This window comes from Sciurus carolinensis, chromosome 11 (assembly GCF_902686445.1).
Source record: "Sciurus carolinensis chromosome 11, mSciCar1.2, whole genome shotgun sequence".
Classification (NCBI taxonomy): Eukaryota; Metazoa; Chordata; class Mammalia; order Rodentia; family Sciuridae; genus Sciurus; species Sciurus carolinensis.
Window position 1 is genome coordinate 7,697,241 of NC_062223.1, and position 135,551 is coordinate 7,832,791.

Below are 135,551 nucleotides of genomic sequence, written 5' to 3' on the forward strand. Positions count from 1 at the left end.
TTCCAGGAAACGCTCTTTCAAAGATGAGCAGTGAACACCAATGGAAAGGGACAGAGATGTGCCGTTCCTGCTCTTAACAGCAGACTCGATGTAATGTCAACCCGTGCCTCTAAATGAGAACTAGCATTTCACAGCTTTCCAATATCTGACGGAACTGAAGAGAACATATTCTCCTGGCGGGCGAGCCCATACTCCCTCCCTCTGCGCACAGGCTCCCCGCCGGCTGAGGCGTGGAGCCCTCCCTGATCCCATGAAATTACCCCACCCTCTGCCCTCTCCCCGTGAGTCCGCATGTTCTGTCTGCTCCTCCCCAATTACTTTTTTTTCAGTACTGAGGATTGAACCCAGAGACACACAACCACTGAGCCACATCCCCAGCCCTGTTTTTATTTTCAGACAGGGTCTCACTGAGTCGCGAGGGCTTCTCTAAGTTGCTGCGGCTGGCTTTGAAGTTGCAACCCTCTTGCCTTAAGACTCTGGAGTCACTGAGGTTACAGGTGTGTGCCACGGCGTCCAGCTCAAGTTATTATATTTTTACTGTTACTATATACCTTAGTCCACTTTCTGTTGCTCTAACTGAATAACACAGACCAGGTGATTTACAAGGAAAAGAAACTTCTGGAGGCTGGAAAGTCCCAGGTCAAGGGGCTGCGTCTGGTGAGGGCGTTCATGCTGGTGACTCTGCAGAGCCTCCCGGTGATGCAGGTATCATGTGGCAACACAGACCAAGGTCGTGGCTCAGATCTCTCTTCCTCTTCTTATAAAACCACTAATGACACTCGGGGACCCCACCCTCATGATCCTCTAGGTCCAATTACCTATGGCCCCGCCCCCAAACCATTAACATGTGACCTGGGAATTAAATTTCAACTTGGGTTCTGGGTGGATAAACACCCAGATCAGAAACAGCATTGGAGGCGCTCAGCATTAGGGGTGTCATCCATGTACTGCTCACCACGCCGAGGGCTTCCTGGGCTCTCCTGGACCCCGCGCCACAGTTTGGCAGCCGAGCAGGCTTGGAGCCCCGGCTCACTCCCTACTGCACGTGTGACGCAGAGCAAATGCTCTCGCCTCCGGCTTCAGCTTCCTCCTGGGGCAACAACAGCAGGGCCCCCATCGAGTGCCCTGTGGCGTCTGCTAGTAGCCTCATCACCCAGAAAGGGCACAGTGACCTGTCCCTGGGCACTCTTTTTTTTTTTTTTTTTTAAATACTTTTAGTTGTTGATGGACCTTTATTTTATTCATTTACTTATATGTGGTGCTGAGAATCGAACCTAGTGCCTCACACATGCTAGGCAAGCACTCTGCCACTGAGCCACAACCCCAGCACCCCGGGCATTCTTGATGCTTCTCCAATACCTGGATCTACTTGTCTGCCGGTCACCTTGGTAAAAATCTCCTCCTCCTGGCCTGCAGGAGCCTCCGTCTTTAAATGAACGATATATTATAATTATTCAGGTAGAGTAAGGGCAACAGAACCAGGTGCCTGGTGGACAAATTAATAAACAGGTAATTACAGAGAGTGCTGAGGACAGACACAGCAGAAACCGGTGGAGAGGGACACAGAGCCAGTCCCTGAAGGCCAGCAGGCAGCGCCCTGCTGCAGAAGTGACGGGCAGTGATGCCTGGCGTGTGGCAAACTGGGAGCAAAGTTCCCAGCCAGGGGAAATAAAAGGCACAGGTTCTCACAGCTTCGAGCAGCAGGAAAGAGCTCAGCGCATGATAGGAACTGTGCTGAGTGGAGGGAAGGACAGGTGACACAGTGGCCAAAGAGTGGCCGCCACGCAAACCACTCCAAGTCAGGTCAGCTTGATGGAATAGACTCTCCCTGGGGTCAGGAAACTCAGGCCACGCTTCTTGACACGCCTGGGCTGACCCCTCTGTTTAGGGCAGCACCTGAATAACTCGGAACCCACGTAAAACAAGGTGAAACCTGGGGCTGGCGTCCCCAGCGGAGCCCAGCCAGGGTGTCAGGCAGCATCCGGAGGCTCCAGCTCCCGCTGAAGCTCAGGCCTAGAATGTAGCACAGGACCCTGGGCACAAGCAGAGTGGAGCGCGCCTTGCTCCCAGCCTGCATGTTGTCCACACAGGAGCCTCAGACTTCTCACTGAGTCTCTGGATGCTGCTCACAGCCACCCAGGTGGAAAGCCACAACACAGGTCCCGGACTGTGCCTGGCGGGCATGCTGAGCTTCTCTTTCTGCTGGCCTCAGAGCCCAGGCGCTGCCCCTCACCCCCGGAGCCACGTCCAGGGCCTCCGGTTAACCAGGTCTGGGCCTCAGGAGGGCATGTCACAGCCCCCCACCTGAGCACCCAGAGTGGACAGAACCCTGGTGCACCAGGGCTACACAGCCAAGGAAGTCACCAACCGGACATCCTGACAAAGGGTGATGGGCTCTGTGGCCCACACCTGTGATCCCAGCAACCGGGGAGGCTGAGGCAGGAGGATCAAAAGTTCAGAGCCAGCCTGGGCAACTTAGTGAGACCCTGTCTCAAAATAAAAACAAAAGAGACAGGGGATGTGACTCAGTGGTAGAGGGTCTCTAGGTTCAATCCCAGTGCCCCACCCCAAGGGAGGGACAGAGGGTGGGTGTTACGGCTGATTTGCTTCCCTTGGTTCGGAGTTGGAGCGTTAATCCCCAGCACCTCAGAATGTGACTTGGTCACTGCAAACACGATTAGCTCAAATGAGGTCGCGGTGGGGTGGGGCCCTGTAATCCAGTGGCCTTCTCAAAGCAGGGATTTGGACCCAGAGACACACAGCAGGGAGAGTCTGGGATCTGCCAGAGAGGCCTGGGGCAGGTCCTTCCCAGGGCCTCCGCAGGGGCAGAGCCCTGGCCACCCTCTCGCTCCTGGGCTCCTGGCCTCCAGTGCTCCAGCCACTGTTTAAACCAGACAGCAACCCAGGAAACCAAGAGGGAGGTGTGAGGCGCGGGGTGACCCCCAGGCCCAGTCACCAGCCCGGCTAGCTTGTGGGCACCACGCAGGTGCAGTCTGCTTTCCTGGAGACCTGCTCCCCCTTGCCCTGGTGGCCTGCCCTAGCTCAGGGCCGCCTCAGGCAAGCCTGCACAGGAAGGGCAGGCCCGACGCAGCCCGCGGCTCTCCTGCCAGCCTGCACAGCCGGAGCTTTGTCCCAACTTGGGCACTGGTTCCAAGAAGAAACTTGCACCAGAGGACAAACCTAAATGCTCTCGTCAAACACCCTGAGGGCAGCAAAGAGCAACTAAGAAATGACTACCACTGGGCGAGATCCCGCACGCCTGTCATCCCAGCTACTCAGGAGGCTGAGGTAGGAGGACGGCAAGTTCCAGGCCAGCCTCAGCAACTTAGTGAGGCCCTGTCTCAAAATAAAAAGGGGCTGGGGGCATGGCTCAGTGTTCCAGTGCCCCCGGGTTCAACCCCTGGCACCCAAAACACACTTACATTTTTTAAAATAAGCAACTGTGATTATTGTTACTGGTTCCTGTCCCAGTAGCTTTGGTGACTTCTGACCCCTCGCCTGTGAAAACCATCAACACCGGGTGGGTCAGCGGAGCCGGGAGCCTCTGGTATGGAGCAGGTACGTTTTGACCTCATCCTAATCACACTCTTTGGTGAAGGGACGTCACTCTTCAGATGTCGGGAGGCCTAGGGTAGCTCAGGAGATCAACAGGACCCTCAGCAGTTCTTTCTGCAGCCCTCCTCCCTCCCAAGCTGGCCACCCCGCCAGGACGCCCCCAGCCTCCCAGTAACATGACTGACCCTCCCTCCCTGCGTGTCCTTGAGCCCACGGTGCTGAGCTCAGCCTGTGTGTCCCTCCGCAGCACCACCTTGCTCCATCCCCATCTCCTCGGCCACACAGGGCCAGTGTGTCCCTCGTCACTGCGTAATCATGCAGGCCAGTGGCCCTGCCTGAGCCTGCCCTGCATGCCTGACGCGGCAGGGACCACACACACCCAGGATCCCCGGGGTCTTTCCGTTCTGGGGAGGCCGAGCTCCTGGAAACAAGGATGAACCCCCAGCTTCTGGGTCCTGCACAGAGCTTGGCCCAAGGCCCCGCTCCAGACGTGAAAGGAACGCGGCCAGTCCCTGACCTGGGCCAGGGAGCACAGCTGCGAGGCTGGGAGTGCTCCCCAGGCTCCGCCCCAGCCCTGCTGCCTCTGCCCCATGGCCTAGGACAGAGCCCTGACCCCTCCGCCCCCTCTCATCTGCAAAGTGAGCATCACAAGAGCAGACAAAGCCCTTAGAACCGCAGGAGAAGAAACGAGCTACTGCAACAGCGTGAAGCGCAGGAGACAAAGGGAAGAGCCAACGGACCGTGAGGTGATGAGGGGCATCGCGCGCGCCGGTGTTTCCCACAAGTGACGCTCATGAGAAACATTTAATAACACGAGGGACCACGTTCCCCAGCAGGGGTCCCAGCTCTGTCCCTGTGTCCCAGCAGAGGCGGAGCCCGTGGCTGGAACAGGCTGCTCTGAAAACAGTGTCCGGCACAGAGAGGCGACCATGCTGCATAATTTTATCATCACTCACAGGCAGAGGATACTTGGAACTGAGGCCAGCTGGGGAGCGGGTGGCGTGGAGCTGTTGCCACGGACAGGTGTCACCTGCACAAGCAAATAAATGAGACGCGCAAAAATATTCATTTTCAAATTCTAACTTGGCACATAGTCTCAGATGCCAACTCCTGGGGTCTCTGCAGAGGGGTGTGGACTTTGCAGGCGAAGGATATGCAGGGAAGAAGAGGGGACAGAAACAGCCCCAAAGAGCTCAGTGACTCTGGACGGACGGGGGTGTTCCTGGGGACACCAGGCAGGATGCTTTCAGAGGGCAGAAGGAAGAAGCCAGGGAAATCTACCCCAGGGAGTGACCATGACGGAATGAGCAGAGGTGTGCACCTGATGCTCAGAATGTGCCCCCAGCAGGAGACTCACTAAATACATTATAGCATAGCTATAATGTGGACTGGAGTATTATGCAACTGGTAAAAAGGACCAGGAGACTGTAGACAACACAGGAGGCTCCCTGGAACTCCCCACTCCATGCATGGCCATGCATCCTCCTGGAGTCCCAGTGCAGGGCAGTGAGCACTCTGGACAGCTCTCAGTCCTGATGCTCTTGAGGTGCAGGGTGAATCCTGGAACATTCTGTCCACAAGTGACCAGAACAAGCCTTGTGCGTCTGTGTCTCCCAGAGGTTCCCCTGGGGCTGGGTCTTCACTGCCAGCATTGGTGACCTGTTCAACAGTTACCCAGTCCTACTGTCCTCTCCTTGCTGTCTCACTTCCCCGCCTTCCACCCACAGATTTGGGGTCCTCTCCTACATCCAGAACTTTCCCTGAGATCCTTGTCTTGTGTTTGGTTTGGGGGAACTCAATTTGGAACCGGCTGTATTGACACTCAGCCCTGACGGCCTCCTAAGAGAAACCAGAAGTGACAGAGCAGCACGTATCGGTATATGTGTGGCTGCTGAAACACACACTCCATTTACAGGCATTCCCCAGCCTAGGATGGTTCTACTAGGACATTTCGGCTTCACAATGGTGTGACACAACTTGATTTTTAGAAACTGTGCTTTGAATTTTGGGGGGTGGGGAGTACCAGGGATCAAACCAGAGGCACTTAACCACTGAGTCACATCCATAGTTCTTTTTATTTATTTATTTTTTATTTTGAGACAGAATCTCACTAAATTGCTTAGAACCTTGCTAAGTTGCTGAGCCTGGCCTTGAACTTGTAATCCTTCTGTTTTAGCCTCCTAAATCGCTGGGATTACAGGCTTATGTCTGGGTGCCCACTATGTGCTTTGAATTTTGAATTTTGATCTTTCCTGGGCTCTTGATACTTTCTCCTATGTAGGCTAATGTACTTGTGCTGAGCACAGTTAACCAATTTTATCCCATGGTCCCAGATGTGGAATACCTACAACACCTTAAATGAACAACAAATGTATCACTTACAGTAACTAATATTTGGATATCTATTACATACACAGGAGTGAAAACTTGAGAGTTAATGGGTTAGGTATGTAAGTCTGAGCCATGATATTCAGTAGGTCAGGGGAATTAAATACATTTCTGAGGCACCGTATTTTCAACCTACAATGGGTTTATTGGGACTCGCCATCACACACACACCAAATATATATATACATATATATGTGTGTGTGTATATATATATATATATATATATATATATATATATATATAAAAGCTGGCTTTGAACTGGCGATCCTCCTGCCTCAGCCTCCGCTGGAGCTGCTGGGATTACAGGCCTGGAACAGCACTTGCAGTAGCCTACCCCTTTAAAAATGTCCGCATGGGACCCAGGCAACTCAGTGCGATCCTGTCTCAAAACAAAATCAAGACACGGGGATGCCGCGGGGCGGTGAGCGCCGGTCTCGCAGCGCCCGAGCCTGGCTCATCTCCAGCACGGGAAGAAAAGAAGAAAAGCAGACTCGAAATGAGAGTGGGCCCACGCTGCCCAGGCCAGTGACCACAGGCCAGTGACTGACAGCGCAGGAAGGGCAGCCCGGGCGGGAGCGCGAGGATCGGAGGGCTCCGTAGGGCCCAGCGGCCCCGGGACAGCGAGGAGGAAGGGCTGGGGGTCAGGACCCGGGACCACAGCCGCCCGGGCCTGGCGGGGTGCTGGCAGCGCGGCGCGCAGAGCTCCCACGGGCCAGGGCTCGGCAGGTGGCGGCCTTCCCCTGGAGGCCGGCGCGGGCCTGGGGCACTGCATGGCGGGGCGGGGACCCCGCAGCCTTTCCTCGAGGGCGCCGGGCCACAGCCCAGACAGCCGTGCACCCGGGACCCTCCCGCGCGCTCTTCCCGCAGGCTCCTCCCACCTCCTCCGCGGTCCCTCGCCGCCACTGGGCCTCGCAAAGCGGGGTCAGCGATCCCCACCCTTCCCGGGAGAGAGGGGAGGCCCAGGATCCGGCGCAGGCTGGGAGGGCAGGGCGGGTCAGCAGCGAGGGTCTGTGCGAGTGTGAGCGCGAGGTGTGTAGGTTTCTGTGCTGCCGGATTGAGGGCAGCACCTGCCCCCACGGCCGTCCACCTTACCTGGTCACCATCACACCAGGTCGAGGTGGAGCAAGACCCCTCCTTTACGTCTGTCCCAGACCCACCTAGACATTCCCCTATGACTTCTGGGCAAGCGGCTGCCATGCATGTTATCACTCGATATCTTAAAATTTTTCCCACATTTTTTAAAAAATATCTTTTAGTTGTAGATGGACACAATGCCTTTATGTTACTCATTTATTTTTATGCAGTGTGGAGGGTCAAACCCAGTGCCTCACGTGTGCCAGGCAGGCACACGACCACTGAGTCACAGCCCCTCCCTCACTTTGTAAAATACCTTAAAACCCACTTTACCCAGATCTGTGTCATTATGGCTATGCAATCCTGGCCTTGATGTAACAGCTACTCTGTGTGTGTGTGTGTGTGTGTGTGTGTGTGTGTGTGATCACAAACGCTGGGGTGGAACCAGGGCCTCGTATGTGCTAAACAAGCATGTCACCACTGAGCTGCGTCCCAGCCCCAGACACTGCTGACCAGCACACACTAACGTCTCAGGCCAGCTATGCTGTCATACAAGGTACCTGAGTCTGGTAACCAGTCAACAGCAGAAATCTATGCTTCACAGCCCTGGAGTTGGGTGTCTGAGACCAAGGAGCCAGAAGAGTCAGTGCCTGCTGAGGACTCCTCGCTGCCTCCTCGCACGGCAGGAGGGCCAGGGACCCTTTGTCAAGGGTGCAAATCTCTTCCAAAGGTCCCACCTCTTAATACTAACACCCTGGGGATTGGCTTCCCACACAGGAATTCTGAGTGAACACCAACAATCAGGTGATAGCATTAAATAATACCTGGCCTGAAAGTTTAAAAATGCATTTACGTATCCCCCGAATCATGTCCTTTGTCACCCATAGTGCCTGGACAACAGTGACCCTGGGGATTGAGCAGAGGTGGGTCTAGTTCCCTCTCCCTCACTGGCCTGCTGAGGGCTCTTCTGTTTTCTTTGGTTCATGCAGTGCTGGGTATTGAACCCAGGGTCCCACACATGCCAGGTAAGGGCTTTGGGGGGCCCACAGCCTATTCTGGTCAAGACTCCACCAAAGTTCTGTGTGCTGAGATCCAGTCAAGAGGTAGTGTTGGTTCCTTTCACAGCCACAAAAGTACCTTTCCGGAAAGAGCCAGCCCTTACGTCCAGGCAGAAACACCTGAAACGTGTTTGGAGAATGAGCCTGCGTATGCATACACGAGACAACTTTCTGGAAAAGAAACCAATTGAAAAGTGAACGCGGTCCCCTGCACACCTCATGACCAGGCTTTGGCAAGTTACTGCAGATGTCTGGGCATTCCAGACCTCTGTTGGAACTGTCGAGAAAGTCACCAGCCACATGGGGAAGATGATGCCTGAGGATGCTCATCCCAGCTGGATCAGAAGCAGTGAAATGGATCAAGGTGGATGTCCACTGACGGAGAGCCACCTGGTGAACAGGAGGCACGCACCGTCAGAGGCAGGCGCACTTGGCCTGGGGCGAGGGACCAAGGGGCTCAGAGACAAGGAAGTTTGGGGAATGGAGGTGTCCACTACGCAGGTTGTGGCCATGGCCTCGCAGGTGTAGACAGACACCGAAACTCCAAATACATGTAACTTACCGTATGTCAACTCCGTCTCCATAAAGGTTTGTGTTTTGTTTTTTTTAACTGCACAGCGGCCTGAGGGTGGCTCAGTGGTGGAGTGTTTGCCTCGCGGGCCAAGGTCCTGGGTTCCATCCTGGGACTGAAGTGGGGGGGGGGGAGAAGCAATCATTAAAAATCCTGCTTCAAAAAAGTTAATGAAATGGCGAATGTTACTATTTCAATACCCATAAAGTGCAGGGAGAGGGGAAAGGACCTCACAGAGCCATTTGGAGGATATTTGGCAGTGAGCAGAACCACGGGCGGCAGCTACACATCTCCTGGGTAGGTCTCCTCGTGTCAGGTGAGGCCCACAGCACGCTCCAGACTCCACGGTCACCTCTGGGAACACATCCCTGACCTCTGGTAGCTGTGGTTTGGAGATGACTTGGTGTGGCCCCCAAATGTTCATGTGCTGGGGGCTCGGTCCTCAGTGCAGCAATGTAAGAGCTATGGAACCCTTAAGAGGTGGGACCTGGGGGAGGTGGCGAGGTCGTGGGGGCGTGCCCTCAGAAGATTCAGCTTGGGGAGTGAGCGTCCTTGGGGGTCAGTGGGTGGAAAGCATGCTCACCCCACACAACTGCCCCCTTTTCTTGTGGTACTAGAGAAGGAACCCAGGGCTTTGCCCATGTTAGACTGGTGCTCTAGTACTGAGCTGTTCCCCAAGAAGTGACTGCCCCTTCTGCATGCAGCTTTTTCCCTTCCTGACCTCTTTTCTATCAAGTACCCAGCTTCAGGTATTTTGTTATAGTAACAGAAAATAGCCTAACACGCTGGTGGTCCTGCCCTCCTAGGAAGCAGCAACATTTGCTCAACCCTGGGGACCCTGACTCCCGTGCCATCTTCATTTGCATTTCTGTCACATCCTCATGTATGACTCTTGCCTGCACACATTTAGGTCTCTCTGCAAGGGTCACCTCCTCATATTGGGCTTCCAGACCATCTGACCCAAATTATTCCTTCCAGGATGCAGAAACACACCCAGCATGGCTTTTGGAAAAAAGAAGAAAGTTGAGATGTATTTGAAATCATACCTAGGATAAAATCCAAATGCATCCAAGTTTTAAATGTAAATTCTGAAAGCATAGAAGTACTAGAAGGGAAAGGAAATTTTCCTTTTACTCATAGAGTGGGGATGATTTTATCTATGGCACAATATCCAAAGCCATAAAAAAAAAAAAAAGATAGCACATTTGACTACAGAAAAAAAAACTTACATTAAAAAAAAAATAATAAGGGGGTTGTGGAGATAGCTCAGTTGGTAGAGTGCTTGCCTTGTAAGCACAAGGCCCTGGGTTCGATCCCCAGCACCCAAAAAAAAAAATCCTCCCCCCAAAAAAATAAGAGGGCTGGGGCTTAGTGGCAGAGCGCTTGCCTCGCATGTGTGAGGCACTGGGTTCCATCCTGAGCACCACATAAAAATAAACAAATCAAATCAAATAAAGGTATTGTGTCCATCTACAACTAAAAAGAATTTTTTTTTAAATGAAGAGCTGGATTCAGTGGCACACATCTGCAATTCCAGCTGTGTGGGAGGCTAAGTTCAAGGATGGCAAGTTCAAGGCCAGCCTGGGAAAATTAGTGAGACCCTGAGTCAAAATAAAATGGGGGGGGGGGAACCCCAGGGGAGCTGGAGTGGGTAGTAGAGTGCTTTCCTGAGCACGTGCGGACCAGTCATCCTCATGGGAAACGCAGCCCAAAGCCACAGTGAAACACCCTCACGGCCCCTGGGTGGCTGCAATCAAAACAACAGGTAAAGCAAGAATTCAAAAAGCCAAGGTCTCAACGAGGATGTGGAGGGGCAGGTCCCTGGTGCAGCTCCAGGGCTGCCGGGCTGGAATCACAGAGCTGTCCTGGAGAAGCTTGGTAATTCCTCAGGACAAAACGCAGGGGTCCCGTAGGTCCCTGCAACCACACTGCAGAGACCCCACAACACGGGTGCACAAAGAGCCTGTGTACAAAGGACATTATCTGTGACCACCACAAAGTGGGGACGAGCTGGGAACGAGCCAGACAGCCACTCAGAGGTGGCGATCACACTGCACCAGGAAGTGGAAGGCGTCGAGACACCCGAGCACCTGGGTGGAAATGCCGAGTGAGGGAAGAACGCCCGCTCGGGACTGCGCACTGCCCTGTGAGATCTCCAGAACAGGTAGGTCCCGAGCGGCGGCCTGGCCGGGCGCTGGGGAAAATGGGACGTGGCCCGGATGACAGGTGGTTTCTTACGGGTATCGCGGAAACATTCTTTTTTTCCCCCTTTATCTGTCTTTGCGGTACTGGGGATTGAACTCAGGGTCTCGCACACGCTAGGCGAGGGCTCTACCACTGAGCCACATCCCCCGTCCTTTGGCACCAGCTTTTAGTGAGACCTTGTGAAATGGCCCTCTCACACCTGGCTGGGGGGACCATAAACCAGGACGACCCCCTGCAGGGTGCGCTGGATAATTTCATGTATTCATCTGACTGGGCTGCAGGGTGCCCTGATTCTTCTTTTTTAATTTTTTTTTTTTTAGTTGTAGATGGACAGAATGCCCTCATTTTATTTGTTTATTTTTATGTGGTGCTGAGGATTGAACCCAGCGCCTCACACGTGCTCGGCAAGCGCTCTGCCACTGAGCCCCAGCTGCAGCACCGGTGCTCTGATTCTTGGTCAGACACTTTTGGGAGTGTGAGGACATTTCTGGATGATTAACATTTAAGTCGACAGACCCAGCAAAGGTCGTCTTCCCTGGTGCGTCGGGCCTTGACCAATCAGCTGAAGGCCTTGATAGAGCTACAAGGCCGGCCCTTCCCAGGGCAAGAGCCACTTCCTCCTGCCTGGCAGCCTTGGAACTAGGTGTCTGTCTTTTCCTAACATTGGCGCTCCCTGGGTGTGGAGCCTGCAGACCTTCAGATGCAGCGGTGGCGTCTTGGGACTGGCCAGCCTCCATATGGCGTGAGTCAGCTCCTTACAACCTCTCCTTTATCTGTATCTAGACCTACATATCCTGTCAGTTCTGTTTTTCTGGAGATAAAGTACAGACGACAACTCCATGATATAGCCACACTGTCTGCACATGGCCTTGACCCGCGATCACAACCCAGAATCTGCTCTACTGATGTTCCTGCAGGTGGAGAAGTTGACCTTTGCACAGACTTATTCATTGCAACCACGTTTATTGGAACAAAAGACTGGAAACCCCCACGTGCCACAGGGGACAATGAATTGTGGTAAAATAAAACCATACGACGGAACACTCTCCTCTGAGCAATATATAAATAAAGTTCAATGACCAGGAAGCTCTGTATTTACTGAAGGGGAATGTCTCCGAGACGTAAATAAATTAAAAGAAGGTGGGCAGGGTCAGAGCATGCTTTTCTTTTCTTCTTTTTTTTTTTTTTTTAACAAGAGACACACATGCATTTTGCTTATATTTCCTTAAGCACATTCTAAAAAGATGCACAGGAGACTATCAGGTGGGGCAAGGGCGGAGGAAGGCTTTCTTGGTAGAGGAAGGCTTTCTTTTTGCCTGGGAATGGAACCCAGGGCTCATGCATGCCAAGCATGTGCTTTACCCAAGCCCCAGCCCCAGCCCCAGCCCCAGGATCCTCTGGATCCTTTTTTTGACACTTGAACCTATTCATGATTCAAACATATTTCTCACACACACACACAGAAAATGTCCTACCTTCAATATACTCCCCTACTCCATGCCAAAAAGTTACATGCATTATCTCAATTAATCTGCTTAATAATCTTGAGCATCAAATGAGAGGAACATGAGGAGTCCTGACCTGAGCCTCGAATGGTGGAATTTCCTGGAGAGAACCACACACTGGGAGACTAGGGCATGTCTCAGTTCATGCTACAGATGAAGAAACTGAGGCACAAGTGCCATGAAATTCAGAGAAGAACTGGAGTCTGAAGCCAGGAATTTGGCCCCCAAAACTTACTGTCACATCCTCTGCCTTCACCAAGCTCCTTTCTGCTATGTGTGTTTAATATCATCATCTCTTGGATCAGGATCACAACACCAAGACATAAATGCCAAGAAATCCTGTGGATGGGTGAAGCTGGTCAGGTCTGGGAGGGGGGGCTGCCGTGTGGCTCAGGGCCTAGCACACAGGAGGCTCTGGGTTCACCCCCAGCATTGAAAATGATAATAATAACAATAAATAAATAAACAAAAAATGTAAAAAGCGACACTAGATTTTCTGAAGGGGAGCAGCTATCAGGCCCTAGCTGATCATCACCTACAGAATTTCAGGCTCCATAACTGGCAAATGTCATGAGGGGTAAAATGGTAGGAAGTTGGGGGCGTTGCTGGATGATGAAGCTCTTATACAGCAATCGCAGGGCCCTAAGGAGATCCCCAGCATCAAGGAAAATAAAAACAAGGTCAGGCTGCTGGTGCATGCCTGTAATGCCAGAGGCTGGGGAGGCTGAGGCAGGAAGATCCTGAGTTCCAAGCCAGCCTCAGCAAAAACGAGGTGCTAAGCAAATCAGTGAGACCCTGGCTCTAAATAAAGTACAAAATAGGGCTGGGGATGTGGCTCAGTGGTCAGTGCCCCTGAGTTCAATCCCTGGAACCTAAAAAAAAAAAAGAAAGAAAGAAAAATGGAAGAAAGTAGAAAAGATTATTCATATTCCATATGACTTTCCTTTTATAAATGTGCACAAGAAGTGGGGGGGAGTCTTAAGTAGCACGGACAAAAGACAAAGGAAATACAGTAAAATGTTAAGCGGATAAAGAGATTCCAGGCAACTGTACGGAGCTTTGCTTTATGGCTCGGAGTTTCCTGTTTTTCCAGAGCTCTTCTCGTGGTCTGCGAATGGAATGACCGGGGCTGAACCGCCGCCCCGCCGGCGAACACCTGCTGCAGCCCCGCCCAGGCTGGGGGCCCGGGCGTCAGGGGCGGTGGGCGGGTCCGCTCGGCCGTGCTGCAGTGTAGACCTGGGACCCGGGGCAGGGAGCCGCGCCGCAGCGGAGCGCAGGCCAGCGACGAGGAAGGGCTGGCTCCCGGTGCGGGGCGCACCGGGCCTTTGCGGAGCTCCGGGCTCGGGGACCGATCCCCCTGGCCGGAGGGCAGTCCCCCCGCCCCCAACCCCGCGTGGGGCCAGGAGGCGACTTCACACCCGACCTGCGGGATTAGCGCCTCTGTAAGGCCGGTGCCTCCCGCAGTCTAACTCCACTGCCGCAGCGACCTGCGGTTGGGCAGCGGGTTCAAGCCGCGGCGGAGACCGCAGCCCTCCCCCAGCTCCCTCCTCCACCTGGAGCGCAAAAGAGACCACGTGCGACCCTAGACGCCAGCCCGGCTACCGTGGGCGCCCAGAGGAGCGGGAGAAGCCGGGGACATCCAGGTGCCCGCTACCCGCTGCCACTGTCTCCCGGAGGGAAGGGCCCATGCAGGCAGGGAGGGGCTGCAGCGTTTGGACCGTCCATCTCGTTTCTTGCAAGAAAAACCATTCGGCGGAACGGGGCAATGGGGCGTTTTTAACTTAAACTTCGTCCCTTGGCCGCGGGTCGGCTGTTCCGCCCCAATTCCACCCACGCCTCTGCCGCAGGAGACTGTCGCTTCCTCCACCCACCCACTCCCACTTCCGAAATTCCCCAGCTTTTCCCAACTCCCTAAGGCCAGTGCCCTCCAGGAACGAATTGGTCTATCTGGCGGGAGGTGACACCTACCCAGTTCCCGCCTGTCCATTGCATGAAAGTTCTGGTGGACTCAGAAATCCAACCCTACGAAGCTTCAGATCTGGAGTAGGGAGGGAGGCGCTGCGGTCCTCAGAAAAGGCAGTGTCCTGGGAAAGGGATACCAGAGCCAGGAATGGGTTCTGGTGTGCTCCACCTCCCCTCCTGGCATCTCATCCGCAGCTGTGCACGCTCACAGGCAGGAGTGCACGAGAAGACACTCAGGGCAGCGAGTGCCCAGGGCAGAAGGAAGTGGAGTGAGGCCTGGGTGGGGGCAGCTCGAGTTCCAGAGGCGGATAAGCACAGGCTGGAGCCTGGATGCTCCCCCTGGTGCAGGTCTTGGAAGGTCTTGCTGGTCTGTCCAGAGTCAGGGCCAGCTTTGCAGGCCTGTGATGTGCAGCCACACAGGGCCAGAGCTTAGAGGGTTCCATGGTTGGTTTAATGCTCTGCTGTCACTGTCTGAAAATTCTTAATAGTTTTTGAACAAGGGTCTCCTCATTTCATCTCATTCTGCCCTGGCAAGTTACGTAGATCTGTCTGCCTGGAGGCCACAGGACGCAAAGGTGTTGGGACATGGAAGGTGACCATGAAGGAGGAGCCAGTTTAGAGGTTCCTGGGGGCAGACTTGGAGTTGGGGAGAGGACCTGGGAAGGACAAGCCAGATGGAAGAGCACCAGGCAGCTAAGCCTGTAGTGTCCCCCTCCACCATCCCCCCACCAATTCATCCATCTGTCCTTCCATCCATCCATCCACCCATCTATCCATTAATCCACCAACCCACATACCCATCCACCCACCAATTCATCCATCTGTCCTTCCATCCATCCATCCACCCATCTATCCATTAATCCACCAACCCACATACCCATCCACCCACCAATTCAATCTACCCATCTGTCCATCTATCCATCTATCCTTCATCCATCCATTCATCCATCTGTCATTCAGCTAATATTTCTGAGGCCCTGCTGTGTATCACGCTCTGGTTTGGAGGGTCCCATTTTCATGAGCTTCTGTTTCCTTGAATACACAAACCAGTCCCCAACCCTTTTCCCACCCATACTCTGTCCCACCCTGCTCTTTTCACACGAGTCTCTGTTTATGTCTTGCTTGCTTCTCCCGCTAGGATGCAGGCTTCTGAGGGTAAGCTCGGGCTGATCGTTCTACTCCTCCTGAGCCGCAGTTTCTAGAACTCATAATTGTAGGTCTCAACACATAATTACCAAACAAATGAAGGAAAGAACAAATGAATGAATCTGGGTAAGACCAGCATTGGATTCAGGTCTTTCCAGGCCCCAGGTACTAAAAAGATTCTGGCAAGTGCCTTGTTGCAATTGGAGAGATACACATCAAACTGGAAAATAAGAATTAAACAAGTCCACAAAAATTCTGATTTTCCCTTGATGTCTGCTTGCTGCTTTCTTCAGAAGATGCCTTGTGCACACTCTTTTTCTCCTTGTGGTGCTGCTTTGCTGGTAACTGAAGCTGGACTCCTGCTGGTGGGTAACTCAGCCCAGAAGCAATCAAATCAGATCATTTCTGGGTATGGGGAGGGAGGTCCTGACAAGGCTGGGCAGATCGGTATGGAGAAGCCAGTGTGTTAGGGTGGGGACCAAAGGAGAGCCAGTGGCAGGCCAGGGCCAGAATCTGAGCTGGAACCAGGGGCAGATGAAAGGGAACCGGAAGGCATCTGGGAACAGGTCCAGGAGAGGCGAGAGCCAGGGCCAGCAGTGACACCCAGTAAATGACCGAGGGTTCCCCGGAGGAGGCAGGCAGCAGGGAAGTGCAGCAGGGAGACCCATCGGGATCTGCCTCTGGGAAGGCTGCAGGGGACAGTGGTCACCCTCTGGCTTCAGGACCAGTGAAGCTAGAGGAGATGCTGGATAAGATGGAGCCAAGGTTGGATCTGGAGACATGAGTGTCTCCCAGATAGGGTGCCTTCCACTCAGGACCTCTGGGGACCTCCCATTCTCCATCACTCACTTTTAGCTTGTGCCAGGTACCCAGCAGGTGCTCAGTAAGTGCTTTAGATGTGAATGAAAAGTGATGGGCTCAGACTTGCGAGGAGTTTGCCAAGGTACAAGAGAGAGATTGGAATAGTGTCAAGGAAAGAAAAATAAACTCTCTGGCATTTTTGTGGCTGGTAGACCAGGGGTAGAAGAGAGAGGGGTCTTCGAGCTAAAGAGAGTTGATTTGGGCTGGCTCAGAACTTCTCTTTTTTAATGACATTTTTAATTTGTTCTTTTAGATATACATGCCAGTGGAGTGTGTTTTGACATAATACACATACATGGAGCACAACTTCCCATTCTTGAGGTTGGACATGACGTGGAATTGCACTGCTCGCGAGTTCGTATATGAGCATAGGAAAGGGATGTCTGATCTCTACTGTCTTCCCTGTCCCCATCCCCCTCCCTCCCTTCATCCCCCTTTGTCTGATCCAGTGAACTTCCGAACTTCTTAGGAACAGGAGAGGAGCTGGAGATGGGGGCTTAAAAGTTCTTCCACCCACAGGAGAAGGGACCATTGTTTGACCCTTCACAGTTCCCCTTTATAATCCAGTGACCCCAGCGGGCTGTGAACCCAGCTGCTCAGCGGCTGAGGCAGGTCGCAAGTTCAAGGTCAGCCTGGGCTGGGTAATTTCATGAGACCCTGTCTCAAAATAAAGTGAAAGGGCGGGACGTGGCTCCTGGGCAGAGCGCCCTCCCCTGCGTGCACCCGCGCGTAGGAAGGAGGAAAGAGAATGGGTCAGCCTGAGCCCGCCTCAGCCTTTGATTTCTGGCCCTCACAGGCCTTTTCTGAAGGAAAAGGAAAATACTCACATTTGAACTGAGGGCAACAGCTTTTGCGGACAGAGAAAGGTGCTGTTCAAACTGCGAGTCTTGAGAAAACTGGGCCCGTGGCTTCCTGAGTGGCCTGTGCCAGCCCTGGGGGTTCACAGGTATCCCCCAGTCTGCCGTCACAGCCCCTCCTCACTGTCTGTAGAACACAGCACAGAGGCTGCGCTGGGCCTGCAGAGGCCAGCTCAACCCTGTTCCTGCAGGGTTCCTCCAGCCCTCACAGAGCATCAGCTCTCAAAATGGCTTCTTGCTGGCCACACACCTGTAACCCAGCTACTGGGAGGCTGAGGCAGGAGGATCGCCAGTCTGAGGTCAGCCTGGGCAACTTGGTGAGGCTCTGTCTCAGAGTGTGAAAAAAAAAAAATCTTGGGGTGTAGCTCAGTGGCAGAGTGGTCACCCAGCATAAGTGAGGCTATGGGTTCCATTCTAGTGCCGCAAACGAAGGGCTGGGCTGTAGCTCAGTGGCAGATGCTCACCCAGCATGTGTGAGGCTATGGGTTCGAGCCTCAGCACCACATAAAAGTAAATAAAATAAAGACATTGTGTTCATCTACATTAAAAAAAAAAAAAAAAAAGAAAGAAAAGAAAAAGAAAGTGATTTCTTGCTCTCATACAAGAGAATGTGATTTGCCACAAGGTAAAAATGTGACTGAGGCAGAAGGATAGTGAGTTCAAAGCCAGCCTCAGCCAAAGTGACGCACTAAGCAACTCAGTGAGGCCCTGTCTCTAAATAAAGTACAAAATAGGGCTGGGGATGCAGCTCAGTGGTCAAGTGCCCCAAGTTCAATCCCCAGTACCAAAATTTAAAAAAAGTGACTGAAATACAATGAGCCCATGTCAGAGATTTAAACTCCAATGGCAAAGCAAGTCCCAGGAGGATCTAGCAGCTGAGCTGGAAGCTCTGGAAGATGGCAAGCTGGAGCACACTGCCTCGGAACTGGTTAATGTCCTATGGGGCAAGAAACCGTGGCTTTGGGGAATACATTTTTTTTTGTATTGACCAGAAATTCTTCAGGCTTCTCACGTACCTTCCTAGAGCCTGTGGCGTTAGTCAAAGATCCATTCCCCTAGAAGATGAGCTAATCCTTGGATGGGTCTGTTAGCCGGTGGAGACTTTGAGGACATTCAGACAGCCCTCTGCCCTGCTTTCAAGTTCTAGATGGTTCTTCTTCTCCATGTGGGGCAGGAGTCTATAAGTGTGCTTCGGAAGCTCCCCGACTGAAATCATTTACCACTGGCATGTGCGTGTGTGTTTCTGGGAGAGGGATCTGTAGCTGTCATCGGGCTTTCAAAGGCTCAGGGCTCCACCCAAATTTAAAAGTTATAATGACTCAAGCATAACCTGCCCGCCCTTCTCCACCTGAGCCTGCAGAGGGGGGAGGTTTGCATCTTGTCATGGAAGGGTTTTGCCAATGTTCCTCTGGGGGTGCTCAGACAACTGCTAAAAAGTGCTAGTGGAGGTTATGTCCACTCTGTCCCTTGAAGTCCCAGTGACCAGCTGCCTGCAGTGCCTGCACATCACCCTGGGAAGCCCACTCTCCAGGTAGGCTGCACTGGTGGGGGCCACAATGATGACTTCCGAATTATTCTAGCCATTTTAAAAAAGCCTCAAGCAGGTCCGCATGTGTCTGAAATTAACCGTGTGGATCACCACGTCCAACTCTTTTGCTCTCAGCAGTCACCGTTCTTATTGATCAGCAACCAATAACTACCTATGGATCATAAACTCCAGCTCTGCCTGGGTCTGTTTCTGATTAATAAACAAGGACTACACAGGCCCCTCATTAATTGTTCTGTTTGTACACAGAAGTCTTTAAAACATGGGCTCCAAGGAGGGAAAATAATGATCGCAGCTGCTGCACGTATGGCGCCTACTGTGTGCCAGGAAATGGTCTAAACACTTCTCATCAGTTACTCGTGTCCTCCTCCTCTGCAAGGCCCCGGATGTGGTAGCGCCCATCTGGGAACCCATCTGCTAGGGAAGCAGAGGTAGGAGTTTGAAGCCAGTTTGAGATAGCAAGACCCTATCTCAAAATAAAATAAAAGGGGCCAGGCATGGTGGTGCACACCTGCCAGCCCAGTGACTCAGGAGGCTGAAGCAGGAGGATCACAAGTTTGAGGACAGCCTCAGTAACTGGCAAGGCCTTAAGCAACTTAGTGACAACCTGTCTCAAAAAAAATAAATAAATAAAAAAAGAGGGGCTGGAGATGTAGCTCAGTGGTAAAGCACCGCAGGTTTCAATCCCCAGAGGCAAATAAATAAATAAATAAAAAGGGCTGGGATGCAGCTCAGGGTAGAGGGGTAGAGAGCTTACCTAGGATGCATGAGATGCCAGGTTCAATCCCCAGTACTGCAAAATAAATAAATGAATAAATAAAGCAGAAGAAGATAGTGATGAGAAGGTTGCCAATCTGTGCTCCTGCCCAATGCCCTCTTGGTGAAGAAACTGAGACCCAGAGGGGACAACAGAGTGGCCACGCAGCTGCTCCTGGCCTCTGCTCTTGCTTCTTGACTGTGCAGCTTCCTCAGGAAGGTGACCCCTCTGATGTCAGGGCTGTCAGGGTGCTGGGCACTGAGCCAGGTGCAGAAGAAATAGAGGGGGTCCTTGCCCTAGAGGGGATGGGGAGGGCGTCTGGACAGGACGCCAGCTCCGAGGTCCCTTGGTGTCACCCAGCTGTGGGCTTGGGGGCCCCAGGGTGGGCCTTCTGGGTTAGGAACGCATTTTGTTGTCAGAGTGCCTGTGGCACATCCTCTGTCCTGCCTTCTTGCATCACCGGCTTTGTCCTCACGGGCCCCTGGTGATGCTGGCTGAGCAAACATCTCCTGACGTGGAACTGCCACTATGTACTCAAAACCAAGGTTCAAGTTCAGGGGGACTCAGGTTTGGGGGAAGTGGGGAGGGCAGCACTATGAGATTACAACATTGTTTCTTATGGGACCTGGGAGTTGATTTCCAAAAAACCTGACTTTGGGATTAGAAGCTGCCAGCAGCACTGGAGGCCTGGGGAGCCTGGGCTGAGCTTGCTCCTTGCAGGCCAGCAGTTTCCTAGCAGCTATTTTAGGCGGGGCACTAGCATTGCACTCGCTTTAAAAAAGAACACTTGTCTTGTAGCTCAGTGGTAGAGCACTTGGTACTTGCCTAGGCTGCCCCTATCCTGGGTCATAAAAGAGATCAACAAACAAAACCGAACACAGAAGCACATCAAACAAACACCCTCCCCCAAAAGAAACCCCTTATTCTTTAGAGATTCATATTCAAGAATTAATAACAAAACAATAGGATTTCTGGATTTGTTTTAAAATAATCAGTGGGAAACTGGGTGTATTGGCAAGCATCTATAGTCTCAGCAGCTTGGAGGCTGAGGCAGGAGGATTGCTTGAGCCCAGGAGCTCCAGGACAGTTTGAGAAACACAGTGAGATCCCAGGTTCAAAATAATATGAAAGAGTGGAAGTGGGCAGGAGTCATGGCTCAGTGGTAGAGAGGTGGCCTAGCACAAGTGAGGCACTGGGTTCAATCCTCAGCACCACATAAGAATAAAATAAAAGAAAGGTATTGTGTCCACCTACAACAACAAAAAAATTATTTTAATAAGAGGATGGGAACATAGGCATATACTCTCAGTCCTGGCTGGATAACTGCTGAACCTGAGTTTTGGTTGTATAGATCTTTATTACACTATTCTCCTTAATTTTTTAAAGGCTTGAAGTTTTTCATAAAAAGACACTTTTAGAAGAAAAATCTTAGTGATAAAAATATTTCGTGCTTCTTTTAAATTTCCTTATTCTTAATAAAAAGTTTTCACAGTAGGCACAATATTTGATTAAAACTAGGAAAGAGTTCAAAAAACAAAAAATGTCCAACAGAGCTTGAGAAAGATTTTTAGTTTCTGGAACATTTTTGGTCCCCAGGGAACTCAGGATGAAGACTGGCAGTCCCCAGGGTCCTGGTTCGCTGACTCTTTATTAATAGCCGTCCCGGGTGCTGCAGTCTGCGGAGAGCAGAGCCGGTGTGGACCGCGGGAGCAGGAGGCCTACGCAGCGGGCCCGACTCGGGACCGCGCCTCCAGGCCCTGACAGGTGAACGCGGCGCCGCCGCGCTCCCACGGACTGCGTCCCTGCGCCCGCTCCAGCCTCGCCTAGCCTGCGGGTGGCACCGAGGCGGCGCGCCGGGAGGGGCGCACCGTCAAGGACGCAGAGCCTTCGCAACAGACAGGGCACAGGGCCAATCCGAGCGGGGCGCGCAACAGAGCACTGAGTGAGGGAGGAAGTGACCTTGGGGCGGGGACCTGCCAGCGCTGGGGTTCCAGGGACAGGACGGAAGGGCATTTGAGGTGAGCGGCACAGTCCAGCTTTCATGGCGCAAGCTGCAAAGGCTTACGAGTAGGGAGCGGCGAGGCGAGGAGGGCAGATGCAGTTGTGCCCTGGCCCAGACCACCTGCCTTTTGGGGCGCAGAAATAGTCAGGGGCCAGGCAAGAACCAGTCGGGGAGGAAACGTCCAACTTCAAGTCTCAAAGAAATGCAAATTAAAACCACGAGAGATTTTCCCCGTTCTTTTCCTCTTTTAGGATTGGCAAAGATTCAAAGATCCATCATTGGAGTCGAGGTCCACTCCCACGCGCGGATGGAGGAGTGGATGTTAGGAGACAGATGGGCAAGTGGCACCCTGAAGTCTCACTTCTAGGGATCGGTTCTCCAGGAGAACCAGGCGCTCAGAGATGGACGCCAACGGCTGTGGAGGTTTTACTTGTATTTGCGATGGTGAAGCGGGAGGCCACTCAATGTCCTTTGGAAGCCGGTCGAATGCATCACAGCAGATGGTCTAAATAAATACTGCACGGCCGGTAAAAGAAGCAGGTCGCCCATGTGTCCCCTCAGAGAACTATGTCCACGACATAAGCGAAGTGAAAACTACAGTGACCAACGTATCGCCGTCCCTTCGCCTGAAACAATGAGCCCCGGAATACGCAGCAACAGTTAGCTGCGGCGGGGGGCGGTGCTGCGGGAGGGCTCAACCCAGAACTTTCATTTTCTCTTCTAAACCCTTCAGCGTTGCGGCCGCAAAGGAAGATGGAGGCAAACGCGCTTCCGTTACCAGGAGCGATGGACCTCTGAGAGGGCCAGGTCTTTGTTCATAAAACCAGTGCATTTATGGAGCAGCTGCTGTATGCAGAGCCCGCAGCCCGAGCCCAGGAGCAGGAGGAGCCGGGGGAGGTGTCTCACGCGGCGGGTGTCCGCTCTGCCTCCTCCTGGCTGTCCGCTCTGCTCCCTTCCCCCTAACCTTAGATGCTTGGCATCAGCTAGACGCCCGGCCCCTCTCCGGAGGGGTCACTCACTCTGCACTCAGCTCGTTACTCGCTCCTGGCATCTACTGCGTTCTTGACGCTGGAATAGTAATAATTATGTTTATTTGATGTGGATGGAACTCAAGGCCTCGCACATGCTGAGCACGCGCTCTTCCACTAAGCTTCACCCCTAGCCCTGAATTGTTGTTTCCCCAGATCTCCCCCAAGCCCCGCCAGAGAGGCATTTTTGGCCCAGTGGATGAGGAGGAGCCCATTAGCGTGCTGGCCCCAGGGGAGAGGTCCGATTTGGGGCGTGGGCTCACTTCTCATTTCTAGCCGTGTCATCCTGGGCAAGTTAGTCATCCTTATTCTGTCCTGACTCCTCGTCTCTAAAAAAGGAGTGGGGGGTAAACAGCATCAGCCCCGCAGGGGTGCCGTGAGGATCCCGGGGCAATGCCTACAAACCGCGGGCGTAATAAGCCAGGCACCGCGCTAAGGTGTGCACGGCCGCCCACCTTGCAGAGGAGGAAACTGAGGCCGGCGAGGCGAGGAGTCCCGTCCCGGACCGGTCCTGTCAGAGGCTGCGGTGGCGTGTACGCGCGAGCCTCAGTTTCCTCACCGCCCCCTCCCCTCGGCGCCCCGCCCCGGCCCGCCGCCCCGCCCCGGCCCCGCCCCCGGCCCGCCGCGCGCCCCAAGCCGCCTACCCGCCCGCGCCGCAGCGGGGCAGCCTCAGCCAATCGGCGGCGGCCGGCGTCGGAGCGATCTGCCTCGCCCGCGGCCCTCCGCCCCCGGCGCCCGCTCGCCGATCGCTCATTCCGCCGCCGCCGCGCCGCTGTCCGCCGACTCGGTAAGGCCCGGGCGCGGGCGCGCGCGGAGAGGGCTGCGGCGCCGCCCTGCGGGCCGCGGCGGACTGGGCGGGGGGCGCGCGAGGGCTGCCGGGACCCGGGCGCGGGGCCGCCGCGGGGCGGACGCCGGTGAACCCCAGCACTGTCCTCGGACGGCGGGGCTCGCGCACAGCTCCGACCGGGGCGCAGCTGGGCCCCCACCCTGCGCAATGGCTGCGGTCTGGGGTCCGCCCGGGGGGGATGCTCGGCCCCCGGCACTTGGCGGGACACCTCCGGCCGGGGGCCAGTAGCGTTGCTGGCCGGTGTCTGCCGTCGCTCTGTGTCTCCGGCCGGCGATTGGTTTGGGTCTGGGGCCCGCGCGAAGGCCGGTCTGCCGCGGCTTAGGCTGGAGTGGCAGAGGGAGGGATGCTCTGCTCCCGGGACTTGGCGAGATGCCTCCGATCCGGGGCAGGTGGGGCCACCAATTCCTGTCCCCTTTCCCATTCGGCGAAAGAATTGGGTCTGGGGTCCATGGGGTTCGGTCAGTCGGCGGGCAGGTAGAGTGCGGCAGCGGGAAGGATGCTCCGTCAGGACACTCGGCGGCTTCCCTCCGCCCCCTCCCCGCGTCCGACCCCGCAGCCCCTCTCCCCGCGCCTATCCCCGCCCGGGGCAGTGCAGCCGTCGGGACACGCCCTTGGCGCAGGGACTCCCGGCGCGGTGCAAGCGCCCGGGTGAGCGGGACGGGGTTCGCTGGTCGGGGCTCCGACTTCTGAGCGCACCCCACCCTCCGCTGTGCGTTGCTGGGTCAAGGGCAGGTGGGTGCGGAGAGGTTGCCCAAGGTCGTGCCAGGCCTGGAGGCGGCCGGCCTGGGAGGGTGGGGGGCGACACGTGACCAGGCCTCGGCGAACTTGGCCCGCGAGCCCGACGGGGCCGTCGGGCCCTCAGAGCAGCCCCCAGCTCCGCACTACGGTCGCGGCCAGCCAGCAGCCGGTTCCTTTCGTTTTGTTCGGGAAGGCCGTGGGTCAGCGGCTTTATGATGTAAATCGGTGCCTGGCTTTCGTTAAAGCCGAGGGCAACGGAGAGGAGGGCCGATTTTTTTTTTTTTTTTCATTACAAGAGTTAAACATTACAAGTAATTACGAGGTTAAATACAGAACAAACTTAATATTCCCAGCTCCAGACAGGTTTTTGGTTCCTCTCTACTGCATGAAGTAAAATATTCAAGGGCAGATTTTAATAGGAAACTAGTAACTTTGTTAAGTTACCAAACAAAATGAAAATGAGTTTCACCTTTTGAAACGTGTATTTTGTTACACTATTTTCTTCCACTGGAGTTTGGTTTCTGGTCCTTCCAGATATTCAAGCGTGTTTATTTCCGTCAAAACCACAAGCTAAGTGAATACACAACGGCTGAATGGCACTGGGCTTCCATTTGTGCCAGCAACATTCCCCTTTCCGAATTATCGAAGATCCAGCTGGCCGAGTAAGGAAGTCAGAAACGTGAGGACTCTGGAGCTGATGACAGCTCTGTGGTGGAGGCCAGTGTACGTTGGCCTGGGCACCATCAGTATTCAGAGTTGGTTGATTTGGGTTGATTCTGCCTCAGTACCAAGAGTCATTGGGCTCTTTTTCACATGTAAATTGCTGTTGGCTTCCTACAAAGCATTGCTTTGCACTTGAACTCCATCTTACAGACGCTGGAATCAAACAGGGCCAGGTTTTAGGCGTGCACATACTTTGTATTAAAAGTGGCATCATGCACAGGCCAAAATAGCCTTTCGAGTTTGTAGTGAAAACAAGCCACCTAACCTGGAGATGAAGGGAATTAACCAGCGTTTCTTCCGCTGCTGCTGCGTGCTTGGCTCTAGCCCCGGACCAGTGGTCACCCAAGGGTCAGGACTGGGTCTCCGAGGAGTCTTGGGGCGCCGCCCGCGCTTTCCCAACCCTGGCCCCCTGCGTGCTCATTCATAAAAACACCGTTAAATTTTACTTGGGCTTCGCAGTGAACCCCTTTCAAACGCGCTCTGGGCTTGGGTGGGCACAGTGCCAGGCTGCTGGTTTGCTGGATGCGGCATCTGCTATCTGACAAACGGAGCTCGAAACTATCTAGAGGCTGAACACAGCAGGGCTCGGCCTTCCCACGGAGAAGTGCATTGCGTTTGGCCTGCTGTCGCTGGGGTGGCAACGGCAATGCACGCCTGCTCGCTCCGGAAGGTCTCGGTGGGCATGGCCGGTGGAACAGGATCTGAGCGCCGGGACGCGCCAGTCCGGGGGCGGGGCTCCGGCTAACCTTTCCCCTACTTTTCTCAGTCGTCACGTGACGCCCGCCCGGGGGTGGGGGAAAGGGCGGGGCGCGGAAGCCGCAGTCGCTGGCGGTGCCCTTCCGAGGACGCGCTCCAGGCGCTGTAGTGAGCAAGTTGCAGGAATCTAAGGGCGGTGGGAAGGTGGCGCCTGTGGGAGGCAGAGACGTACCCGCTCAGGCCCGGGGCCGCTTCTGCACTTTGATCGTTTGCATTTTTTGCTTTCGTTGGAAAAATGTTTAGTCACTGTGCATGGTTATTATTGGCAGGCCAGAGTTCTGTGACTGGTAGAAGCCTGAACTTCCCGGAAGAATTGGTGCTTTTAAGAATAAAATGGTGGTTCCAAGGTGAAGTGTCTTTAAGTGCAGCGCCTCCAGGCCCAGCTACTCCGGAGGCTGAGGTGGGAGGATTGCTTGAGCCCAGGATTCATGACCAGCCTGGGCAACAGAGCCAGACCCCCATCCCCTCAAAAAAGAAAAAAAGGAAAGGAGGGGGTGGAGCGGGGTGTAGAGCACGTGCTTAGCATGCACGAGGCTTAGAAGAGAACAAGATTCTCTGAGCTTGAACCAGGCCTCGGGTCTCAGCCGTCTTAGGCTGGCTATGCCCGTTTGATCTTCTCTTGCAAGGCCTTTTTTTGTTTTAAAAATGAGCAGTGCAGCCACATGGTGCACAGTTCAAAAGGCACAAATGGGAACAGAGTGCTAGTAGTAGCCTCCTCACTGCACACCGCTGCCGTTTCTAATTTTTTTGATACATAAATTGTCCAGACTGGTTTGTTTGAAAAATATCTATTACCTAATACAAGTAAGGAATATGTTCCACATGTTTATTTCAAATATTTGTTGCTGTTTGTAACCTTCAACTTTAACCCTGTGCAAATACTGAGTGGACACTGGGTTCCCACAGGCTGAGGCCACGTGCCCTGTTTGGGTAACGTGGCAGGCCTGTTCTGAGAAAGGCTCACCTTTGCCTTTCTTTTTGTGTGGGTTGTGCTGACGTCCAGGAATGTTTTTGAAAGTTAATAATGAAAGAGACTCTGCTGCTGGGGCGATGGCCACCTTGGCAGAGTGGGATGTTGGTGGCTACTGCTCTGTTGCTGAGAATCACTGGACAGGGAGCTGCTTAGGTAACAAGGAGAGGAATGGGACATACTTGCCATGCTGGGGGTTTGTGGCACCCATTCCTGGAGGGTCGTCCCCTAATCCCCCACCTGTGGTTGGGACTCTAGTCCTGCTCCTCCTGCTTCCTACCTGACTCCAAAACCTGCTGTCCTCACTTTCCATGGCCCAAGGCAGACCTGCAGGTGTTGCGGCTCCCTCTGTCCTCCAGGGGGCTGCAGCCTCCCAACATCACGGGGATCCTTTGGGGGCACTGAGTTCTGTTTGCACCCCGGAAGTTCCTGAGAGGGAAGCAGGGAGTGGAGGGAGTGGCTGGGCCCTGCTCTCAGTGGACCTTCCTTCATGTGGTCAGGACTCTTGGACCTGAGACCAGCAGCCCTGCTCCTGCCCCACACTGAGGCACCAGCTCTTCAGTGACCCTCTGCCTCCACCAGGGCCGGCTTCCTCTGGGGTCCTGGGGCTCTTGGGCACTTGCCTTAGGCAGACATTCTGGGCCATAAGCACCATGAGGATGGGGGCATAGGACCATTCCCTCTCTTTATAATCCCTCACCCCAAATTAAAAAGGCGACACATGTAGTAAAGGCAAACACCAAGTAACTTGAATGTTAAGGCACTGTCACATGCTGACTTTGATTTGTTATGAAATTATTATTCTTTCATGTAAAGATTCACCTCTCATTTTCCAAGTGTCAGCTTCTTTAGTGTCCTGAAAGAGTCCCGCTACCAGGGGTTTGCATTTTCTCCTCCTTACCATGCACCCTTTCTGTGAATTGGGGACCATTGAGGTCTGCTGAAAGAAACCCACTCATTGCTGGAAGCTGAGTGTCCAAGTGAGAAAAGAGGCTGTGGCATCAAATGTGGCATTGAGGTTGGCCGCGCTGGGGAGCGTAGCAGCATGCAGGTCTGGGAGGGCCGTGGGCAGCCCCAGGCTCCTGCCGAAAGGTGCTCAGCGCGTTCTTGTGTTGAAGATATAACGTGTGCGTGAGCACTCAGTTCTGCCGTTTCTGTGTGATGGGTGCCCGCGTGGGCCCGGGACAGTGTCTGAGAGCAGATGACATTTGTGCAAGATCCTGTATCCAAGGAAGTGGAAGAGATGGAGCTCCCACCCAGATCTGTATTGTCCCTCCCTTTTCTACACAGCTCCCCAGATCGCTGGGCAGTCAGAGGGACACCCCAACACATGCCTGGCTCAGACTGGAGGTAGCTGCAAATTAGAATGAGCATTTCAGGGTTTTCATTCGGTCATCTGCAGGATGGTGGTTCTGCCCCTGCCGTCCCACTTCACTTGAGTTCGGAGAGGCTTCAAGGAGAGATCAGACGTGGAAAGAGTTTTGAGCGTGTGAAATTCTGGTAGAACCAACTTGACCACGGCCGTACTTTATGACGGTGTGAAAACGATACATGTTCAGTAGGAGCTGCACTTGGCGTTTGAACTTGGATCTCCTCCCAGGCTAGTGATAGGTGGTATGATGCTTGCGATCCTGGGCAGTGGCAGAGAGCCACAGCTCCAGGCAGCCTGGCTATGACAGGAGGAAGAGCTGGGGCTTTGCGGAGCACTGTGTTGTGGAGCAGCAGGCCGGGATTCCACACTTGTTCTACTTGCCAACTTTCAACCTGGGGTGGTCTTATTGGGCATTTCTGCCCAGTTTATTGGAGCCGCCATAAATACAGGCTCTGGCGATCAGTGTCGGATCTGCTGGTGGTGTTACGGATACCACTGTGCTCTGCACACAGTTACACCTTGGGTGCAAAAGTGAGGCACGTGTAGGAAATCATCCTTGTGGCTTTGGGGACATTCGTGAGAACAATATCCTGTTAGAGACGTTTGGGCGCTCTCATTTTTTTTTTTTTTTTTTTTGGTACTGGGGGTTGGACCCAGGGGCACTCGACCACTGAGCTACATCCTCAGCCCTTTTTAAATTTTTAATTTTGACACAGCTTTGCATGGTTGCTGAGGCTGACCTTGAACTTGTGATCCTCCTGCCTCAGCCTCCCAAGTCCGTGGCCGCTGCATCTGGCTGGATGTTAGAACTGTGGTCCTACATGGCTTTCCTCCTTCTTTTTGGCTAAGATCACATCTCTGTGTATTTATTTGATTGACCGTTTCCTGTTGAGGTGTGTCCTCTTGTTGAGGCCTGAAGTTGAGTTGGCCTTCTTTCTACAGTACTTGGGTGGGTGGGAGCTGTGTTGTTTCCAAGAGCTGTTGACGAAAAGTGATGATTCTGTCTCTTCTCAAGGCAATGGACCCATCCTATTGGCCCTATAAACGTGAAGGGTTTTCTGTGGCACACATCACTGCAGGAAATTCACTGTATGGTCACTTTAAATAATGCAAATGTTGAATGCTCAGTCATGAACCTTTTGCAATGGAAGTTCCTTGGTGTGGTTTGGACGTGGCTTGTCCCCACCAAAACTCAGGTAGAAATGTGGTCGGTGTAGCTTTGGATGTGGGGCCTTCAAGTGCACGTTAGCCTCTCTTATTGGACTGGATTAATTCTCATGAGAGCAGATTGTTATAAAGGGGGTCGGCTCCTTCGTCCCCTCCCTCCTTTCTACCTGTGCCCATCCACCACTCTCACAACCGCCCTCAATGTGATGCCATCCACCATCATCCATGACAAATTCCCCAGGCTCCAGAACTGTGAGCCAGCTAAGCCTGTATATGAATTATGCAGTCTCAGGTATTCTGTTATAGCGATGGAAAACAGACTGGGACATTATTCACCTCTTGTGCCTGAGACCCACTCAAAAACATCAAGTGAGTTTTGAGTCTCACATCCTTGTCCCTCAGGGATATCCGTCAGATTTGGGGAACGATGTTTTTGTTGGTGCATGCACTTATTTACTCAAGAAGTACAAGGGCACGGTTACAGCGATGCACATCTGTGTGAGGAAGGACATTCTTGGGCGTGTAGGGGACGTGTGCCCACCTGCACCAGCGGGCAGGAGCTGGGGCTTAATTTTTTCTCATCATTGCTGGTTCCCCTGCACCTGACTTCAGAAGAGGCACGAGCCTTGCTGCACAGGCAGGCCAGTTCTGGGGGAAAACCCTGGGCAAGTGTGGGCTTTCCAGAATGTTCCTGGTCCTCTTCTTGGAGGTCTTTGTGTAGCAGTGAAGAGGCCAGCCTGAGGTGCCACGGGGAGGTCATGACTGGCATGCTCATGCCTTCTCCAGGTTGGGGCCTGGGCTGCAGGCTGGAGCTAGCTTTGTCCACTGCAGCAGAGCCCGGGGTGGTGGCTACCTGCTCCATGCGGAGGACATGCCCAGGTAACTGCCTCCGTTTCACCACAGACCCACCTGCGGCATCTACGCCAGTCTCTCCAGGCAAGGCCCGCGTGTCATCTCATCTCTGCTTCCTCCCTGGGAGGGAGGCAGGCCTTTCCCTGGGGCCTGGCCTGGCCACCGCCTGCGGCTGACCTTTCCTGGGTGACGCCCAGCACGCTGTCCACTGCTCGCTGAGGTAGGTGGCTGGCGACTGGCTTTTGGTCAAGGGTAGAGCCCGCTCCCGTGTGCCTGGGATTATGCAATTCTAGCGGGAAGGCCGGGGAACTCGGATAGCCTGAGAGCTGGCAGCAGAGGTGTCTGTAGTCACCGTAGTTTTACTGGCGTCTGTGATGCCTCGTTTTGGTTACAGGGGTGACCTAATTCTGTATGTGTTGTAACTTCAGGAATCTTAAGTAGGCCTTGCGTAGCATCCACCTCTTGACCTTGGTAGGTAAGAACATGCCCGTTGGAGATGATTCTCTGCTCCCCGTGGGCTGGCTGTGACACTGGGCACATTTCTGACATCTAAGCCTGAGAATTTTCCATTTTGTGGGGCGGCAGTAGTAACCTCCCTAGGGTTCTAGGGAGCTGCTGCCGGTCAGATGCACTAATAAAAAATATACCAGCGTCCAGCATACGCCAGGCAGTTGGTAAAAGGAACTTTCCGGTCCTTTTTTTTTTTCCCCAGTCCTGGGGACTGAACCCAGGGCCTCATGCATGCTAGGCAAGCAATCTACCGCTGAGTTAAATCCCCAGTCCCCACTTTTAAATATCTAAAAAATTTTGAGACAGGGTCTCACTGTTCTGTGGAGGCTGGCCTCGAACTTACAGTTCTTTTCAGCCTTCCAGTGGCTGGGATTACAGGTGTGTGCCATTGCATCCTGATTGTTAAAAGCACAGAAAAATCCCCCTTCCTACCTGTTTTTCCCTCTACCTCCCCACCACTTATCTGTCTGCACTGTCTGCTGACTACCAGGCTGTGTCGAAACACTTCCGCCAGCACGGAATTTATTGACATAATCCGGTTGCTGTAAAGACCGTTTTCTTGGAAGCCTGTTGTCCTGTAGCAAGTTTATTGTTTGATTCATGGACCCCGGCCATTTCCACATGCTGCCTCATGCCGACCCTTCCCCTCCTTCCCACCCGGATCTTCAGGGAGAGCAGCGGCCACTCTGAGAGGACCAGGTCTCCTCCTGGAGGCAGGGGACCTGGCTCGTGGAGGGCCGGTGCCCACGTGGCCAGGGCCAGGACTCCCAGCCTTGGCTTCTGAGGGGAGAGGTCCTTGGTGAAGAGGAAGCACCATGGAGAAAGGAACCAGTGACCACGTTCTAATAGCAAAGTACCCAGCGTCCTGCGGCCGAGGCTCTGGCAGGCAGCCGGGGAGGTCGCCAGAAGGGAGACTGCTGCTGGCCTGGAGCAGGCGTGTCCTCGTGGCTTGGTTCACCGAGCAGGAGGGTGTTCTGAGGAGCCACTGGCTTATCTTGGGAGATCAAACTCACTCCTAACTCACCAGCGAGGGCAGGAAAACCTGCCGTGTGCCTTGCAGGGCTCTTGGACTTTGGGCATGTGGGTTCAGGGTGGCCAGGCCGTGTTCCTGGGTGTGGAGAGGGGCGCAGCAGAAGCAGGCCATGGCGGGGCCTGGCGAGGCAGAGGTGACCAGTGAGCCCAGCGTGGGCGTGCGGGGATCGGGGACCATGAACTCTGGGCTGGAGGTGAGAATTTTTAAAATCATGCTAAGTAGGTCGCGGTGCTCAGGCCGGCGCCTGTCTGCGTCCGGGTGGCGCTGAGAGCGGATTACCGTAAGGCGCTTAAGCGCTCTGTGTAGACCTCACCTGCGTCTCTCCTTTGCCGGCCGCCGTTGCGCACGGAGGGCCTGGGGGAGGGTGGGCACCCAGGTGGGTTCCAGGCAAGGCCGTGTGTGCGCTGCTGCTCAGGTGGGGTTCCGGTGGGCGATGCCCACTCCACGCAGCCGCCCGGGGCGCGTGTCCACTGAGGGCCGCCCGGGCGTCGCCTGCTTCTCAGAAGTGGTTCTGTCCTTGCGGTGAACACAAGCACGCTGCAGCGCCACGGTGCCGGGCCGGGCGGCCTGGTGATGAGTTCCTGAACGTCTCCGGGAGCTGGGGGTTGCTGTCGCGGCAGCCACGGCTGAGCCAGTCGGAGGGCACAGGGCAAGGAGTGGCCTTGTGTCAGGAACAGTCCCTGGAGGGCCATTCCTGTGCCACCTGGCCAGACCTGCTTCTGGGGAGGAGCAGCCAGCCTGTTTGCCCCGAGGGTGCACCCGCTATCGCTCTGCTCCTCTGGTTGGAATTCTGGTCCAAAGGCTGGAGTATTTCTCCCGCGGTTGCTTAACGATTCCAGGGCACAAGTGAAGGGCAGCCGGAGGTCGGGCCCTGGCCCGCCGTCTGCCTGTTGTTTCTTTTCAGTTTTCATTTCCAGTGTTTATTTGTTCTCGCCCGGAGCCATCCTTGAACTTGGGTGCAGGTGCACACCCTGTGGTGCCCTGGATCCTCTGGTCGCACTGAAACCTTGTCCCTGGGGACACCACTTCTTTCAGAACCGGGGACTGCACATGGGCTATCCCCAGGGGTGACGCGGACAGCCAGTTGAGCAGGACTCCTGGGAAATCCTGGGGGAGGGGGCCTTAGAGGCTGGACCCAGGCTGTGCCAGGCGGGGACGGGCTGGGGTGTGGGGCACTGGTGGGCCAGCGTGCCTCCCTGCCGCAGCAGGAGCTAGGGCCTAGAGGAGGGGGCAGGGCAGGGCAGGTGGGCGCGTGCTTGGCGAGGCAGGCAAGGCTGTGGGCCAAGTGGGAGAAAGGCCTGGGGAGGGCACAGGCCTGCTGGAGGGTGGGTGGACTTTCAGTCTGTGAGATGCCCCTGGAACATTGTGCTGGCTCCTGGAGTCGTGGGCCCTGGAGGAGGGTCCAGCACCACAGAAGCCCTGGCGAGGGCCAGCCCCGTCTCTGCACCTGGTGACCTCAGCCAGGAGGAAGGAGGAAGTGGGGGTGGGCCACTTCTCTGGGTCCCTGTGTGCCCCAGGAAGTGGGGCTGGTGTTGGAGGCACACTGCACTGGGCACGGCAGAGCCCACCGCTGCCGGGAGGTGGTGAGAGAGCGTCCTGCAGTGTCTCCCAGGAGCTACGGCCTCAGGCGCCGGAGGGACAGAGAGGGCCGGCCAGCGTAGGTGGCCAGCATCCAGACACAGCCGGCCTGCCTGCGGGAGCGGCTGGGCCGCTGTCCCCAAGGGCCCTTCCTTTTTGCTGTGCTGACACGGGGCCATGGCCACGGTGCCAGCCTGGGCAGGGTGTGCCTGGGACTCCAGGGAGGGGAGCACGCGGGTGCCCTGGCCTCCTGCCTTTGCTGAAAGGTGGCCGGAGGCGGGGAGGGGAGGGACCTGCAGGCAGGTCAGACAGGGACGACCTGTCCCCAGGCCTTGAAGCTGGGAGAAAGGCGCGCACTGCAGACGGGAGAGGGAGGCAGCGTGGGACGGGCAGGGTGGCTGCCTCCTCCGCTGACCTGTGGCCCAGGCTTGGTAAGCCAGCTGCCTGGGAGGGCTCGGCTGGGGGGCACCGGGAGTCCGTCCTGTGTACAGTGGGCCTGGCTTCATGAGACGCTGAAGGTGGCGATCTAGTCACAGGACACTGGACACTGGGCACAGCAGGTGGGGCAGCAGGACGGGTTGCTGGGGGTGCCTGCCACCACTTTTTCTGAACCCACCCCCTTAAATGATGATAATGCTCCACCACACACAAGGTCACTTGCCGGCTCCTTGTGACAGCGAAAAGGTGAAAACAGCCCCCAGGGAGGGACATGGCACACTCTGGATTCTGCAGCCCTGGGCATGGGGCAGTAGGGCCAGAGCTGTGTGGACAGACACAGAGGCACCTGCAGCACAGAAGCAGTCTGCAGGGACGTGAGTGTGTGCCAGGGCATACACACAGGGTGGCGGGCAGCCCGGACCCTCAGCGTGCGCGGGGAAGGTGAGCCCAGTGTTGGGGAGCGCGTGGGTGTCGGGCCTGGTGTCCCCTGGGATTCCCCGTTCATAGCTCCAGGAGCGTCACGGAGGAGCTCTCTGTCCTGCTGTGTCTGCAGTGGCATGGAGCATTCGGACAGTCAGGACTGCTGTAGGGTCCAGGGCCGTCCAGGGCCCTTGGGGATCCTCCCTGAGGTCCTTGCCTCTGCCAGTGACTTACTTTCTCCTGCCTCGTCCCACCCCTCCTTCCTGTGTCTGGTTCTGCCCGCTCCTAGCTAGTCTGAGCCCCGTGCCCAGCAGCTGCCTCACCTGGCATGGTCTGTGTGGGGTGACTCTCCTCAGCGGCGCCGGGTCTGCAGTCCAGCACCTGGACACAGACCAGCACGTGGGAGCTGCTGATCCCTTTGCTTTGAGGATCCCGTTTGCTCTCAGTGTTTGAGAGCGAGCTGGCTGGGGGGCAGGTTGGCTTTCTGTTGGCAGCGATGTCCCAGAGCTGGAAACCACCCTGCTACCCTTCACTCTCCCAGCAGGGAGCCCTGTGCCTTTGAGGGCCCGGGGAGGCCAGGGGAGTGGGCGCATGACTTTATGGGGTTCCCTTCCTGTGTGTTTCTGTTGGAGGAAGAAGCCCCTCAGTTTTAGAGACTTGAGGCACCCTCTGGCCCCATGTTGGCAATGAGGGAGGGGCTGGACCCAGAGCCTTGGGGGGGGGGGTCCCTTTGGCTTTGCAAAGCTGTGTCACGTGTCGCTGTGGCTACTGGGTCTGGGCCACTTGGAGGTGACATGGCTGCCAAGCTGTGTGCACACCCACCTGGATGAAATTAGGAGCTGCAGGTGGCAGGTAGAGTCCCCTGGGCAGGCGAGGCCCCGGAAGAGGAAGGGGTGTTGGGGGCTGGGCCCGGGGAGGCGGGGACGGGCACACAGGCCAGACTCCTCTCCTCACTCCCAGGCGGTGCCTGGGCTGCTTGTGGTGGGATGGATGGTGTTTGCCTGCCGTGGGCAAGCTGCTCTGCTCTCGTGTTACCCCTCGGGCTCGTGTGGGTCTGCATCTCTCCCCGCTGTCCCCGTATTGTCCCCTGTGCAGCACGGCTGGTGCGAGATGCCTGCTGCCCTCCCGGGAGGCTGGCGCCCACAGCTGCTCAGAGCACCCGGGAGGGGCGGGCTGGCCGCAGTGGCTGCTGCTTTCCCTCCCTCGCGCGTTCCAGGAAGCCATCAGGGACAATCTCAGAGTGCAGAGGACAGGCCGCGGCTGGACCTGCTCGCCGCTGTGGCCACCTTCACTGACCCACGCCATCCACCCCCACCCAGATCCCAGATGGTGGCATTTATCAGCACCTTAGTAGGCGTCGACGGGAGGCAGGAGGGTGAAAAACTAACACAGGACCGGAGGACAGCTGGGACGCGAAGCCCGGTGCCTTAGTGCTGCCAGGGCACCGTTGCTGTGCGCGGGTTCCTGGTGTGAACGGGCACCGCGGTGGACGCCCCAGCCCCAGCTGTGCTGGAGGTTGGCAGGTGGAGGTGTGCGGGCGCCGAGCCCAGGCAGCTGTATTGAGTGACTCATGTGCACACGGTCCCTCCCGAGGCACCTGCTTCCGTAGGGTCACGCCAATTGCCACCATCACCACAGTCGACTCTGGAACTTTGTCATCACCCTGGAAAGGAACCCTCTCCTCTGCAGCCACTGTCCCTGTCCCCACCTGCCCCAGCCCCTGGCAGCCCCAGGTCCGCCTCTGTCTCTGGAGCCTCACCCGTTTGGACGCGCCCTGTCAAGGGGACGGCCGCCGCTGCCCTTTGAGACTGGCTTCTCACCCACCTCGGCTCTGGGGCCTGTCAGCCCTTCGTTGCTCTGGCCCGGCGACCCATGCCGGGGACGTGCCACGCTGTCTGCCATTCCCTGGTGGGAGTCCCCGGGCTGTGTCCCCTCTTCCTCTGTCGTGATGACGTGCTGGGGGCTCTCACTGCCAGCTTCTTGTGTCTTGGTTGTCTTGCGGTGCTGCCCATGGAACCCAGGGCCTTGCGGCCGGCCATGAGCCTGGAGGCCAGTTCACGTGCTGCTCTGCGCGCCACCTCTGAGGGGTTGGCTGCTCCTCCGCCTTCCTGCCAGCAAGCGGGAGGGTGCTGCCTCTCCACAGCCTGGCCAGCTGGGGCTCTGTCCCCTGCACCCCATCCACCGTGGTTTTCACGTGCTCTCCCTGGCGGCCACCAGAGGCAGCGTGACCATCACAAATGACTTTAAGCAGGGGGTGTTGAAGGGGTGGAGGGCGGGGCTTGCGCTCGTTAAATTTGCACGTGGAAATGGGCGTGGTGGTGCACACCTGGGATCCCAGACTGGCGGGTGGGCGTTGAGGCAGGTGGGTGGCAAGTTCAAGGCCAACCTGGGCAACTGAACGAGACCCTGTCTCCAAACAAGACGAAAGGGCTGGGGATGCAGCCCAGTGGTAGAGCACCCCTGGCTCAATCCCCGTATCACCCAAGAAAAAATAAACCCTGTGGCTCCGCAATTGGCCAGGCCGCGAGAGCCAGCGTCCTCCTGCTGCGTGGCACGTCGGCTTTGTCAGAGGCCACGCAGGTCGCTCCAAGCTGAAGTTAAGCCAGGTGCAGTGCCACCTTGCCAGCTTGTTCTTCCAGGTCAGAGCAGGGCTCGGAGGGGCCTCCACCCAAGCCCCTTCCTCACTCTTGCCAGATCCATCTGCGTCCTGGGATTTCTACCCCTGCCCCCGGCGAGATTTCTCAGCTCCCAGCCCGTGTCCTCTGCACACTGAGACTCGTCCCTGGCTGGGAAGAGATGGCCAAGCTGTGGCAGGAGCCAAGGCCCCGAGGGGCGTCCCCTCAGCCTGTCCTGCCCCGGTGCCTGGAAGCCGGCCTGGTGGGTCCTCCTCCCACCCACTGCCACCACGCAGGACCAGGCCCACCTGCGCTCCCCTGCACAGGATGGCCTCAGTGTTGTTGGCCTCACCTCCCCCTCGGCCTCCTTACTCTCATGGTGATGGGGGTCTCCAGAGCAGAAATGGGAGCAGGCGCCCCTCCTAGAAGCCCTTAGTAGAGAATGTGGCTGCCTCGTAGGAGCTGCGCCCTTGACCCCAGCTGCCTACCCTTGACCCAGCTGCCTGCCCTTGACCCAGCTGCTTGCCCGTGACCCAGGCCTCCTGTCCTTGCTCACTGGTCCCAGCTGAGCCACCTGCCTTTGGTCCTGAGGGGCTGCTCCTGGTTGTCAGGGTGTCCTGGGACTCCTGGCCAGCACCCCCTTTCCTCCCTGCACCCCAATGCTGTCGGGCATCACTTTTTTGATCATTGCTTGCCTACTCTGCTTCTCTGGGGTCTGGGCCCCTGATGGCTGCCTGCAGAGGGTCCTTCTGAATGATCAAGTCCAGGCCTCTTGAGCACTCACGGACACAGGGTCTTTTCTGTGTTCTGACCAGCTGAAGACCAAGCCAGCTGAACCTCCATAGGTGGCATCTTGACACTGTGATACCTGTTGGTTTTCATAGGTCCTCCTTGTGGTCCTCAGCGGGTCTCTGCAGGCTCAGCCAGCACCAGCAGTCACCAAGCAAAGAGGGTACACCCCCCACTGTAGCTCTTACTATGGCTCTTGATGGTTTTTCCCTTTTATTTTTTTTTTAATAAAATTCCGTTTAGTGCTTTGTGGTGTACAGCTTGGGAGGAGACGGGAGGCCACGCCCACTCAGAAGCGGGGTAGCAGGAAGAGGCAGGGTCTGCTGGGGACGTGAGGGGAAGAGGTGATGCTCCTGGGTGTGCTCAGTAGGCAGTGTAAGAAGAGGAGCGAGGGAGGGTGACAGACCATGGTTCCCTCCCTCTCCTCCTCTGTCTCTTTTTATTTGGGTGCTGGGGATGGAACCCAGGGCCCTCTGCATGGTGGGCTAGTGCTCTACCTCTGAACCACATCCCCAGCCCTTTTTATTTTGAGATGGTGTCTACCTATTGCCTAGGCTGGCCTTGAACTTGGGATCCTCCTGCCTCAGCCTCCAGATTCAGTCGCTGGGATCACAGGTGTGCACCGCTGCACCTGGCCCACCAGAGATTTCTGAGGGCTTTTCCTTAGGCCACCAGGGAGCTAGCCGAGCAGGCCATGCTGGGGCGGGACCAAGTGCTTCCTGATGGCTGGACACAGGAGGAGGCAGAGCTGTGTCCTGTGGCACGTGTTCTGGAGGATTGTGCGCGTGATGTCCATGGAGTCTGTGTGGTGCCGCTGGGAACCTGGGTCATTTCTCTGAACAGGGGCAAAGGCATCTGTGCAAGAAGACCAGTGCAGGGCCACCATGGCTGCTGGGTGGACGCTCGCCTTCTTCTCAGCCACTTGCGGGGCCGGCTGGGAGAGAACCTGTTCCTGCCATGCTGGCCGCTGAGCTGCCATTGGCCTCTGTGTCTACCAGCTGGGCTGCAGTGCTGGAAGGGGCGAGGGTCCCCAGGACGGGCAGGGTGCAGGGCTGAGGGAACACTGCCATCATCATGGGCCTCTCAGCAGAGGCCGTAGCTGTACAGTGTCAGATGCAATGAGTGTCACGTGTAGGGACAGAATTGGATCTGTTCATGAAAAGTGTTAAGTCCGCTAAGTGGGGAGGAGGGAAGTCAGCGCTCTGCCCTGAAGCGGAGGCTCTTCCTGGCCTCTAACGTGCTCACCTGTGCTCTCTGTCCCCTCCACCAGGTAATCTCCAGAGATGGCGGAGGCTCACCAAGCTGTGGCCTTTCAGTTCACCGTCACTCCCGACGGCATCGACCTCCGACTGAGCCATGAAGCCCTTAAACAAATCTGCCTCTCGGGCCTCCACTCCTGGAAGAAGAAGTTCATCCGATTCAAGGTTTTCTGATATTTACGTTCACTTGACACCTGGGAGCTTCTGTCCACATGCTGGTGGAGAGTCAGTGTGTCAGACTGGTAGTCAGCGTGGCGTTTGTGCCCATTCGTGGGACTCGGGGCTCAAGGAGCCACTTCACGGAGATCCGGGCAGGTGGAGTTCTTGACGGCATTCTGAGCGGCAGGTGGAGCTCACCGGCTCCCCGTAGGACAGTGGGGCAGCCGGGCTCAGAGGCGAGTGGCTGACCTAACAGTTGCCGTCAGAGCCAAGACTAGGACCCACATCTGTCCCATGCTCTGAGGCAGAATCCTGTATGTCTCGTTGGGAAAAGATTGTTTCCAAACTTCAGCGAGTTTAGTAGCTTGCCTTGCTGATGAAATGTTCACCCTGAAGCCCTCGGTGCAGACCCCAGCCCGGTTCAGTCCACGTGTCCTCAGGGACGGTCATCTGAAGAAGAGGGAGCTTGTCCCTTTTTAAGTAGGTGTCTTGTTGGTCACCAGTTTTTGTTTTGTTCTCCTTTGTGGTGCTGCAGATGGAACCCGGGGCCTCGAGCGTGCCAGGCAAGCGCTGTGCCACTGAGCCGCACTCCCAGCCCAGTTTCATTTATTTAAAAATTCCATAGAATCAACGCACGTTTGAAAACATTCAAGCCAGGGCAGGGAGCCAGGGGGCGTGCAGCCTGCCCCCCACCCCGTCCAGGGCGCGATTCCCTGGCCGCCTCCCGTGAGGGTGGCTGTTGGGAGAGCCCATGAGCTGGAGCAGGTGGCGGCCAGTGAGCTGCAGAGCCAGGCCTGCCGCACAGATGTCCCTGGCTCCAGGTGGTGCTCTGTCCAGCGCCCTGGAGCGGGAGGGCCGCCTGTGGGGGCAGCTGAGTGTGGCACACGGATTCTTGCTGAGAGCTGGCAAGAGTGGTGCAGGTTTACCCACGTAGGACAGACCCAGGGTGTGTGGCCAGCCCCCTCATGTGCTTCATGAGGACAGTGTCCATACCAGGGGCCACCAGGGCTTCTGCAGGCACAGGGCCTCAGTGTGGCTTTGGGGCTGGGCAGACTTGGTGAAGAGGAGGCATTTTATTCTAGCACCTTCCTCCTGTGGGCCTTTGCAGATCGATGGTGCTGGCACGGGGGGTGCAGAGCACCTCAGACCTTGCCGGAGGTGTTGTCCTCATTCTCTGAGTCACACTAGTGCCTTATTAGGTTGCGTTAGGGGGAGTTTTTCTTGAGGTGCTGGGGATGGAACCTGGGCCCTCGCACCTGCTGGGCACGTGCTTGCCCCCTGAGTGACACCCCAGCCGGAGAAGGTCTGTTAACTGGAGGTTTCCAGACAGACAGCACCGTGGTGAGAGGAGGTCCTGACCCTGCCACTCTCCTAGTTTCAACAGTGATCGGCATTTTGCCAGTTTTGTCGCATGGAATTTCTCCCCTCAATGCCCCCTTCCGCCCCGCCCCAGAGTATTTTCTAGCAAATTCCGGACATGGAGCAAGGGCTCCTGGGGCACCTTGGGAGCAGCACAGGGTGGTTTTACAGCTGGGGTCTCGGGCATCCTGGGAAGTAGCAGGTTGGGGTAGGACTTCACAGTGGCCCAGCAGGTGCCATGAGCCACTCTAGGTGGAGCCTGGGAACCCGTATGGTGAGCTAGTGCGAGTCGGGTGTCCTGGGGTCACTCTGGGGAAATAGCTGCAGGGAAGTTTTTGGCTGGGAAGTCGAGGAAGGGAAGAGACTGGATGGGGTGGAGCAGCTGGGCCTGACCCGCTAGTGTGGGGGCTTGGGTCGCCACGGCTGCCCCCCTCCCAGGCTGCCCCCCGTCCCGGGTGCAGTGGGGGTGGTCCTGGGGACCTTGCTGACGCTGGCCTGTCTGTCTAGAACGGCATCATCACCGGCGTGTTCCCCGCGAGCCCCTCCAGCTGGCTCATCGTGGTGGTGGGCGTGATGTCGTCCACGTACCTCAAAGTGGACCCCTCCCTGGGGATGATCGCGAGAATCAACCGGACCCTGGACACCACGTGAGTGGACCTGCCGCCCGCGCGGCGTAGATGGCGCTGTCTGCGCTCCCGTTCCTCCTCCCTTCAGACACAGGGAGGGCGCTGCTCCCGCGCGGGAAGCGGTAGCCGTTGCTCAGCGGCTCTTGCCGTTTCCTTGGGGTCCTGTGGTCTTTCCTCTGCAGACTGGGGTGGGACAGGTGGCAGGGCCCCAGGCCCCAGCCCAGCAGTGGCCATGCCCAGGGCCCCCGGTGGCCTCACAGGGAGCGTCTGCCCCAGGCCTGGTTCCCAGCATGGCCGCCACTGTACATTTGGGGTCAGCGCAGCCCCGGGTTCTGGGTTCCTGGATCGATTGGCTTGGGGCACCTGGGCACCTCGGCCGTTAGCTCCCTTTGGAGTGGATTGGTCCCCGGGGAGTCCCCGTCACCCCTGTACTTGGAGTCATAGACCTTTCTAGGAGCTTGAAAATAGGCTCCGCTCACCAAGAGGTAAGACCCAGCTTGGCCTGAGTCTGTTTTTGTTCAAAAAGTCTCTTGGTGCCTGGGGTGGTGCTGGGTGGTGGGGTTTTCTAGAGCGCAGTGGGTGCTTTCCACACGCATTTCTTTTCCTTTCTGTGGTGCTGGGGCCCCGAGCCAGGGCTTCATGCGTGCTAGGCAAGCGCTAACCACTCAGCAACAGCCCAGCCCTTGCACACGTTCCTCAGCCACCTCTGGTGTTTATGCCCAGTTCCCAACAGGGTCCCGACCCCGTGTAGGGTCTCCAGGTCAGTCCCTGTGCTACAGCGACCTCCACCCACAAGGAAGCACTCGAGACGGAGGCCCCAGGGGTCCCAGAATTCAGACCCGGCTCTGCCTCGTTCTGAGGCCTCTGCTTCCTCCGGGGCCCCTCGGCGCCTTGCCCTCCCCCCAGAGCCTCCAAGAGACGGACAAGTGCCACCTCTGCCTCCGTGACATCCGCATGCTCAGGCGGGAGCCTCGCCCCTGAGCGCGGCTCGTCCTCGCGCTGGAAGGCCCTGCGGCGTCCGGGAAGGTCCCCGGCTGCCTGCGCCAGGTGTTCCGTCCCCTCTGCAGTGCTGGTTCCTGCGACGAGCTGTCGCTCTGCCCCGGGGCCAGCAGCTGTGTGCGGAAGTGCCTAGCCTCGCCGCCTGGCCGTTGTCCCCTCAGACAGGAGTCAGGCAGCACGCTGGCTAGGCGACTCGGGCTGGGCCTGCGCCTGGACCTGCCTAGCGTGCACCAGCCCCGGCTCCGTCGCAGGGATGACCAGGGCTGCAGGCGGGCAGTCTCAGCGAACAGCTGACTTGATTCCGATGACAAAGGGGCCATTGGTGTGTTTAGCCTGACGGCGTGGCTGTCCCTAGGATGGTCTCCGTGGGGCCCCGGCTCCTGGCTCAGGGCTGCTGCTTTTTTTCCCGAGGGGTCTGTGCAGGGGTTGGCCACGCCCTGCTCCCTACGCAGGACACTCGGAAGTGAGCAGGCGGCCGGGGGCTGGCTCATGCCTTCCCAGTCCTTTGGTGGACACACGCCTGGCCTGGACCTGACCAGCTTCCTCATCTGCCAAGGGACTGGGAAGCCGTGGCAGGACCCGCAGTCATCTTTGTCATCAGAAAAGCAGGTGCAGACCTGGTCACCGCGGCCAGCCCTCCTCCTGTCTTCCTTCCAGCCGGGGCCGTGGCCCGTGGACAGCTGGCCTCCACACGTTGGGCCTGACCCTTGTCCTTTCACGCTGCCCCGGGGTTAGACACTTGCTCTCTTGGGCGACGCTCAGACCTGGATTCTGTTTAGAATCTGTCAGCTCTTTAAAGGCTTTTGTAATCTGGGTCGTTATAAGATTTGTTTCTTGGCCCCTCTGAGCCTATTTTGGTGAACTGGGTCATCCCTGGTCCAGATTTAGAAAGGCCAGGCTGAGGGTCAGCATCTTCCAGCCTCCAGCACTGTTCTGGAACTCTCCTGGAGGGGAGCTCCAGTGTCCCCAGGCTACTGCTATTACTTTCTTGGCAGTGCTGGGGATCGAACCCAGGGCCTCATGCTTGCTAGGTAGGAGCCCGACCACGGGGCCGCACACGCTGCCCAGGTTGCTTCTTTCAAAGTGCAGTTCTGTGTACGTTGTGGGTGTCGTCTCTGTGCTTCTCCATCCTTTGCAGCCTCACGAGGAGCATGTTCTTTAAAGGAAAGCTTTTGCCATCCAAGTACATCAGTGTATGTAGACAAAAATTCTGAGCATATTACTGAGTGCAGTGGTGCACACCTGTAATCCCAGTGACCCAGGAGGCTGAGGCAGGAGGATTGCAAGTTTGAAGCCAGCCTCAGCAATTTAGGGAGACCCTGTCTCAAGAAATAAAAAAAAATGACAGGAATGTAACTCAATGGTTAAGCACCCCCAGGATCAATCCCTAGTATTAAAAGAAAAAAAAAAAAATCCTGAGCATGTCATTTATTGACTTATGCTAAAATACTGTTTTGACTTTTGTGAACTGAGCCACTAAAACAGCAAGGTAATACTTAGAAATCTAAAATGTAAATTATCCTAAGATAACTTCTTAAATTCTTACATCTAGTTTTGCTTATAGATCAGGTTATCAGAAAAGATTGTGTAGTTTTCAAGTAGAGACTACAGTTGAACAATGGATTTGACAACTTATAGAAAAATACAAGTGTTTTGTGTTGTTTTTTGTTTTGTTTTGTTTTGTTTTGGGAACCCAGAGGCACTTTACCACTGAGCCTCACCCCCAGCCCTTTTTATTTTTTATTTTGAGACAGGATCTCCATAAATTGCTGAGGGCCTTGCTAAGTTCCTGAGGCTGCCCTTGAACTTGGAGATGCTCCTGCCTCAGCCTCTCCGAGTCGTTGGGATTACAGGCATGAAAAACACAAGTTTCAAAGCAAAAAACTGTTTTCCTTTGAAGACAGTTTGTTTCTGGGTCACTGTTGATTACACTATTAAATTGATGGTTTCAAATACTGGAAATATTTAGGTTACGTATGAGTTGTCTAAATCATTTGAAGCACGCTTTTTTTTATTAAAATTTTTTTTTATTTTTACAGACATATTTTGATTCATTGTACACAAATGGGGTACAGCTTTTAGTTTCTATGGTTGTACACAATGTAGATTCACACCATTCATGTAATCATAGATATACGTAGAATAATACTGTCTGTTTCATTCTACTGTTTTTCCATTCCCACCCCCTCCCATCCCTTTTTCCTCTACACCCTCCAAAGTTCCTTCATTCTTCTCTTCTCCCCTGTAACCCCCCCATTGTTATATATTGTCATATACTTATCAGAGAAAACATTCGGCCTTTGGTTTTTTGGGCTTGGCCTATTTCACTTAGCATGATATTTTCCAGCTTCATCCATTTACCAGCAAATGCCGTAATTTTAGTATTCTTTATGGCTGAGTAATATTCCATTGTGTATATATACCACAGTTTCTTTATCCATTTGTCAATTGAAGGGCTTCTAGGTTAGTTCCACAATCTAGCTATTGTGAATTGAGCTGCTATGAACTTGATGTGGCTGAAGCATGCTTTTTTTTTTTCAATATTTTGCAGTTTCTAAAATGACTAAAACTAAAAACCACAAAATTGTTGTATTTCATCTAAATTTTTTTTTTTTTTTTTTTGGTACTGGGGATGGAACTCAGAGCCTTGTGCTTGTGAGGCAAGCACTCTACCAGCTGAGCTGTCTCCCCAGCCCTCATCTAAATTTTTTCTTTTTGTGATCTGTGATTTTGTTTTTGATCATCTCAAGTCTCGTGGTCACGTGATGCGCACAGTTTGCAGGTGGCGTATCTCGACGTAAGTCATCACGCCTTGGCACCATCGCGTGATTCGGGCCGCGTCTTTGCCGTGAAGCGTGCCCCCTCCCTTCACACAGGACACGTTTTTGTTTCTCAGCTCATTATTTAAATGATTATTGAACGTGATCCAGTCACTCGAATGCACGACAAACATTCGTGTCTAGATCAAAACAAGCTCTTTAGGTACTGAATAGCTCAGGTCGTCATTGTGACAAGCGATTTGAGTTCCTTATGAGCAATGGCAACATCCAAAGGAATCTTTGAGTAGGAAAAAGTGATCAGGAGCCGAAGGAGAGGCCTGGTGGCTGTGTGCACGGCTGGAGTGTGGTCCCCGGAGTCTGCTGCTCTCGGTGACTCCTCTGCGGCGTCCCTACACCCAGGTGGCACAAATCAGCCTGGTTTGTTTGGCTCCCACCAAAGCCCCTCGGAGGGTCCTTGTTTTAAGGGACAGTGTCTCCCTGGGTTGCCCGGGCGGGCCGTGGATCCGGGGCCCCTGTGGTCCTCCCGCCTTGGCCTCTCCGGTAGCTGGGGTGCAGGTGCACTCAGTTCCTGGCGGGGTGGTTCATCTTGGGGGCGAGGAGGAGGGCTCGGGGGCTTGACCCAGCCCTGCCCCACCCATGCATCTGTGCCCGGTGTGTCCCCAGCGCCTGCATGTCCTGCCAGACCAAGAACGTCGTCAGCGGCGTCCTCTTCGGCACGGGCCTCTGGGTGGCCCTCATTGTCACCATGCGCTACTCCCTCAAGGTGCTGCTCTCCTACCACGGCTGGATGTTCGCGGAGCACGGCAAGATGAGCCGTGCCACCAAGATCTGGATGGTAAGGGCGCGTCGCCCGCCTCAGGGAGGCCTCCGGGCTTCCCCCGTGCGTGCCGGGCCACCAGCCTGGCGCTGCTCGCCACATCCCTGTGGCCAGAGGGCAGCCTGGCTGACCTCGAGAGCTCTGCCCGGGCTCGTGGGGACGTGCTCGGGTTTGGTTCGGGCCACCGCCCGGTCTGCACAGCTTTCTGGGCACTCGTGGTTTCCCCAGCTGACCCGTCTGGCCAGATTGCCGGGTGCCCCTGGCTTCCCACGGTCCCCTGCTTGCTGTGGCCCTAGGCCCGACGGCCTCTGAAGGTGGGAGGCCGGGCCGCTGCCAGGCGTCTGTCCCGACTTGACTCGCTGTCTGTCTGAGTGCAGGGTGTCTGAAAATCAGCCGTCCACGGCGGGACTCGCCTTTGGGCTCTGGAGGCCTCCCCTTTTGGGGCTCGGCCCCCAGTGTCCCTGCGTGCACCTGTCCTCTGTGGTCACCAGGCTCTTCAGGCGGACCCTTGTCTTTGGAGCTGGGCGCTTTGTAAGGAGACAGACCCTTGTTGGCCCACGTTGTGCGAAGCCCCCTCAGCGCTGGCCTTGAACGCGGCCATGGCGAGTCTCTTCAGTCCTTCGTCCCCTGGAGCTTTGGTTGGTCTCCTTGGTGTACTTGGAACACCGTGGGCCGCGGCTCACTCTTCTGCCCCACGGTCGGCTCTGTCTGCTCTGGTTCTTCACCGCGTGGTGACCATGCTGTGGGCGGGCCTGCTGCCCGGGCCTCCAGGGGTCACCATGGTGTCCACCACGTACCACCAGGCCCCACTTGCCCCATGCCGATGTGGGGACGCTCTTTGCCTGCACGTCTCTGATTCCCAGAGAAGCAGAATCAAACACCTGGACGGGCGGGGACGATATCCCAGACAGAGTGGCCAGATGATGTCCTGTAGAGTGGCCAGTTGACGGCCCCCAAGGTGGCGCTTGTGGCTGATTGATGTCCCCCAGCTTGTCACTTTGGGCTGATAGACGGGCCCCAGGGTGGTGCTTGTGGCTGATGGAGTCACCACCGCCCATGCCCTGGGGGCACCTTTGTTCCTGTTGGCTTGAGGCGACCAGTCCCTCCAATAGGGCCAGGTCATTCACCAGGGCCCATGGGGGATGTTTTTACCTCCACTCCTGAGTGACCAGGGGACTGCATTGCTGCCCCTAGGGTTGGCACGAGGGCCAGGCCAGGGCTGACCTCCCCCTGTTCCCAGAGCCTGAGCCAGCCCCACACCAAGGGCCGTGCATGCGGAAGCTCTGTGGGGCTGGGCCCTGGCTGACCAGGCAGGACGCAGGACGGCATCTCAGCGCCTCTCGGTCGGCCTTGGCGTGTTCAGCCTGTTTATTCTGGGTTTCTGTGTGTGTTTGCCACGGCCCGCACGGAGAGGCGCAGAGAATGGCCTCGAGGAAAAGCGCCCCCGCAGACCGTGGCGAATCGTTGGCCAGTTGTGCACCATCGGGGGCTGGCCTGGGTCTTCCCCGTAGCCTTGTCGCTGAAAACGTAACCTTTTTCTTCAGAGCATGGTCAAGATCTTTTCCGGCCGAAAACCCATGTTGTACAGCTTCCAGACGTCTCTGCCCCGTCTGCCGGTCCCAGCGGTGGAAGACACGGTCAGCAGGGTAGGTGTCCGGCCGGGTGGCGGGTTTCAGGCCTCGTCTGGTCCTGAGTCAGGTTGCATCACCTGCTCAGTTGGCTCTCAGCCCTGTGCCCTGCAGGGTCCTTGCCATTTTCTCTGCCGGGTCGTCGCGTCTCAGTGTTTTAGAAAAGTTGAGAAACTACTAGGAGACTGTTCTTTTCAGCAGCTTTGCTGAGAGATGATTTACTTGCGTGTACAGTGCGGTGGTTTGGAGTACCGTGCTGCCCTTTTACACGTGGCATACGTGTGTTAGGTGTGCACATGTGTGAAGTGAGACGTAAGGCTTACTGTCTCCCCGTCCTCCCATGGAGGTCTGGTGGCGTTGGGCATGTTCACTGCCCTCTGTGGTCACAACTTTCTCGTGGTCTCAGACAAGCAGTCACCAACCGTGAAGCACTAAGTCCTGTTCCCCCTCTGCCCTGGTGGCCTCTGTCCTACTTTCTCTCTGGATTTGCCTGGCCAGGACATTGCACGTGAATGCAGCCTTACGGTAGGTGACCTCTTAGGTCCGGCTCAGCTCCCTGAGCACCATAACTCTTTTCTTTTTGTGTTGCTGGAGATAGAACCCATGACCTTGCGCATGCTTGGCAAGTGCTCTGCCCCTGAGCCGCCCCAGCCCAAGCACGGTGACTTTGGGGTCCATCTGTAGTGTGTCCCTTCTTGTGGCTGAATAGTGTTCCTTTGTGTGTAGACTGCAGCTCACCCTCCGTTGATGGATGTTTGAGCGGTCACCACCGTTCAGCTCTGGTAAATAAGGCCGCTGTGAATGTCCATGGACAAGCTTCTGTTTTCCTGTTGCCACTTGCCTGGGGTTATGTCCAGGAGTAGAATGGTGTCCTCTGCTGCTGGAGGGAAGGTCTGTGTCCAGGGGACCCCCAGACAGAGTCGGCTGCACCAGCTTGAACGCTGACCAGCTTGTGTGAGGCTTGGGGTTCTTGTCCTAAGCTGAAAACTTCTGGGCGTCAGTGTGTGGACACTGGCTCAGTGACCTAGTCCCTGCTCTTGGCAGGCTCCTTCCCATCTCTGCTCTCCCGAGTCCTCTGCTGTGGAGGGGCCGAGGCGTCCCCACCCCACCCAGCACACCGCGGCGGGGGCGCGAGGGCGCTGCCCGGCCGGCGGTCACCGGCCCCGGGCTGCCCGAGTCGCCTGCCGTTCTGCTTCTGCATGCGCACAGCGTGAGCGCTGTCTACTGCAGCACGTTTTGCTTGGAATAAGCCTCCAGAGTGAGCTGGGGGGCAGGCCCTGCCCTTCAACGCGCCCCAGAGCTGCTTCTGCCACAGCGAGGCGTGGGGAAGTGGGGTGTCAGCGTGCCTCACCTGCCGGAGCTCCGCACCAGCTACCGGGCGGAGCCCTCGCGGGCCCCCAGGGAAAGCCTGCCCTGCTCCCGCCCGCCAGGAGTCTGCGCACGGAGGCCCTGACCCCGGAGCCTGGCCTGGGCGCGGGGTGGAGACCGTGCCCGGCGCCGCGCTGTTCTCAGTGCAGCTCTGCCATGTCCCGTGCTCCACCCCAGGTCATTGAAGTGTAGGTGAAGACAGACCTCGATTACGGGGAAGTAGTGGACGAGGGGCACTCCTGAGCTCTCCGCTCACCAAGCGGTGACCTTGACTGTAGAATCTACTCTGGTGAACCAGCAGTGATACGGGAATCGGGGCGCCTCTCAAGCCATTGAAGGATGAAAAAGTTTTAGGTGTTTAATTATTATTAACCCACAGCGTCCTTTACCACTGGAGCGAATTAACTACTGGGGACTGGTTAAGACCTACTCGGGGAAGATTTAACAATCCTCTGAATACAGGGTAACTTCTGTAAGGCACAGATGAGGAAGCCTAGGCCTAGATGACCGTGTTTAACTGGCTGATGTTTTTTCACTAACCCCAGTATCTGGAATCGGTGAGGCCTCTCATGAAGGAAGCAGACTTCCAGCGGATGACAGTACTTGCCCAAGATTTTGCTGTCAACCTTGGACCAAAATTACAGTGGTATTTGAAGTTAAAATCCTGGTGGGCCACAAATTATGTAAGTATATACACAACCTTCCTTTTCTTTCTTTTTTTTTTTTTTTAAAAAACAGGGATTGAACCCCAGGGGTGCTTAACCACTGAGCCACATCCCCAGCCCTTTTTACAGTTTATCTAGAGACAGGGTCTCACTGAGTTGCATAGGGCCTCGCTAAGTTGCTGAGGCTGGCCTTGAACCCTCATCCTCCTGCTATAGCCTCCTGAGCTGCTGGGATTACAGGTGTGGCTGCCACGCCCGACGACTTAACATTAACTTGATGAAATTATTCCATATGAAAATACTGATTTAGGGGACAGGGATAACAGAGTCGAAATCACTGTGTACCAGCAGGTCAGCCAGGGACCCACGTGCAGGTGGGTGATGGTTTGGCCTGAGAGCAGGTGGCCCTCGAGGAGGGACGCTGGCATCCCATGTGGTCGCGGTCATCGTGAGCCGTTCCTCCTGCTGACATGCTTCCTTTTGACACATGGAGCATCTCCTAGCTGCCCTCTGGTCAGGGTGGGGATGCGGCCAGTGGTCGACAGCACAGTGTTGAGGGCCCCTGGGTCCCGCCTGGCTCCTGTCTCCTTCGCGTCTGCTCCATCGAGGCGTCTGGGCACAGTCTGCACCAGGGCCCGCTGAGCTTCCAGTGGGCGGGGAGGCCAGAGGTGAAGCCAGGGGGCAGTCCAGGCTTTGAGGGCCAGTCATATGCAAGAGGAGGTGTCAAAAGTGACCCCGATGGAACCAGGGGATGGTGCTGGTCAAGTGTCATGGCTGGGTGGGCAGTGCCGGGGGCTCTGGCGGCCGCCTGCTGTGTTCAGGCTCCACGTCCACGCTGCACCTCGCACCTGCGCTTCAGCACAGGGGTGGAATGGTCGTCCCTGTGCACGAGGTCGTGAGTGGACAGCCTCTGTGGGTGGTGGGAGGAGCTCCTGGGGTGACGTGGGACGTTAATACTGGAGAACAAGGAGAACAAGGCAGTCACGCAGACCCCTGGTCCAGTACTGGCCAGTACCGGGTTAGTGGTTTTACTCAGAACCAGGGATGGAACCCAGACTGGGCGCCAGCCCAAGACCTTTTGATTTTGAGACAGGGCCTCGCTAAGCTGCCCAGGCTGGCCTTGTACTTGGGATCCTTCTCCCCAGCCTCCCGAGCTGCTGGGGTACGGGTGTGTGCCTCTGCGAGACGGGCTTGTTCAGGGAGACCCGGGAAGAGAGACGCAGCCTGCAGGCAGTTTGGGGTCTGTGTTCTTGGTGCTGGGATGGAGGCTGGGCCTCCGTGTGGACAGGGTTGGCTACTGTCAGCAGGCAGTTGTCACTTAGTGTTTCACCTTCTGAGAAAAAGAGGCACTCTGCCTCCTGGCTGGGTCTCACCTTGAGATGCTGTGGTTCCCGCTGGCTTGCCATCCCTCTGTCTAGAGCTGCCCTGCTCGGGAGTGGCCCCGGGAGACTCGGAAGTCTGCCAGCCAGCAGCGTGGGCTTCCCCAGCCTCGTGGCTCCTGCTCAGCTTGTCCCTCGCTTGCCTCTGCTAGGTGAGCGACTGGTGGGAGGAGTACATCTACCTGCGAGGACGGGGACCGCTGATGGTGAACAGCAACTACTACGCCATGGTGAGTCCCCTGGCCGCTGCACCTGGGCTGTCCTGCAGAGGCGCCTCGTCGGGCCTGCTCCCCCTGCGAGGCCTCACCTCCCGGGAAGCCAGGCCTGCTTTCCACACCTGTGGGCCCAGCACCACGTGAGCATCCTCTTCTGTGTGGGTGCTCAAGGGTGCTGAGCTACTGCAGAGAAATTTGGATTGCAAATATAGGCTCCCGGCAAGCAGGACCTCCCCAGCCCGTACCTGTGCTGCTGTTGTGTGACTCAGCCCCGTGGCTTCTGCCACACTGGCCCTCTGGGCCCGTGTCCCTCCCTGCCTGCAGCCCCGGTCATCACAGCAGCTTGGCTGAGAGTTTGCACCAGGTGCTGAGCTGTGCCCTCTTCTGTGGGGGGACCGGGGGCTGTGCGTCCCACCTCAGCCTTTGTCTTTTGACACGTGAATGGTTGTCCTGGGCCCTTCCCAGCCACTGGCTAGCCAGGTTCTTCCCTCCCTTCCTGTGCTTCACTTCCTTTATTCCCCCCTTTTCTTTCTTTCTATCATTTGCTTTTTCTTCTCACTTGTTTCTTTTAAAACGTTTCCTTTCTGAGGCCTGGGGTTGCGGCTCCGTGGCAGAGCACTTGCCCGGCACGTGGAGGCACTGGGTTCGATTCTCGCACCACATACCAATAAATAAATAAAACAAAGATCCATTGCCAACTAAAAACATATTTTTTTTTTAAAAAAAAGTCCTTTCTCTTCTTTTCTGTGTGAAACTGTCTCAGAGTGAGAGAAGGCCTGTCAGCGGAGCACCCAGTGCTCTCGTCCGCATTTGTCTCCCGCAGACAGGTGCTTTCCTGCATCACCAGGACCCGCTCTGTACTTAGACCCTTCCGGAAGGCTCAGCCTGTGGCCCTCAAGCCTTTCTCCCGTTTGTGGAAGGCAGGCTCCTGGAGGAGCAGCTGACAACCTATCCGTGGGCACAGCTCTCTACGATGATTGCTCTACCTCTGGTTACTTCTCATTCAGAAAACTGCCCAGTTGTCTAGTTGCTCTTTGGTTAAGTCAACTTTGTCTCCGCTTTCCTTCCTGTGCATTCCATGGGGACGTTAGGAGCAAAGTAATGTCATCTTTTGCTAGCCCGGGAACGCCCAGGGACTGGTGTTCTCACGGCATTTACAAAGTAGGACAGGCCAGGAGTGGACGATGAGATCACCACGTGCGCAGCGGGCGCGATAAGCGCCTGCAGGCCGCAGGCAGAGCCGTCTGGCCTCTGTCCCGTGACTTCCTGTCTGCTGTCACGCCCCCTCTCTTCCAGGAGATGCTGTACGTCACCCCGAGTCACATCCAGGCAGCGAGGGCGGGCAACACCATCCACGCCATCCTGCTTTACCGCCGCAAGCTGGACCGGGAGGAGATCAAGCCGGTATGCAGACAGACTGCCTTTTAAAGACTCCCCTTAGCGGGCACAGGAGCACATGTCTGTGATCCCAGCAACTCAGGAGGCTGAGGCAGGAGGATCGCAAGTTGCAGGTCAGCCTGGGCAACTTACTGAGACCCTGTCTCAAAATGTAAAAAAAAAGACTGGGTGCCGCTCGGTGCAGAGCGGCATGGGTGAGGTAGCCTCTCGACTCGGAGAGACCCTCAGCAGCTTAGCAAGACCCTGTCTCAAAATAAAATTTCAAAAAGAGCTAGGGCCAGCGCTATAGCACACACCTGTAATCCCAGCAGCTAGGGAGACTGAGACAGGAGGATCACAAGTTCAAGGCCAGACCCAGCAACTTAGTGAGGCCCTGTCTCAAAATAAAAATGATCACAAAAATGATTATAAGAAATGAACTGGGGGGCCAGGGTTGTGGCTCAGTGGTAGAGCGCTTGCCTAGCACGTGTGAGGCGCTGGGTTCGACCCTTAGCATCACATAAAAATAAAATAAAGGCACTCTGTCCATCTACAACTACAAAAAAATTTTTTTTAATGATCTGGGATGTGGCTCAATGGTAAAGCACCACTGGGTTCAATCCCCAGTACCAAACAATAAAAGTAAAAAAATAAAAGTCTCCTTAAAGCAGCTCTCTTGAGGGGTCATGCATGTCACACGTTTCAAGGGCACGGTTTGGTAAGTCCCTTGTCCCCTGAAACCATCCCCACAGTCAGGCTAGCAAGTCCATTCGTCACCAACTCCTTCCTGACCCTCCCTTGCAGGTGACCCTGACCTGCACTCTGTCCTGGTCAGTGTGCCGTTAGCCGGGCTTCCGTCACGCAGCAGTGAGATCTGCGCTCTTGCTGCAGCCTGGTTTTCCTCACCCTCCGGCGTCAGCGCGCGGAGGTTTCCTCTGTGTCCTGAGTGGGTGGGTCTCCTGTGCTTCGGTCCTCTGCTTTGCCGGGTTTGCTTTTGAAGGGGTTTAATACCGCGGAGAGCCACTCCAGGGAGACGTGGTGTTTCTCCCTAGATGTCCCTTTGGCTTCAGCGTCAGTGTGAACGTGAGGGGTTTGGACGTGTTATTTTGGAAATAGCTGCGGGAAATTGTGCCTTGGCCTGTGCAGCCACCCTGCCCCTGTGAACCACTCCCGGGACAACTGGAAAGCCCTGGGTGAACCCAGCAGTGGGCGCAGAGAACAGGCAGCATTCACATGTGTGGTCTAAACTCACTCCTTCAAAACCTTCTGTGGATTTTTGCTTGTGTTTGAAAGTTGCTTTGGTTTCAGATCCGCCTCCTGGGCTCCACGATCCCCCTCTGCTCTGCTCAGTGGGAGCGGTTGTTCAATACTTCCCGGATCCCCGGGGAGGAGACAGGTGAGTGGGGCTCCGCCGGCTGCCTTCGGGAACAGAAGTTTCCACTGCGGGCTCGGGATGAGGGGACGCAGGAAGAGCAGAAGGGCCCAGCTGATGGGCTTGGGCTCCCCGGTTCCCTGTGGGGCTTCCCTGTCCCTGTGAGGCCTGGGCACAGGGGCTGTTTCTGGGTTCTGGTTTCTCTTTGACCAAGGGCCTTCCTATCAAGCACCATTGCTTGGTCTCCCTCGGGATTCCTCAGGCACCCTGCGCTGGGTAGCCACCAAATCTGCTGTCCAAGTCAGGACACCTTGAGAGTGACAGGGAGGGACAGTGGGCACCACCAGCTGAACCCCCCGGGCTGCCAGGCTCACGCTGTGCTGTCGGTGAGACTCACTTCCCCAGGGCCGAGCAGGCACGGGGGTACATGCAGGCCTGGTAAGCGGGACCCTGAGCCCCTGGTGGTCCGTCCTCCTGCATGAACCTCTTCCTGGCGGGCGTGTGTGAGCCTTGGCGCCCAGGCTTGCTCTGCGCTGCTGCTGGGGTCCTTGGGTTCCTTATAACAAAGCTGACCCACTTCCAGAGCGCTCCTGGGGTGATGGGCAGTCCCCGGGAGATGTGCAGAGGTTTTGTGCAAAGGGATGGAGCTTCGTGGATGTTGGTGTCAGCAGGGGTCTGGGGCCAACCAGCTCTGATACCAAGGCACACTCTTTAAGCTTAACTTAAAGCTCTTTCTTTCTGGGTTGGTTGGTTGGTTTTTTTTTTTTTTTTTCATTCAGTAGCTTTTTATGTGTACAATGGGATTTTCAGCAAAATTTAGAAAGACGATAAAGCACTCATTGTTGACATTTTGGGGTTTTCCGGTGTGGGGAGCCAGCCCAGGGCCGCCTGCCTGCTGGGTGGCCCTACCCTGAGCTACATCCCGGCCCTGCGTCCTGGACGTTTTTGGGGTCCTTTGTCTTAGAGTGTCAGAACAACCCAGCACATGAGCAGATTTCTCACGTTCCTCTTTTCCATCCTGACTGTGCTGCGTGGAGGGCGGGCCTTCCCTGTGTGTCTTGACCATTCTGCAGGGAGGGTCCCAGGGAAGGGACCTGCGGGGTTGGACGGAGGGTGTTCTCAGTTTCATTGGCATTGACAAACTACCCTCCCGGTGATTTGCCAACATGCCCCAGCAGGCTTAGGTCCTTCAGTCCTTCAACTTTGGCCAACACCAGGCTCACTAGGCAAGCGAGCAGCTGGGTTAGTGTTGACTGGTCAGTCGGGTTTCGTCCACTGGTGTGTGTGTGTGCACACGTATGTGCGGGCACGTGGTGCCAGGATTGAACCCAGGGGTACTGTATCACTAAGCTACCCCCCAGACTGCCACACCTTTTATCTGTTTTGAGCAGGTCTTGCTAAGAGGCTGGCCTTGAACTGACTCCCTCGGCTACCAGGTTTCTGGGGTGGCATGCGTTCCCCCCGTGCCCGGCCCACGGGTCATCTTTGTCCCTGTGTCTTGTGGTGGCATGCCTCTCTTTGTGCCGAGCGGGAGGTCTTTGCACATCGTGCAGCCACTCAGGGCAGCTGGTCCACCATCCAGTCCCTGGTCCACCTCTTACTTCCTTCAGAGCCCCGGGTCTCAGTCTTTAATAATGACGCACATCAGTATCAGAACTTGCCTGACATCACCATTTTCAGCCTCTGCTGTGGGCCTCTGAGTCTGTTTAAGGAACTCCTTCCTTCTTTCTTTAAAAGCATTTAACTTTGGCCGTGTATTTTTGGATCTTTAGGTTGCCTGGAACCGATTCTCCCATTTGGCGTCAGGTGTGGCTTTGACTTGGTTTTGGCGGGGACAGCCTCGGGCAGCCCCCCCGGGAGTGACAGCACCTCGCACTGGGGTCTGCTCGGGCCTGCGGGGCTGACGCTTGGCTCTTTTCTAGTCCCAGCCTTTCTTTTCTTCCTCCTTGCCTTGGTTATTTGTCCCCTACTGCCCTGTTTAAGTTGGGCAGTGCACCTGCCTGCGAGCGGGGATTGGCCGGTCAGCTCCACACGGTCGTCTTGCTGGAATTGCCTTTGAAGGTGGACGGGGGGGTCACAGAGAGTCGCCCCTTGCCACCTCTGCCTGCCTGCCGCTGTCCTGTTCCGTTCTCTGTGCGTCTGGGTCTGAACAGTGGCTGCGATGAACCTGTGCTTTCTCCCGTGGGCTCCTGCACATGGTTGTTGGAGTCGCCCCTCGTTTTTCTGTTCAAGTATATTTTCAAGTCGCTGCCTACTGTCCGCTGGTGTTGTGGCGCTGCCATAACAAATACCACAGATGTGGCGGCGTAAACTGCACAGATTCATCCTCAGGGGCTGTGGTGTGGGGTCCCGGTGCCGCAGGCTGATTCCTCCTGAGGCCCCTCCATGGCTGCAGACGGCGGCTCCTCCCTGCGTCCTCACGTGGCCCTCAGTGCGTCTGTGTCCCGGTCTCTTCTTCTTCCGAGGACGCCCCTCCAATTGCTTAGGGTCACTCTAGTGGCCTCATTTTTACCTTAATCGTCTCTTTAAAGAAGCAGTCTCCCGCCGCCGGCGCCAAGACCCCGGAGCTGGGATCTGGCCGATGGCCAAGTGTCCTGCTTCCCTAGATGGCCTCACACCTGGCCAAGCCGTGGACCTTTGCACAGCTGGTCTGAGGGTTCTTGGGTTTCTTTGTGGCTGCCGGTAGCTGCAGAGGCAGCTCTTCAGTCCCCTCCCCTGATCTCTGACTTGTCTTGGTGCCTTACTGCCCCTACGGGTCTCGGGTGGAGCGCTGGACGGTAGCCGGGACCGCGGTCCTGGTCTTCTCTCTTCCGAGGGGTTGGCTCTGTGTAGCTGGTAGAAACACTTTGGCCAGTTAAGGGAGCTTCCCTGTCCCCAATGTGCCAAAAACCTCTAAGGCAAGATCACGCGGGAAGGGGTGTGTTGGGCCTCTGCGGACGGCTCCTTGGGTGTCCCTTCCTGGGTGGTGCCAGCCATGGCTGCGTCCTAGGCAAGGTTTGCCACCTGTCCTAGAGCTTGTCCCGCCGTCCTCTCCGGCAGCCGTGGGGCTGCTCCCGCGGGCTGTGTCCCCGGAGGGACCTGAGAAGGCCTGATGCAGTCACAGAACGATGACACACTGGTCTTGTGGGACGGCAGGCCCCCCTGCCTCTCCCAGGGCGCGTTGAGTTGCCTGTTAGCGATAATGGCAATGGCTTCTCTGTTTGGACGCTGCGGACAGCCCTGCTGGTGCAGGAGGACGTTAGCTCCGTTTATAGATGAGAGGCCCAGGGCTGCAGAGGGTCGAGGAGTCTGCAGAGCCACACCCCGTGGGGGCGCTGGGCCTGGAAGGTGGCCGCCGCCGGGCTCTGGGTGTCCCCTGCACGGGGCCTGTGGAGGCCTCCACCCGGACTCCGTCACCGAAAGGAGAGCCTGGGCCAGGCCTCGCAGGCCGCTGGCAGAGTCGGGGTGCCACGCCTGCCGCCCCAACCCTGCTGCCCCAACCCTGCTGCCCCAACCCTGCCTCGCCTGCCGCCTGACCCTGCCGCGCCTGCGCCCGACCCTGCCGCGCCTGCGCCCGACCCTGCCGCGCCTGCCGCCTGACCCTGCCACGTTCTGCCCAGACACCATCCAGCACCTCAAGGACAGCAAGCACATCGTGGTTTACCACCGTGGGCGCTACTTCAAGGTCTGGCTCTACCACAGCGGGCGGCTGCTGAAGCCCCGGGAGCTGGAGCAGCAGATGCAGAGGATCCTGGACGACCCGTCCGAGCCGCAGCCAGGGGAGGCCAAGCTGGCCGCGCTCACCGCGGCCGACAGGTGCGTGGCCCCGCTCCTGGGTGTGTCTGGCCCTTCCTCACCCAGGGTCTGCACCCGTGGGTGCCGGCGAGGCCCCTGAGCAGGACCAAGCCCCCGTGGCTCCGCACCGTCCCGTGTGGCAGGTCCCGCTCCCAGCTGGTGGCCAAGGGCGCAGCTGGACTCAGTGGGGTCTCCTGCTTCCGGAATTTACTTTGGATGCTTCCCAGGGAGGGCGGCGGGGTCGGGCGGCCTCGGGCGTGGGTGTGCTCCCTGCTGCACGCGAGGCTCTGGGTGTGCCCGCCCTGCCAGCTGCGCCCACAGGCCCAGTCTGCATCTGGCCGTCTGTTCTGTCCACTGAATAAGGGTCACAGGCCAGGCTGCGTGTCCTGTTCTGGACCAGATGTGGGGAGAGAGCGAATTCTCGCAGCAAGGGGGTGACACAGCAGGCGGTGACAGACGCAAACCGAGCGCTGTGACAGGCCACCGTCACTCCAGGCGTCCCGTCAGCAAGCCGGCAGGCGCGGCCGTGCCCAACTGTAGTTCCTTGTCACCGCAGGGTTCCCTGGGCCAAGTGCCGCCAGGCCTATTTCAGACATGGGAAAAACAAGCAGTCTCTGGATGCCGTGGAGAAAGCGGCGTTCTTCGTGACGCTGGACGAAACCGAACAGGGGTACAGGCCGGAGGACCCCGAGGCGTCCATGGACAGCTACGCCAAGTCCCTTCTGCACGGCCAGTGCTTCGACAGGTACTGCCCTTCCCTCCCAAAGACCAGGGCCCCGTGCCTGGGAAGTGGCGTCCTCGTGGCCGAGCGCCCATCCTGGGGTCCTCCTGAGCAGCAGCACAGAGCGCAGTCTGCTTCCCGCCACCCTCGGTGAGCGCACGGCCAAGCCAGGCAGACCCCAGGTCCCTCTGCAGGGCCCACTGCCTTTACCCGGGATGCTAGTGAGGTGTAGTGGCCACCCCTTACCCAACCCGGGACAGAAGGCGGCAGACAGCACAGGACGTGGGTGGACCTAGGAGGCGGCCTTGGCCTGATCTGCAGACCGCAGACCACTGGACAGTGCAGAGCCACGGGGGCTTGGTCCCACTCCGGGGCCACACAGGCACCCATGGGTACAGACCCTGGGTGAGGCAGGGCTCCGGGCAGCTCGTCCCGCAGACTGCAGACCGCAGGAGCCCATAGCCACTGCCGCCTCACCCCACAGGGCAAGGCTGCCGCCCTCCTGGGGCCTCTGTCCCTTTGCCATGAAGTGAGGGCCATCCAGGGTGACTGAGGAGGACATACCAGTGGGGACAGCATCTCCCAGGTGGCCTGCTCTGGCCTCCAGAACACCCCTGCTCATGTGTCCTCCACCTGGAGACTCAGTCCTCCTGGGACAGACGTGGGAGCTGCCAGAGGGGTGTTGGCCATCCGGAAGGACGCAGCCGTGAGTTCTGGGTCGCCGCTGTCACTTGGACGCCAGTCCGTGATCACGGTCGTGTCCCGCAGGTGGTTCGACAAGTCCATCACGTTCATCGTCTTCAGGAACGGGAAGATGGGCATCAACGCCGAGCACTCCTGGGCCGACGCGCCCATCGTGGGCCACCTGTGGGAGGTGAGCAGGGCCACCTGTGGGAGGTGAGCACGGGCCGCCTGTGGGAGGTGAGCAGGGCCACCTGTGGGAGGTGAGCACGGGCCGCACCATCGTGGGCCACCTGTGGGAGGTGAGCACTGGGCCTCCTATGGGAGGTGAGCACTGGGCCACCTGTGGGAAGTGAGCACTGGGCCACCTGTGGGAGGTGAGCAGGGCCACCTGTGGGAGGTGAGCACGGGCCGCACCATCGTGGGCCACCTGTGGGAGGTGAGCACTGGGCCACCTGTGGGAAGTGAGCACTGGGCCTCCTATGGGAGGTGAGCACGGGCCACCTGTGGGAGGTGAGCATGGGGCCCACGCGGGCGGGAGCCACCCCTGCCCTCCAGCGTTGTCCTCCGTCCGCTCCTGTAGCAGGAGCCCTGAGCCGGGCGAGGCGGCAGTGGCCGTGGGCTCCCGCGCAGCCACCTGGGCAGAACCGCAGCGAGGCTTGTCCTGAGATAGTGGCGGATGAAGTTTTCCTGGATTTTCCTAGTTTTAGGCAAAACAAAAGCAAGTGTCTTAAAGTTTCGGTTTGTGAAAAGGCAGTTTGGGCCAGCACACCTGCCTGTCATCTCAGTGACCCAGGAGGCTGAGGCGGGAGGATCTCAAGTTCAAAGCCAGCCTCAGCAACTAAGGGAGACCCTGTCTCAAAATGAAAAAATAAATGAAAAGGGCTGGGGATGTGGCTCAGTAGTTAAGTGACCCTGGGTTCCCACCCCCCCAAAAAGGCAGTTTGCCTTTTATTGAAAAATAGCATTTTCATTCTTAAAATGATCAGGTCATTTTAAAACCACCAGACCCCTGTCGTCCTTTCCCCTGGTACAGTATTTAAAAGTAGTGTGGGCCGGGCACAGCTCAGTGGCGCAGCGTGTGCTGAGCACGCAAGAGGCCCTGGGCTCCATCCCCAGCACCAAAAAAGAAAAGGACAATCTAGAACACAGGGCTTCCTAGAGTTGGTCACTCTGAACTGTTCCGGCTGTTTCCTGTTTGGCGTGAGAAATCCAGTGGAGGTTTTGCTGCCCTCAAGCTGCCGACCCCCGGGCCGGGCGGGGGGAGGGCTGTGCTGGCTTGTTTTCATGAGGCTGGGCGATTTTTAGAGTAGAAGCCCCTTCGAGGTTCCCGTGGAGTACAGAAGCTGTCTCTGCGATCTCTTTTATCCCCACTTCTGTGATGAACAGTGGAGACGAGTGACCTCGCGGCCCAGCCTGGGCGGAGTCACAGCCGCAGGACCGGAGGCCGGCTCCTGGGCCTCCCCTGCAGTGCCTGGCAGACTCGAAGGCGCCCTCGTGCTGAGGGGCGAGCATCCTCTACCCAGGGGCTTGAGGCAGCGTTTCAGGGTTAGTTTTCCAGATTTTGGAAGATCTGCATAGACCTTCCTGGTGAAGCGTCCCTGACTCGAAAGTCTGAAATCCGAGGTGCCTTGGAATCTGAAACTGGCCGAACGCCCACAGGATGAGTTTCCTATCTTTGGCCGTGGTGGGCTTGGGACCCCCGGGAGGCCGCGCGGCCCTGTCCTTCTGTCTTCACGTCCGTGAGGAGGGCTTCAGGCTGTTCCCCGTGTCTGCCGGGTTCGTCCTGTGCAGCTGACTCGCCCGAGTGCACGCTCTGTCTCTTGGGCCTCTGCAGCGCTGCCCCATCCCGCTGCGGGGAGGGCTCCCTCGGCCTCAGGCCACCCTCCCCCTTGACCTCGCCCTCGCTGATCAGGACCATCTGGCCGGCTTTCCTTTGCCTGTCAGCTGCCTTCTGGTTGGGGTCTTGGCGAATCCCAGCAGCTGCCCCGTGGCTGGTGTTCCGCACGGGAAAAGTGAGGCGTTCCAGGCTTTTCCACACTGTGCGGCCCGTGCGTGGACATTGACACATGGTAGAAAGCAGCCAGGGCGCTTCACACTGAAGCCCAGGGCCCGTCGGCTGACACACAGCAGAGACCAGAGCACCCGGACGCAGCGGCAGCGCTCAGTCCAGATCTCTGCCCTGCGTTCCCGGTGCGGCCCGCCGCATCCGGCTCCAGGGCCCCAGGGGAGCAGGCGCTGCCGAGAGCAGTTTGGCAGCCTGGTGCGCGCGGGGCTGGTGGGCCAAGGGCAGAAGCCTGCAGGGTCTTTACAGGTCAGGTGGGTTTTCCTAGGTATTCTAAACACGATCAAGGAAGGTCGTAGGCCAGGGCGGCCGATTGGAAGCGGCGTTTAGCTGTTACTGGCCGCAGAGCGGCCAGGCACCTGGGCTCTCGCCCGAAGGCCGGTGCTGCCTTCAGGCAGGGCTGGCCGGGATGTGGGGCCGTCAGAGGCGGGGCTGGTGCAGCTGCCTCCTCTTTGCTCCTGGGGCGTTCCTCCTGGCGGGTGGTGGACGGCGTGGGAGCCCAGGTGAGCCCAGCTGGGGCAGAGCAAGGTGTTCCTGGGCTCCTCTGGCTGCGGGAGCCCCAGCACGCACACAGGTGGCTCCCGTCCCTCCCCGGGCTGCCACCTCACCCGGTGCACCTTCACCCTGGAATGTGAGCCCCTGAGCACAGGAGTCTTTAAAAAAGAAAACCCTTTATCATTAGCATTAGGTCCCAGGGACTGAAGCCAGGGGTGCTTGACCACTGAGCCACAGCCACAGTCATTTTTAAATATTCTAGAGTTGCTAGCTTTGAACTTGCGATCCTTCTTCCTCGGCCTCCAGGTCACTGGGATTACAGGTGTGGCCACTGTGCCTGGCACTTTATGTTATTTATTTATTTTTTTTATGGACACAACACCTTTATTCTATTTGTTTTTACATGGTGCTGAGGATTGAACCTAGTACCTCACGTGTGCTAATAAGCAAGTGCTCTACCACTGAGTCACAACTCCAGCCCACTTTTTGTTATTCTTAAATTTATATATAGAAATTTAAAAACCCACCCTTTTAAAGTTTACAGATCAGTGGTTTCTGGAATATTCACCAGGTGGTTGAATTCTGGGCATTGTTATCATCCCCCAAAGACTCTTCACCCCTCTCTCCCTGACCCCCAACAACCCCTGATTGCTCTCTGTCTTGGTGATGTTCCCATTCTGCACATTTGGTAGAGATGGAATCACACAGCATGGGCCCTCTGTGTATAGCCATTCAGGTCACAGCATATTCTGGTGTTCTGTTCCTCTTCGTGGCTGCATAGTATTCCGCAGTGCAGCCGGATACCTCTTGTGTCACCTGTGGGCGGGGTCTCCATGACTCCCAGCTGTGGGAGGGCACGTGGCTGTGTGTGTGCAGCACTCTTATGAGCAGTGCTGCTGGGAACACACTTCATCTGGCTGAGTGTGTGCCCGAGCAAGTCACTGCTGGGTTATGTGCGTGCTTCGCTCCTTGAGGAAGGGCGGGCATGGCTGCCATGCTGGGCAGGCCGTGTGGGTGCCTAGTGCATCCAGAGGAGGTGCCAGCCTAGTCTGCTCGCTGGGGAGTTGACCTGAGACGCGGGCCTGCGTCTGGCGGTGGCTCAGAGGAGCTGGGCGTGGAGGACACAGCTGCTCCCCAGGCTGTTTTCTCCTGTGCACACGTGGGTGTGACTGTCACCACCCACAGGCTGGGTGTCAGTGGTGGAGGGGACAGTGACACCAGAGGCCCCGTGGGGCCCAGGCTGACAACTAGGCATGAGTGGCTCGGCCTTGGCTCTTGGCCTGTGTGACCTTGAGCGAGCTGTTGACCTTGACCACTTCCTGGCCTCCAGTCTAGGGAGAGGATGCACCTTGCGTGCACTGAGCGCTCAGTAAGAGCGTGGCGAGCGTCCACCTGGACGCTGGCTCTGGGAAGGAAGGCTTGTTCCCTTGGAGGCCAGGCCGCTCGAGGGGCGCTGCAGCCTGTGATCCGAGGTGGTCGAGGCGTGTCGGGTCTCCCTGCCTCCTGGCGCAGCTCCTGAAAGCCTCGCACCTCCAGGGCACGTTTCCTGCTGTGCTGGTGAGTTAGTGGAGGCTGGCAGCCCTCGGTGGCTTCGGGCGGGCTGGCCACAGCAGAGACCAGGGCAGGATTAGGGCGCTGGGCTTCTGGCCCCCGCCTAGCCTCCTGGGAGGGGCGAGGGACTGGAGGCCAAGTTGGTCACTGGCAAAATCCCAGAAGGACAGGGCTCAGGGGCTCCTGGGCGGCAGCCGTGGGGAGCACCCAGGGAGGGCGCAGAGCTCTGCACCCCTTCCTGCCTGTCCTGGGTCAGCTCGGGCTGTGTTGCCCTGAGTCGGGAGCTGCGAGCTGTGTGGTCAGTCGGACCCTGGGAGGGAGTCATGGCGACCCCGTCCACAGCCAGCCTGGAGCTTGCCGCTGGCACCCAACGGGATGGAGTCCTCCGCAGTAGTCCCAGGACCAGCCTTACTGGGGACCCGGCGGGTGTTCACTGCACAAGGCGCTGCAGGCCCCATGTTCCGGCCCTGGGGTGCTCTGTGCCGAGCGGGTAGGAGAAACCGACGCCGGGTGTCCCCAGACCTAATGACTTCTTGCTTTGCGCAGTACGTCATGTCCACCGACTGCTATCAGCTGGGGTACGCGGAGGACGGGCACTGTAAAGGGGACACCAACCCCAGCATCCCCTGCCCCACCAGGCTGCAGTGGGACATCCCAGAAGAAGTAAGTTGGAGGGTGCGGGGCCGTCACCCGGGTGGGAGGCGAGCGGAACCCAGGGCTGAGCTCCCGCCGGCCCCCCGTGCTCCCCACTCCAGGGGCCCAGGGCTGCCGCCGAAGGGTTTCTCTTGCATTTGAAGCTATTTGGTGAATTCCAGCTCAGGTTTAACTGGGTGTCTATAAACTGTTGGCAACAAAGAATAAAAACAACCAAAATCCGGAGTTGAAATGTCCTAAATGACTAACTTGTCATTTTCAAAAACAACTTTAGTTCCCCTTGGAGATGTCTAGACATGGCTCAGCCGCCGAGTCCTCTGGAAAGGCATTTCGGGGTTGGAAAGAGCCTCCTGTCCAGGGAGGAACCAGGGCCATAGTGAAGTCCAGAAGCCCTGAGGTGGCCTGAGGACCGTGCAAGGTGGGACCTCTGGCAGCCCCTGGGGCTTGGGAGCTGCCCAGGTCCCTTTTCATTCACTGCAAAAAAAATTTAAATAGTCTTTTTAAAGCTGCTTTAGGTTCACAGTGAACTTGAGAGGAAGAGACAAAGGTTCCCACATGTGTCCTCCCTCCAGACCCAGCGGCCTCCCCTCAACCAGCACCCAGCAGGGCCAGGTGCCCCTGGGACCCCTGACCCAGTGGATGCGTGACCGTCCCATCCACTCCAGGGTCCCTCCTGTCACACCAGAGTCACTCAGTGTCACAGCAGTCAGCGTCACATCAGCGTCACTCTTGCTGTCATAACAGGATCACTTAGTGTCAGACCAGGGTCCCTCCTGCTGTCACACTGGGGTGACTCTTGCTGTCGCATCTGCCCTGTGCCCACCGTCTGAGCCCACCTGGGTCGGGTGGCTGCCCTGACCACCCCTGCCCTGCCTGCCGTCCCTCCCAGCCGGCGGCTCCGGTCCTTCCCGGTGGTCCTGTGGACGGGCCACGCCTGCGCAGCACCTGAGCTTCCTCCTCCTCTGGTGTGGTGGTGGCCCTTTCAGTGTGGAACCACCTTCTGTTACTCGGCCACCCGTTACGTCCTTGGTTCCTCCATCGCCACCATGTGGCAACATGAGACTTGCAATGCAGAACCCAGACTGAAGCGCCCATGGGGTCTCGCCGGGCACCCAGGGCCCCAGACCCACCTGTGTGCCCTGTGGGGTCCCCAGCGCTCCTCGGGTGGGCCCAGGGCCCATTGTTGCTGCCCTACAGGGGCCGCTGGTCACCCTTCCAGAAGAGCCTCCGGGAAAGGGACCTGCACCCGCCAGGGCCCGCGTGCCTGGCGGAGCCCGCCTGCTGCCGCCCCTGCCGCTGCTCCCGCTGAGCGCGGTCTCCCCTCCCCAGTGTCAGCAGGTGATAGAGACGTCCCTGAACAGCGCGAATCTCCTGGCCAACGACGTGGACATCTACTCCTTCCCGTTCGACTCCTTTGGCAAAGGACTGATCAAGAAGTGCCGGACGAGCCCGGACGCCTTCATCCAGCTGGCCCTGCAGCTGGCCCACTACAAGGTGGGCGCGGGCCGGCCTCGCCCAGGGTGTCCCAGGCGGAGGGGCTGCCGTGGACTGTGAGCACGGCCTCCTGGGCTCGTGGGGCCCTGGGTGCCTGGAGTGGTCCTCCGGCCCTGGGGTGAGCGGGGCGGAGTCCTGCAGGTTCCTGGGCAGCAGACGGGGGTCTGGAGACGAGCAGAGCGGGATCCTGTCACCCCACCTGGACGGGTAACCTCGGGGGCCCCGGGTCCCAGGACGCCGGGCAGCGGACACACTGGGGCGACCTCTGACCTCTGACTCCCTTCTGTAGAAGGGACTGAGTCGCCATCTGGAGTGCTGGTGCTGGGTGGCCCGGGGCTCGTTTTTCTTGCACACGCGGCTGCGCGTGGCGGCACGGCCTGTGCAGAGACAGGACTGGGACTCCTTGTCCTTTGGAGGAGGCTCCGCCCCTGGACGGGGCCCTTGGTAGGGGCAGCAGGCATTGCCGTGGCTCCTGTCAAGGTGTGGCCTGTTTTGATTGAGACCTTTTATGGTGAAACGTGAGTGCAGTAACGTTGGCAGCGTGCGGTGTCCCTGTGGGGACAGTTGACCTTCAAGCCAGCCACTGGCCCAAGTGTGTCGTACCCATGGCCCTGGTGTTTCCCACCAGGGTGCCCATTTCTCAGGTGGGGAAACGTGGTGCAGGGCCTCAGGGGACTTGTCAGTGTGACACCGTGTGGCAGGGGAGAGCCAGGCAGTGGCCCCGGGTCCAGGCCTGGAAGCTCAACTTCTATGGCGAAAGCGAAGAAGAAAACGAATGCAGGAAAGTGGAGGAGGCTCCCCCAGATCTGATCAGCCGTGCGGTGGCCAGAGCTGTGCGGAACCAGTGCTCAGGGCTCTCGGTCAAGCTGACCGCGGGCACGGAGCTCAGGCCGGCGTGGCCCAGCCGCAGAGCGCTGCCCAGCCGTGAGGCCCTGGGTGGCATCCTCACGCTGCAGAGAATAAAACAACCGTGAAACTTAATTTTTCCAAATAACATCTCAGGTGCAGAGGACAGTCAATAAGGATACGAGGTCCCCATCTCAGGCATTTGAAAACATGAAGTTTGTTTTCTGAGGCAACACAAATTAATAAAGCTCAGTCAAGACAAAATCAGGTGCCCCAAAAATTCCTGTACCCGTGGGTGGGTCACCTCAGGGCCCAGACACCTGGAGGAGGGTGGAAACTGCCCGATTGGCTCCCAGAACTGGCTGTGCCCTGCTAGTGAGAGCCACGTGGAGCCGGGAACCTGCCACCCCTGGGGACCCTGGGGCAGGGTGGGGGTGGCTGCTTCCCACTGGCTGGAGACCTGCAGCTCCTCAGTGGCGAGGCTGCAACAGGACCCAGGAAGGCTGCTCCAGGCCCGTGTCTTCCCGGTGCTGCACTGAGGCTGGGGGCAGCCAGGGCAAGAGCAGTTCTAGGAGGTGGAGGCAGGGACCCCGGGTCCGACATAAGCAGGCAGCTCCATCCCCACAAGGACAAGAGAAGCACCAGCGGTGGCAGGGTGGCTCAGAATGAGTGGATCAGACAGTGCTGGCTTACACCGCAGGTCACAGTCCTCTGGACAGACGCTAAGAGGACGTTCCAAAATTTTTTTTTTTTTTTTTTTTTTGGTGCTGGGGATCAAACTCAGGGCTTTGTGCTTTCGAGGCAAGCACTCTACCAGCTGAGCTATCTCCCCAGCCCGGACGTTCCAAATTTAATGTCCCCTCCTGACGAGCACTCTTGATAATGGGGCTCTTTCCTTAACACGACAGATGCCCCCAAGGATTAGTGTCCGGCTAATGTTTCATGGGGAAAATGCAGAGGCGGCCTGTTAAAACCAGGAAGAAGAGGATGCCTCTGGCAGCTGACAGGATAATCGGGCGGGAGGGACATTTGTGACTCTTCAGAAGACGGAGACAAAGCTTTTATGGTCAAGCAGCGCGCTTGGTAAACAGGTCTAGTGCAGAATCATAGCAGAACCAGCGAGTTTCCTGAATGATGACAGCCAAGTGGGAAATAGACTGGAAACCAGAAATGGACAGCTGGGCCCCCAGGCCTGTTTGGAAGCAGTTTAGGCTTGCCCGGGGCAGCTTGGTGAGATCCTGTCTCGGGGAAAAAAAAAAAGACTGGAGGTTACAGTGTCGAGCACCTCTAGGCTTGATTTCCAGTGCGGGCTGGGAATAAAAGAAAAGAAACAAACCCAAATTAACCACCTACAAGGGCTAGATCAGTCCCTGGAGCCATCTCCTGACGCCACCAAGCGAGCATAGAGGCGGACCCTCCCGTCAGGCAGCGTGCGACCTTTCCTGCCTGGCGGTTCAGTCCAAGACAAGGACAGTGACAACTGCACCAGGTGGATCTGTCACCCTCATCCCGGGCCATAGGCCTCCCGGGGCTGCATGTGGGCACTGGCACACTCCAGGCCGCACAGCAGGTCCAGCTGTCACTGACGAGTCTCAGTTAGGTGGCAGATGCTTGCCGGTCGGTGGTTGTGTCCCCTGAGCGAGGATCCCGGTGGGTCATCATTCTGGCCTGGAGCTGTTTGACGCCTGCTTTGGAATTTTTTTCATTTTGGAAGCCAGGAGTCACAACTCCCCGGCCCCAGGGACTCGAAGCCAGATGGAGCCTCCTGTTGTGCCGGCCTGTGTCCTCCGGCCCAGGGCAGCAGTGCCACAGATGACCTTTGATCCTGCTCCCTGGGAACTGCAGGTGTGGCACTGGTGGCCGGCAGCTGCTCCCCAGGGCACTGACCACAGCGGCTCAGCGTGCAGTCTGGTGGGGTCCCAGGTGGGGCTTCCACGCCCCTCGTGCATTTGCCGAGAGGTTTTGTTAAATGACCATTCGGGCAGCCTACAGCCCGACGTCGGGAAGGTCTTTGCGTCTTGTGTTCCCAGTTGACCCTGTCGAATGACTCAGACCTCGCGCGCCCTCCCCCCGCCCCACTCTTCATCTGGAGCCCTAGACACAGCCTGTAGTCAGGAGCTGGGACCTCAGAATGGGGACCCCCACGCCCAAGGGCATCTAAGGTTGGTGGCTCATCGAGGGGCCTCCAGGGCACTCGGCACCTCCTGCCGGACACGGCGGTGTGGGGGGAGCCGGGTATGGGGGCGGTGCTCCAGGCTGCACCCCTCGCCTCGGGCTGCTCGCTTCCCTGCTTTAGGTGTGGGACTGAGGGAAGTGGGCGGCCCCGGGTGGGGGCGTCTGCCGTGCTGGTCCTGGGCTCAGCCAGTCTCGCTCAGCGCCGTCCTGCCCCTGCTGAGGTGCACTTCCAGCTGGTGGGCGTCCTCCAGGGCACCCCAGCTGGTCGTCACCCTCCTCGGTCTCCTCTGCACTGGCCAGTGCTCTCTGGGTTTGTGGGCACCTGTCTTGGCACGTCCTTGTTTCTGAGGGGCCTCCTGACCCAGGAGACGCAGCTGGGCTGTGAGGAGCCTGGCTCACGCGTGGCCGGATGAGGCAGGTCCTGCACTCCATTCCGCTCAAGTTTGAGCCTTGTTGGGTCCCAGCACAGTGGTGGCCAGCCCGTGGTGGCCACGGGCAGGCATGGTCACTTGAGGGTCTGGATCTCTGCACTGAAAGTCCAGCACCTTTGGCTCCCCTCCTGGGTGTGTCTCCCAGTGTCCACCCGTCACCTGCTAGCCTCTGGAGACGGATTTGTCCATCACCCTGGGGCCACCAGGGCCTGTGGCAGGGCACTTGTGATGCCCAGGATGAAGGTCATGAACAGCCTCCTGTGTGTTCCTGTCATCTCAGAGCTGGGCTGGTGCCCAGCTCTGCCTCCTGAGGAGGCAGCAGGGTGGAGCAGGCACCCAGCTGGCTGCAGAGGCCCAGCGACCACTCCCCTGCCCCAGTGCCGTTTCGACCTGCCAGCAGCTCCTCCCACCGACGCCAGGGTGACCCTTCTTGTCTCATCCAGAGTCAGAGCTTCCCCCGGGGACCTTCGGCTGCCTGCCAGCTCTGGGCTCTGCTGTGATTCCAGCATGGACTCCCAGACCTGCCCCTCCGTCCTCCCCAGTGCACCGCTCTCCCCTCCTGGACCCCTCCCAGTGTCTCCCAGCCCCAAGATCCTGTGCACCGGGCCCTCCCCTGAGTGTCCGCATGTGGTTGGAGCACGGGAGACTTGAGTAGGGTGTGTGGGGTTTGGGAAGCTGTCCCAGCACCAGTCATGTTGGAACAGAAACTCCAGCAGCTGGCCCTCCCCTCTTTCCAGCCCTTTCCAAGTCAGAGGTGCTTCCAGGCTCCACGTAGCCCACGACGCCAGGAGCTGACCTGGAAGCCCACCCTGCGTCCCGCCTGCCACCACGCCGCACCCCGCCTGGTGCTCAGATGCTAAGACGCTTTCCTTCCCCAGGACATGGGCAAGTTCTGCCTCACGTACGAGGCCTCCATGACCCGGCTGTTCCGAGAGGGCAGGACGGAGACTGTGCGCTCCTGCTCCATGGAGTCCTGCAGCTTCGTGCTGGCCATGGTGGACCCCAGCCAGACGGTACGGTGCCGGGCAGGGAGGGACCGGAGCCCCTCACGCAGCCTGTCCCTCCCACCCCGATCCCACTGCCTCGGAGGGAACAGAAAGCTCTGAGAGGTGGCAGGCGGGACACAGAGATTTTTGCTGCAGTCTAGAGATGTGGTGGTCACGCGGTCAGAGTGGCTGTGAGCCGAGCAGAGGCAGAGGAGAGTGCAGGCCATGGCTTCAGGGCGAGGCGGCTGGGCTGGGGCGGTCACTGGAGCCACTGCCCCTGGGCCCCGCGTCCCAGGCTGGGCCGGGTTCTCCTGTGGAACCCCAGCACTGGCCCAGGGAAGCGCGATCAGTTTGCCTTTGTAGACGAAGAAACAGACCCAGGTGAATTCAGCTGACTGCTGGGCCCCTGGTCAGCTCCATGCCCAGGCCCCTGCCCCACCGCACAGGAGCTTACCCCTGTGGATGGAGGGCACCCACACCAGGGCTCGCTGGACAGCTTCCTTCTAGAAAGGCTCTTGATTCTGAGGAAGGAAGCCAGCTAGTGTCAGCGGGGCTCCACCCTGCCGTGGAGGCCTCCGAGCAGGCTGGCAGGCAGGCCGTGTGGGGAGTCAGAGTCGGGCAGCCCCAGGTAAAGGCGTGGACAATCCTGGTCCTGCACTCCGTCGCAGAGCCCAGAACCTGAAGTGGCCCCGGTGGGTCAGATCCAAAGGTCCCAGAAGTGCCGTTTAGCAGAATTACTGGCCAGACCCTGGGGGACAGTGCCCACCCCTGCAGTGGTGGTGCTCACAGCCGGTGCCCCTTGGTGACCTGTGTGGTGGGAGGTGCACGGGCTGCACCCCGGGAAGCTGCCTGCTTCCCCAGGAGTCTGGGGAAGGCAGGTTGGTCACGGAACTCCACCAAGATGCCTCTGCACTGCCAGCCTGGCGTGGGGCACCAGGTACCCCCAGCAGCCCCTGCTATAGACCCCAGGAGGGAGGCAGCAGTGTCCGAAACGCAGATCCGGGTCGCACACCGGCGACATCAGCGCATCTCCTTACCGCCCTCTGCTGCCAGGTGGAGCACAGGCTCAGGTTGTTCAAGGCGGCGTCGGAGAAGCACCAGCACCTGTACCGCCTGGCCATGACCGGCGCCGGCATCGATCGCCACCTCTTCTGCCTTTATGTGGTGTCCAAATACCTCGCTGTCGACTCCCCTTTCCTTAAGGAAGTAAGTCGCTCCCAGGGCATTTCACCTGGTGACCAGTGCAGCCATGCACATCAGAACGGGCAGGCGATTGTGCCCAGGATGCACCGTCACCAGAGTGGACAGTTGCCACCGTTTTAAAATCTTGCCCTTTGCTTTGCTGTCAGATTTACCCTCCGACCCAGTAGATGTGAACAACACAGGAGCCTAGGTAACAGGCAGACGCACGGAGGTGGTCAAGCAGCGGCGAGCTGAGTGTGCGTCACCTTGGTCTTTGGAATAATTGGAAATTTGTAAAACTTATTTATTTATTTATTTTTGCCATGGAGATTGGTGCTTACCCACGGACCCACAACCCCTGCCATTTTTATTTTATCTATTTATTTTTTCTGGCCTCATTTTTAAAAATTTTTATTTATTTATTTTTTCCATTTTCATTTTTTGAGATCTTACTAAGTTTCTGAGGGCCTCGCTAAATCTCTAAGGCTAGCCTTGAACTTGTGATCCTTCTGCCTCAGCCTCCCGAGCCTCTGGGATTACAGGCATGTGCCACCACTACCAGCCTTTAAATTTAATTTTTAAGCAGTGGCTTGTATTTAACAACCAGCTTGAAAAACCCCTGAAGATGTATCCGTCACTCTCGGGAGCTGGGACCGATCTGACACCACTCCCCCGGTCCTTTTCCGCCAGAGTTGCTGCTGGCGTCTCCCTCCCCACCCTGCGTCCTCTGAGACGTGCTGCCTGACCAACGCAGCCCTCAGAACATAGAGCCCTGGAGTCGGAGGCAGGCGGCTGGCCGCAGAGCAGTCTTTCCTTGCCTTCCCTGGGATGGTGTGAGGGCGGCCTAGGAAAGCGTGGTGGGGACATGTTTCCCTCCCCAGGTTTTGTCTGAGCCTTGGAGACTGTCAACAAGCCAGACCCCTCAGCAGCAGGTGGAGCTCTTTGACTTTGATAGGAACCCAGACCACGTGTCCAGTGGAGGGGGCTTCGGGCCGGTAAGCGTGGCCAGCAGAAAGGGAGGGTGGGATGTGCCTGGCCCACCTGTCGCGCCTGTGCGGGGGTCCTGCTGGCCTCTCTCCGGCCGCGGCAGCCTTGCTGGACCTCAGGAAGGCCCTGGCTCGCGTGGTATGACCTGGTGAAACTGTCCTCAGGTGGCGGATGACGGCTACGGTGTGTCGTACATCATCGTGGGAGAGAATTTCATCCACTTCCATATCTCCTCCAAGTTCTCCAGCCCGGAGACGGTGAGTGGGAGCCTTCGGAACGTGGGCGTCCCTCCCTTGCAGGGGGTGCATCCTTAGCAGGACTCAGCGCGGTTCCCTGGGTTTGCTTGGTTGGACTTCCTGCATCAGTGAATTTCAGGGTTCCCTTAGCCTAGTTGTGAGCGGCCTTGGCGGGAGGGGCGGCCGCCTTCCTTGCAGGGCACGTCTGCCCCGTACTCAGAGGCTCCTCTCCACACTCCACCCAGCCCCTCCAGCAATGCCATGTTACTAAATTTTTTTTTTTTCATTAAAATAAGAGGTGTTTTCTAACAATAATGAAGTTTATCAAGGTCACAGGCAACAGGGTGGAGGGGCAATACTGGTGGCCATGTGTGGTGTAACCCAGAGGGGCATCCCTAAAGATGGATGGATTCCTGGAAAGAGAAACTGAGGGTAATCGCTGTCCCACAGGAAACCCTGCCCCTCCCTCGGAGTCCTTGAGTCCCTCTCTGACACCAGTCCCTCAGCGGCTGGGCCTCCTGCAGCCTCTGCCCGTTTCTGTGGTCCTGTGTGGCCCAGTGGTGACTGACCATTGGGGTTTTCGTTGCCATGAGACATCTGAAGCTTCCAAGAAGCTGGAATTCCCCTGGAGCTTGGGGCTGGTCATTTTCCAGAGTGGGACGTTAATGTCCAAAGCGCTGCTACCAAGTGCCATCCCAGCACAGGGTGATGCCCGGTATCTACGGCACTGACGGTGGCAAGGAATCCCTCAGGAACGCCAGCGTGCTTGGGGTGGGGGGCCACTCGGGGCCACCTCCACACCCGTCCGCCTTCGAAGGTGCCCAGTGGTTCCTGGGGGCGGGTACAGGATTTCCGGCTCAGCCAGGGCTTCTCCTGTGCTGTTGGAGGGTGGTAGAGGCCGGGGCCCCTGGGGTTTCGCCCACTCCCCTCCTTTACTACTTCTTCCAGAACGTATGCTGGTCTGGCTTTCAAGACCCTCTTTTTGGGGGGCGGTCCCAAGGATTGAACCCAGGGCACTTCACCATTGATCCACATCCCCAGCCCTTTGTATTTTTTTGTTTTGAGACAGGGTCTCACCCAGTTGTGTGGGGCCTTGCTAAGTTGCTGGGGCTGGCTTCAGACTTGTGAGCCTCCTGTCTCAGCCCCCAGAGCTGCTGGGGTGATCGGTGTGTGCCACCTCGCCTGGGGGAAACACATTTTTAAAGAACTGGCTCACGGGCGGGGTTGGCCACCGGGCAGGCCAGGTACGGGCTAATGTCATGGAGGCCAGAGTTGAACGGGTTCCTAGGAGGCCGCCCCCAGCACGGCCCCTGGCTGTTGAGAGGGAGCACTGTGTTTCCCCCGGTGCATCGCGGACTCCGGGGAAGCTCCAGGCTGCACCCCGCACAGTCCAGGAGTTGTCTCAGTGGTTCCCTGGCTCCAGTTGGGACTGGTGGAAAGGAATCTGGGTGAGATGTGGAGTCGGATTCCAAAGAAGCCGACCGCAGGGTGGGGGTTTCCGTCTTAGGGTGATTCACTCTCTGCTCTCAAACCCCAGGATTCACACCGCTTTGGAAGACACCTGAAGCAGGCCATGGCGGACATCATCGCCCTGTTCAGCTGCACCGCTAACTCCAAGAAGTAATTCCAAGAAGAACGCGGACTCCTCTCTACAAACCAAATGAAGAATAGGATTAATCCTGGTGTAGTTCAGGATGAAAAATTGCTCTTAGAAAACTCAAAAGTTTTCCTTCCAAAAAGGGTTTGTTGCTTTGTCTCCCTAGCACGGTGGTGGCACCGTGTGAAGTGTAACCTATTGTCCCAGCACATCCTGGCTTTGGGAAGGCTCCAAGGCTCCCCGGAGCCTGTGCCTCGGCTGGTACTTATTAAGGGACTGAGACATCTCTGGTGGATGGAGGGGCAGTGGGTGGCACTTCACAGCCTGGTGGAACGCGCTCCCTGGGGGCGACCCAGTAGCTGGTACTTAAGGCGTTCAACGTCATTACGGCAGTACGGACGTTCATTTTGTAAAAGGAAAAAGTGCCCTTCGTTCCGGCCGGTGGTGATAACAGTTGCAGCTAACACGTGTCACGCACTAACTAGAGCGCCATGCTGGGGGGATGGGCTTTGTCACTGTGGGAACTGTCCGTCTGAGCTGCCAGTCTGCGTTTGCATCTGTGTGTCTGAAGCAAGCCCCAAACTGCGTCCTTAGCATTACTGACCTTTCAGGTCTTCAAAACCCAGTGCCTTAAAGGTGGGAGGCCCTCCCGGTGGAGGCCGCAGGGAAAGGGAATGGGGAAGTCTCTGGGTGGGCTTGTGGGGATGCTGCTTCTTCCTCAGTTTGCTGAGTGCAGATGACCCAGGTAAGAGCTGCAGTGTCCCCAGCCCCGAGGACCAGCTCACGTGTGGGGACAGCAACTCTGGGTTCCCCACATGGGTGTCCTTCCTGCCGTCCTTAGGGAACAGAAATAATAGGTGTGTGTCAGCAAGGGGCGGCCTCCATGCCACGGTCGAATGGTAGCCAAGGAGGAGGCCTGGTGTGTGCCTGGCGCTCACTGCTCCCTGCGGGCGCCACACTAGCCGCTGCGAAGGGAGCAGAGCCTGGGGAGGGGAGGGCAGGGCGGCCGCGCAGTCAGGACTCCTGGTTCCCAGCCCCAGTGGGGTGGCCTTCTCACCAGCCCTGGTCGGAGAGAAGACCCGCCCTCGTTTCCAGAGTTGCTGGAGGTGGCTGGAACAGCAGTCGGGTCATCTTGATGAGACCAGAGTGGCCCGGGTGGCAGGTGCTAGGTTGACGCGGCCTGACTTTGGGTAGGAGTGCCTTCACCAGAAGCGCCTGCTGGACCCCAGAGTGGCTGGGCCCTCAGTCATCCTCAGTGTTGAGTGCAGTCGCAAAGCATCGCGGAGTGACAGGCCCCTGCCTCTGGCCCGTGGCACGAGCTTCGCAGTCTGTTTTTTAAATCGTGTGTTTATTTTTCTGACCGCTTTGCCCTCACCGGGCTACCCGCCTCCTGCTTCTGCACTCCAGTGGCAAAGAGCAAGGGCCGGGCAGCTGCAGACAGGAGCCTGCTGCACACGTGCACGTCTTGTTTCTGTGTTTTGTAACGTAAAAATCCCACCTCCATGGGCCAAAGATCTTATTCCTCTTAAAATCAAGAAGGAATGAAAACAAAAGGCAAAAAAAAAAAAAGCAAAAACAAGAAAACGGTAATAGTAACAAAGCCCCATCTTCTGTGGTGTTCAGTCAGCAGGTCTGGGGGAAATCACCCCCTGCCCAGGGCATGTGGCGCTCGCAGCCAGGAGGCAGCAACCTGGGAGCCTCCTTCAGTCACCCAGATTGTGCGCTAGTGACCACTGAGCAGTCTGCGTTTCCGTATTTTCACACAGGAATCCGAGTGTAGACGTGTTAGCACTCAAACACACTTGGGCTTATCTCTCAGGTTTTATGTGTTTCAAATGTATTTGTTGCTAATCAGTGTGCAGTTTATCAATGCAATTTTATATTCCTTAAAAGGAGGAAGAGTGGGTTTTTATTGTACATGTCAAAAGCAGGAGGTGAGCGTATTATGTATTTAATTTAATTTGGAAAAAAATTGAGTCTTAACACAGCCATGGTTGAAATTTGTTATCCTAATCTGTCCATTGCGTGTAAATACAATATGCTTTTTGGATGTAAATCTTAGAAACGCATGGTGTGAGTGTAGGTTATCATTAATAAAGCATTAATCCTGTCTACAGTATCTGTCTGTCTCCTCTGCTGTGCTTACAGGGGGACATGTGGCAGGCCACCACCGTGGAGCAGACAAGGCAGCAGGCAGGGGGATGTGGCCAGGCTGTTGGGGAGCCTCTTGATTTTCACTGGGATCCACTTCCCCATCCGCTCCTTAGTCCAGGCCTGACTCAGGTGCTTGATAAATACATGTTAAATGAATGACGGGTGCAGTTTCTTCAGCAGGTTTTCTTGGCATCTATTCTGGGTCCTGGGAATACAGCAAGGACTAGCAGACCTTCCAAGGATCTTAAGCGCTGCAAAGCAAGCAAGAGGCTCACGGGGCGGGCTGTGGCAGTGAAAGCAGGCACAGAAAGTATCTACTTGACAAGACAGAGCCAGCTTTGGCCAATCTGGCAGCGCTGGCAGAGTGTCTAGGGACAGCCTCAGGAATGGAGGTCCCGGGCTTGACTGATCAGCATGGTGACTCACGCCTGTGACCACGGGCACCTGGCAGTGCTGCTCAGTCAGTGTCCACTAGCAGAATGAGCAAATGGCACAGACTAGTGTGCTGACTTGCTGCTCGGGTTCCTGGGCTCTGATCTGTATCAGCTGCCTTCTTGATCCCTGCGATTTTGAGAGCCTCTTGGTCCTGCCCTGAACTCAGCTAAATTCCATGTGATATGATCACTGCAGCCATAAAAAGAGTACAGCCACCCACACAAACGTGTGCAGGCACCCGGGAGAGGCCTGGAAAAGCAGAGGGACTGGACTGGGGGTGCCCAAGAAAGCTTCAGCTTCAACTTCACAGTGCCACGTGAAGACTTCAGGAGGGTTAAGGTAGTATGTAACTAAGGGAATGGCCAGCCTGATTTTCATCTGAAGAAGCCACGAGCACTTTCTGTGGGTTCCTGCCCACACAAAGGAAATGGCACAGATGCATAGGAAGTCTTTCTGCTAAATTCTACTCCACTTCGCAGCAACATAACCAAGAAGATGATTTCAGGTCCTGTGTGCTTGCAATTAGCTGGTTGCCTGGGCTATAATTTAGGTTGTTCACATGGGAACATTCCAACAGTGAGAATTTAGTTACAGTATCTTCTTTTAAAGTCAACTCAAATGCTCCCCAGTAATTTTTCAGTTAAGGAATTCCTAGTTGTGTTGTTTTTGAGTCTCAAACCTGCCAGTCCAAATTTAAGAATTCTCCACTGGATACAATTTTCTTGGGATTTTTGGAATGTCAGAATGTATAACTAAACAGCATCCACTGCTGCTATGCTGGGTTACTCCCCTCTGACTTAAACAAGTGTTGTTGTTTTTTTAATAATGAGATTAGAAAGCTGATGTTTTTAACTTTATTTTACCAAAATAGCGTTTGCACATGGAAACAGTACCTAGGGCATCAATGGTGGGTCTCCCCACACCCAAACATCAATACCTAGTTGTTTGTATTAGGCTAGGGACCAAGTACCGCACCAAGGATAGACAACACCTGCAAGATTGGCAATACACACGTGCAAGCCCTTGTCCCTCTGCCCACCCGTGTTGCTCGCGGTGGAGTTATGACAGCTGAGGTCAGATGACAAGCTAAGGAGTCCTACCTACCTGTAGCTTCAGACTCCTTGGGAATCTCCGTTTCCCCACCTGAGTAAAGAAGGAGCGGTGGATACCAAGCGTGCTCCCCAGCCTCCTGTGGCCCCGCCCCTCCCATGACCTCGCCCACCGCGCTGACCACGCCCTTCAGGGCCCGCCCCATCACCCTGGCCCCGCCCACCTGGTATAAGTGCCGGCCCCGCCCCTTCCCCAACGGCTAACGGCCGCGGCGCGAGGTAGCGCTCAGTCAGCCGAGGCCACAGCGTCGCCGCGCCAGCCGGGCGGCCCAGGTGTGTCCCCGCGGCCCGACGAGGCGCCCCTCGGGCCCGAGCCCCAGGCTCTTGTCGGGGCTGCCTCGTCCCCCGGGCGGGCTGGGCTGCAGGCGGGAAAGGCGGCGGTCCCCGCCGGCGGGCGTGGCCAGCGCGCTTCACCTGGCCGCTCGTTGCAGGTGCGCGGCTGGAGCAGGGCGCGGGGCGATGCCCGGGGCCCGCGTCCCTCTGCAGCCATGGAAGAGGCCCCTCTGCTGGGCGCGATGTCCGGCCCCGACGATGAGATGGTGACCGACCTTTTCTGCCCGGAGCGCCCCTTCGCCCCGGAGAGCCTGGCCCTGAGCCCCGCCGTGGGGGTGAAGCCCGAGCAGGACGAGCTGCCTGTGCTGGGCGACGCCTACCTGGGCGCCGCAGACCCCGCCGAGCCGCTGCTGCGCGCGCTCAGCCCGCCGCCCGGCGCCGACTGCCCGGGCGAGGTGCAGGCGGCGCTGCTCGGGGACTACCCCGGGCTCCCCGAGCTGCGCGCCCCGGAGGACGCCGCGCCGCCCGCCTACAGCGTGCACGTCCTGTCCTCGCTGCTGCCCGCGCAGCGCGGCCCCGCGCTGGTGCCGCTGGGCGCCGGAGTGCGGGTGATTCCAGTAAGAGTCGCCTCGGGTCGGGCCCCGCGCCGGTCACCCGCGTCCAAACGCACCCCAGGGCGCGGGTCTGCAGCGAGAGTCCCCCTGTGAGCGCGCTCCCTGGTCAGTAGCATCCTGGGAGTCCCTGCTCGCGACAGGGGGCGTCCGCCCTGCCACGCCCTTCTACCTGCCGGTGACTGTGCCCTGGGTTCAAAGCTGGCCTCGTGGTGCAGACATCTTACAAAAGAGGGAAGCAAAGAGAAGGCCTAACTCGGGCCGGCTGCTATCATCGGCTTTATTAGGGAAGGATCCGGACTTAGGGTAGAGTAACGGGAGTTCAGGTGTCTGCATTTTACATCATTTAGGTTTTGTCCTGCGGTTCTGGGAATCTCATGGGCTGGGCAAGCACTCGACCACTGAGACACAACCCCAGTCCCATCTGACGTTCTTTTCTTTAAATGCAGCAGGCTTGTCATTTGCACCAAGGAATCAGAGTTGGTATTAGTTTGTTGAACTTAATTAAGGTTCCCTCTGGGAGTGAGAAATGGTTTTTAAGGATATGTGATAGAGATCAGAGTATGAATAAATTCTTGCCGATTCTTAGCTAACTGGCTCTTAGCAAGGAAGAGCCACTGGCAATTTTCTGCTTTCTTCTTGCTGAAACTAAACGAATCAGATTTCAAAGAAAACCAATGCACCTTGGTCCCAGGAAAGGACCCAGCTTGGAACACTGCATAACACACGTTCACACATTTCAGTGAGCTCCAGCGTGAGCTTTTGTGAAAGATCCTAATCTGCTGAAATGACTGGAGCCTGCCAAAGCCACGGCAGGGGAGCCCCAATTTCTGCTTTTCTAGTTCTGTTTTGTCCTACTCTCCAAGCCTTAGTGTTCCAGAAGATGTGGGGCAGAGGCTGGGTCTTCTACAGTCCTGTGTGTCCTTGGAGGAACCCTACAGCCCCAGCCCCAGGGCAAAGGCCTACCTCAGCACTATTTGCAGCTGGTTCCAAACCTCAGAAACCCCGTGTTGCCACCAGGCGGAGCTGGGGTCTCAGCACCTTCTGTCTGCTGCTCCCAGAAGGGGTTCCTCTCTCTCCACTTGCCGGCAGGGCAGGGAATTAGCTGAAGCTAAAGACAGTGACAATCTCTTTTAATGCCTCCAAGTTCAACAGATTGTTGGTTTGACAAAATAAAGGAGAGACTTTGGCTTTTTATTTTTTATGAATAATTTCCTGATGCATTAATGATATTTATCATTTAAACTGAATGGAACTACTTTTCCAGTAAATATGCAGAGTGAATTACTCTTTCCTTTTTCTGGAGATTCATCCCCATGTATTGACTTTCATTTAGATTCATTCTGTGAAAGTGGAATTTTGCTGTAGTGTGAATAGTTGAGATATTCGTTGCACAGGGCTGAGGAGATATTTACTACACTAGTGTGTGTTGGCTATAGGGAGATAAGTTAAGTCTAAACCTTGGTGAGATGTGCATGGCAAGCTCCCCAGCACAGCAAGCAGAAGAAAAATTTAAAATTTCTGTGTGTCTATAAAATTTGAGATGTCTAAGTAAGGCAATAATTTGAAATATAGCTAAACTTTCCTCTAAAGATTTACACCTAACTGCTAGTCTGCTGGGCTAAATATTTGCCAGTCCTTGGTACTTATTGTCTGGACCTCTGCGTTTACTAGGTTAGACCAAGCTTGAGGCAACACTCAACATTTGGAGAGACAGTTTCCTGTTCAGTGATCTTCTGTGAGGTCTTTAGGATGTTACCTTAGAATTACCACCTGTTTGGGGGACTTTATGACCTACCTCCTGGTCTTTGAAGAGGTCACCTCTCCTCTGATAGGCAGCCTAGGCAGGCAGGGTGGAGAGGTGGGTGAGGACCATGCATAATGTGCACTGTCTCCCGGCTTCTTGATGTTCTTATCATACATCCAAAAACTTCCCAATTTTGAAACACTCAATTCTGATGGTAATTTTTTTAACCCTTGGGATGTTTCCATTTTTAAAATTTAGTTTGATTTTTCAGTAATGCCATTTTATTTCTCCCTGTTTTTGGTAATTTTGCAGATGTCAATTTTGCTGTTGACAAGGATGGCTTAAACAGCTGGTGCCTAGCTTGGTGTCTCAGGCCTATAATCCCAGCTATTCAGGAGACTGAGGCAGGAAGTTGCAAGTTTAAGGCCAGCCTCAGCTATTTAAACCCTGTTTCAAAAAATAGAGGGCTGGGGATGCAGCCCAGTGGAAGAGCACCCCTGGGTTCAATCGCCAGTACCAAAAAAAAAAAAGAAAAAGAAAGAAAGCAAGCCTCCAGAGCTGGGGCTGGTTCCCAGTGCTCACTGGTATTAATTATTGTCCTACTACTGCAGCAGGAAAGGGTTACTTTTTAATTTAAAATAGTACTTCAAATACATTACAACTGATAAATGGCATAATAATACTAAAGCATCACCAAGCCTTGGGGCTTCTTGGAAAAGCAAAGCAATTGACTAGATGGTTTAATAGGACCTAAGGCACCCTCAGTGGACACTGACAAGGGCAGCATTTCAGGCGACACTCAGCCCACGAGTCTCCCAGCTCCAGTGGAGTAGGGGCTGTTGAGCAGCACCAGAGGTGCCAGACCCAGCGGGGCCCTTCAGTTACTTGGACTGAACTTTGGAAACAGTGGAAGTACCACATCCAAATTCCATCTCCACCCCGCACAGCATGGACAGATGGTTTTGGTCCTCTGAGTCCCCAGTCCTGAGTGAGGCTGGAAGATTTCTCATCACCCTTTGTTGTTGCCCAGGGAGGGGGTGCATGGTTTTAGAAACCCCAGGGAGGAAGGAGCCACTGTGGGTAAGGGCACCGTTTAATGCATGACTTGAATGCAGAGCTCAAATCGAAGTTTTCTGTACTAAGCGACCAAAAGACATTGTCCACAATGTGTTCTCTGAAATGTTGACTTTTCTAGGTTGAGATCAAGGAAGGGGGTGGCAGCGTAACAAGTAGCAATCCGGAGGATGCAGCTTTCCAGAGTCCTCTTGCTCAGGAGTCCTGTTGCACCTTCCTGTCATCCCAAGAGGCAGAGGAGACCCCCAGCTGCTCTCGTAAGAAAGACTCCGGCCCCATGGTAACTATGCCAGCAACACACGCACAGACTCCTGTTGAAAGCTGGCCCAGGACTCCGTCGTCCTGTCTGTCTCTCTCCTCGCCTGTTGGACCAGAGCTGTGGGTTGTCTTGTCTACCACGGGGCCACGTCCCCCGGAGACTTCCACCTCCTAACCTCTGAGGTCTTCATTTCTTCTCCATCTTAGCAAGGCAAACAAGGATTGGGACCTTGCTGTGTTTGTTGAGAGTGACCAGAAGTCATGTCAGCCCGTGCAGAGCCAGGGTCAGGTTTAGCATTTAATGGGGGTGGGGCCGCAGGTCCACAGCTCAAGGACAGGGCCCCTTCCTTCACACCTGCAGATTCCAGTGACGAGCACGCGCACTTGGTAGGATGTGATGGGTCATGCCGGGGTTTGGGCAGTATCATCCTGCTGTGTTGTCTCAATCTAATCACTCTGGAGGGCGGTGTGAGCTGCACATCTGCAACCCCAGACCCTCCTGCTGCCAGGACTGGGCCTGTGGAGCCCCGGTCTCTCGCCAGCACTCCTCAGCAAGGCCTGCCCTCAGCTGCTCTTTCTTTCTGGAATGAGGCCCTGCACTAAAGCGTGGACCTTGTACCCAGGAAATGCTTGAAAATGAGCTCCCACAAGATGGCAAACCCTATGCCTGCCTCTCTGATCCTACCCAGGGCCCTGGACCAGGCCGGCAGGATGGGGAGGCTCTGGCTGCCCTAGACTACACAGTGACGTCAGCAGAGGCTCCTGGGTGGGTCAGGGGCCTAGAGCCCAGGGTGCGCGACAGAGGCATGGGGGCTCCGACTCAGTGTACTCACACGTCGCTTTGGCTTTATTCCCAAATGCAAAGGAAACTCCAGCTGGACTCCCCGACATCAGGACGATGTGAGGTTCCCCCAAGGATCTGCCCCTGGCCCCTTGGTGGCTCTCTGTGTGTCTTTGATCATGTTGGTCTTTCATGGACCTTCAAGTTTTCCTGTCTAGGTTAAAAGCAACCTAAGGCTAGACAGCAGGGTTTCTCTGTGTAGTTGTCATGGGAACTAGAAGCTGTGCCTCTGTCTGTGCCACATGGCCTGAACATGAGGGGTCTCAGCCCCAGTGACATGGGGGCCTCAGTGAGCCCCTTCCATACCGAGACTAATGGGCCGGCCCAGCTCACTGAGGATTCATCAGTGTTGGAATCCAAATGGGGATCCTACAGTGCTTACCAGGCCCAGGAAGACCCACATGGCTTTTTTGGATTTTTCTAGTTCTTGGAAAATTCTAAACTGTCCTTGTATTAAATAAGAGTTTTTTAAAAAACCAACCACTTGTTAAATAATCTGTGCATGTGGCAGGAAAGAACTGTACTAGAACTACATTTATTGTACAGATGTCCCTGGGCACAGCTGGAGAGAGGACATTGGAGTGTAGCCAGGCATGGATGGGAGGAGGTTGGTGAGCAGTCTGCATTAATGTGGGCTGTGCAGTAAAGCACAGGGCAAGGGAAGCTCTGTGAGGGGCCACCTTTCTGTAAACCGTCTCTGGTCAGAAACTTAGGAAGATAGGGTAGGACCTTCTGTTAGCCCTCAAAAAGCTCTGCAGGGAAGTCTCTTGGAGGCTTTTTAGGAAGCAGCTATTGAACGGAAAGAAACTGAGAACAGATGTGTAGCTTCCCATCTCCCCCCAGATTCAAACCCTGGATCAAAGAGCTCTTTTTTCAGATTTATATTCCTGGAGGAATGGAACCTGACCACTCTTTTTCATTTTAGGTGATATGTCAGTTGAAAGGGGGTGCACAGATGCTATGCATAGAACATTCTGGCACAAGAGAACTGAAAACCCTTCACTTGGTTCCCCAGCATCAAGACCAAAATAATTATCTACAGTCAGGTACAAGTAATGAATGAAAACCATATTGTGTGCCATGTGTGAGTTGGTCAGTGAGTTTGCGTGGCCCTGCCTGCAGCACCAGAGTGAAAGGGGCAGGGAGGGGGTGGAGCAGGCAACCTGGCCACCTGCTCTGTCACCGAGGGATGCAGAAGCCTAGGGAAGGGAGCGTGCTCAGTCTGGCCAGGCTTCGGCAGAACAGGACACGGGGCTCTTTCCACCTGGGCTCAGCGCACAGAGGTCTGCTGCACCCTTACTGTCAGGAATGTCTTCTTAACACCTTTAAGCCAGAGAAATACCTTTCAGTTCTAGTATAAAGAATTCAGTCCAAATAACTTCATAAGTATTTCCAGCAACTTAGTAACCATTTGAAGAGAAGAAGACACATACACTGTACTAGTGGATGTGGTGCTGGGCAGATGTCCCTGGGCTTTCTTTAAAATGTGGCATCCCTGTAGCGCCCTGCCAAGCTTGCTGCAGTACCAGGACACCGTGGCACAGTTTGGGAACCCGTGCGGTAGCGATGTTTTCTTAGCACAGTGGGCTACCCTTGGAAGCTCAGCTCATGCAACTTCATGATGGAAAAATAAACAAGGGTATAATAAGTGAAAACAAAACAACAAAAATCGACCCAAAAAATTTCATAGAATTTAAAAATACATACAAATAGGATCCAGCTAAGTTTCAGTAACTTCATGCTTGGTCAATCCATACTGTATCTGTCCTTCCTCCCGTGGGCAAGTGGAAGAGAACTCTGGGCACTCAGTTAACTTCAGTTGTCTTCCTTACAGATGTCCCAAAGCCAATGACCACTTTAGTAGGAAGGTTTTTGCCAGTACCAGCAAAATTAAATCTCATTGCACAACAAGTGAGTCATTGTTTCAATACAAAAATATAACTGGGTGTTATTGTCTCTTGAAATGTCAGTTGTTGCAGTTGAAGTTACTAGGAAACATAATTGATCATACAGTTAAAAATCGATAGCAAGGGGCTGGGATGTGGGTCAGTGGTGGAGCACCTGCCCAGCAGGCTGAGGTCCTGGTGCCGGGGGGGGAAAAAACAGAAAACAACGGTGTGAACAGTACCTCAGCAGCTCAGCAAGACCCGGTCTCAAAATAAGAGATAAAAAGGGCCGGGATGTGGCACAGCAGTTAAGTGCTCCTGGGTTCAATCCCCAGTGCCAAAAGTAAACAGTGAGCCTTTTAGCATGCACTGGATCCCTTCACCACCGCATCAGCCCTGGGGGCCAGGAAGCGTGCACTGCACCCCGCTTGCCGATTTTCAGCCTAAGTGAGCCCGTGGTGCTTCCATGGCAGAGTAGCACAGGTGTCGAGGGAGCCTTGGCGCCATCTGACAGGGAGTTGGAGATGTCGCAGCCCCAGTGGAGAGGCTGGGAGGGAGGGAGGCGCATGGCAAGTCCGGGAGGTGATGAGCTCTCTGAGGCAGTGAGGCACTCGAGGGAGCAAAGACATGGTTTCTCAAGCCGCACTTCAGTCAGGAGAAAGAGGGCTCTGGGCAGTGCAGTACACAGCAAGTCTAAGCCTGGCTGGGGAGACCTGCGGGAGATGGGCCTGCAAGGACACCCCGCCACTGAACCACACCTTCCTCCAGTCAGAAAGGCACCCTGCCCCCTCGGGGCTCCCCTGACCTCTCGCCTCCGGGACAGTTCTTTTAGCAGGACTCTCGCTGTGCTCCTAGGATCCCTCTCTCCCTTGCCAGACACGTAACTGCTCCTTAGACTCACTGCTCAGAGCGTGGTGCAGGGACAGGAAGCACTGCATTTCACGGGCTCACTGGCAAGCGCCAGAGATGCAGATGGCAGGTCCCACCCACCTGGGATCCAGACCCACCGACCCAAGAGAGCCTGGGGGATGTGTGCACGCAGCCCAGCAGGAGGGCAGTCTCTACGTCCTCCAGCCCTAACAGGCTGCAATGTCACCCCACTGAAGAGGGGCGCGGAAGATGCGGTTCTCCAACCCCACGCTTCCGGAAGGAATCTCATTGTTGGAGGATGTTGGCCATGATGTTCAGATCGTCTCCAACCCTAATTTCATCTAGAACTCTTTGTTTCTTCGAATTTCTGATGCGAGGGCAGCCAGGTCTGGGGTGGTTTGACTGCCACCCTCCCCTGGTGAGTGACAGGAGGAAGAACACAGACCAGCGGCAAGGGTGCCGGCGAGGCAGAGCCTGCCATGCTGCTTCTGAGTTTGTTAAAACTGACTACAGAAGGTTTATTTTTTGGTACTAGGGATTGAACACAGGCTGCTTTACCACTGAACCACATGCCCAGCCCTTTTTAGTTTGATTTTGAGACAGGGTCTTGCTAAGTTGCTGAGGCTGGCCTCAAGCTTGCCATCCTCCTGCCTCAGCCTCCCTTCTGAGTTCCTGGCATTACAGGCGTGGCCACTGCTCCTGGCCTTAAAATATTTTTTTGAGCAGACAAAAATCAGTGGTTGCCAATGAGACATCAGATGTCAAAATCTCTTATACATGTATATATTAAAACCTAAAAACAATTTAAGAATACTTTGTTTATGGAATATGTAGCGAGCTTTTTTTCACAACTGATATTTCATTAAAAAGAAATATCCCTGGCAGCCAACTGACTGCTATGTGCTGCTCGCCAGCTGTTCCCTGTGGCCCCTACCCACACTCTCCTCTCCCTCTCTGTGTCCCCCCTCCCAGTTGGGGTTTTCTTGCCCCAGGGCCCTGTGGCTGGGCAGGCCTGCCAGATGGCCTGGGCCTGTTGGTGGGTCTGTTTGGAAACAAGGCCTGGAGGTGCCGTGAAGGAGTGGGGTGTAAACCTCGGGGTGAGAAGCGTGCCCGTGGGTGCTGGCGGGACGGTGACCACGCAGGCACGCGGACTCAAAGCACTTTTGCCTTTGCCTTTGTGCAGCTGGACAGCGGGGCTCGCCCCTCAGCAGTCACCGGGCCGGCTTTCCCTGCAGGGTCAGCTCTCCCAGGACCACCAAAAATGACGCTGACTGGGTAAGGATCAAACACAATGAGTCGCTGCTTCCCTAAGCCTTTAGGAGGTCTTGGTGTGGACTGGCTGTGCCTGCAGACCTTCACGGCCCCTGGCAGTTGGCTGAACCTGAGCTGCACCGCTGGCCCGCTTGCTGCGCACCTGTGCTTGGGTGCTGCTGCAAAGACGGATCCGTTACCGCCCCCTCCACCGCGCCGTCCACTGGCCTGCGCAGCTGTTTCAGCTTGCTCCATTTCTGGCCGAGATTCCAGCTGTGGTGGTTGACTTCTTTTCTGCTGTAGTCAATGCATGTACTACAGTGGTAGCCTGTTGACGTGGACAGCGCTCGCTCTGTGGGCCACCTGTGGGACGTGGGCGCACACTCTGGCAGAGGCTCTGCGTGGGTCTGCACTCGGGAGCTCGGTGGCCATGGGCTGCGCGGGACTGTACCTGGCCATTGGAAAGTTGCGTTTGTAATTGTCACCGATTCAGTCAACCAACCTGGTTGAACACTTTGTCAGGCTCACATTCTCATCCTGACTGTGGGCTCAGCTGCCCTTTCTGCTCACTGGGTCCCATATTGACTATGGAGCTCAGTCTGCTGCCGCCTCCAGAGCCTCTGGGTCACAGTCAAGGCAGACACTCATGTGGGCCTGAGGACAGCAGGTCAAACACTTTGTGAAAGGCAGACCTGGCCTCTCGTGTCCTCTGGGCTCCTCACAGTCCCACCCTTAGGCACAGTGCAGTCCTGACCTTGGAAAGCGTGAGGCTGGTTGTTTGAGGCTGGAGCACAAGGCTGTGGGGTGGACCGTTTGAAGGGCTCTGGAGACAGCAGGACGTCGGTCCACACGCGTGCCTCTGCGTTGTCCATGGGAGGTGGCTGCCCACAGGGTCTGCTGCTTCAGCCTGAGCAGCTCCTCCAGCTGGCAGCGGTGCTGTGCAGAGCCGGTGAGGACTTCCACTGAGTGATGGGGACGTTGGGCCTGTCTCCTCGCTTCCCTCCCTGGTGCTCTGGACCTGCGAGGATGCACTTGGTAGTATGGCAGCTGGTCACATCTTGGTGGCTGTTAATGTTTTGGGAGGAAACTGTGATGACTCAAGCAGCTTCCAGATTCCTCTGACAGCGCGTCTTGGGCTGCCCAGGATGGTCTGGAGGTCGCAAAGCGCAAACTCTTTGTGGCTTGTTGAGACCTGGGGCCTCTGGTGAGCTGCGTGGTGCCACCCTGGGGGGTGGCACGTCAGGAACGTTCAGGAAAGCCGATGCTTCTGAGCTGCGCGTGCTCACAGCTGTGTGGCTCTCAGGCCATGGGGGGGGGGGGCTTGTTCCCTCCGGCAGCTTTCTCTGCGGCATGTTTCCTTTTCTCCCCCAGCCTCCCTACCTGCTGCTGCTCCTTTTCCTTCCTCCTTGCTTTAGCTTTTTCACTGCTGTGACTAAAAGATCTGACCAGAACAATGTTAAAGGAGGAAAAGTTTATTTGGGAGCTCATGGTTTCAGAGGTCTCAGTCCATAGACAGCAGCCTCCACTCCTCGGGGCTCTAGGTAGGGAGTGTGGCAGAGGGAAGCGGCTCACATGGTTATCATGAAGCAGAGAGAGTCCACTCACCAGACGGAAATATGTACCCCAAAACCATGCCCAGTGCCCACCTCCTCCAGCCACACACCCACGTCAGCTGCACTCGGTTAATCCCATCAAGGGGCTCGCTTCACCGACCCTCAGGACCCAGCCAGTTCTCCTCTGAACCTTCTGCACTGTCTCACACGTGCGCTTTCGGGGGCACCTCGCATCCAAGCCATAATGCGGCTCCTCTCCATACTCTGAGCAGTTGCACGTTTCTCTCCCTTTTGAGGTAGTCACGCAGGCCCCAGCAGCTTTCCCTGTTCTAACGGGCACGTCAGAAACACGAGCTTTGTGCTTGCTTTCCCTGCGAATAATTACTTGGCTTGCCGTCATTCCACTGAGTCAGCCGGATGGTTTGCCTCCGCATGTGCGAGCTCATGGCGTGCTGGCACCTCTGCCAAGGTTTATGTGCCCCGAGCGAGCACTCAGAGGGCTGTGGCTGGCATCTCATCCCACGTGAGTCCCCAGTCAATCCCTCTTGATATGCTCCTCTGATGCCTTGCGATTTCCACAAGATAACCAGGGCACATGGTCTGCAGAGTTCAGAAAAGAAACGTCAGCCCTACCTGGCTCCAACCAATCTAACCCGGTAGATGACATGGAAGCAGGTTGGCCCTTTGCGTTGGGAGCTGACTGGCTAACTTACTAGCAGGTTATCATATTACAATCCGGGGCCTGTCACTCTTCATAGCATTAATGACCCAATTACCAGTCAGGCGACAGAGGTGGGTCCTGACACGTGCTTGATGCCCCAGGTTTTGGTAACACCCTGAACAGCATCCTAAAGCATACCTGAGAGCCTGTGACTCTGGGAACATTTTCTTTAAAGCTGGGATAATCTCCTTGTACTGTGGCTCCTTTATACTACTGTTTTGAGGCACAGCTGCCCAGGTCTCGTCTAGACCTTCTGACTCTCTAATTTTTAGGTTGGCACTAAGAAGGTGGCCAAATATCGTCAGAGCCATCTGGTTTCCATGACAGCTGGCCAGTCCCTGCTGGGTCCCCTCACACACTTCTGTGCTCATGACGTGGCTTTAGCTGAGGTGTCCTTTTGACCACCAACAAAAACGCCTCACCGCCTTAAAGCTGAAGTCAGGTGTGCTCCTGCCAGCGGCAGGTGGAACTTCCTCCATCTGTGTGTCATTTATAATCATATGCAGCGACTTGATGAGATCCCAGCTTGCGCTCTCTAAATGTGCGGTTGTGTGTGTCTCGTGTCCCCAGTTATTTGGTGGATTCCTCAGCAAATGGAAGAGTCGAAGCATTTAGCACCATGGTGACCTTAGTCACGCCTGCTGGCCTCCTCCTGACACTGTAGGACTCTTTCTCTCCTTCCGCATGCTGGACTATCTCCACCCTGCCGTCAAAGAGCTTGCTTCCTCTGAACAGGAAGGGCCAGGCCACCCTTGCCAAGCTCAGGGCGGGTCAGAGAGGGCCAGGGCAGGGGCAGTGGAGCTGGCGTCAGAACCCTGCTCTGAGCAGGCCCCTGTCCGCCCTGCAGCTGGACTGCCAGGGGGCGGATTGCTAGCCCTGCCACTTCCGGCACCATGAGGATCACCAAGGGCGTCACTAGATGAATACCAAATTAGCACAGCCACCAGTGACGCAGTCACAGTGGGAGAGCTCTCCAGAGGTAACCACGCTGTGCAGAGTGAGACAGGCAGAGGGTTGCCAGCTCGTAACCCTGGAGCCCACGGCCTGGCCTTCGAGTTCCTGTAGCAACCCCAGGCCAGGAGGTGTCATGCCCTGCAGGGACAAACCCTCCCCCATCTCAAGGGGCACAGTGCCCAGTGCACAGGGACACGCCCACGCCTGTGGCGGGATGACCTGGTCATGACTGGGTTTGTCCATGGGCCTCCTTTTCACCACAAGGCCTGTTGGACCTTGGCACCTCTGGTATCCCGAGTCCCCACAGGGAGCGCCACCTGTGAGCAGTGCCTGTCCCCAGCCCAGCAGCCCCAGAGGCGGAGGGCAGCTCACCCTCTCCAGGCGACTTCCAGGCTGACCCCCCTGCAGTTAGGGAGGTTCCAGAGATCTGGTGACTGGCCGCGCTTGCTGCTGCTGGGGGTGCCCAGCTCCGCCCTGGCCGAGCCGCTGCTCTTCACTCATGCGTGCTGATAGTGCCAGGTTGCTGCGGACTGCTTGGCAGGGAGGTGCCGGCAGGCCAGGACGAAGGCAAGGAGGCGTTCTTAGAGTGGAGAGAAGCGGCACCTGCTCCCACCCCACGGGGTCCCCGGGTGAGTGCTAGCTAGTGGCCTCACCGTGCGCACAGCGTGGGCTGCTCCCACCATGATCAGACGTGGATAGACACTGCCTAGAAATGTCTGGTTGAGATTCTCAGCGTTTGTTCAAAGCATCAGCTGCTTAGCTAATTCTCTCTTCACAGAGTAACCATCTGAATACATTTTCTTTTTTAATCTTTATAGAGTAACTCTTAGTTCATGGGACACAAAGTCTAAAAAGCCATGTAACTGTACCAAATCCCAGTGTCTGAAATTGTAAGTAATCACAAACCTTCATTATTAAATATGAAATATGGGTGTTTAGAAGTCAGCGAGTGAGCACAGTACAGATGCCCGCGTGGTGCGCATGCTGCAGTTAATTCTCAATACCCACCTAAAGGCCTGGGGGGCCAGGGATCTGGAGCGAGCCTTTTGGTGCCAACTTCAAAACTGGCCCCGCCTACCCTCAGAGCGGTGTAATTTTCTTGAACTTTGGTCTACGTCTCTGGCCCCTCTGGCAAATGCTAAATGTCTTATCTTTGTTGAGCATTAACTGCAACATACCCACATCTATTTTCTAAAAGTCTAATGAATTGGTTTATTCTATATTAAAATTTTTTCAGAAAAAATCTCCCCAGGGGTGCCCACTCCCAGGAGGCTTCTCCAGGGAGGTAGGGCAGGTTGTCGAGCCACAGGGGCCACAAGTGGACAGTATGGCTCAAACAGGAAGTGACCTGGTCACCATGTCTGGTGGCCCCCTGAACAAGCTCCCCTCCGCCCTGCCAGGTTTGGGTGGCCTGGTGGGCTGCTCCCAGCGCTCACCTAGCCTAGTTCCGCCCTGGAGGGGAGAGTGTCCTGGCCCCAGGTGGGCCACCCGCACGCAGGCCCCCCAGGTTTCCATTGCAGAGCTCCTGCGGAGGGCTGAGAGCTCCCCACGGGCAGAGAGGTGGTGTGCACAGGGTGACGATCCAGGCGTCTCTGAGGTGGTTCACAAAATAAACACAAACTGGCTTCTCTACAAGGGAGCGTTGATACCTGGGGCTGATGGAAGGCAGCCACGTGCCGCTCTGAACACTGGTGGGTCAGGCTGTGCGAAGAGGGGAGCGCCAGGGAGAGGGTGGCGGGTGGCAGCCACACTGCTCCGCGGCAGCTGGGCTTGGGGACTGGGCAGGTTAACACCCTAAACTGCAGTTGGGGTCTTTCTCATTCTTTATATATTTTAAACATTGATTTGCTTCATAATTAGCTTATTAAGACATCGAATGTGAAGCCCACTTTTATAACAGGATTTTCTGAGATAGGAGGTGATATGTTAAGTTGTAAACCATTGGGCAGTCATTTCACTGAGAGGTGGAGCTCTCTGCCTGGCATTAGGGGCTCTTCTTTCCTGAGTACTCTGAAAGTAGGAGTTGGTTTTATATTATGGGTGGATTATTTTTCAGGACAGTTTTAATTGACTCTTTTATATGTCAACTTTAAACAGATCCAGACTCACTGTCTTAATCCCCTCCGTTCCAGCTCCATCTTTGCTCGGCACTGGGTAGAACCGGGCGGAACCCTTCCTGCTCCTAGCCTTCATGGCCCTTGGTTGACAGCTGAGGAGGGGCAGGGTCTCCCCCATGTGCTGTTTCAAGGGCTGTGTCTCTCCATGAGCCAGACTGCTGGTTGCCACCACCGTTTCGTGGGACGGAGGGTCCAGTCTGATGATATTTTATGTAGTCGCCTGTTGCTTATTCATGGTTTTGATTTCTTCTGCTTTAGTTAAAAGATTAATTCGTATGCTACAGTTTGTGCTTCAGGTATTCAAAGCCCCTGGTGCTGGTTTCCTGTCTTGAGTTTGCACCCTTAGGCTGGTTACCTCATGTGCTGTGTGGCTTTTTTGTGTGACTTTCATGGTTGGAGCTCTGCACGTGGAAATCTGTGGCCTGAGGATATACTCCAGCGACAGTATATGTTTGCTTCTTTCTGGAGCTTAGTGACTTCCAACTTGGAGGCTTAAAATTTGGGGCTAGATGTTTTTTCAGGAAAAGCACAGTATACATTCACATATAAAAACTGAAATCAGTGAGCTCTCGCTCCCACCGCCAATGGCCGGACGCACGCCCTGCAGCCCCACGTGCAGGCAGGGGACTGCCTGGAACCCTGGAATCTGTACCGAGTGACCCGCCAGGTGGGGGACTGGGACCAGAGGGAGGGCCGCCTCTCCAGCTCTCTTCCACTGCAGCGCTGCTGGGCCAGCAGCAGGGCTGAGCCGAGGGGCCTCTGTGGAGTGGGGAGAGGGAGGGCTTGGTCAGGGACCAGGGTCCCTGTCCTGTCCCTAGAAATGGGTTTGTGGCCCCGCTGGCTTTCTAGCCTGAGCAGTGGGCACCTGTAGGAGCCTGCGCGTCCCATGAAGATGAGTGTGCCCTTTCCCGCCTGCCTCCAGGTCTAGGGCACGGTCTCGGGTGCAGTGACGCATGGCTGCCTGAGGGTTTTGTTTTAATTTTTATTTTTGTAGTTGTAGATGGACGGCATGCCTTTACTTCTATTTGTCTATTTTTATGTGGTGCTGAGGGTGGAACCCAGGACCTCACACGTGCTAGGCAAGGGCTCTGCCACTGAGCCCCAGCCCCGGCTGCCACAGGAGCTACTGAGCGACGCCCGGCGTGTCTCAAGGTTGGAGGGTTGCGCTGTCTTCAAGGTGTGCTTTTGGCCACTGATCCATCTTGATCCACCTGCAGCAGATCTTGCGATGGCCTTAGGCTGGGATCCAGTTCTGTTCCTCCCACTTGAACGGTTGTCTAGCACACATGGCAAAACAAAAAGTGGGTGACCCCACGCCAAACCCACGTGGGCGGGTCTGTGTCCCGCTGCTGCTCCAGCCCAGGTCCCGCTGTTTGCTGTGCTGACTTGTTTGTGGACCAAGATTCCAGCACCCTGCTGGGCTCCTTCCCGTTCTCCTTGTCTTGCTCTGTTGGTGATGAAGGACGGTGAGGGCATTGGGCACTGTGGCTCCATCCCAGTCTTAGCAGATACACTCCTTTTATTTAAAAAAAGTAGTCCTTTGTTGTCAATGAATCTTTTATTTACTTATTTATATGCAGTGCTGGGTATCCAACCCAGGGTCTCACACATGCCAGGCAAGCACTCTACCACTGAGCCCCAGCCCCAGCCCTTAATAGAAACACTTCTAAGAGCTCTTTGTCCTTCCCCAAAGTAGGTATTCGCTAGAGGTTGTAGAGTGATACTGTGTTAGGTGAACGCATATCCAGATGCCGCAGCAAAGGCTAGACCGGGGCTGCTTCAGGACCAGGTGGCAGCAGATCCGCACCGGCATCTCGGACTCCTTTGGCAGCTGCTCTGACATCCTCACAGGAGATCCCATCTTGTGGTCTAAGAAGCCTGCACCAGCTCCCTCCTTCACATTCACCTTCCATCAATGGGGAAGGAGAAAAGAGGAAGGGAAAGGCATACTCCTTATCTGTCAAGGCATAACCAGAAATTGCCAAAATCACTTCTGCTCACGTTCCCGTGGTCAGACGGAGCCAGGCAGGCAGCTGGGAAAGAGTCTCAAGCCGGCCACCGCAGGCGCACTGTGCAGCACGGGGAAGTGGTGCTCCTGCCCTCCCCTCCCGGCCCAGGGCGATCCCCACTGCTCCTGGTTTCGAGAAGGATTCGCTGCCACCATGTTATTGGATTGCAGTTACAAGTGAATGATGGACTTTATCAAATGCTTTTTTCTGCTTTTATTGAAAAAAATACTGTTTTCCTTTTGTAATCATTTTTGAGACAGTTTTTTAGTTGTAGATGGGCACAATACCTGGACGGTGTTGATTTATTTTTACGTGGAGCTGAGGGTCACACCCAGGGCCTCACACGGGTCAGGCAAGCGCTCCACCACTGAGCACGGCCCAGCCCTTCTGAAGAGCTCTGAGGGAGGTAGAGCGTGCTTGTTCATGAGGTCTTGATAAAGCAGCTGTCAAACTGTTGGGGCCTCATGTCTCTTGAGACTGGAGTGGAGGCAGGGGATAGGTTACCATTTACTTCTCTAGTAATTATTAGTTTCCTTTAAGTTTTCCATTTCTTCAGTCAGTTTTGGTATTTTGTATTTTTCTTAGAAATTATTGAATTCTTTAATTTTTCATATTCATTAATGTATTTTATCTTATTTTAAACTACCTATACTTGTAGCCTCCTCCCCCTTGGTCCTGGGGATTGAACCCAGGGTCACTCTATGACTGAGCTACACCTCCGGCCCTTTTTAATTTTGTTTGAGGCAGGGTCCTCTCTAAGCTGCTGAGGCTGGCCTCAAACTTACCATCCTCCTGCCTCAGCCTCTGAAGTTACTAGGATTGTAGGCATGGCCAACATGCCCAGCTGTCTTTTTAATTTTCTAATTTCTCATTTAATTTCTACTCTTGTCTATTTGTACTTTACCTGATTGGTCTCACGAGAGGCTTGTCTATCTTGTAGTCTTTTCAGAATCCCAACTTTGGGTTTTATTGATTTTCTTGCTTGCGTTTCTGGTTCTTATTCCATGTAGTACCTTACTTTTTGCTCTTCACTCTTGCCATTTTATTGTTTCACTCTCTTGTTGTTTGGGCTTTCTGTGTTAACTGCTTATTTATTGCCAGTCTGTCTTGATGTTTTGGAAAATGAGTTTAAAGCTATAAATGCCGCTTTACTGCCTCCCGCCAGAGTTGACGAGAGGGACCTTCATTGTCATTCACTTGAAAAAATTTCTAATTTTACTGTAATAGTCTCCTTCCCTCAGAAGTTGTTTAGGTCTGTCTACATCTGTATGTATGTGTGTGAATATGCACACTATGTATAGATGCATTCAAAACTGCACTGTTATTGTCGGTTTTAAAATTTAATTACGATGCGGTCAGAGAGGGAGCCTGTGTGATATCTGAAGACTGCCTTTATGGCATAGGACTTGATCAGTTTGTAAAATACTTCATATTAACTTGAAAAAATACATATTCCCTATTTGTTGGGTGCAGTCATCTACCCACTAACTCATGTTCGTTACTTTTGTTATTTAAATCTGCTAAATGCTTACTCAATTTCGTGTGATTTATCTGTTTCTTATGAAAGTATGTGAGGACCTCTCAGAGTGGATTTGCCTGTTTTTCCTTGTAATTCATTTGGCTCTGCGTATGTGGAGCTCTGGCAGCAGAGGCCGGGGACTTCGTGATTACAGGCCCTTGAGGGATCCTTCCATGGCCGCTAGTGACAGCAGCCTTCTGCTGCCAATGCAGCTGCTCCGTGTCTTCTGTGGCTAGTCGAGCGGTTCCACTCTAGAGTCCTTTGTCCCCGCACTTGCTGGGTGGTGGCGGTGTTGCTTTAGGTGTGCTTTCCGTAGGGTAAATGCAGCTGGGTTTTCTTTTTTTCCGATACCAGGGATTAAACCCAAGGGCACTTAACCACTGAGCCAGCCCTTTTTTATTTTGAGACAAGGTCTCACTAGATTGCTTACAGCCTTGCTGCATTGCTGAGGCTGGCTTGTCACCTGCAGTCCCCCTGCCTCAGCCTCCTGAGCCACTGGGATTATAGGTGTGTGCCACCACACCTGACCGCAGCTGGATTCAAGACAGCAGAGCTGGGCTTGGGATTTAGCTTGCTGTAGCGCCTTGCCTAGCATGCTCAGGGTCCTAAGTTTGGTTCTAGCACCAAAAATAAACAGGCACCCACAGCATAGAGGCAAATCTAATAGTCCACCTCTTTTAATGGATTTCTTTAATCCTTTAGCATTCTTTGTCTGATTATTGATATATGTGGGCTTACTTGTGCCACCTCAATTTCCTGAAGTAGTAACATTTACACATTTAAGTTTTTTTTTTTTTTTTTTTTTCACTCAAATGGCAGCGTTCCATACTTCTAGTCTGCACCTGCCTTTTAAAAACTATGGTAAGAATTGTGTTACATCAAACTCCACAATCTGGCGCTTTCAAGTGTGCGCCTGGGTTGTGAAGCCAGGCGTGGTGTGCGCCCACCGCCATCCACCACAGGACCTTTCAGCATCCAAGCGGGAACCTGTGCCCGTTAAACTCTGCTCCCAGCCCCTGGGAACCGCACGTGCGTCTTCTCTGCACCAACCTGTCCTGGGAGCTCACGTAAGCAGCACCATGAAGCCTTTGCTGCTGCGAAGGGGCTGTCCCTGTGGGCACCATGTCCTTCCTGGGTTTCCTTCTGTTTGTCCTTGCCAGGGCTCCTCAGGGGCCTGAGGCTGAGGCCCACAGCTTTCCTCCATTCTGGAAACTCACGCTCACCTGGCCCACCCACAGAGTGAGGCGGACCCAGCAAGCCCCTGGGGCGCTGCCGCCTGCCCAAGCCCCAGGCCCTGTCTCAATGTCCACCTTTCCTGTTGGTCTGCTCTTAGATTAGTCACCTGGATCCCACAGCACCCCAGCTGGTTGCAGGGCTGGGGCAAAACGGTGGGTCTGTGGTTATTGTTCCTTGTGTTCTGCCTTCCAGGAGCCTGGGCTCTTTAGGTGGACCTTGCAGTATCTCAGTAGCGGGCTGCAGGTGCTCTGTGGCTCTGCAGCCCGGCGAGCTCTGTTGTCTGGCCCAGGGAAGATGCAGATCGGCTCCTTCCTGTCCTCGCTCTCAAACCTTCCAGACATGTTGTGGACCAGGCAGGGGATGCCTATGAGCTGGGTCCAGCTGGGACTTGGCCGATGGCCTTCCCTGGGCTGCTCTGCCTGGTCTGTGGAGCTGGTGCTTCCTGAGCACCTGGTTTCTGCGGCACAGCACAGAGCACCCGCCCGCGGCCGCAGCCTTCTGCTCCAGCTGTGGCTCCCTGCCTGCTGCACACTCCCACCAAGGATACCTCTTCTGTCATGCCAGGGGTCCTGTTGCTTCTTCCCACATTTGGTTTCCTGGCCTCTGGTCCCCTATCTTCCTCCTGGGGTCCCAGCCTCAGGAACTTGCTGGGAGAGGGCACAGGCGGCCATTCCTCAGGCTTTCCACCGCGTCTCCGCACTCAAGGTGACCAGGTTGGAGCGGTTTCCCAGGCTCTCGAGGGCTTTGCCCTGTTTCCCGCCTGCGGTCGCGACTGCTTTCTGGTGCGTGGCCCTTCCGTGAGGGCTGCCTCGTTCTCTCTGGAGCTGCCCCAGGCCGCCCTTTCCAGTGCCTAGATCTTCATGCCGCCTCGGTGGCCCTGCAGGCCGGTTCCCCGTGCTCCCGCCCGCTCCAGGTTTCTGGAATCCTATCGGATGCGCCGGGCTTCAGGCCTGACCCCACTTCCTTTCTCTCACTGCTGCTTTTCCTTCTCTTTTCAGTCCAGGTGTCCACCTTGCATTGAGTTGCGCGTCTCTGTGATTGCTTTCATTTTCTAAATTTTAAAAATACTTCACAAGTGTCATTTGCTTGTTTGGTGAAGCCAAGGACTTGAGGCTATGGATGTCCCTCCCCCCCAGTCTCCTTGTCCCTGCCTGGCCTCTGGCTCTGTGGCCTGCCTGTCCTCACATGCACGTGGTGTCTGGTCCCTCTGCTCATGGTGAGAGGGGGCTTCGAGTGGGGCTCGTGGTGTTGCCTGGGGTGACTCTGCAGCCTCACGTCTGCCTGGCAGGGCGTTTTCTCTGGGCTGGGCAGAGTCCTGGGGACTTGTTCCGGCCCTGCTAGAACCCTGGGGACGGAGGGAGAAGAAAGCCAGCCCAGTGTCACGCCTCCTTCCCCCGGGGCCCCAAAGCACCCATCCTCCGGCTTCACCCCAGAGAGCAGCTCCCAGCTCTGGGGCTCAGGGTCCCAGGGCTGAGTTGCAACCCGTGCTGTCTGAGCCCAGAGGGGCCCAGTTCTTGAGGCTCCTGAGGTTGCTGCTCCACTCTTTCCTGCTGACCTGGGGTCCTCGAGTCTCACCCTGCTGCTTTCCACCTCCCTCCCTTCCCTCTGGCCTCCTGAAACAACTGCCTATGTCCCTTGGCCCTGGAGAGGGACTGTCTCCACTGGCCTTCTATGCAGCAGGTTTGCTTCTAAGTCACCCCCTGGTGAGGCCACACGTCCAGACCCTCATTTACATGGGGGTCTCCGGCCTGAGTCATACCTTTCATCTCCCGTCTGGGGACTTTTGCAACAATTGCAATTGTAACAACTGTTGCAACTGAGCAACCTGTGGCCAGCCCAGCTCAGGGTCCCAAGGACCCTGAGCCTGCAGGTGCCCCAGGACAGCCCCAGCCCTCCAGAGCTCACTGCAGTCACTCTTCTTGTCCTTTTGGCCTCTGGTGTTCTTGACTCTCCTGCTGGGTTGACATGCATTTAAAAATACTATTTAACACTATGAAAGCAGTAAACATAAAAGCACCGTGCTTGGGAATTCCACCGCAGGGCTGTCTGCGACAGCTGCCACACCACCTGCTGGACACCTGGGCGTCCATCTGTGATCTGCCCCAACTTCGAGGCTAGGTTCCTCGATTTCCACTCCACAGCTCTAGAGGCCGACAGAGTGGCCCAGATCAGATAGCCAAGGAGCTGGTGGCAGGGCTGAATGGAAACCTGGGATCAGAGTTCTCCTTAAAGAGCCCTGCCCCACTTCACCGGTCACCCTGAAGTCGGGGAGTGGCCTCTCTGAGGGTGCAGCCGTGGGCAGAGCCTCAGGAGTGCTGGTCTCCACGCTGAAGCCTCACGTGTGACCACACTCAGAGATCGCAGGTGGGGTCCTGTGTGCTCCGTGCTCAGTACAGGGCAGCGTCTGGCAGGAGGGCCACCAGAGAGGGCCCTCAGCACTGCCACGCTGCCTCTGTGACCCCAGGGCCCTTGGGGCGCCTGTGGACCCTCGCTGGGGATCCGGTCACAGGCCCTGCCCAGAGTGTGGGTGCCACGCAAACGGCTGTTTGCTCTCCCGCAGGTGCTCCTTGCTGCAGCTTGTGACTGTGGACAGAGACCAGCTCAGGTTCCTCCCGTTGGCTCTCAGGTCCCCAGCTGGCAGATGGACCCGGAGGGCTGGTGGCCAGACAGCTCTGTGTTATTTGGTGTGCTCCTGGGAAAGCGGCCGAGGGCACCTGGGGCCAGAGAGAGCACAGCAGCGTCTTCCCGGAGCTGTGGCGCCTTGCAGGATCCTACGCTACGAGACCAAGGGCTCTAACTCGTTTCTTTCTTCTGATAGACGTGGCAGAGCATCCCCCGGCCGCTCTAGTTTCTGTAAAAAGGAGCTGGCATCCCCTAGGTCAGAGCCTGGGCCCGGCCCGGCGGCAGGCTGCCCTTCCCAGCACGCATGCGCGGCTTCTCGCCCACGGTGCGCCTGCGCGTGGACTCAGGCTGTGGTTTTCTTCACAGGTACTGTGACTGTTTCGCTGGTGGGGACTTTTGCAACAATTGCAATTGTAACAACTGTTGCAACAACTTGCGACATGAAATTGAGCGGCTTAAAGCCATTAAGGTAAGACATTTTGAAAGCGTGTGCTCATAAAACAATGTGCAGAGACTCCTCACCTCAGTCCTGGAAAACCCAGGGGCTTCCTCTGCGCCTCTGTCACCGGAGAACCCGAGGAGCCGAGCCCCAGCACGACAGGAAGCCAGTTGCCTGGGGTGCTGGCGCCCGGGAGGCTTTCCTGATGGCGCATCCCATTTTGTCATAGGCATGTCTGGATAGAAACCCTGAAGCGTTCCAACCGAAAATCGGGAAGGGAAAGCTGGGGGACGTGAAGGCCCGGCACGCCAAGGGCTGCCACTGCCGCCGCTCGGGCTGCCTGAAGAACTACTGCGAGTGCTACGAGGTGGGCCGCCCGTGCCTCCCTCCCTCGCCCAGGCCTCTGAGGGCCCCGGCTCTGCGGGGCGAGGGCTGGCCGTGCCCCTGGCCTGTGCCGGCCCCACACCGCCTGGGCTTTGCCCTCTGCGGCCGCTGCTCCACGTGGGCACGGCAACTTGGGGGTTCCAAGGGAGGCTGTGCCTCTTCCCCAGAGCAGGGCCAGAGCCAGGGTGCTCCCCATAGGGCCTGGGGGACCCCCAGCTCCCGTTTGCCAGGTAAATTGACCAGGCTGGCTCCTCCAAGGCTCGCAGCCCCCTCAGAGACCAAACATGAACAGCTGGCCGACAGGAGGTACAGACCCAAGCTCGAGAAGAGCGCTGGTAATTCTGGAAAAAAACACAGAAAGATTCGAGTGGCAGACCTAGCAGCCCCAGCTAGGATTCTGAAGTCCCTGTCAAAGACGCTGCAGACACAGGGTTCAAGCAGAGAGAGGCACCTTCTGGGACCCTTCCAGCTGAGTCCCGCCACCCATCCAGCCGCCCAGCCACTCTCCAAAGGCCAAGGCCGGCAAGATAGCCGCCCACAGGACACGGAGGCGAGAGGAGAGGCTGGGCCCATCCTTAGCACCTGCGTGGTGTGGCCTGGCCACCAGAGCATCCTGCTCGAGACACCACCCGTGTCTTGCTGCACCTCTGAGCAGCAAAGGCGAGAGGGAGGTCAGGGCTGCAGCAGGGGAGGCTGGAAGGCCTGCATGGGCAGGGGGGTGGGCCTGGAGGACACCCTCCCGAGTCGCACTCCACAAGGGAAGACCCGGGTGCACCCAGCAGCAGGCAGGGGGGTCTCCCCTAGCACGCCTGACCTCAGGCCTGCTCTGGTGTCTTTCTTACCCACCCTACTGCACGTTCTGCACGGCAGCAGGGCCTGCCCCTCGCCTTCCTCCGTGAAGGAAAGGCTGTGAGCTGGGGTGTCATAGACCAGTCAGATCAGGCTTTGTGCAAAGCAAGAGCCAGATGGAGGGCTGGGCACGGTGGCCACACCTGTGGTTCCAGTGACTCAGGAGGCTAAGGTAGGAGGATTGCATGTTTGAGGCCAATCTGGGTAACTTAGTGAGACCCTGTCTTAAAATATATAAGGGCTGGTGGTGTGACTCAGTGGTAGGGCACCCTGCGTTCAATCCCTTATAACCTCCTGAAAGAGCCAGGAGAGCTTTGCTGGATCCCAGTGCAGAGAACAGGCCCCACGGTCAGCAGCACCCACTGCCATGAACTCCTCACCGCATCTGTGTTGGGTTTTTGGTATGAAAATTGTGGATTGCGCATGAGCAAATATAAGCAAAGAATTACTTAAAGTCCAAATAGAATTTGTCAGTTTTTGGTAACTTCTAGGACAACCTAATTTTACTGAAGCATTTTATGTTACCAGGCCAAAATCATGTGTTCTTCTACTTGCAAATGCATTGGCTGCAAAAACTATGAAGAAAGCCCAGAACAAAAACCACTAACGAACTTGCCAAGCTATGTGGAAACGGGAGATCTTGAAGGCACCCATCGCCTGTCACCAGCTAAATTTTCAGGACTACTGAAGCTCAGAAAAGAAAGGTAGGTACCCCGAACCTGCAGGGTGACGGAGGTTAATCTGAGAGGAGAGAAAGCCATTTCCACACTGGAGAGGGTGAGTGTCTGCTGGGCTGGCCCGAGGGTGGGGAGGAAGGGAGGCCAGCTCCCCACCTGCACTGCACTAGCGGGAACCGCTCTGCCCGCGCGTCCTCCTTGGAGGTGCCCCGTTCTGCACAAGGCAAAAAAGGCCCAGCTGGCTGCCTTTGGGTGCCACGCCTGCCACCTGGCTGTGCAGCAAAGTGTGTGGTGCTCTCGCTGCCCTGGGGAGGGGACAGAGCCCCTGCTGGGAGCCTGGTCTGGTAGGGCCCCTGCTGTCCTTGACTGCAGTGGCACTACCAGTCCTGTGCATGATCTGCAGCGACCCCTGGCCACCGGCGTTGCTCTGTTTCACAGTCCCAGGCTCTTCACCCTTCCTTAGTTTCCCTGGGGTGTTTCCGCCCCCAGTGCATGGGAAGGGAGCCCAAATCTGCAGGACACGGAGCGTGCTGCCAGAGTGCAAGGCGTGTCCTGGGGCCACGTGCATCTCGTACCTCCCAACGGCCTGTGGGGAGGAGGGCAGGCACCCTCCCTGGCCTGTCCGCAGTCCTCGTTCTGAGTCCTGTGCCCCAAGCCCTGCCCAGCCCGCGGGTTCCACAGTGCAGCTCAGGAGCCCCAGGGTTGGGTGGTGGAGCAAATTCTGAGAAAAGGTGGACTCTGCCGGGAGAGGAGTCACGAGGCTGGCAGCTGGGCCTGCAGTGTTGCTTCCCCAGACCCAGCGTCACCAGGCCCCAGGCCTTCAGGCTGGCGTGAGCAGGAAGGTGCGGCGCGGGGTCGGCATGCTCAGCCGGCCCGCCTCTCTCCTGCAGACGGCTCTCCTCCTGCATCTCCTGGGAGGTGGTGGAGGCCACCTGCGCCTGCCTGCTGGCCCAGGGCGAGGAGGCGGAGAAGGAGCACTGCTCAGAGTACCTGGCGGAGCAGATGATCCTGGAGGAATTCGGAAGATGCTTGTCGCAGATTCTCCGCATCGAGTTTAAGTCTAAGGGGTTGAAAATCGAGTCGGGTACCATGTAGTATAGCAAGCCCTGAGTACCACAGAGCACATGCTGGGTGTTCTGGGGAAGCTCTGGTTCCCAAAGGTGGTTTGGAGGAGCGAGAAGCCTGCCCGTGGCCACATGAGCCAGACAAGACTAAGCTCTTAGCCGGGCGCGTGGTCCCCGCCTGTAATCCCAGCGACTCAGGAGGCTGAGGCAGGAGGATCACAGATTTGAAGCCAGCCTCAGCACCTTGACGAGACCCTGTCTCAAAAAAAATAAAATAAAAAGGGCTGGGGATGTAGCTCAGTGGTAGAGTGTCCCTGGGTTCAATCCCTCACACCCCAAAATAAATAAAACATGAGGGAGCTCTGGTCTGCACCAGACCTGGAGGGTTGTCAGGGTGCTCAGCAGGACGCGGCCGGGCCGCCTTTGTGGCATCTTCTCCCCGAAGGGAGAGCTGCCCTGGGGCCAGGGGCTGCCCTATGTGAGAAACCAGGTGGTTTTTGTTTTTTGTTTGTGTTTTTTAAATGATTTAGAAGTAAATCCTCCAGAGAGCTGTTATGGTGTGACATACAATCTCTGGGGAGTCACTGAGCACCCCAGAGGACATCTGCAGTATGGCGGTCACCCCAGATTCATGGGGTCACCAGCTTTCCAGTGCCACCAAGACACACAGGTGGGGCCCACAGGCCAGGCTGGCAGCAGGAGGGTTGGGTTGCAGGACTTCAAGTTGTATTTAGTTTCCCATGTTTCTACTTGAATTGCGGAAAAGCTCTATTATCCAATTAACTTCTCCAGAATTATTGTTGCATTATTATTAAATGTAAAACATGGTTAAAGTAATTAGTTTGCAGAAGTCAGCAGGTAAGATTTGTTATTATGTTGACTCTTTTGGTTCTGTTATAAATATAAAGATTAATAAAGATTCCAAAGTCTTCGATTGTCACATTTAACTTAGTACTTGAAAATATGTGTCTTATTAATAGCCTTCCTGGATGTATTGAAGTCGTGTTCTGTCCTGTTCATGTTCGTTAGTCGCCTTGGCCACTTAGAGAATGTTGGGGTGCTCAGGTTCAAATCCTCCAGTGGAGGAGGCTGGTGGCAGGGCCAGCAGTGTGTCAGGAAGCCAGGCTGAGAGACAAGCGGTGTTTGGATCCTTGTTCTGACCCAGGGTGTCTCCTTTGCCAGTCCCCTTGCCCCCTTGGGATCCAGACTCTGTGGCAGAAAGCCCTGGGCATAGGCAGGGGCTGGTGCCAGGAGCACCCCCCACACAGCGCCCGATCCAAAGCATGCAGTGTTCACACGGAACTGCCCGCCCCTCAATCCTCAGCGCCCCCTAGGTCACTCCTAACAGTGGGCACGTAAACAGCTGTCGTCTACGGTGGTTCTTATTTGCATTTTGTAACTTCTCAATGTTTTCAGTGTGCTGTTGGTTGGATCTGAGGTTGCAGAATCAGGACAGTCACCACTGATTTGTCCTATGCTGGGGACCCTGGGTCTGAATCCTGAGGGCCCTCCAGGAGGGGCGAGGGCGCAGGCCTGTCTGGCAGCCCGTGAGGGGGGGTGGCAGCGGCAGTGGGTGCTGGTCCACAGGCTGAGCAGGAGGCTCGAGCGTCCATGCCCTGGATGAGCCTGCGTGGCGTGGAGTGGGCCAGCCCCGGTTGTCCCCGACAGCAATGGCAGCAGTGTTGGGGACTGGTGAGCAGCACAGTGTCCCAGATGCCTCGGCCTGATGCCTGCTCAAGCTGGAGAGGATCGCAGGGGAAGGAGAAGAGACGAGGCCCGCGTCCAGGCCTGCGGGGTGGACGTGGACACTGGGTCACAGGGTGGCCCAGGTCCTGGAGCACACAGCAGGTGGGGGTGGGGAGCGGCTGGGACGGGGCTGGGCCTGGTCGGGGGCCGCCGGAGGACGAGGGCGGCAGCAGGCGAGCCTGACTCCGCCAGCTCACTGAGCCTCAGCAGTCGCCTGCGGCATTCCCGCAGGTCCCGGCAGGATCCACGCTTGTGTGTGGCTGCCCAAGGCCACCACGTGGGGGAGGCATCCCAGACTGGGTGCAACGGTGGGCGGGCCACCAGGCCCTGGGCTCCTCAGGCCCACAGCCCCCGCCAGGCTGCCGCCTGAGCGCAGGGAAAGGGCCCGCCGCCCACAGCCTGCACGTGCTCATCCTCAGGAGGCCTGCTCCTCCTCGGGCCTGCCTCCTCCGGGGCCTCCTGAGAGGATCCAGCTCCCCCGGAGGCCTGGTCTCCGCCTTGCCCGGAACCTCCCCACACGCTCCCATGCAGGGTCTCGCGCTCATCCTGAGTGAGTGAGCCCCGCGGGGCAGAGCTGACGCCACCTCCTGCCTGGCCGCCTCTCCCCGTCACCCCTGCCGACGAGCCGTCACCACACAGCACCTTGCAGCCACCTGTCACCACCTTTCCACTCCTGCCTAAGTGGCAGCCTCTGTCTGTCTGTGTTGTGACCAGCTCGGTAACAGACTTGCCTCCAAGACGGAAACAACTCTACGTCCCCTGGACGTGCGAGAGGGGTGAGGCAGAGAGGCTCTCCACGTGGAGCCTGGCCGTGGGGTTGTCCGCTGCGCGGTGTTGACGGTACGAGAGCAAAGCCCGCGAGAACCAGACAGTTCCAAGCAGTTGCTGTTTTTTTATTTTGTCACTCAAAACAATTACCAAAAACCAAATCATTGTAAATGATAAGAGCACAGCAGGGAGGCAGAGCACAGAGGGGTCACTCCACATAAGCCAGCAGAGTGTCCACGTCTTCCAGGGTGATGATGCGCAGATGGACACAGGGGACGCAGGGGACAGAGCCTCTCAGGACTGCTCTGTGTCTTCTGAGGAGACCTCCGAGGGGAGACCGGCCAGGCTGTGGAGGGCTCCGGCCTCTGGAAAGGAAGAAAAAGGAAGAAACGCACTCGGGCAGCCAGTGAGAACCAGCCTCCGCAAACGGCAGGGGGGCTCAGTCCCTGAATTGGGCTTGGCACCCTGTCTCCCGGGCTCAGAAAGCATCTGACACCATTAGACAAATTGATGCTTAATGAAGTATATAATTCCTGTCGAGTAATGAAAATTGGTATCTCCTGAGGAAGGCCTTTCCATATTACGAAGTTCAAAGCAAAATAAAGACACCAGGCAGACCCAACCTGCCCCTGGTGGGAGAAGCTGCCTAGCTTCTCTCCGCAGAGACGTCCCAAAGGCTCTGCTGGCTCCTACAGAGGGAGCTGGGTGATGGCTCTGAGATTTCTAACTCCAAACGCCCCGAGTCCTCCCCCACTCGTCCTGCGCCTGCATGGTTCTAGGGAATAAGCAACAAGCAGTGGACCTTAAATCTCCCTGCCCCAAACTTCCCTCCTCTCCCCACGCCCACCACCTGCTGGAAGTCCTTCAACCAAAGCAGGGAGCAGAGCCCCAGCCCACTGCAAATGAAAGCAACCGATCGGGTCCTACCAAACTCCACAGCAAGACAACTGCAGAATTCAACAACCAGAGTCTCTGTTGGTAAGACAAAGTGACCCGTCCTCATCCCCCGCCAGGGTCCCACGCTGGCCTCCTGTGTTAACTCAGAGCCTCGGCCTCCTCCCGGGCTTCTCCCACCACTGCGGTGTGTTCTGTCCTGTGACTGTCCCACTAAGGCCAGCCAGGGTCCAGAGCCTCTTCTCTGAAACCTGAGAGTGACCTCCTAGTTTTCTGTGCCTGCAGAACATGGCTTCAGATGGCTCTCAAGCCCCTGGCTTGGGCCGACCATGGCCCTAAAAGACAGCAGTTGTCACCATGTCAAAAACTATGGGTCTAGTGGAGCAAACTGTACCCAAAGCCCCTCTGTCTGGTCTAATGGCGCTTTGAGGGACAGTGTTGTGATGGTCCTGCAAGCCTGGCCCGAGTCTCCAGCCTTGTATTCTAACACCCATCAGGAGAGGACTGGGTATCACCCGGTGAGTGCGACGGCACCTTTCTCTTTTTCTTGTTTGTTTCCTGGGTTTGTTTTCCTTTTCCTTTTTACGATGGGGTCTCCCCGTGTTGCCCAGGCTGACTTTGAACTCCTGGGTTCGAGCCTCCCCAGGAGCAGGACTCCAGGAGCATACCCCCACCGGGCTGTCGGAACCCAGTGTTCTGAGAGTGTGTGCGTGCCCGTGTGCGTGTGTGTGGCGGAGCTGGAACCCAGGGCCTTGTGCCTGCCAGGTAAGTGCTCCACCACTGCGTCACACCCCCAGCCGACAATGGCATTTTGAATTGTGGTATTTCACATACCTTTGAGATGCAAGAAAGTCAGAAACTCAACTACTGTGCGCACTATACTGTTCTCAGGCAGCGACCTGTCAAGGCTTCCTAGAAAACAAAAGGCCAGCATCACAACTTGCCACAATGGGTGACCTGTATCCTCGGTGTCCCCCAGTGTCAGGGAGATCTGGGCACCAAGGTCAGTGAGCAACCCCAGGGTTTGCGGGCACCACGTGCTTTCCCCAGAGCCGTGGTGGGGCTGGGCCGAGGCCCTGCCGGCGTGCTGGCTCAGAGGAGCCCTCGGCCAGCCCTGCCATCCCTGCAGCCGCTCCGGGACCCCACTTGGGCTTGCTGGCTGTTCCTGTCAGTTGACAGGTGCCATCGGTGGGGTGGCAGCCAGGGCAGGTTCTGGCTGTGGCTGTGGCGGGAGGCTGGCAGGAGGCTGGCAGGAGGCTGGCAGTCCCCTGGGGGCCTGGGAGGAGCACACCTCTCACCTGGCTTCACTTCATCCTCGGGCTGGAGTTCCCGCTTGCCAGCCAGGCCATGCTTGTCGCTAAAGGATCTGTGGCTGTCGATGGCATCTGCTTGCAGAGGAGAGAGGGAAGCACCGCTGCTCACTGACCCATACCCTCCCCACTAAAGGACACTCTGGACTAAAAGGCACGGCGTGGAGACAGGGAGGGAGGCCAGTGGCCGGACCATCTGCCAGCCCTCACACAGGTGCTGGGAAGGAGGGGAGGCTGCCAGCAGAAGGGGGCATGCAATGCGCCCACCACGCAGGACAGCCCTGGTGCGCCAGCCAGGACCTCGCAGGACAACAGACTGGGGTCCTCACAGCCTGCAAGCCGGGGAACTATATATACATCAGAATTACGTATGTATTTTAATATACATGGAAATCTGATTTATATCTATTATTTTCAAAGGTCACTCTGGCAGCTGTGTGGCATGGAGTGGAGTCAGAGAAGGCGGCAGGGAGGACTGAGGAGAGGGAGTGCCAGGGCTGAGGTGGGGGCTGCGGCGGCCAGCAGAGAGCCCTTCAGAAGCGGCTGCAGGGTCGGGGACAGGAAGCTGGGAGTGCTGAGGGGCGTGGCCGTCCAGGAGGGGCGACCAGCAGGCTAGATGAGGGGAAACTGATCCGCTTCCCAGGGGCAGAGTTCCTGGCCTGAATCTGCAGAAGAATCGAGGGACCTGGTTCCCCAGGTGTCCTCTGAGCAGTCCTGCCGGGCAGGGTACCCATTTTCAAAGCTGGACTTAGCAGTCCTGGACCCACAGGAGGCCACAAAGTACCCGGCAAACAGCTCGGGGTCTGGAGCTGCCTTCCTGGGAGTGGGGGAGGGTATAGCAGGAGTTTGCCAAGAGCTGGTTAAGCTGGTGGCGGCCCCACCCCCTCGCAGTGTCACGAAAATGTCCCTCTTTATGTGGTCCAAAGTGGACATCAATGTTATCAAAATGACGAGTGGATTAACACAATGCCCATCAGCCCAGAGACCAAGCTCTGCCACACTTACGTGGGCCCAAAAGGTAGCCGGCGCTGTTCAGGGTCCAGCCTCTCTTTTCCTTTACCTTAAATGACAGAAAAGAGGGTCCGGTGAGGTGGCCGGGAGCAAGGTGAGTGGAGGGAGTGCGGCCAGGCTCTCCAGGCACAGGAAGAAGCCTGGGCAGCCGGCGCCCCACACCTTTGACCCTGACCCGGGCTGCGGCTCCACCAGGCAATTCAGCTGCAGCCCCAGCGGCGGCTGGGGTCACGGGCGCTCCCTCGGCTGGCTGGGCGCACCTCTTCTGGCCCCAGCGCGGAGCTCCCCAGGGCTCCCAGGAGCAGGGTGCTCAGCCTACGGGCAGCTAGGGCCCTTCTCCCGGCGCCCTGCGTGCCCTCGGCTGCCCCACTTCCAGGCGGGTCCTGCAGCGGTGGCCCCTCCCTCCCTGGGGGCCCTGTCCCCTCACTTACCTGCGGCCAGAGCCCCAGCGTGGCGGGCAGCGCGGCGGCGAGCAGGAGCGCAGCGAGCAGCAGGGCGCGGCCTCCGGCCATCTGCAGGGAGCCAGGCGGGCAGGTGGGCGCACGTCGGGGCGGGGACAAGGGGCGCGGGGACGCGGGGACCGAGCGACCGAGCACGGGTACCTTGGGCGGCAGGTCGGGGAAGGGCGGCGCGGTCCGGGAGTGCGCTCGCAGGCGTCGGGATCGGGCCGGGCGTCGCGTGGCCGGCTGGGCGCGGGCTGGCTCACCGCATGGCCCGTCCCGCTGTCCGACGTGTGGCGGCTGCTCCACCTCAGCCGCTATTTATGCTGCGCGTGCGGAGCCGCAGCCGCCACGTCACCCGCCCGGCGCCGCCCCCGCCCGCGGGGCCGCGGGGACCGCAGTGACCGGAACTCCGCTGCTCGGGCGCTGCGAGCCAGCAGCACAGGAGGGGGCGGGAGCCCCGTCACCCCGCGGGAAGGAGCCCCCAAACCGTGCGGGAGACCCCAACCCGGGGCCCGGGTCGTCGCTGGGGTCGAGCTTGCCCCTGCCGTCCCACCTCAACCCTCTGCCCCCGCCCCACGTCCTGCAGCCTCCCCACTGGGCTGGGGTCTCGCGACACAGAGATCTTCCAAGGGCAGGGGACCACTGGGGCGACCCTCGGCCCAAGCTAGGCCCATATTTACAGTCCAGCACCCAGGCTGGCGTGGGGCAGCGCAGCACCTGTTCCCCCTGCGCCCTGCGCCTGTGCCAGGCGAGCTGGCATGGACAGCAGGGAGCGCAAGAGCCACCCCCGCACAGGTGCGAGCCCACTGTTCTGCTAAAAGGGGGCCATCCTGCTGCTTGGCCACCTGAGGCTGCTGGGGGCCCTTCCTGCGTGGCCAGGGATGGCCGGCCTGAACACCCCTTCTTGCCCTGGGCAGCAGCTTCTCTAGGCTCTGGGTCCAGCTGGAAAAGTTGGCAGGTTCGGTGGTGGTTGAGAACCTGGATCCTATGGAGCCCAGAGTGGTGCCCAGCCCAAACTTCCAGAGACCACCCAGGGTGGGGGTGGGCTCAGCAGCAGGGAGAGGCCATCAGGAACAAGGCACCTACCTGCTTACCCACAGAAACTTCCTGAGCTGGGGCTCAGGGGACCACGTGGCCACAGGGAGGCCTAGGTGGCGCCTCTGCATTCAGACACCAGAAACAGGGGGTACCTCCAGGTCCATAGAAACGGGGGAACACACTAAAAACCTACCTGACCCTCCCCTCCGCTGGCTGGATACAGCCAACCAACAGGGTCAGAGGGACTCCACTCTCCCCACCACCAGGCTGAATTTCAGAGTGGTCATCTGGGACCCCAGGGTCACCAGGTTACAGGAAATGGTGAGATGACAATGCCATCTCACCAGTGCCCTCAGAACCTGTGCCCACGGCTGGGGCACCCTCCACATGGGTGAGGAAGGACCTGGGCGCCCCAGGATTCTGTCAAGTCCAGCTGCCAGCTCAAAGGGCAGGGCTCTGGCCTGCAGTGCCAAGTGCCCACTTGGGTCATGGGAAGAAGGGGTCTCAGTGACAGAGTCCTGACGGAGATGGGGAGAGGGGCAGGATTTCTGGAGGAGTGACTTCTGGTCATTCCTAATGCCAACCGCCTGCTGGGGAGGACTGTAAGCACCAGGCCTTGACCAGGACCCACAGACTGTTCTGGAGCCCACAGTTACCCCAAAGAGGAAGTGAGGGCTTTGCCAAGGCAGTGGAGACAGCTGAGATGTGGAGGGCAGGGTGGCCCCTGTGACCTGCAGCGGTGACAGTAGCACCTCTCTTGCCGTGTGGGTCCCTGTGTGTAAGGGGTGTTGGGGGCTGTCAGGGGCTGGGGCACATTGTCCCAACCCTTGACAGGACCGGTGTGAGGTGAGCCTGGTGTCCCAGAGCTCGGGATGCTCATGCCTTCGTTAGGTCCCGCTTGCCAGGCTCACCAGATCTTGAGGACGCTTATTTTTCTCCACTTCCCTTGAACGGGAGGCGCTTAGCCTGTTTGGAAAGGTAGAGATTCTAAGCCTAGATCCTTGGAATGGCTGAAGGACAGGGGTGCGTCCTGCCCTGGGTCGTGGGTCGCGGGATTCTGGCTTCCCCCGAGCTGAGGCCAGAGCGCAGGGCCTTGTGTGCAGCTGCCTTCCTCAGGACCATGTAAGCTTTTCGTTTCCTTTTTTTTTTTTTTTTTTTTGCTTTAAAAGAAACTTCAGGGCTTGTCTGGTAAGCGCCTTCTTGTGAGAAAGACCACTTTTCAGCCGTCTGTGTCCCCGACATTTACCACCAACGGGTGTGGAGAGACTGGCCTCTGCCGCACCTGCGATTTTCTCACGTGTCCCACCAGATCCCAAAGAAAATTCAGGCACCACCCGCCAGGGTCACCCTGGCCACGGAGCCAGAGCTTGGGTCTCAAAATGGGGAGAAGGTGGCCTCTGCAGACAAACTGATGCACGTCCCTCCTTGGTCAAAGTGTTTCACACGGTGGCTTCCAGACCTTCCTGGGAAATAGCCCTAAGGCTTCCAGGCCCCCAGGTGCAGCCAGGGCTGGAGGGTGAGGCTGGGCCCAAGGAACGTGGGCACCACCACTAAGAAGAAAGGAAAAGAGCCAAAGCTGACTCCTGTCGCCGCAGCTCCTCAGAGGCCAAGGCAGGAAGGTCGCATGAGCCCAGAAGTGTGGGGGCTAGCCTGGAAGTGTGGGGCTAGCCTGGGCAACATGGTGAGAACCTGTCTTAAAAATAAGTAAATGAATAAACAAGTAAGTACCAGCCTTCAGCCACCCGTCCAGAGTTCCTCATGGAAATATCATACGCGACCGTAGGCGAGTCTTATCGGGCCCTCAGAGTCCACTGAAGGACTGCGCCGCACGGTCAGGCCCGGGCTGGGTCGCTTCTCCCACCACCTGGAACGGCAGCACCAGTCGCGGCTCCTCCCTAGGTGGCGGGGTGCTGTGGCCAGGACCTGGGCTGAGAGTGTCTGAGCGCGGCAGGCAGCCACGGAGCCATGCAGGAGCCGGAGGCGCGCGGGGACCCCCGCGGAGGGCGGTCACGCTCGGCGAATGAGGACAGCACATCTGGGGTGACAGCTCCCGGCACAAGCCTGCTGCAGCCACAGCTCGGGCTGTAATGGGCTCCTCGCTCAGCAGCGACCCCACAGGAGTAATTGTCAACCTGCCATCTCCAAGACGACCCAGTGTGTGGCAGACAAATGGGTCGCCATTAGTGTAATGGAAATCAAGGGCAAGCTACGTCCGCCTGCCTCGAGAGCCGGCTCAGCCTCCCTCAGAGCTGCCTTCGCCACCTCCAAGAAACAGCCTGGATATGATAGCCAGGAAGAGCCAGGGTCCCAGCGCTGCCCAGGCTCTGCCCCTACGGGAGGTCACCCTTACAGGACCCTGGCGCTGGGGCTGCCCCCACCCTCGAGAGACCCACATAGGCACCAGTTATATGAATGACCACCTGGGTATCATCAGAAGGTGGTATGTGAGGTCAGGAAGCTGGGGCTGGCAGGTGAACCGCACTGGCCAGCTGAATAGTGGAGCCGGACACGTCCCTAGTTGAGGGGGGCCACATGGGTGGGCCTCTTTTTGGTTCTCCTTTCCTTCCTCCTCCTTCCTGGAATGTAGATGGGAGGGCTGGAGGTCAAGCAACTGTTTTGGACCATTGGTGATGGCTTCAGGGACAGAAAGGCCAAAGGAACTGGGTCTTGGCTAACCCGAGCCTGGGTCCCCGGGCTGCTGACCTCCAGGCTTATTTCCTGACAGAGAAATGTTCTTCCTTTTTATTTAACCCAATGTTAATTGGGTGTCTTCTTTCATGTGCAGATTGACGTCTCACGCAGAACTCTCCACAAATGTTCTGCGAATAAGCAAGTGATACAACCAAGGCTGGCATCACCCAATGCTGGGAAGCAGCCAGCCTGGGGAAGATGGGCTCACGAGAGAGGCCTGGAGGGGAAATGACGAGCACCCACTGCCTGCCGGTTCCACCGTGATCTCATTACTACTGGGAAGGGGTGGGAGTGGCTGGCGATCTAGCGCAAGCCTCTGCGCCCCCGGCCTTCTGTTTCCATGGTATCCTGCTGACCCCTGGCACCCAGCCTCACTCTAAGAACACAGTGGTCTCTGAGAAAAGCCCCCAGAACTATCCCTAAAAACAGTCTTGCACTCGTGCCTGAAGTTGGAGTCGCGTCACTGGCAGGAGCACCTTTCTGTCCGTGTGTCTGTGTGTTCCACTGTCCGGGGTGACTTTGGTAGCTGGATTCCTAGAAATGCCTGTCTCACTGAGTTGCTTAGGGCCTCACTAAAATACTGAGGCTGGCTTTGAACTTTCCATCCTCCTGCCTCAGCCTCCCGAGCCCCTGGGATTACACATGTGCACCACCGCAGCTGGCTCCACGGGGTACTTTTACGAAGGGGCTAAGGTTGTAGGAACCAGGGTTTGGGATGCAAGCTGAGAAGAGAAGAGGTGGGACAGCGAGGTCCACAGGGCTGAGGACAGCTGGCCAGAGAATCACGCCTTCCCTGCAAGCCACCTCACCCAGCTCTGCACACTCCTGCTGGCCAGGGACAGCCCCAGCCACAGTGGAGGCTCTGGAATGGGGTCCTTCTCTGTGGACTGTGGTGTGCTCAACTCACCAGCCTCTGAGGCTAGAGTGGGAGGACGCTGGGAGGACCCACTGGGCTCTGCTGCAGGGAGGCCCTGAAGCCGACCTGCTTCACGGAGGCCGACCCCTGACATCCGAGAGCAGGGCCAGCTGACCTCTTCCACCCCCAGGCCTCCCCTCGCAAAGCAGCCTTCGGGAGGCTGTGGGTTCTGGGCCTTCAAGGCAAAGCCCGACTGGCCTCTGGTTTGGGTCAACAGGTCTATTTCTACAGGTATGTACAGGCCAGTGGCCTCGGCCCTCCCAGGCATACCCCAGCCCAGTCCTGACCCTGAGATGGGCCACAGACCACAGAGCTGTGTCCTGCAGGGCCCGGGTCCAGAGCCCCTCCTGGAGCCGCGGCCTCCAGGGCAGTGGGCCTCAGGCAAGAGGATGGCAGAGTCTGTGTCTCCCGAAGGTGCTTGGTCGTCTTTGGCTAGCCGACACCCTCCGACACGGTGGAGGTCACTGGGCCTCGCTTTAGGACGCTCCTGGACACAGCTGCAGGGTGCTCAGCTCCCCGCCGACCTGGGCTGAGCGGGCTGAGAGGGTGGGAGCTGGTTCCTGGCGGCCCCTTGCAAGTCCTGGGCTCTCTCTCTGGCTGGAGCCTCCGCTGCCTGACGGTGCGGGGCCCTTCTCCCCAAACCCACCCCAGCCCAGCACTGGCTGCCTTGGGCTCTGGGCCAGGGAAATGCCCACTTCCCAGCATGGCCCCTCATAGACCACGCCCACCACGGCCCCGCCCACGGAGGCCCCAGGACCACCTTTCCTCTGCTGTGGTCCTGCTCCAGGGGTGATCTCATGGAGATGAGTTTCCCCAGGGACTGTCCTTGATGGTCAGAGGCACAGCCCCTTGCCAGGAGTCCAGGACTCCATTGCACCCTGGGGTGACTCACCCAGCTGGACCTGGAGGAAGGGGAGCTGCTGGCTGCCTGGCCGGGCCCGTGACTCATGCAGGCCCTGGGCAGCTGCACCTGTTTCCAGGCCCGGAGTCAGGCCCCTGAGCGGCCCCCCAGGCCATATGTGAGTCCATCTGGCTGATGGGATGTGGGCATCTCCGGAGAGGGCCAGTGACCAGTGGGTCCAAGGTCGGGAGGGCAGCATTAGAGGCACTGGGGCCAGAGCCCTGCAGAGCAGCTGGCCAGAGTTGCTCCTGCCTGCTTCTCGGAGACCTGACACACTTAAGGGATAATAAAAACTACGAGCCCTCCCAGAACCTGTGCTGAAGAATGATCTGTGTAAAAGACACAGAAATGAGTGGTGAGCTCCCTACAATGGTGTGACACAGGCAGCGTCCCGGGTGTCCCCAGGCCCCTCTGTCCCCATTAGCCACTGTCCCCAAGCACACCCACCACCAGACCTGAAGGGCAGGCAATCATTTTGTCCGCTCTTGAGCCTCCTGCATGTTGCTTTGTGTTCCTGAAAATCCAGAGCAGGACACGTCCCCTGCTGACCCTGGGGCCGAGCTTTGGCTCCCTGTTGGAAGGGACAGTGTCTGCCAGCCTCGCCCCCAGCTGGGGCTTGGCGGGTGAGGTGAACCGTGTCCCTCGGAGGCACGGGAATGGCTGTGGGTCTGCAGCCCCGGAGAGCAGGGGGGCTGGGAGGTGTCGCACCGTTTCCAGATGAATCCGCCTTGCTCACTGGCGACACTCATTCAGGCGAGCCGCGTCTAGGAAGCAGACACGCTTTGGTTGTCTGAGCTGGACATTTGCTGTCCGGGGCCTCCTTCCACGTAGGGCCCCCATCCGACCCAACTTCCTGGGATCCAGGGGTTTCCCGGGACATGAAATTTTCCGTGTGACACGGAGAAGTCCTAGGTGACCTGGGATGACTGGTTCGTGTTGGTGCTTCCTCCTCCTGGTCAGGCTGACTCTGCCCAAGGCCCCGTGGGACCCCCCTGGGCCTTCCTGTCCACGGCAGCCTCACCTTTCTCTGTGTCCCTCCTGAAATGCAGTGAGCCCCATGTCACCCCAGAAAGCCTCCCAGTGACTGGGGTGGAGGTAGGCAGATACGGGCACAGAACACACGGTAACAGCTGAATTTTAGACAAGAGTGATTGTGGGATGTGAGGCTGTCCCACGCAATGCTCGGGATTTTTTTGTCTGTAACTCAAACTCGACCAAGCGCCGTGTTTGGTTGGACAGCCTCGGTGCTGGGGCAGCTGGAGCTGGGAGCCGCGTCCTCAGGAACCGAGGCTGCCGGCCGTGCTCACGCTGGTTCAGAGCAACGCAGGCCACAGGAAATGGAAAGGCCTGTCGTGGTCCATATATATTTTTAGAGATGTAGATCTGATATAAAAATGGAAGTAAACACTAATTAAGAGGAAATCAGGTTGACAGATCCTTAGTGGCAAGAGATTCTCCTCTGCCCCCCTCCCTGGGATACGCACACAACAGAACACATTGTGACCCTGGGGGGGAAATCAAATTCTCATGCCCTGTTATTATATTTGGACAGTGAGGCTGACTTCCTAAAAGGAAGGACACGGCCAATTACGGTCGCCAGGGACAGCCTTTTCCGGGAGCTCAGCTATCCTGCAAGCAGCCCAGACGGCAGCCCCCCGCCCAACAGCTGTCCCCCTAAGCCCAGCTACGTCACCAGGGAAATAGCAAAGTGCTGGCCGTGGGGTGAGAGTGGGCAGAAGGTCCCGGGAGTTTTGCAGGAACCAAGCCTCGAGAACAGCTCTCAAACCTGCCCCGGGCTTCCCCAGCCCCCACTCAGTCTCCGCCAGGGGCTCTTCCCCCACAAATGAGACCAGCAAAGCTCCCCTTCACAGCCTGTCACGCTGCAGACTGGGTTAAACAGCAATATTTCTTTGCTTAGGATTTCACGTTATGGTCAGGGATGGCTTGTCTCTGCCCCGTGCAGTGTCACCCGGGAAGCTCACACTGGAGGGAGCCGACTGGATGGCAGGTGAGGTGCTGGCTGAGGCCTGGAACTCGGCTGCATGTGGTGGCCAGGGCCCTTCTCTTTCCTGTGGCTGCTTGGGCTTCCTCACAGGATGGCGACTGAGCTCCCAGCAGGATAAAAGGGAAGGCAGTCACTTAAAAGCCAGGCCCCGAACTGGGTGTGGCCTCTGCCATGTTCCACTGCTCAAAGCAGCGCAGATTCAGCCTGGACATAAGGGTTTCGAGAAATAGACCCCACCCCGCTGGTGGGCAGAACCTCAGCTCCAGGCTGGTACAGCCAACTTGAGCTTCCCAAACTACAGATCCAACTACAGGCTGCCTTAGGAAACCTCGGCAGCTCCGTTATTCCCCAAGGGTCAAGTTCAAAGGGCTTATGGTGGCATTCCAGGCTCTCCAAGGCTGGCCTGCACCCAGCCTTGCCTTGGCCCTCTCACACATGGTCCTCACTTGGGTGATTGTGTTGGACAGAGTCACCTGCTCCTTTCTGAGTCAGTCAGAGGCCAGGGAATGGGAGATGTGGACTGGCCAGGTCCCAGGCAGCTCTCCATGCTAACCAGACCTCAGAGGATGGCACGGAAGGGACAGAGACATTTGACATCCCCTGGGAGGGTCCAGGAGGTTACTCCAGCCTCACGGAGTGAGAAGGAAGAAGAGGTGGGCAGAGACACAGAAAGGGGTCCCTGCAGGCTGGGTCCCCAAGACCCCTGGGAGGGGTTTGACTCTCACCTCAAGGGGCCAAGTCTGGCGGCACTGGCGCCCCAGCTGACCCATCTGGGACGTCCGAGGCCTGGGTGCAGAGGCTTGTCTTCCAGGGACCTGGCTGTGAGAGGCAGCAGGGCCCAGGGCCACTCAGCCCCAGTGAGGTGATTCTGCCCAGATGAAAGGAAACCAAGGCCTGGTGCAGCCCTCGGCCAGACTCAAAGGAGATCCAGGTGAGCCACTGCGAGCTGGGCAGATAAAGGTCTCCAGCCACATCTCCACCTCAGCCGGGGGGCTGGAATCACGCCAGGAGGTGGGGCGCTGGGGCCAGTTCTGCCTGGCTGACCTTGGGCTCTGGAGCCTGGGGAGGCCCCGCCGCCCTCTGTGGCCTTGGCCCTGCCTGCACCCCATTCCCAGGAGGGGCTGCAGGTGCTTCTTGCGCACCGAACGGGGCCTTGGACACAGGACGCATTTGAGCACCGCCCCCAGCTCATGGAGCCTCGGGCAGGAAGGTGCCTCCTAGGCGGGTTGGGCCACCCCTGGGCCCAGGCACTCTGCTCCCACTGCAGGACGAGAACCTGACCTCGGGTCTACACACCCCTGGGAGCCACGCGGTCACTGTCCCCACCTGGGGTGGCTCTTCACCACCGAGGCCCCGGGTACCAGCTGTCCCAGGGCCACAGGCTGGCACTTGGGAAACAGAGTCAGTTTGGGAGTGGGGAGCATCCAGTGTGGAGGAGGGGCGGGGGCCCCGGATCCTGAGAGACCCAGGACCTGGCTGGTCCTCAGTCAAAGCAAGCAGCTCTGCAGCAGCTCGGGGGGAGGGGAGGGCCCAGCACTCTCTTCCTGGTGCAGGGGACCGAGTCCCAGGCAAAGGAGCCAGAGCTGAGCCCGCCTAGCCTGGTGGGTGGGGACATCTCAGGAGGAAACCACCAGCCAGGCCCAGGCATCTGAGAGTCTCCAGGGCGGCCCTCCAAGGCCCTGGGAAGCCCATTGGTGCCCCCACAAGAGCAGGCGGGGCCGATCCCCAGCACAGATGGGGCCCTCCCGAGGGGCATCGCCCCTTCTCTGCTTCAGAGGCGTTTGTAACATCACTGCCGGCCCTGGGGGCGAGAGGCACGGTCACACAGGCCCACACAGCACTCAGGGACATGGGAACAGGCCCTCGGGAAGGATCTGGAAGTCAGCAGGGCCCATGTTCCCTGGAACAGTCACAATGAGGACAGTCTCTTGTGTCTCTGAACTCATATTCCAAACGGGGCTATTCACACATCTGGGGTATAGACGCTCATTTTGCTATTTGATAAATGAGCTATTTGATAAATGAGCTCATAAGAACAGCAGTGAGTTTTACAGCGGAGATGGTCACAAGGTCACCTGCAGATAATTTAGACTTTGAGAACATCTTTGCTGTGACAAGGGAGAAAAGAAGAGACATTTATTTGCTCCTTTCGGGAACGGTTCATCTGTGAAACTGGCCGTCTGCATTTCTGCCCTGTTACCCGAGAGATTTCAAAATTCCCTTCAAATGTTCCCTTCCCGAGAAACAACATGTTTTCAGCAAGAAGAAAACGTCCAGAAAGAAGAGTTCTTAATAGTAGGAGGGGATCTCAAGCAGGGTAGTGAAGCGAGCTCTGTAGGCTCTGCTGGCCAGGCCTGCCGAGGGCCAGGCAGCACGGGGACATCGGCATATCAAGAGCGTGCTTTGTGGTCCTGCTTCCGGAAGGCTCGATGGGGACAGGTTGGTGGACCAGGGACGTGGGCCCTGTGGGCAGGTGATCCTGCCGCACCAGCAGCTCTCCAGGCAGCTCCGCCAGGCCCATCAAGAGCAAGGCCAGGGGAGAAGACCAGGGGTCAGCATGGTCCGCAGGGCGCTCATCTCTGAAGCCGGTCAGTCTCTGTGCCAAGGCGGATCTCACAGTGTGTTCACAAGGGCCTGGACACCACAGTGGCAGGAAGAGGCTGGCGCTAGAGGACCCTCCAGGCCCCTGTCTTGATGGCAGGTGCGGCCGAGTCCGCAGGGGCCTCGTGCATGCCAGGAAACCGCCCGGCAGGCAGGAGCTGCTGGCATAAGAACCCCCAGGGCCACGGGCCACCACACCCCTGGGCTTGGCCTCCCTGCTACCTTCAGCCTCCCTCAAGGAGTGACAGCAGGCTTCTCTGAATGTGCGCTGGACGGTAGAGAGGGAATTTTGTTTCAGCAGCAGACTTGCAGCCTCGCAGGACGTTCCAGTCCCACATGGCCGTCTCGGAGGCTCAGAGGGCGGGATTTGTCCCATGGGATTTTAACCCCTTTGGGGTTTTGATTGATCGATTGATTTGCAATACTGGGAATTGAACCCAAGGCCTGGCACATGCTAGCTAATTGTGCTGCCTCAGAGCTACAACCCCTCTTTCAAATTTTTTATTTTGAGACAGGGTTTCCCTAAGTTGCTGAGGCTAGCCTTGAACATGTGATCCTCCTGCCTCAGCCTCCTGAGTTGCTGCAATTACAGGCATGTGCCACAGTGGCTGGTTTGCTTTATATTTTTAAATAATACTGGGAGAGCTGACCAGACTTTGAGACCAGTTTTCTAACGCTCAGCTAGTCAGGGATTAATCTCACAAGGAAAAGAGAAGGAGGGAGGGAGGCAGGGAGGCAGCTATCAGCTTTGCAGAGTGGCCACGCTCCCTTCTCCAAGCACACTGTCTCCTGGACGTGGAGGGTGGGCCTGGCCACTGACCACTCTGGTTCCACCGGCCTCCAGGTTACCTGTCCTGGAAGTTCAAATGCGCTTCCTTCCCTTCAGCATCCAGCTACCAGGGCCACTCAGGTTCTGTGTGGTGGGTGGCCACCCGGGTCCAGAGACATGTTTCACGCAGATGTGGCTCTGACAGCAGAGCCTGCTTGGCAGGACCATCAGACCTGTGTTCCAATAATGTTTTGGGTTGGTCTGGTTTTTGCAGTGCTGGGGTTGGACCCAGGGTCCTCCTGCATGCCAGGCAATTGCTCCGTCCTTAAGCCTCAGCCCAGCCACCTGTCCTAATAGTATGGATCTCTTTGGAGAAACTACTCCAAAGCAGAAAGGACCCGGAACTATGATTTCATTCAGACTCTGAACAGCCTCTGAATGAAAGGCTGTTTTCCTTAGAAATAGAGCACCTGCTTTAGTCACCGTGAGGTCTCAGCAAGTGCTTAATGTGTCATTTAGCATGCCCTGTGAGGAGCTTCACCGTTCCTCAGGGTAACTGGGATCTCAAAAGTCTTGGTGTAGATCCAAACAGAGAAGCGTTCTGGGTTCAGGCATACCGTGCTCCAGGCACCGAATCTGCTCTCACAGCAGCGACCGAGCCCAGGAAGTCATGTTTTTTTCCTGTTACTCCACAACTAGCCCCCCGGGCGCACCTGACCCAGAGGGAGCCAGCGCTGTTGGTACGGCGCAACCCCTACTTTCCTGAAAACAGTGCAGGGATTCCATGAGCTCTTCGTTGTTTTCAATACCCGAGTTTAATAAAACTCACAAACTTCCGAAAATAAACAGCCTGTGGAAGCCGACGTCCTGGCCACCTGTCTTAAACCCAGCGCTCAGCTCCTCTGGTCACGCTGGGTTTGGGTTCCCTTTTCCTGCCTTCCCAGGAGTAGGTGCGACTTGGTCCACTACCAGGACTCCTGACAGTCCTGTCCTTCGTGAGGCCCAGCCCTGTGATGCAGTCCAGCCTGGGGTGGCTTGAGCTCGGGAGGCCTCCAGGCCAGTCCAGGTGGCTCTGGGAACTCGCTGGTGGGCACCTGCTTCCCAGGTGTGTTGATTCAGGCTCCAACGTGGAACAGAGTTCATCCCACTGCAGAACCTTATTGCCAAGCAGAGTTTTTCTGAGGAAACTGCTTTTTGGTGACAAAGGGGGTGTAGGTGGGAAGCCAGGGAGGGATTCTCCAGTCTCTCACTGGACCTGCTGCCTGGAGCTGGTCCACAGTGGACAGGTGCTGCAGGCACCAGCCGGCGGAGTCCTCTTTGCCCCGTGGAACCTGGTGAAGGAAGTCAGAGCGTGGCTGACGGGCAGCAACCCGCCGGGGCAGGAGGAGGAGGGACACAGACCCAGGCCGGGCGGGTGACCTGCCCCTTCATCCCGAGGCTGCTGTTGACAGCCAGCACTTTCCTCTTTAGGTGGTGAGTTACAGCAGCTGTTTTAATTTTTAATGTTTTAATTTGCAAACATTCGTATGATTTCAGATGCCCCAGGGTAGCAGATTTGAGTCACACCCCAACGTGGCTGTGCGGAGAAGATGCTTTTCTTTATTTCTTCTATTAACTTGCGCCAGCCACACCTGCACAGGTCTCGGTGCAGAAGCCTGGACCTGGCCTCTGAGGCTTGGCGACCGAGGAGCAGCCCGCAGCTGGCAGGCCCACGGGGAGGCCAGAGCTCCCTGCCGCGCGCGGTTCCCAGAGCCACGGGAAGGATGGGACTCAAAGAAGGGCCAGAGTGGAGGCTCAGCTCCCTCCCCACAGGGGACAGGGAGGTAGGGCATCATCCTGCACCGTCCAAGGCCAGCTGTGCTACAGCATGGGACCGGGGGCGGAGAGACTGGCACCGGGGACAGGATGTGAGGCATAGGCGGCGCTGGACAGGAAGCACCTGTGTGACTGGCGCTCCACCCCCTGGTGCTCTCTCCAGCGGCCGCTGTCTGGACAAGCCTTAGCCTCTTCATGGTGCTCTGCTCCGCACCAGGCACCACTGGGAGAGAGGGCTCCTAGACGAGGTCACAGAAGCAGCCATGTCACCAGCTCAGCCTGCTTTGTCCCACTATCGGAACAGCATCCTAAGGAACGTGGCGTGCCTGCCAGGAAGCAGCTTCCCACACACAAGGCTCGCCTGCCGAGTCCCAGCCTCCCGGGAGAAAGCCCGGGCTTGGTTCCTGGAGAGGTGTGTCTGGACATTCTCATTGTTCCTGTGGCGTGGCGAGTTTCTTGGGAGCAGAAAGGGGGCATTTCAGGGATGTGGTGGCTTACGTTCTCCTCTTCTCCAACGATGACATGACACTTTAGGGGACCAGTGAGTGATTTTAGGGGAGGTGAAGGGGCTGGGGAGACAGCTTAGCTTGTGAAAGAACCCCCTCTGGGATTTGAATGAATGGGAGGCAGGTGAGACCTTGTGACCAAGTCCAACCAGGTGTGCCACAGTCCTCCCTACAGTGTGCACTGAGGCCTCAGGGACCGAGGCAGTCAGTTCTCCCCAGTGGGTGGGTCTCAAGCTCAGAAAGGACATCAGAGTCAAGCTGCTTCCTGCTTCTGCTGGTCCCCAAGGGCCTTTCATCTAAAACAGACACCAGGTCCCATCTTTTTGAGGATGAGGGTCTCTGGACTCCTTTACCTCTGGTTCCTCTGTGTAAATTCCTAAGAGTGGAATTGTTGCTCGAAGACCATGAAGGTCTTGCAGACTCTCAAAATGGTGGCTGGATGTCTTGATCCAGCCAGGCCTCCTGAGAGGAGGCTGCAGCTCCCCCCGGAAGCACAGCCCTGCAGAGCTGAGCCTCAGCCTCCACAGGGAACCTGAGACTTCCGACTTCTGATTCCAGCACTTTGCATCACCAGAAACGACTGGAGGTGCACAGCAACATTCACGGACACATGCACGGAGCACAGCCGATGACACCCGAGGTGGCAACAGCCGAGTGTCATGGACACGGTATACACACGGGATGGAATGCCATGCAGCCTCAACCAGGAAGGACGCTCTGACACCTGCTACCTGGACGCATCTTGAGTACATCATAAATCTTTCATGATTCCACCTAAACGAAGTGTCTAGAATAGGCAAATCCACAGAGACAGAAAGTAGAAGTGGCTTCCAGGGGCTGGGGAGGAAGAATGGGGACATGGTTTTGTTTGGGAAGATAAAAGAGTTCTAGAAATAAAGGGTGGTGATGTTCGCACAACATTGTGAATGTATTTGGTGCACCTAAAAATGTAAAAATAAATATATTTTATGTCTGTGTGTTTTACTGTTTGTGAAAAGTGAAAATAGCCAAAAGGAATAATTATCCCAAATATTGTGATTCTTTACAGAGAAGATAATTTCCAGAAAAATCTCTGGATACATTTTGAAACCTAGCTTCAAAATTCTCTTGTTTTCCCAGGCGAGCTGGGAACACTGCTGAGAAGTGACGGGTGTGAGTAACACCAGAGTCACCCACCGTGACCTCCGCAGGCTGCCGGGCCACTTAATATCAAAAAATGCTTTCTGATTATTATATATATTTGTGCCTGTCAAGAGAATCATGAGGGCATCATAACCCTTTTGATGACATTATCCCAACTCTTTTGAGTCCCATTTCTAGGTCATTGTGATGGACGGGTTCTTAAATGAATATTGCAGTTCAGATTTGAAAGTCCCAGTACAAATGTGTCGCTTCGTGCCGCTGAGCGATCTGAATGCAGACTTGTCCTGCGCTCATACAAATCCACAGCATGGTTTCTGGGTCCTTATTTGCTTGGGGTGATTTCTTGTGGGGCTGGTTAAGTGGGATTTTTCCAATGGTCCCTCTCCTTAAGGATGCTGGGACCATGTTGAATGGGGACACAGACATCGACACAGGAAGGAACACCCCAAGCCTGGATGACCGTATGGTCACCCCCAGCCTCTTCCTGCCCAACTGAGGAGGGATCCATCTGAGTGGCCCAGTGTGAGGGCAGTGGAAGTCACAGTGCCCACTCGGCCACCTCCCAGGTCTGAGCACCCCGTACCCCGCTCCTGCACAGCTCACTCTGCCCCTTTCCGAAGAGCCGTCTTGGCCAGAGGGACTGCTCAGGGGCCACCCCTCCTCTGCACAGCCCCCAGGGAGCTCCCTGCTCAGGATAGGGTGGTCCTGGGGTTCGCCGCGGCCTCCTTGCCTCTCCTGCCCTGCCGGCTTCCCTTGCTTCGTTACAGGCTTCTCTCCCGAACACCTCACTGCACAGAACCCATCTCGGGCTCTGCTGGAGGCAATCAACCTAGGGCAAGGGTCAAAAGTCAAGGTTCAGAGCCATTCCCACCTGGGTCAAGTCCTGACCTCCGAAAGCTGTGTGAACCATGACCGGCTCACAGCACTGCCCGTAACCACCTCTCCTCAGGTGCACTGGCTGGTGTCTGGCGGCCTTTTTGTGTCGTGGCTGTTACTCACCCGCTACCCGATAGTCCCACCTCGGTGTTGTTGGAGGGATGGGACCAGGCTGGACACCTGACAAAGGCTAGGTCGGTCAGATCCCTCCTGTCGGAATTTGGGATTGGGACTTTAAAAAGTCCTCTTGGAGCCGAGGAGGCAAATCTGAAGACAGAAAGACCCCCAGGATGTCATCTCCTGCCCTCCAGGTGGCTAGGAGGAGGGGGCAGTGGAGACACAGGCAGAAAGTAAGAGACCAGCGGCAGAGAGAGCGCCCGTGCCTCTCCTGCCCGGCTGCCGGCGCTACCTGAGCCTGGCTGCCTCCTGTCCTTGAGGTCCCGGAAACACCTGGAATAAACTCTCCTTGTTAGCTTCAGTCACCTCAAGCCGATTGGTTACATTAACCAAATACTGCGGGTATCTCAGAGCTGAAACCATGAGGCTCCTCAGAGAAGGGAAGTGAGTAACTCGAGGTCACCCAGCTAGAAGGGGCAGGACCGGAATGTGAACCCAGGACCACGGAGCTCTGGAGATGGGCCCTCAAGCAAGGGGGGTGCTGGGCATGCGAACGGGCCAGGTCACCCCGCAGCCCCTCCGCAGCCTTGCCTCGGCCCCAGCCCTGGAGGTCCTGTCCCTCCAGGAGCCCTGCTCTCTGCTCTGCGCCACCCACGTGGGCCATTACTTGAACCTGGGTGTCCTGGCTGCCTCGGAGCCTGGGGAAGGCGGGGTCTCGAGCTCGGGTCCTCCGGGGATGGCTGTGCACAGCCCAGAAGGATGTCCCCTGCCAGGTCTGCGGCTCACAGACACGGGGCGTGGCAGCTCCGCGCTCAGCCACGCCTCCCTCCGGGGGCCAGGCTGGAGGGGCCGGGGGGGGGGCAGCTGGTGCGATGCATTGTGGGTGGGGAAACCGAGGCTCTGCCCCCACAGTCACCAGGTCAGAGTTTGCGCCGTGCTCTGGGCGGGGGTCCCGGTAGCACGAAAAGACCGGGCAGGCTGCAAACCTCGCGCGTCATCTCAGTTCTTTATGGGGTGGGGGTGAGACGGTTCCTGGTGGAACACGAGCCGCTGGACGGAGAAAGGGCCTGGGTTTGTGCAGGTTATTTTGAGGGGCGGTCTAGCGAGCATAGGTCAGTTTTGCTTAGTCAGGAAGGTGGGCCTTTCGGTCAAGGTCTGTGGGCGGGGCCAGAAAGGACTGGTGAAGCTGGATGCCTGGCCTTCATTCTTACCCCCTTCCTCTTGCTCGGGCCTCACTATTTGGGGAATTTCTTATGCTCCATATCCATTAGTCCCCACACTTCGGGGACAGCTCCTCCCTCTCAGACCTATCCCCAACCTTCCCACCAGCAGACCCCAGGATTCTTCCACAACCTCCGTAGCTGGAAGGGACCCTCCTGGAGGACAAGAGGGGGCAGTGGCCATTGTCCTAAATAATGTGGGGGGTCTGGAATCACAACAGCATCACCCACTACTGGACACAGGCGGGCAGCAGGGCTGGTTGAGTTCACAAGTCAGACTGGGACACCCACCAGGGGGACCCCACCCCCCCACCCTCACAACGGCCAGCTTCCCTGCAGTGTGTCCCCAGGGAGGGCGGCTCACACCAGGCTCTTCCATGCAGGCTGCTCCAACCATCGGCAGCCCCGCCAGGGCACATGGGCCACTAAGCGAAAGGGCCGGGGGCCCACCGTCCTCTGCATTCACAGCGCTCCCTCTGCTGGGTGGTTCCCTGAGAGGCACCAGCAGGGCCCAGACGTCCTGTGCGGCTGTGCAGGGGACTCGTGTGCAAGAGCGTGGGCGTGTGTGACCAGGAGTGTTGTGTGAGTATGCTGGGGTCGTGTGTGCCCAGGAAGTGTGCCAGTGTGTCTGGTGTCCAGTGCACAGAGAGGCACCACCTAGGTGCAAGTGTGCGAGCTGGGTGGGAGCATGCAAGCTGGGTGCAAGTGTGCAAGTTGCGTGTGAGCGTGCAAACTGGGTGTGAGTGTGCAAACTGGGTGTGCGTGTGTGAGCTGGGTGTGAGTGTGCACATCTGCCTGTGAGTGGGCGGTGCTTGGGGAACCAGGTGCTGGCCGTGTGAGCGCGTGAGAGCCTGTGATGTTCAGGCGTGCATGCGGGAGCCAGTGTGTGGCCGTGTGGGCGAGGTGTGCACGTGCTCCTGCCTGGGGCCCCACTGTGCCCTGCGCCCCTGCTCCCTCTGGGGGCTCCTCTGCTCCTGGTGGGTCGACCGGCCTCCTGCCCCACCCTGCCAGGCCTCCCTGAGCCTCTAAATAGGGGCTCAGTCCCCTGGGGAAGGTGTGGGCTCTGGGACCAAGGAAGTCAGAGGCTGAGCTTGTGTGCGTGGGGACGTGGGGACATATGGGTCAGAAGTGGCTCTCTCTTCTCCCCAGGCAGTGGGTACTGTCCTGCACTGCCCCGGGTACTGCCCACCCAGCCCAGGGCTCTGGCCTGAGCTCAGTCCTGTCCCGGCCACCCTCCTGTCCCCCCAGCTCAGCCACATCAGCAGTGCGACACACAGGCTCGGTTGGCCAAATCAAATTTGACTTATTAGGTTATTTCTGCCCTTTTAAAAAAGCGCCACCATGCCTGGCAGATTTCCTGATTGAATAATCTGTCACAAATGAACTTTTCTTAAAACAAAGCAAAACAAAAGCCCGAATCCCCTAAAAACATGTTCTGCCTGCTCTTTCTTACAGTGAAGCTCTGCTCAGTGGTGACAGTGACCCGCAGCACCTCAAAGCCAGAGGCCACCCAGCTTCCCTTCTCACAGGCGGTGGCTCCCAGCTCGTGGCACTGGGAGAGCTGAGGTCCCTGGCAGGAGCAGCCCAGGACTGGACCCCATTCCAGGTCCTCTCCCTGGAGGGCTAGGCCACTGGCAGGGGGCAGTTGTCCCCAGCAGGAAGGGGAGGTGCTGCTGAGTCCCTCCGCCATCAGCTGCCCAGGCCCCAAGCCCCTCCCAGCTGCGTGACATGGTGCCCCTCACCCTCGGACCCCCGCTCTCCAAAGCGGGCCCTGTTGGGTTGGGAGACCGTGGACCCTCTTGCAGTGCCCAGGCTGTTCCCGCCCCCGGCCAGTGTCAGCCCCAAGTGCCAAGGGTGCTGGGTGGAACCCAGGCCTGGGGGTTCATCAGAGTCCTGCTCCTCGGCTCCAGGGTGGTCCCAAGCCCCTGCAGTGCTCTTCCCACCTCTGCTTCCTCTCCCCACCCACCCACGCCCCCTCTGCTCTCCCTGTGGTGACTTCCAGACACCATCCTCTGCCTGGAGGCCCCAGGACCTTGGTTTCCCCAGTGTTTCAACCTCAGGTCACCGTGACAAAACACCAATGACCCAGTGGCCGGGTGTGCATTTCTCATACTTCCGGAAGCCGGAAGTTCAAGGTCAAGGGGCTGCAGGTCCTCCTCTCTATTTCACTGTGGGCTCCTGTGCCTCTTTGTGCAAGTTCAGGAAGTGGGGAGAGGGAGGGACAGGGGCAGGGGACAGCTCTGGGGCTGCTCTTACAAGGGTACTAGTCCCACCAGACCAGCGTCCCTCCCTAACAGCCTCATGCAAACTGCTCGCTCCCAAAGTCCCCCTCCTGACCCATCCCACTGAAGAGTTGGGGACACACACTGTGGCTTCCTGCCCCATCCTTGTGCCTCTGATGTGGGAGTCGAGAAGCAGCCAGCAGCGCTGAGAGGAGGGGGCTCCAAACTACCTGGAAAAATAAAACCCCAGATCCTGAGCCCTGCTGCAGTTTCTCAGGACGTTTACAGGCGATGTGACGTCATCTTAGTCCCCCCTATCGCTGCGAGGTGGGGGCCCCGGGCAGGGTCTCCAATCTAAAGCACAAGCTAAAGCCCCCAGAACAGAGGAGAAAGGGCTCTTTTCACAGGCACCTGACATTTCAGGAGCGAGGCTCAGACTCCTAGGGAGTCACTGACCGTGCGGAAGGTGGGGGCCTGGTTAATGAGGCTTCCTGGAGAAAGGCTGCCAGAGGGCAGCGGAACGGACCCTCCCGGGCACTGGACTCTCACTGTAAGTCATTTCACTACCAGGTCAGCTTTTGCCATCACACCTGTGTCTCCACCCTGGGCACCCAGGGCCCGAGGCTGTGAATTGGTCACTCCTGTCCCTGGGACCCCAAGGCAGTGCCGGCTCTCTGCGAGCCCGTGCCTCGGGTGGGCCTCAGGGTGGCTCTGTGGCTGAGCCTGGGCCGCTTGGGGAAGCAGGTGGGACGCAGCCCTGCGATGGCCCGTCCCGCGGGACGCCCACTCTGCCTGGTCTGGAGGAGACCACCGGGCTCACTTGCTTCATCAACAAAGCGGAAAGCACCGTCGCCGCAGCACATAATGGCCTAATTTGTGCTGAAATTATCCGTAATTTGGGTCATTGAAACTCGGGTTGGTGGCTTGTTTTCCTGAGCACAGGAGGAAAAGCAGCCCTGGTGGAGCAGCAGCCCCAGGGCGTCACCGGCTGTTTCCAAGGGTCTGCACCTGGGACAGGGCTCCTTCCTCTGACCACGAGCCGCCGCTCTTCCATCAGGGCCTAGGACCTCGGCGCGGGCACGCTGGCCAGTGCCATCAGGGTCCAGTCCCAGCAGGGCCCTGGCTGCTCACTGCCTGGGGCGTCTCTGCCCAGCTCATTTGCCCTTTCATTTCTTACTTGACGTCCGTGGATGACTTTGGTATTTGAAAATGTCGAAGGCGAGTGGAGATTGACATGTGAACTTGCCGTGGCTTCCCCTAATAAGATTTGAGTTCCACTAGAAGCTATTAAAAACACATTTCATGATGATTTGCCAGAATTAAGAACTTGAGCTGAGAACATTCTAGAGAATTGACCTCTGAGTGACTGTCAGCTCACACAGGCGACAAAAGAGTTCATGGCTTTATTACTATACACAGAGGGGGCTCAGGGTGCTGAGGGGGCTCGGCGACCTGCAGGCTGCCACCTCCCCTTCCCTTACCTGGATCTAGTGAAGAACAAAGTCTCAGGTGCCCGGTGAGGCCCAGGTGTGAGCAATCTTTCTAGATCACAGGTTTACCAGTGCTTCCTGTGAAGGGCCTGAGTGCAGATATTTTGGAGTTCGGGGCCACATGGTCTCCAGCATTGCTAATGGAGGTCTCCTGTGGTAGTGTGAACCCACTGCAGGGGGCATGGATGTGTGTAAGCACAACTGTGTGCCAATAAAACTTTATTTATGAGAGCAAGCCGTGGGCCTACCGAGACCACCACAGTAGTGGCAGACACTGATGGATCTAAATCCCTACTTGACTTTACAGCCCTTCCCCTTTAGGAGGCTCTCCTGGCCCCTCTCCCATCCCCCCACCCTGCCCCCCACTTCCCTGCGCTTCCCTCCCACAGGGGCTCCCTCCTCGTCCCTCCTGCCCTCTCCTAGCCTGCACACCCACAGCTTCTGCCCCTGTCTTCTGCTTCCAGCTGTCTCCAATTGTGGAGTTGCCTGCAGATGCGACTCACGTGTGACTTACTGTGTTTGTAGGATTTTATATGAAGACCTCTGATTCTTCTGGCTTGGCCCCCACCCGGCCCCCGCCCTGTGTATGTCCACCTGGGTGGAGCTGAAACCAGACGCCAGCCGGCCGGTGGGAGCCTCCGATAGTCCTGGAGGTGGGTGTGGTCTGGCTCAGTGCCTGCTCGGGCCAGAAGACATCTCTGGCGGGTGCTGTGCCGAGGGTTCCAGGGGCGCTTCCTCCTGGAAACCCTCACCTCTCCCAGGGAGGGTTTCCAAAGCCACAGACCCGGCCCTGGCTCAGCATGGCTGGGCTCTGGCTTCCTGACAGCCCCCAGGAGAGCCCGTCCAGGCGTCGTGGGAAGGAGAGCGACTGTGCCTGAAGGTGCTCGTGTCCGGCCACAGCCCCATAGCCCAAACCCGCTGGCCCTCCCACCCTGCCGCCCTGGTGCTGTGTCGCCGGGACCCAGAGGACGGGCCAGGGAGGCCAGGGAAGACCTGCAACAGCTCAGAGAGGGACTGGAGGGGCAGGCCTGGGCAGCCTGGCAAGGCGCAGGGAGGCCCTAGGCCCAGCCCCAACGCAGGGAGTCAGCACCAGGCGCCCCTCTGGCAGGTCGAGGCAATGTGTGCTGAGTCGTCTGAAATTTGCAAAACTCAGACCTTTTCAGTGTGATCAGTGAGGACCGAGGGCTCACTCCCCCGGCGCTGTCGTCCCCTGTCCCTGTAGCTGGCCAGGAGTCGCAGGGCTGTGCTCCACAGGCCCCAGGGGCCCCTCCCTGGCCGTCCTCTCTCTGCTATGGCCCACCCTGTCTGCGTGTGTCTGTTCCAGGTCTACATCTGAAACTCCCCCGTATGGCCTAGGGCTCCTCCTTCCAAATAAGGGCCCTTCACAGGTTCAGAGGGCACTCTTGCTGGTGGCCCAGTTCAGCTTCCAGGTGGTGCTGGACTTGGACCTATCTTTTGGGGTCTACCTCTGAGCCGACCTCAGTGGAATATGTTTACGGGGCTCAAGGTCACTTCTGGGGTAGACTGCAGCTGGCTGTCCCCACACGGACAGGCCTCTGTCCAGGGACAATGTGCCACCGACGGGCTGGGTACAGAAAGACAGGGGCAGTCAGGGAGAGCGGCAGGAGGCAGGCCTGGAGCACTGTGGGAGCCGCAGGCAAGGCCCCGCCTGCTCAGAGCCAGTGAGAAGGTCTTTCCCAGGAGCTGGCGCAACGCAGGGGCCCTGGGCCGACCTTCTCTGAGTTCTTTTCTTTTTGATGCGAATTGAGTGACATGAAACGAGTCACAATCCCTGTTTGCTGGGCAAGGCCCGGTGGCTCCTGCCACAAACACGAATGCTTTGTCCTTTGGTGAGCGCGCAGTCGGGGAGACCAGGTAGGTTTCCCCAGACGAGGTCAGTCCTGCGCATGCTCCCAGCAGGGAGGCCTCAGGAAGTTCTCCACACCGTCCGTCCCGAGACACCGACTTTCACGGGTCACGTGGGAGGAAAGGCCTTCCTCCCTCTGTCCTCTGTAGAAAGGGTAATCGGTACCTGTGACAGGAGACAGGAGTGGCCGGGGCACATCAGGAAGTGCAAGTCAGTAACGAGCATGTCCTTTCTTTACATTTTGACCTGTGGGTAGTCATGACCACCTGCAAAGATTCGTGATTTGTCCTTTCAGTTCTCAGTCTCAGTGGTATGCACTTCCAGGTCAGGGTCCTTGGCGCCTCCAGATCAGGGTCCTTGGCGCCTCCAGATCAGGGTCCTTGGCGCCTCCAGATCAGGGTCCTTGGTGCCTCCAGATCAGGGTCCTTGGTGCCTCCAGATCAGGGTCCTTGGTGCTTCTAGATCAGGGTTCTTGGTGCTTCCAGATCAGGTCCTTGGTGCTTCCAGATCAGGGTCCTTGGTGCTTCCAGATCAGGGTCCTTGGCGCATCTAGATCAGGGTCTTAGTGCTTCTAGATCAGGGGTCCTTGGCACTTGTAGATCTAGGTTTCTTGTGACTGGTCACCCTATGCTGTGGGGACTATCCCAGGTCAGGTAGGACGTTCACCAGCCACCCTGGTCTCCACCCACCCTCCACGGCCCCCTGTCCCCTGGTGGGTCATCTGAAAATGTCTCTGGACAGTGCTGCAGGTCCCCAGGGCAAGATGCTTGAGTCATGAGGCGTCTTCACTGGGGACGGGTGACACGGATCTGAGAGCACGTCCTCATGAAGTCCTGCCTCAGCCTCACTCCACCAGGCCAGGGTGTCCCAGGAGACAGGGGCAGAAGACAACTGTGGCTCCCTCTCTCCCATCCATGGACACCAGGGGTGTGGGCATCCTCATAGTGACCAACTCACAGTGACCAGCAAGCCTCAGACACCTCTCACCATCCTTCTCTGGGGAGACGAGGGACGAGCTGCCTGCAGTGTCGGCCCGAGAACTGTCCCCGTGGGAGGTCGGCTTCACCTGCCCCTGCCTTGGGAGAGGTACACTTAGGCCAGTTAGCGGCCCGGCTGAGCACTGAGGACCTGGGCTCTGATGGGCTCCTGCGCTGCTCTCCCAAGGTGTCCCTGGCTGGCCGGGCACCTGTCCCACAGAGCGTGCCCTCTCCTGGGCACAGTGTGCTCACTGTGGAAACACACTCCTGCCATCACCAATCCCTCCTGGGATTCTGAGCAGCCTGTTTTCTGCAAATGCCGTAAGAGACGTTCCATGAGGTGAGAAGGCAGGAAGGGAACAAAGCTGATTGTTCTGGGACTTGGTGTCCCCAGCAGGAGCAGCAGCAGGGGACGGTGCGGCTCCCAACAAGCACTCCTGCTCTTGCTGGGCAAAACAGATCTGGGCCTTAACTGTCTCCTGCAGGGACACCGTGGTGAGGAGGGGTCAGTCTGCCGGGAGAACACCCCACCCGGGACCCTGTCTGCCACCAGGCCCCCTGGGGGCTTCACGGCCTCTCAGAAGACCACAAAGTCAGGGACCCACGCTCAGCCCCAGCGTGGCCTTGGAGAGTCAGGGAGAGAGGGCGCCGGGGGCAGGCGGGTCCCATTCTCAGGGACATCCACCGTGTGTGGCTGTGGGGCCAGCACAGCTTCCAGAGGCTGGAGCGGACGTGAGAGGGATCCGTGTCCTCTCAGGAAGGCAAGGGTCCCACTCCGCTGCCCTTATGTGGTCAGCCCTGGTCAGCTGTGTCCCCAGGACCTCTGCTGGACATTTGTAGCCATTGGATGCGTGGGAGGCAGGGGGTGCGCACAGCAGAGCTGGGCCCACACTGACCCGAGCCCTAGTGGGCATCCCAGGACCCACTCTGCCCCCTGAGCACACAGCCCTGGCCCGGGAGCAGCCCTCCAGGTGCCTGGGCCAGAAGGGACAGGAAAGGGTGTCACGGAGCAGACAGGAGCAGGCTGGGCTGCGGGATGTGATGCCGGGCTGCTCATCAGAGAAATGGTCACCTCAGGCTGGAGTGCCCAGAGGCCACCTGAGCATACCATTTAGATGAGGTACAAGTTTTTGTTTGTTTGTTTCTGCAATTTAAATAACCATCCCTCCCTCAATGGAAAAGTCAGTGTGGCTGCTCCTTCAGTGGAATTCTGCAGAGGACTGGCCCCAGTCGCCCCAGGGTGTTAGAAATACGGGTGCTGAAAGGGGTCAAATGTGCTGGGAAGGCGCTCCCAAGGCCAGCTTGACTTCTGCAGAGGGGCGAGCTGCGGAACCTGGTGAGCAAGCACAGCTGGGCAGGCAGTCGCCTGCTCTGATCCCCTGCTCTGATAGGAGCAGCTGGGGCACAATCTACACAATTAACCAATTTTAAAACTGGGGCGGGCCAAGGGGGGGCTATAGTTACAATTGCTCCAAGCGCATCTTACACCCCAGTGAAGTCTCGATCCTCCATTCTGAAAATGGACCACTGGACTTTCTCACAGGCAGGGACCCAGCAGAGACCAGGTGCAGCCTCCCCTCCAGTGGACCCAGGAGAGCCCAGCAGCATCTGAACTGGGTCAGTCCACGCTTGGGAGGGTGTTGGCTGGGAGTGGGGGGGACTTCAGGGACCCTGGATGTTCCGGGTGTGGCCCCCAGGATGGCACCTGGGAGGAGAGTCGTTGCGAGGACCCTTAGGAGACAGGCCGTCACAGTCCCATCATGCTGCGGTTGTCTGTGGAGGTCGTGGTTCTGGGCTGGTGACCAAGCACACACACCCACATGGAGCGTGCATACCAGGCGGGTTCTTTAGCAAATTCGAAGAATGAAATCCACGGACACAGGGTGAGAGCAAAGTAACAGGGTTTAATAGTGCAATAGAGAGAAAGCGGAGCCCCGGAAGGGTAGGGGTCCTGAGAGAGGCTGCCAACGGTGTGTGTCATCCAGGGGTTTTTATGAGTCATCTGTCCCCACACCTGAGTGGTGGGATACCGATTTAGGAAGGGAGACAATCCACTCTATTGCACCTTCTTCAGCACATCTGGAGAAGAGTGATGGCTAAGCCTTCATCAGAACAGCAGCAGGGGTGAGGGTCTGTTGGTGCAAGAGGAGGCCCCTTGGGTTGGTGGTATCCAGGGCCTGTAAATTAACTGTCCTTGTGACCAGGGAGAGAGGGATCAGAAATGTGGTTCCCATTCCCTCCGTCCCTTCTCCAAGCCCTTTCCTGGCTGCTCATGCCAGGTCCCTGTCTTTGGTCTTTAACTTCCCTCTGGTGTGTTTAGTGTCCGCCGCCCACTCTGGAAGGTGAGCTCTATGGAGGCGTGGCCCATGACGCCCCCAGGGCGGGAGCCAGCTGCAGCGTGGACAGATGTGAGGTGAAGGCCATCACGTTGGCCCCTCTGTATGAGCGAGGTCACCCCCAAGAGGAGAGGCACCTGCAGAAATGAGGGATTGTTTGGCAGGAAGCTGTCAGGGTGCCGGAAGTATTGCCAGGAGGTGGGGCCAGGAAGCAGGGCCACCAACCAAGGCCCTGGAGTGGCCCATGCCGGGTGGGAGAGCGGGGTGCTGTGAGCACCCAAAGGCCACTGGACGAACCTGAGCGTCAAGCCAGCCGCGGTGGGGAGAGCAGAGCCACGGCTGGGAGGTGCCTGAGCTGCGGTCCCAGCCAGCAGCGTGCACTGGACACGTGTGAGCCTCAGCCAGGAGGACACGGCTTTGTCACTTGGGTCGGGGACCCTGGCCTGCAACGTCCAGCTCTCCAGCAGGGACCCCTGGCTACAGCATGGTGCAGGGACTGGGGAGGGGACCTTGGAGCCGCAGGGGGCCTGGTGAGAGGCAGCTGCTGGGCGGCAGAGGCTGCCCCCTCCGGAGCCCCGGGCTGAACAGAAGCCAGCTGAGGATGCGCCTCGGCCTCGCCTCCCTTAATGGACCTAACATCTCCGCCCTAATGTGGGTAATTTTGCCTCCTGTGCATGGATTTCAGAAAAAGCGCACAATGGCCCTGGTCCCGTTCAGCAGAGAAAATAAAATAGTGGGGAAATAACAGTGGAAATTGCCGAGCAACTTCCCTCGCCTTTATTTTTCTTGTGCCCGTCCCTGCCTGTCCCTCCCCGCTCCCCACCATCTCTGACAAAGCGGGGGTCGGAATTAATTTCTGGGCCCCGTGACCCTTCGGAAAAGCAGCCCCTGCGCGGGGAGTAATTAACATAATGTCATCGCAGCCGAGCTGCCTGTGCTAATGAGGCTAATTGGCAACAGTGGGCCTGAGCTGCGATTAGTCACGGCCTGCAAGAGCCGTGCTGCGCTCAGGGTCCGGCCGGCTGGGCCTCTCTGGTGGAAGGACCCATGTGGCACTTAGTAGTCAGGGTCTTTTCCCAGGTGAGAACGGGGCCGTTTCAGGGGCGGGGCTCCTGTTTAAGATGAAGAATGGCGGCCCAGGCAGCTGTGCGCCAGCGGCTGGTGTTTACCGCGCCTGGCTGAGCCCTGGTGCCAGGTGGGCCAGGCGCAGAACCTGGAGGAAGGAGTCGCCGGGAAACGCGGCAGTGGAGCAGGAAGGAGCCTGACAGCAGATATGATTTTAAAAAGGAGCAAGACTCCCAAATGTCTGCATTTCTTACACCATAGAAAGCGTGTGAAAATGGAGTTTAATGAAGCCCCCCGGCGGGGCCCGGGGGTCTCTGCATTTCCTCTGCACCCAGAGCTGAGGACACCCTGGAGGGGTGAGGCTGGCCGGATCCTGTGAAACCAAAGGTGGGCACTTCCCTCTGGTCCCAGAAGGGTCTCTGGAGGCATTTGAGGCTGGGAAGTGGGATCCCCGTGGGTAGCTGTCTTGGGGGTGCCTGCAGCCCCGGGCCCAGAACCGTCTTCGAGGGTTCTCAGAGCGGAGCGGCTTCCCTTCCTCTGGGTTTAAAGAGCGTGCCTGGCAGACAGTGGGGCAGGTTCTTCGAGAGGGCTCAGTGTGGGGCACGCTGGCCTCTGTCCAGGGTGGTCTTGGAACAGACCCTTTCTCACCCCTGGGTGGGCTCCCGGATCTCTGCTGCCCCTCTCTGGAGAAGGGCCCTCTGGATCGGAGACCACCATCACCAACAGGCGACCCGCCTGTCTGAGTCCTTCCTTGGTTGGCCGCTTCCCACACAGAGATGCTAAAGAGGAGGCCTTGGGCGGAAGGGTTGGTGGAGGGAAGCTGCCCGGCCGTGCCATCCAGGAAGGATAAAGGGAAGGGGCCAGGGACCAGGCCAGCCCAGGCAGACCCCAGGGCCTCCAACCGAGCCACGCCACCTGCGGTTCCTAGGCCCCCAGCGGCCCATCTGGACTGGTCCGCCATGGCGAAGCC

General features: G+C 57.1%; 3 protein-coding genes across 7 annotated transcripts; 2 read left to right on the top strand and 1 right to left on the bottom strand.

Annotated features, from left to right (window-relative positions):
• Positions 1-23,152: 23,152 nt before the first annotated feature.
• Positions 23,153-75,320, top strand: Cpt1a (carnitine palmitoyltransferase 1A). 5 transcript variants are annotated; one of them, XM_047517581.1, is made up of 20 exons: positions 23,169-23,302; positions 29,992-30,160; positions 38,594-38,747; positions 40,608-40,747; positions 45,169-45,340; positions 46,867-46,968; positions 48,864-49,001; positions 50,515-50,592; positions 51,874-51,981; positions 53,263-53,350; positions 56,926-57,121; positions 57,657-57,845; positions 58,590-58,695; positions 63,160-63,276; positions 64,597-64,761; positions 69,092-69,226; positions 70,253-70,405; positions 71,263-71,376; positions 71,533-71,625; positions 73,142-75,320. In XM_047517581.1, the coding sequence occupies exons 3-20, from the start codon at positions 38,607-38,609 to the stop codon at positions 73,226-73,228; spliced, it is 2,322 nt and encodes a 773-aa protein (XP_047373537.1). In that variant the 5' UTR covers positions 23,169-23,302; positions 29,992-30,160; positions 38,594-38,606; the 3' UTR covers positions 73,229-75,320. The 5 variants fall into 5 exon arrangements, with proteins under 5 accessions (XP_047373536.1, XP_047373537.1, XP_047373538.1 ...); XM_047517582.1 differs by lacking the exon at positions 23,169-23,302 and adding an exon at positions 23,445-23,751; XM_047517580.1 differs by lacking the exon at positions 29,992-30,160 and having other exon boundaries at positions 23,153-23,302.
• A 1,793-nt stretch (positions 75,321-77,113) lies between these two features.
• Positions 77,114-85,738, top strand: Tesmin (testis expressed metallothionein like protein). The gene is made up of 6 exons (XM_047518645.1): positions 77,114-77,172; positions 77,331-77,789; positions 80,726-80,884; positions 82,629-82,749; positions 83,538-83,614; positions 85,643-85,738. Exons 2-6 carry the CDS (start codon positions 77,388-77,390, stop codon positions 85,736-85,738), a joined length of 855 nt encoding a protein of 284 aa, XP_047374601.1. The 5' UTR covers positions 77,114-77,172; positions 77,331-77,387.
• An 18,839-nt stretch (positions 85,739-104,577) lies between these two features.
• On the bottom strand, positions 104,578-108,301 carry Gal (galanin and GMAP prepropeptide). The gene is made up of 6 exons (XM_047515707.1): positions 108,186-108,301; positions 108,015-108,095; positions 107,578-107,632; positions 106,561-106,647; positions 106,097-106,174; positions 104,578-104,733 (listed from the first exon to the last, which is right to left on the bottom strand). The coding sequence occupies exons 2-6, from the start codon at positions 108,093-108,095 to the stop codon at positions 104,663-104,665; spliced, it is 372 nt and encodes a 123-aa protein (XP_047371663.1). The 5' UTR covers positions 108,186-108,301; the 3' UTR covers positions 104,578-104,662.
• Between the last annotated feature and the right edge of the window lie 27,250 nt (positions 108,302-135,551).

Excerpts from the sequence above, each read along its gene's own strand:
- Gal (XM_047515707.1), bottom strand. The coding sequence starts at position 108,095 with ATGGCCGGAGGCCGCGCCCTGCTGCTCGCTGCGCTCCTGCTCGCCGCC. Across the intron at positions 107,633-108,014 it reads CGCTGGGGCTCTGGCCGCAG|GTAAAGGAAAAGAGAGGCTG; the intron begins GTAAGTGAGGGG and ends CTGTCATTTAAG. Across the intron at positions 106,175-106,560 it reads CGAGGATGAAGTGAAGCCAG|GAAGCCTTGACAGGTCGCTG; the intron begins GTGAGAGGTGTG and ends TTTGTTTTCTAG.
- Cpt1a (XM_047517580.1), top strand. The coding sequence starts at position 38,607 with ATGGCGGAGGCTCACCAAGCTGTGGCCTTTCAGTTCACCGTCACTCCC. Across the intron at positions 50,593-51,873 it reads ACAGCAACTACTACGCCATG|GAGATGCTGTACGTCACCCC; the intron begins GTGAGTCCCCTG and ends CCTCTCTTCCAG. Across the intron at positions 70,406-71,262 it reads ACTCCCCTTTCCTTAAGGAA|GTTTTGTCTGAGCCTTGGAG; the intron begins GTAAGTCGCTCC and ends TTCCCTCCCCAG.
- Tesmin (XM_047518645.1), top strand. The coding sequence starts at position 77,388 with ATGGAAGAGGCCCCTCTGCTGGGCGCGATGTCCGGCCCCGACGATGAG. Across the intron at positions 77,790-80,725 it reads CCGGAGTGCGGGTGATTCCA|GTTGAGATCAAGGAAGGGGG; the intron begins GTAAGAGTCGCC and ends TGACTTTTCTAG. Across the intron at positions 83,615-85,642 it reads TAAATCTCATTGCACAACAA|CTGGACAGCGGGGCTCGCCC; the intron begins GTGAGTCATTGT and ends GCCTTTGTGCAG.